Source organism: Vidua chalybeata, chromosome 3, assembly GCF_026979565.1.
Source record: "Vidua chalybeata isolate OUT-0048 chromosome 3, bVidCha1 merged haplotype, whole genome shotgun sequence".
NCBI classification, from domain to species: domain Eukaryota; kingdom Metazoa; phylum Chordata; class Aves; order Passeriformes; family Viduidae; genus Vidua; species Vidua chalybeata.
The window spans coordinates 36,362,077-36,503,570 of record NC_071532.1 but is presented as its reverse complement, the minus strand read 5'-3'; the positions used below and the strand labels follow the sequence as shown (position 1 = coordinate 36,503,570).

The 141,494-nt window shown below is 41.2% G+C and overlaps 5 protein-coding genes across 19 annotated transcripts; 4 read left to right on the top strand and 1 right to left on the bottom strand.

The window, feature by feature from the left end:
* The first annotated feature begins 8,588 nt into the window (after positions 1-8,588).
* Positions 8,589-27,817, top strand: PAPOLG (poly(A) polymerase gamma). 9 transcript variants are annotated; one of them, XM_053939294.1, is made up of 23 exons: positions 8,589-8,628; positions 11,275-11,433; positions 11,542-11,608; positions 12,227-12,308; positions 12,390-12,499; positions 13,064-13,117; positions 14,170-14,281; positions 15,155-15,244; positions 15,834-15,972; positions 16,116-16,188; positions 16,271-16,391; positions 16,664-16,748; positions 17,036-17,089; positions 18,639-18,758; positions 19,018-19,127; positions 20,969-21,090; positions 21,178-21,347; positions 22,264-22,352; positions 22,430-22,668; positions 23,531-23,602; positions 24,178-24,231; positions 25,038-25,132; positions 27,416-27,817. In XM_053939294.1, exons 1-23 carry the CDS (start codon positions 8,612-8,614, stop codon positions 27,474-27,476), a joined length of 2,295 nt encoding a protein of 764 aa, XP_053795269.1. In that variant the 5' UTR covers positions 8,589-8,611; the 3' UTR covers positions 27,477-27,817. The 9 variants fall into 9 exon arrangements, with proteins under 9 accessions (XP_053795269.1, XP_053795275.1, XP_053795274.1 ...); XM_053939299.1 differs by lacking the exon at positions 8,589-8,628 and adding an exon at positions 8,706-9,078 and having other exon boundaries at positions 22,430-22,500; XM_053939292.1 differs by lacking the exon at positions 8,589-8,628 and adding an exon at positions 8,708-9,078 and having other exon boundaries at positions 11,284-11,433.
* Positions 27,818-32,959: 5,142 nt separating this feature from the next.
* REL (REL proto-oncogene, NF-kB subunit) lies at positions 32,960-72,505 on the top strand. 2 transcript variants are annotated; one of them, XM_053937143.1, is made up of 10 exons: positions 32,960-33,002; positions 48,045-48,187; positions 50,791-50,939; positions 54,801-54,892; positions 64,799-64,939; positions 68,502-68,606; positions 68,904-69,116; positions 69,433-69,501; positions 69,604-69,678; positions 70,008-72,505. In XM_053937143.1, the coding sequence occupies exons 1-10, from the start codon at positions 32,984-32,986 to the stop codon at positions 70,688-70,690; spliced, it is 1,689 nt and encodes a 562-aa protein (XP_053793118.1). In that variant the 5' UTR covers positions 32,960-32,983; the 3' UTR covers positions 70,691-72,505. The 2 variants fall into 2 exon arrangements, with proteins under 2 accessions (XP_053793118.1, XP_053793119.1); XM_053937144.1 differs by lacking the exon at positions 32,960-33,002 and adding an exon at positions 43,046-43,116.
* A 45-nt stretch (positions 72,506-72,550) lies between these two features.
* Positions 72,551-106,141, bottom strand: PUS10 (pseudouridine synthase 10). 6 transcript variants are annotated; one of them, XM_053937145.1, is made up of 18 exons: positions 105,910-106,141; positions 95,768-95,904; positions 94,502-94,771; positions 93,148-93,234; positions 88,966-89,000; positions 88,421-88,532; positions 86,784-86,845; positions 84,306-84,351; positions 82,076-82,140; positions 81,567-81,652; positions 79,364-79,489; positions 78,488-78,544; positions 77,501-77,577; positions 77,362-77,417; positions 77,120-77,237; positions 75,877-76,019; positions 75,237-75,336; positions 72,551-74,987 (listed from the first exon to the last, which is right to left on the bottom strand). In XM_053937145.1, the coding sequence occupies exons 2-18, from the start codon at positions 95,891-95,893 to the stop codon at positions 74,949-74,951; spliced, it is 1,605 nt and encodes a 534-aa protein (XP_053793120.1). In that variant the 5' UTR covers positions 95,894-95,904; positions 105,910-106,141; the 3' UTR covers positions 72,551-74,948. The 6 variants fall into 6 exon arrangements, with proteins under 6 accessions (XP_053793120.1, XP_053793125.1, XP_053793122.1 ...); XM_053937150.1 differs by lacking the exon at positions 105,910-106,141 and adding an exon at positions 97,369-97,450; XM_053937147.1 differs by lacking the exons at positions 86,784-86,845; positions 88,421-88,532.
* Positions 97,539-102,982, top strand: PEX13 (peroxisomal biogenesis factor 13). The gene is made up of 4 exons (XM_053937152.1): positions 97,539-97,682; positions 99,649-100,346; positions 100,776-100,901; positions 101,140-102,982. The coding sequence occupies exons 1-4, from the start codon at positions 97,615-97,617 to the stop codon at positions 101,433-101,435; spliced, it is 1,188 nt and encodes a 395-aa protein (XP_053793127.1). The 5' UTR covers positions 97,539-97,614; the 3' UTR covers positions 101,436-102,982.
* Positions 106,142-106,504: 363 nt separating the features above from the next.
* SANBR (SANT and BTB domain regulator of CSR) lies at positions 106,505-128,854 on the top strand. Its single transcript, XM_053939507.1, has 21 exons — positions 106,505-106,640; positions 109,577-109,742; positions 111,587-111,773; positions 114,921-115,014; positions 115,996-116,234; positions 117,548-117,606; positions 118,229-118,389; positions 119,202-119,288; positions 119,412-119,522; positions 121,325-121,448; positions 121,617-121,769; positions 121,954-122,099; positions 122,505-122,604; positions 123,088-123,120; positions 123,708-123,807; positions 124,775-124,866; positions 124,987-125,015; positions 125,110-125,183; positions 125,837-125,925; positions 126,345-126,436; positions 126,844-128,854. Exons 2-21 carry the CDS (start codon positions 109,593-109,595, stop codon positions 126,878-126,880), a joined length of 2,157 nt encoding a protein of 718 aa, XP_053795482.1. The 5' UTR covers positions 106,505-106,640; positions 109,577-109,592; the 3' UTR covers positions 126,881-128,854.
* The last annotated feature ends 12,640 nt before the right edge of the window (positions 128,855-141,494 follow it).

The following is a 141,494-nucleotide window of genomic DNA, read 5'->3' as shown; positions in this document are numbered from 1 at the left end:
GTATTAAAGGAATTCCACTAGTGGCTATGCAACCAGCTTTTGCTACGCTCTGGTTCCCTCCCAGGAAACTAAAGGCTTTTATCTGTTGCCAGCTAAGAAATATCCACTAGACTGAAAATCCACTGTATACTTTTTGGAAAGCTGCAGGGCTGAAGGTAAAAGCTGAACAGCACTGAGGTTTCTTTTCTAATCTGTTTCAAGTTCTGCACTCTTGGAGGCTGTTAATTATAGTACAGTATGAAACTAGCAATATTAAAACCTATTTATTCTAAGTCTTAATAGTTGAAGGTAATTAATACTTTTATCTTCCTACATGCTTCATTGATGGGACACATGAAAGGATAAATGAAATGAATCCACATGTAGTTTAAAGAAAAAAAAAATCAATTTATAAAGTCACAGTCCCAGGAAAGAGGCAGGGCAATCTATGCATGTCTCTTGCTTAGTGAAAACCACAGATTTCTACATAAGTAAAAATAACCATCAAGATGCTGAGCTGCAGGGAAACAGTTCTAGATCTGTTACCACTTCAGACCCAGCCTTAAGCAGAGACCTTCACCCAGAATTTACATTCTGCCTCACACTAATGCAAGATAACAAAATTTACACAGCATAGTTATGAATCAAGTATTTGGCAAGTAGCTCCTTCCACAGCCATGACTAACTAGGGGTGAACACATACCACATAAACACCTGAATGCCTCAATGCTTTATTTATGCCTCAAAAAATTAATTTTACTTCCTGATTTTTGCCTCAAGAATTTGTGGGCGTTGAAGGAAATCCTAAAGCAAAACCAGACAACTCATAGATACAGTTGCAGTCACGAGGATGCCACGTTGAGGATGATTCTCACATAGCAAGATTGCTGTAATTTCATTGCTAGGCACTCTCAGCTCTGAGCTTCAGAGCTCAGCCCTTCCCTTATCATGATCCTCACTCACAGCAGAGTCCACTTCACACACTATGAAGGGTCATACACCAAATAAAAACCCCTGCAGAAGCCTTAAGTTTCTGCTTAAGTATCATCATCTTTCTACTTAAGATGATGATTTCAAGAAGCGCTGCTTTAACAGCAACTCACTGCTTTATAGAAACATTGCAACTAATTGTATTTATCCAGGCATAGAGCACATCCAGTGCTTTTATCCACATGCATTACACAACAGTACACAGAAATATTAAGAACCTGCTAGTCATCTGTTGGGGAAGGAACCAGCAGCTTAACAAAAAGGATACTTGCACAGACGTGGACTATCTGGGAAATTCACAAACACCTGAAACAGTTGTTCCCTCTACTTTTCCAAAAGTTGTGTTGGAAGATTTCTTCCCCCTGCCAAGTTTTCAGCAACCAACATAGCACACTATTTTTGTGGCTGTGCTGATGTGACTAAAATGATTTTATTTATCGAGATGTGTTTTGATTTTAGCTGTGTAATGAGTTTTTGGCTTGACTTTCCTGTAGCACCTCTGCAAACAACCAGCACATTACAAAGATTAAAATGCAACTCCAAGATCACACTTGTCCCTGTTTTCACTTTGTGGTAAAATAGTCCCAAAGTTTGAGAGCACACTTAGAAGCAACCTTGCACAAGTTAGCATTATTTCTTAAATATCTGGAATAATTAAATACTCCTGTGCAAAATAGCAAAGAACACCAAGAGACTCCTACTTAAAGAGCGAACTCAGCCATCCCAGAAAGGAGTTACTGTACGTGGAAAACATCAATTAAATAAGGGCTCCCCAGGGAAAACAGAGTGTTTCAAAGAAAACTTCTCTGGCAACGAATTTCTAGTGAATCAACTTTCAATAAGCTCAGAAAACTATAATCCCGTGTATCTGAAGTCTTTACAGCAATCTTCCCTGGGAGCACCTCCCCTTTATTCCACTGCTTCAAACAACAAGCAGAAAAAACCCACAAAAATGAGAATTTTCAGACTAAAATGAAACTTCTTAATAGAAAAAGGACCAAATATACATTATTTAGGAGAAACCAGGCCGATGAAAGTACAATAAAGACAGTGTGAGGGCTTATTTGCACAATTGCCATTTTCTTCTTTTCGTACAGCATAAAGAAAACCAAAACCAGGAGTAATTTATATTTATCCCAAGTAGGAACCCTTTGTATTTCAGTAGAGTCAATGCACCCAGGAATGAACCCTGCATTCAGGAGGTCAACAACATTTCAGAATTTCACCCACGCACTGGAATGCCCATCCCAGAATTGTATTCCTGAGGCAGACCTTGGACTGCCTCATTTAAAAGCAATTGGCAAGAACATCACAAACATCTAATCCACTGTTCACTTCCTTGTCTCTTGCTTTCTAGTCTCTCAGTCAATTTTTACCTGTAGCTAAGATAATACATAATATATTAAAAAATTAAAATTTAAAAATTTAATTTTTTTTTTAAATTTGAACTTATCAGGAAATACCTGCATATTTGTATGTGATATTGATTTTGTTGTATGTTTGTTTGCCAGTCATCAAGGCAGAAGTAATTTAATGTGCATGTCTACCTGTACACACAGATAGGCAAGAAGTCCTAAAGGATATGTACATAAACCACATAATTGCAGTAACTTAGCTCTGCAATGTTCCTCTTGCTTTTTTTCAGCCCATTACTTGTCACTCTCCTTTGCTTCATCTCCTCTTCTTTTTCAGTCAACTTTTGTTTATTTAAAGACTTATAAGAATCGCTTCCATGCTTACCTTGAAAATAAATTCCCTGACTAAACAATTGTTCAAAAAGAAACTATTATCAATTATCTATGGTTTACTTCATCAACTACAACAAAGAAAGCCTATGAACAATGCACCAGACTGGATACAAGTGCCAAAATCACAAAATCCTCTCAAAGAAGCTGAGCCCTACTTATGCCTTCTTTTCCTGTTTCTGCATGAAGTTGAACATAACACCACCACATATAAGAAGGTGAGGGGGGGGAAAAACCTTCAACAGTTTTACTGCAAGGTTAATGGATATGAAAATTTCTCCCCAGTTGCACATACAATTGAGGTGTTACTGTAATTATCAGTATCCATTCCCCTCTTTAAAGTTTCCCTGCAAGCAGCAATCAGAATTATATACGATCTCTGCATGAAACTAATGAATTCATGACAAAGAAGACTCCTCAACATGATAAGGGATGGTGTATCAGGGGTATTAGCATCAGGCTTTAATGCTCAAAAACAGGCTTACAGCCACGTTCACACTATAATGGAACTGGAACAGTACCAGTGTCACACACCAGCAGCTGTCCAAGGACTTGCGTCTCCCATCAGAGGAGTAAAGAAAAATGCAAAGATTAAACAGGTTTGTTCTCTTCCTAGATCAAGAAAATTAAAAAATACACTTGTCTGCTCTCCATGTAATGCTTTTCATAAAGACATTCATCTGAAGAAACTTCAGGTCAGAGAAAATACTTTTTCAACAATAACAAGTTAGACCTCCTCAGTACCCCTGTAAAACAAATATTACCTGCAAAATGAAGGCAGTTTGCTGAAGAGAGAACTACAAGAGCCATATCCTGTTAAATTTGGACAATACTTTCCTGGCAACTATTTCTGACTCCGGAGATTTTCTGAATCTATACCTACCACATTTTTTCTTCTTCAGGTGCAGCTAGCAGAGATCACTGTTCTTGTTATAAAGGGGTAATCTTAAATTACAAGTGCACTTTGCACCCAATTTTCCTCCCCAAATGGAAGCACATTAAAAGAAAACTGAAAGGGCAAGGAATTTTATGCACATAATAGCTTTGGAGCGTACCAGAGCTCAAATCAAATATTCACAGAACCACAATACCCAAGTCTCTATGGGACATGCAAAGACTTCAACACACAAGGTTTCCCCTAGGAGTGCATTCCCAAGAAACTGTCTACAATTCCCTATGCCAGCTGCTTATCCAAATGCTATCATCCTCAGACCTTGTTAAGCAAACCCTTTGCTCATGCTTAGGCATCACAGGTCCCATCCATGGGTTCCCCATAAATGGATATCCCAAACACACAGTCCCCACAAATGATGCATGCTGGTGGAATAAAAAAATTACTGTTTCATGGGCAAAAATGAGTGAGGAAGAAAGGGAGATGGTTTGGACTTGGTTGTAACAAATACACAGCTTGGGAAACAGCTGGAGAAGCAAAAAATCCTGAACACCCTCTGCTATCATCTTACCAGTTCCCAGATATTTAAAGCTGTACCCCACTATCAGATGGCAGAACAGCAGCATCCTCTGGATGACTGGCTCAGGTAATCAAAGCAGAAAACAGCCAGAAATAATACTGCCAAGTGATTAGAAGAGAACTGGTTGTAAATTTAAACACCCTTTTGATTCATTAATCTCCAACAGCTAAAGACAAACCTAAAGCGAAATTACCGTGATTGTAAACCGAGCACTCCTGTCCTTTGGCTATTTTTCGGCCTGCTGAGAGAGAACGAGCTGATCAAAGACAGACACTTCAGTGAGATTAGTGCTGCCTCAGTGAGCTCACAGTTAGCTTCCATTAACTAACCTGTTTTAGAAGCGGTAACGCCGGCATTAATCTCTGCTTCAATTGGAAGCCAAAGCGGGGAGTGACGAGTGACCCGTCCATCTCCTGGTGACAACTGCACCTGCCCTGCGAGCCTCTTGCAGGTCCAGCGAAGCCTTCTGATCCTGATGGCCAGGGAAGAGAGCTAGGAATTCCACATCAAGGACACCAGCATTCAAAACTTCTCCGGGAAAGCAAAGCAAAGATTCCATTTTGTCGGCTCATCGCCAGGGGCACGTGGAAATCCTACAAAGTGCCTGCAGTGAAGGGAAGAATCCCCGGGAACGGCCCATATGAGGAGCTAACAACTATTAGGAAAAGCCAGCCTAGAAGGACAAGTAGCAGTGGAACAGTACAGTCCCGAAGGGATGCCCTCCAAGGCAAGCTTGGTGTTCCAGCAGCAGCTAGGACTGGCTTAAAATATAAAATGCTTTATGTATTTACAATTCTCAGCAGCTTGCAAGGTTACAACTCTACAGAATTACAGCCCCTCGGTAAACTGATGAAATTCAAAAATAAAGAAAAAAAGAACCAAATCCACAACAAAGTACTCAAATCCTTCAGCTGCCACTTATTTAAATCCATCCAAGATCTGTCTTCAGTAACCCCACCTTCTGCTGTTCCAGTGTTATCACTCAACATAGATCTTTCACGAGATAGATTAGTGAATCCTGGGAACATTTACTACAAAATGCAGCTTTCCAGAACTGAATTATATATTTTAGCTGATAATCATCAGAACCTAAATGTATATATACAAATTATTGCTGACAATAATCTCTCTAGTGAAATATAACACATTATACAGATAAGATCCTCTGCACAAATACAAAGTTTGAATAAGCTATTTTTTTTCTGATAAATTCCTGTGATGTGGACAATATTTCAATACCACACAAATATCTTCTCTGCAGCAGTCTCCCTCTCAGGCATATTTCACATGTTGAAGCATAGAGTCAGGTGCAGGAGCTGGTACATAACTTTTCATGCATAAACCCCAAATTCCTTCAGAACTGCATTTTAAAAAATCTGCTTAGGCTCATTCATCTTTAATCATTAAAATTTTAAAACATTCAAATATGATAATCACAAAGCACTTCATCAAATAAAATAGTAATGGGTAATTAGTTCACTTGGGACAGACAAAAACAGTTTTTAAAGAGGGAAAAATGGACAAAGTTGCCACTTCCCACTGAAAAGGGACAGGCATTTACAAGCAAAAGTCCTTATGGAATACAGGGTGGCACCTGAATAGACCCAAGTGGAAAAGGGGTAAGAAACAACAACAGCAAGACTATAAGGAATATATAGATAACTTCTTTTATCCAAGAATAAATAGGCTGTCAAACTTCACAAGTCTATCATACATGTGGTCGCATACAAGTGCTTCATAAACCACATCACACTAACATCATTAACTTCACAGATTAGATTAAAATCATATATACAGACTCTGACATGTGAAAATGCATAGCCTAGGCGTTTATAAAGCACCTCTCCATAATTCAGTAATAGCCTCTAACAGATTGAAAGTACTCCGATATCACCTCATTTTTACTACAGAGAAGGATATTAGCTCCTTGACAATGAAGCAGCAATTTAGAAACTAAAACAAATCCAAACATTCCCCCCCACTTCACATCACTCTCAAGCTAATGCTATATGCATGATATAGACACTCACCAAGAAAGAACCCCAGCTACAATACTGAATTTGTTTTTAGCCATTTCTATAACCCAGGTTCTACACAAAAGTTAACACATCCAGCAGAGGAAAGCACTACCTTGAAACAACCTGTCCTCAAACTCTATACACTCTGAAACACGATATGGTTTAGTCACTACTACACATAAAATTGTGGAAGTTATGTGGGCAGAATATACAGAATAAATCACAAAAGAATAACGAATAGTAACTAACTAACACTAGACTAAATAAATGGCAGACAACAGGAGACTCTTATTTTCTGTAAAAAAAACCAAAACCAAGCAACTCACAGAAGAGCTGATCCAGTCACCTCATGTAAAACTAGAAATTACAATTCATAAACTCCTTAACAATAAGAACCCTGTTTAATTATTTTTCTCAGCATCATTCCTTTTCCAGAAAATCATTTTATATGCGAAGCCAAGCTCTAGCCACCCTAAGTGGTCACCCAGCTATTGTGCTCCAACTTCAACACTTTCTCAAACACCTCCTGCCTTTTCTCTTCATTTCTCTTCATTAGCAGAGCATTGAAGATAGTTAAGGTTGATTAGTCTTCACTACCATTTAACATTAGAGTTGCACTTGAAGAAAAACTGTTGTGCTTGATGAGCTGCTAATTTTTTTCCTAAATGTTTCAGGTGATTTAAAGGAAAGTATCACTTCTCCATTAAAAACCTCCCATCGCATCTGTGGGCAAGCGCAGCTCCTACTGAGGTACTACAGCATGCAGCAGAAATAGGTTTCAGGTTTAAAGACATTAAACTTGGGTGATTGGCCTTGTAAACTCTGTTTTCCTCACACTCAGTAGCTGGTATGAACCTGAGAGAAAAGAAAATAAAAAAGCAGCATACAAATTTTCCTGGTTGTAGGATCACAGTATGGTTGTGAGGACCATAAAATATTCGAGAAAATTTCTGAGAATAACAAGTTCTTGGCTAGAGGTTCAACAAAAGATCTCAATAAATTTGCTTAATTTTTTTTTCTTTACCACTGTAATTCCTTGCAGAAGCATCAATCATATCAAAGACTGAAATTTTAGCACAAACACTACCACGCAAATGTTCAATAGTCAAAAAAAATTTCAACTCCCCATTAAGTGATTTGAGTAGGGTAGGTAAGACAATCCTGCTAAAGGTATATTTGTTTTGTTAATTTATTAAAATTTCAGGACAAAAGTTAAGTTTGTGTGTCTTCAAAGCATCTTGCAAAATAATATGTATTTTACCTCAAAAAAGATGCTAAAGACAACTCAGAAAAGTACAGAAATCATGTGCTAATCTCAAAGACTCTGATGTGACATCGGGGCAGCAGGAAGTAAAAGTTTTTCCAAAGATCTACTCAACTTTACAGAAACATTATGCTTTTGATTTTTTAACTTCTTGCAGACTTGAATGTGAGTGGGGAATTGTCATCTAAATGCCATATTCTCGGGGTAGATTGGCTGATTTAATACTCAGTTTGTAACACACTGCATTGGCCCAAAATTATTATAATTGTGGCCTGAACGGGACTTTGAGGAAAGATGAGGCAAAACTATTTACAAGAGCATGTAGTGACAGAAGACGGAACGGGTCTCAAGTGAAAGAGGGTAGGTTTTGATTAAATACTGGGGGAAAAAAATCTTCCCTGTGAGGGTGGTGAGGCACTGGGACAGGACAGGCTGTGGCTGCCCCTGGATCCCTGGAAGTGTCCAAGGCCAGAATGGATGGGGCTTGGAGCAACCTGGGACAGTGGAAGGTGTCCCTGCCATGGCAGGGGAGTTGGAAATGGTTGATCTTCAAGGTGCCCTCCAACCCAAACCACTCCGTGCTTTTATGATAATTATGTGTGGTCCTGACGTTGTGGTGGGTACTATTTGCTGACATTGGCAATGTGTGTTAAATCCTCCCAATACCAGCTGCAGTCAAGGGATGCTGGGCTTGCACTTACTGGATGAGAATAAACTAATACAAGAGCGATTCCTCTTTTTTTTTTTTTTTCACTCATCCTCTCTGGAAGGAGATGTCAGAAGGCTGTCATGAGCCTAATTCGAGAGCGATTCCTGTTCTTTTTTACCCCTCCTTTCTGGAAGGGGATGTCAGGTGCGGGACCGTCCTGTGGGAGGGAGGGCGCGATGCGGGCCCGCCTCATGCTGGGGACTAGCTCGGCCTCGGCGGGTCTGTCAGCGCCACGGGGAAGGAATAACCTCCCCCAAAAGTGCTCAGCCACGCCGACGGCGGCCCGAAGGGATGGCGGGGCCCCGTAAGGGGTCACACGCCGCCGCAGTCGCGAGGGGGCGCCGGGCGGGCGGGCGGCGCGGGGGCCGCCGGGAAGGGGGTGGTGGTGTAGAAGGGCGGGAAGCGCGGGCGGCGGCGCGGGCTGTGCGCGCGCCATGAAGGAGACGCGCGGGTGAGGCGGCGGCGCCTTCCCGCCCTGCCCTGAGGGGACAGCGCCGGAGCGGGGCCGGGCGGGCGGGAGGGGGGACACCCACCGGAGCTGCCCCGCGAGGGGGCCCTGGCGGGCCGCGGGGGCCGGAGCTGCCCTCGCCCGAGGGGAGGAATTCTCGGTGGAAATAAATGGTGGAGTGCGGGTGGCGGGGCTGCCTCGCCCGGGTCTCACCGCGTGTGGCGGCGACGCTGTCGCCAAGCAACGGCAATGGCCGGCGAGGAACGGCGGTAACGGGGCTGCGCCTTGATCTGGGGCTGCGCGTCCTGCTGAGGAGAGGAGTGACTGCCTGAGCCTTGGGGACGGGGACAGGGAGACTTGACCTGGCAGCAGCCGCCCGCGGGCTCCGCGCAGCATGAGCTGGTGCGGCAGCGGTGAAGGGTGGAGCTGGGCTTCCTTCGTTGAAGGTTCCAGGTGGTGGGGATATTCCTCCTTCCTTGTTTTCCCTGGGTTCTGCTGTTGGTTTTGGTGGCTCAGGAGCTGGTTTCTGGTCGTTCTGTCCCAAGTGAGCCCCGCACGATGGCTGAAGGCAGCGCCCTGAGCCACAGTGTGAACTTACCCCTCGACCCTTGGTGTGTGGGGGAGACACACCTTGCAGCTTTGGGCAGCTATAAATAATGGGCAAAACCCGGAATAAATCCATTTAGGTTGGCTTTTTGTGTAAAAGTGTGATTTACCAGAACAGACATGCATTGGAGGTTTTTGCTGTGATGCACAGGTTGTAACAAGATTTGGCAAAATAGTAAACTGCAACAGGATTCTTGTTTAAACAGAAGCCTGATGGGTGAATAGGTAGTGTGCCACGTGTGTTAGGATCCATAAGATCCCTTCATTGTGTGCTTATATGCTTGAGAGAGCAAAGTAGGACTTAATTTATTGCTTTTTCCAAAAGGGCAACAAATTATTAAAGTTTCACGCAGTGAATCTTTCCAGGTGCTGTTTCCCTCACCACTTGTGAGGTCAAACTATCAGTAATATGTGTAGGCAACTGAAAAATAGCTACTATTGACTAGAGGAGTTTTATATGAATAATATTTAATTAATAGTAAACACATCTGATGCTAATAATATTAGGTTTATCTAATTGATATTGTGCTTTACGTCAATCTCCAGTTATATTATCTGTAGGCAGAATGAGGCAATGAAAGGCAGGTGGTGCCTTTTCGTACCTTGGAAACGTCTTAAATGCTGGTGTAGTCTAAATCTTGTTTTGTGCAAGCTTTATGGAGTGCAAGTCGTACAATGCAAGCAATGCATAAAACATGGAAGCAGTTGCTGCTGTAGGTGTTTTAATTTAGTTGCAATGCACAGCAATTAAGTACAGGCTTTCCTCCTGTATTTGTTATGAAAATTATATCATAGAAAGAAAATATTCATTATGAATATTTTTATTTATGAAGTGGAAATTGTCAATGTCTATAAACAAGAGAAATTAGGTCAAGGCCTAGTTAGGCTTGTAAGTAAATAGCTCTTCTGACTGGGGACACTAGTTGATAGCACTACAGTCCTAATACCTGCCCCCCACAGCTTTTTGGAAAGCACAGAGAAAAAAGTTTGAAAAACAGGCTTGGAGAGAGGAAAGGGGCAGAAAAAAAAACCCATAGGTGACTAGAAGCTCTGTGTGTAAATGCATAAGGATACTTAAAGAGAGGGAAATCTCTTAAGAGGGAGAGTAACGGCAACAATTAGAAATAAGGAACTGTGCAATAACCTGTCTTTTTAAAAATCAAGTGGTGAAGCTTGTCTTTAAACATTTCCTAATCTTGTTCCAGCCAGAAAGGGGTCAGTTACCTTAAATAGTTATAAATATCTCTTGCCTAACCCAGCTGATCTTAGAAGCTGTACATATGTGAAGGAGGAAAATATCCTGCTTAAATAATGGCACAATCAGTCTCTTGAGCCTTAGGGTCTAGACCATGATGAGACTTTTTGGGGTGTCTCCCCCTTTTGGTGCTGGTGTTTCTGTAGAGATGCATTAAGCATCCTTACCTCCTGTCCCGCTCCTTTCTCTCTTCTGGTTTCAGCTGGTAATGCAAAATATGGTGCTTTTTCTCCATTTTCCTCTTTTTAAAGCAAGGGGTTTATATAGTAATACATCAAATTTATTGCATCAACTCTGTTTAACAGACCTATATGCCTTTACAATCAACTATAATGCCCTTCCTAAATTAGTAGAAACCTAATAAAAACATTTAATTTAAAGAAGTTGAATTGTCTTGTTTGGTGCTAGCAGGAAACTGTTTGGAATATCCTTAAATTGAAACTGAAATGTCCAAAACTTCTTCTGTCTGTAGGGTTGTCCTTGGTGGGTTTCAAACCTTTTTATTTCCCAGAAGTTAGTTCTGATGGGCTAGAGCAGTGCAAATAAATTGTGTTAAGATGGCAGTATCTTGGATGGTTTCTTACATCCATAAATGCCTTTTTTTTTTCTTTTTAAGTAGTTGTGACTTCTAAGTGAGGTCAAGTGTTCTAAAAATAAGCAAGATTTTTTTCCTCCTTTCTCTCAGCATTGGGTAAAAGGGCAGAAATAGATTTGTGAAGTGTAAACTAAAGGGTGTTTTCCAGTAAGATTTTCTTCTTTTAAGTACTCATTCCTGTATTTTCTCTCAGTACTTCCAGGCAGCAGAACCAGCCTCAAGGGCACTATGGACTTACCTCTCCAATTAGCTTGGCTTCTCCTAGTGATAAAGACCACATCCATACTCAGAAGCTGATTGAAGCAATGAAGCCATTTGGGGTGTTTGAAGATCAAGAAGAACTCTATCACAGGTATAACAGGACTGAAATTTGTTAACCTCTTGGGGTTTTTTTTTTTGTTTCTTGGTTTTTTTTATTTCATTTTTTTTAAAGCAAACTTAGCATGAGTTTTCTTTACAGGACAACTGTTCTTTGTAAACTGAATAACTTTGTCAGAGAATGGATTTCAGAGCTTGCTGAAAGCAAGGTAAGAATTTTTTTGTTTTTGTCAAAACAGCTGAAGCCTTTTGATTTAATGGCTATGCTACTGGGATCTGTGCTAAAGTTCAGCTTTTAACTTCTTAAATATCAAGTAGAGCTGTAGTAACTGTCACTGAAACAAGTTGTAAAAGATATCTCAAGATCTCACAGTCTTTGGGGAACTGAATAAAGTCCTGTATTGGCTCAATCTGTTGACTTGTAACTGTTAACAAAGCCAAAACAAGGCATTGTGGATGAGAAAGATGGTAAAATTGGCACTAATCTTGCCCCAGACAGCCTGCAGCACTCAGTCTAGCTTGAAATTATGATTCTAGACATGCCCTTTGAATGGCTCTTAGGTTGCGTTAATTTATGTGCCTCTGCTGCAGGGAAGTCTAGTAATAGGTCTTAATTTGTATGAATTAATAAAAGTACTGCTACATCACCTATAATCTTTTTTAAAAGCTCAACTTATTTCAGTAAAACAGAATCAAAATCTAGTAGACTAAAATGTAGAGGAGAGAGAAGACATTGCTTATGCAGGCTGTTACAGTTTTTCTAAATGACTTACATGCAAGTTAAACTTGCACAGAGGATAATGTGCATCCTAAACTTCTACCCACAGAATCTTCCCCCTTCAATAACAGAACGAGTTGGTGGCAAAATATTTACATTTGGCTCCTACAGACTTGGAGTACACACCAAAGGTAGTATTTTCAGTACCTGGTCGTAGTTCTGATGTTGGAAAGTGACTTCCAACAGTAACAGGAGAAATGAAATCTCTGCAGGTTCGGACATTGATGCCCTTTGTGTTGCTCCCAGTCATGTGGAAAGATCAGATTTTTTTCAGTCATTCTTTGAAAAACTGAAGAATCAAGAGGAAGTAAAGAACCTGAGAGTGAGTAAACTCTCTGCTTGATAGATTGGGTAAATTTTACAGTAAGAATATTCATGTTAAAGACTTGCATTTGTAGCAAATATCTTACAAGCCAAAATTAAATCAGTTTTGAGTACTTTCCAATATACTGGTTTATGCAGCATGAAAATGTTGGTGTCCAGCTCTTGGATCCTTTCCCCAGTGACTACATCACCTAAGAGTTTTTGTGCTCCCTGTGTTTTGGGAATGAGTCAGCTCTATCAACAAGCAAGGTTGTCCCTTGCTGTGTTTTCACCTTGGATGTAGGAAGGGCTTACAGCCACTGATACTGATGGCTTGTGCACTGTTTGTTACAGCACAGGATCAGCTTCTCAATCACTTGCCTAAATAAGATCTTTTAATAAAATCTAGTATTAGTACCATAATAGTGCTATCCTCCTGAGAGTTATGAGGATTTTTTGTGTTTGGAAGGAACTCAGTCTTTGTACTGAGTAGTTCAGCATAAATTCTGTATCTTATATAGTATAGGAAAAACTTTTAAAGTAGCAAAAGGATATCTTATTAGAGATATCCTCTCCTTCACAGGCCATTGAGGATGCATATGTACCCGTTATCAAATTTGAGTTTGATGGCATTGAGGTAAGAATTTTAATTTTTGGGTTTTTTTTCACCTTTAAGTGAGTTTTTTTTTTTTCTTTCCTTGGAGTAGGGTAACTTTTTCAGGGTTTTATGATCCTGCTGTTTTATGAGGTTATTGGTATATTGGTTATTAATACATCGCAAATTAATCCCAGAAGTGGAATGGGAACTTCTAGGAAAATAAGCCCCTAGCTAGCCTGGCAAGTGTGGGAATATGACTGACATCTTTTTTGAAACCTGTGCTGCAGACCAGGGTAGCCTGCTTGGGTGGCATTTATCTCCCAAGGATGTGCAGAGTGGGAGTAGAGGCAGTGTCCTTGCTGACTCCCCTGAGCTCTGACAAGAGCTCCCTTTCTGTAAGGGGTGTTTCTGTTGTGGTTCCCTGCACAAATCACCTGATCTGCTGCAAATCAAAAATGAAGTCCCTGTGAGACAAACAACATGGAAAAAGAAAAGTAAAACTACTCAGTGGACTCCTGCCTCAGTTTGTCAGCTGCAGGAATCCTTCTATCTGGAATACATTTCATGTAGAGAATAAATACTCGCTGTAATACCTAAGTGAGTTACTGCTTGGTATCTACTGTCATGAAGACACTTATTCAAGGACCTCTTTGTGGCCTTTATCTGGTACAGATATTCACAGAATAATTTACTTGCCTTAGGTTATACTAAAAACCAGATGCTTAAGGCCTTACAGCATACAGAAAATGCTTTCTCATTTGTTGAAGTATAGTGAGGTTTTTAATTAGTCTTAATTTTATGGTTTAATTTAAAATTTCCTTTCAATAGGAATTCTAAGTTTAGAATCTTTCCAACTTTCAAAAAAAAAAAAAAACACCCCTTCCTTTCCCTAGCTTAAAAAAGGTGGGTTTGCAAACAAATAGGGAACTTAGAGCAATTTTCTTGTGTTCTGGCAAATAAATATTTATCTGTGGTCCCCTAATTCTAAACACAAATGTTAACCACGTGAATGACCAAGTGTCCCTCACTAGTGTCTTGTTTGCACACAGTGCTGCATTGTAAGTCACATTTGAACCCTTTTTCTCTTGAAGATTGATCTCGTGTTTGCAAAGCTGTCTTTGCCAACAGTTTCTGATGATCTCGATCTCAGGGATGACTCGTGCCTCAAAAGCCTGGATATAAGATGCATACGGAGCTTAAATGGTGAGCATGTTCTGAACACCTTTGTAAAGACATTTAAATTGGCATAGGATGCACATTACACAACCCTCATTTCTGTACAAGATGCAGAAACGGATCTCCAGTGTACTTGAGTTCTGAGGAGGCGACCGTGGGCCTAAATTTAGATATTCCAAGGAGCTGTGTGTTTACATAGACTTATGTCTCATGTCTGTTTGATTGGTTTGTGAGCAGTGTTCCAGCTTGTCCCAGATTCAGATGACTTAGTAGGGCAATTGATAAGAATGTATGAAGGATAAACAAGGTTGTTCATAAAAAAAAACATAATTAAAATACCTGAAGTCTGACTTGCTCAATGTTTAGCACCAATTGGTTTAATGGTTGCTGGCTGTCAAAAGAAACCCAGCTTCTGGAATCACAGAATATTTAGGGTTAGAATGGACCTCTGGAGACTGTCCAGTCCACCCCTCCAGCTAAGGCATGGTCACCTGGAGCAGCTGACCCAGGAATGCGTCCAGGTGAGTTTTGAATCCCTCCAGATGGGGACATTTCATGACCTCCTGTGACAACCCATTCCAGTGCTCTGCTACCCTGCGATTTAAAGTTCTTCATGCTGAGGTGGAGCTTCCTGCATTGTACTTTATGGCCAAAACATCCTGTGCAGAGGCTTTATCTAAAAATTGCTAGTTGTAGTCTAAACTGTGAACAGTTGTTGAGGGCACTGGTTACCTAAAGTGATGCTGAAAGTTATGTGCAATCAATAATTTAATACAAAGCAGGTAATCCAGACCTGTTTTCTTAGACTTGAACTATAAGCGTACACTGCTGATCCTATATAGGAGCACCTGACTTGTGCCTGTTACTGGGAACTCCTGTGCTTCACCTTTTGTCTTGCAGGCAGCAGGGTTACAGATGAAATACTGCGCCTGGTGCCCAATCTGGAGAACTTCCGGCTCACACTCCGTGCAGTTAAACTGTGGGCAAAACGTGAGTGGCAGGGTGGTTTGTGATCTTTAAACCTTTCAGAGGCATCTCATGCTCACTATTGGATGTACCTCAGCTTTGAATTGCTATTTAAATGACAGTTGTTATATTAAAAGCCTTTCAGTTTAGGTTCGTGGTCTGTCCATGTGGTAAATTCCATGTGTTTTTTTTAGTGGAGATGGAGTTCAGAGAAGAGGGGAGTGCTTACGAGACACTGCTGCATGGCTTATCAGGAACTTGACTACAAATGATAAAAATTCCCAATTAAGTGTAAAAGGAATAAGTCCCATTTGCCTACATGGCTAGAGCAAGTACTAGAACAATGATAGAACCTTTCTCTTAAGGGAAATTGAAGTGAAGCAGTAGGTGTAGCAGCACAAGCAAGTTTCACAGTAGCAATATTTTGGGATGTGATGTTGTACTGATTCTTCTTCTCATCACTGTAAGGACCAGCAATTTGGCCTCACTGCACTGCAAAAATAAACATCATGGAGGCTGAAATTAAGTTTTAAGTATTAAGTTTTCTATGGGTTGTGCAGCTGGTGCTGCAGATTTGAAAGACCACAGTCTAACTGCATGGTATCCATTCCAGGACGTGGTGTTTACTCCAACATCATGGGATTTCTTGGTGGAGTCTCCTGGGCCATGCTGGTAGCAAGAATATGTCAACTCTACCCAAATGCTTTGGCCTCTACTCTCGTTAACAAGTTCTTCTTGATTTTTTCAAAATGGTAAAAGCTGTTTATTTTAATTTGCATAAAGAAGTAACACTTGTAGTTCTTTATATCAGGATGTACATTGTCAACATCCCGTGCAGCCCTGAATTGCAGAGCAGAGCTTAAAGTGGATGCTTTATTCTTTTTTTCTTCTATAGGGATTGGCCAAAGCCAGTATTGCTGAAACGACTTGAAGAGAGCTTTCTTAATTTACCAGTCTGGGACCCTAGAGTAGGTAGCCATTGAAATCAGAAGCATTAAAACTTTGTTCTGACCAAAACTGGTGCTAAACAGAGCTGTTGTAACCTCGTAGGTGAACCCATCCGACCGGCACCATGTGATGCCCATCATCACCCCAGCCTACCCACAGCAGAACTCCACATACAATGTGTCTGTGTCAACACGAGCAGTCATGGTAGAGGAGTTCCAACGTGGTAAAGTACATTCTGTGCTTATTAAAGTGTCATTCTTGCTCTATGAAAACATGTTATCTGAATTAGTTTTGTTCACTGAGGTTTAAGATTTCTCTGGGAAATATGCCCATTGCAGGCAATAAGGGACCAGTTTTCCAATAAGCTGTTGTGGGATCTGCATTTTGTCAGGGGAATTCCTGCTTTTTTTCTTCTGTCAGTTACTGTTACAATCTTCTAAAGTTTGTCATGGTAATTTTTAAAAAATAGTGATAAGATTTTAACCATATTTGTAGGTCTTGAAGTTACAGATGAGATTCTCAAAGGAAAATCAGACTGGTCAAAGCTCTTTGAACCACTGAACTTCTTTCAGAAGTACAAGTATGTATGAAATCTGTTGTCTGAACTTAAGTTATTTACTTAGTGGCTAGCATGATGAATTTTAACTTGGGGTCTAAGTAGAAAAATGTATTGATGTGTTTCAGTTTAGAGCTTTTTAAAGAAACTGGAAGTAGTCATATAAGTTTTGGTACATATAAGCATAGGGAAGATAGGAAAAGCTGTCTTATGGCACTCACAGCATTTTTCCTACCAAGAAAAAAAATCTGATGTTTAGAATGTAGAATAAAATCTTGAGCTAATGTACTCATTTGCCTTTCTCCTTCTAGACATTACATTGTGCTGACTGCCAGTGCCTTTACAGAAGAGCATCATTTAAACTGGTAAGTGCTGCTTTAAATGTGGGTCCAGTGCAAAACTGAAACTCAATTCAATGTTGCACCATATTTTTGTTAATTATATTAACAAAGTCTGTAACTATGCAGCTAGGCATGGTATACACTCCCTTCCCTCCCTGCTTTGAAGACCACTGTTCTGGAGCCTTACATTTGTTTTCATAAAGAGTTTTACTGTAATATTTAAGGACTAGATTGAACTGCTGTGTAGTCAGCCTATTCCAAACCTATTTTTCTTCAATGAAAGGAGATTTGCCAATAATTACTTATTTAACCTATGAGAATGTGCTGAGTCACTGTGAATTTTGAAATAAAGAGAAATACTGAGGAATTAAGGCACTAAGGCATTAATGTGTATTTATTGATTTTCCAGTAGGTTTCTTTGTTAAGAAATTAGTACTTTGCTTGCTTTGCTCAAGTAAGGAAGCAAAACACCTCTCTGTAATAGACACCCATTCTGAGGGCACCTTACTTTTATTTCAAAGTTTGGCTTGTGCCTTAAGTCAAATAATTCTTGTGCCATCTCTAAAAGATGGCTTAATGTTTAAGAATAGTTTTAGTAGGTAATACTTTTTATCTGAACTTTCTAAAATATTCACCTAAAAATCTTATCAGCTGCAGCTTGATATCAGTCACAGTTGTGTACAACAAGGTGTATTGGCAGAGGGCCAAATAATTTTTAATGTGAAATATTCTTGAGTGAACAAAGCTTATTGTAGATCACAATAAAGACAAGGGAAATTCTGGCTGTGGTAAGAGCTGATTTTTTTTTTTTTTCAGTGACAGAAATAGAGGTGAATTTTCCAGTTTTGCAGCTTGGGAAAATGATAAGCAGAAGATAAACTTGCTTCAGTCCATTACAAGGAAAAGTTTAGTTCATGAATTCTTGAGTGGATTTGGAAGTAGATAACATCTCTGTTATTCATCAACATAAGATGCTTTTGAAGAACATAGATTTCTGACTGCTTTTAAAGTTAACAGTTTTAGGCAGAAGGATGAAATGCCATTACTTTATTAAAATTAAAACCCTTGTGGTCATGATTCATTTCTTAGGGAAGTTTGAGGGGAGTGTTGACTAGATGATTTGTTTATTAAAATAACTATTTTTACATTTTCACTGATCAATCTGCAAGAAGCATTGCATCTTTACTTGGGTGTAACTGAACAGTTATGCTTGAGCCTTTTCAAAACCACTGTTCTCCTTGATCCATGTGGCAAAAAGGAGTTTTGCTGCACCCCAGAGGTGTTGGGATCTGCTCCTTGTTATTTTCATCATAGGTTACAGGTGGGAGTGTTGTATCTGAACTGTGCAGAGTATATGTAAAATTTACTTGTCTCTGTCTTTGGAAACAAAAACACAAATGTCACAGGAAACATCTCAAATTACAGTGTCTGTATGTGATATAAAGATCTAGTGTCTGCGCAGCTGTATGAAACTTCGTCCTTATTGATTGGTTAACACTGTATTACAAAAAGGCATCTAACTGATGAGCTGGAAACAGTTAAAAATGAATAAAATACTTCTTGTTTTTATTAGGATTGGCCTTGTCGAGTCTAAAATCCGTGTGCTGGTTGGAAACTTGGAAAGGAACGAATTTATAACTATTGCACACGTGCAGCCACAGTCTTTCCCTGGCAATGAAGTTCTCTATAAACAGTGAGTTTTGTTACTTTTCTGAAGTACACATTGGCCAAATTGTATCTTCCTTCCCCTCAGCTCATTGGTGAGAGAGGTTCAGTATATTTCTGACAGGGTCCTGAGCACATCACATCTTTTTAAAGAAGGGAGCAGTTCAGGGAGGAATGCTCTGAGAAATTAAGTCTGAGCTGGCTCTAAACTGAGCAACTAAAATGTACCAGAATCCAAATGACTGGTATCTGTGCCCAGCTCAGGTTTGTGATCTGTCTCTTTTTAGGAGTGGATATGTATCAATGTGGTTTCTTGGCCTTGTGTTTAAGAAAGCAGAAAGTGCAGTAAAGACTAATGTTGATCTAACACATGGGATACAGTCATTCACAGATACAGGTAAGACTCTATTTTTGCTCTAGACTTGTAGAGTGTCATTCTTTTTATTCCAGTGGAAGTCGTTTCACAAAGTAATTCCTTTTGTTATTAGATATCCCTATAGATAGCAACATATAAAAGATTACCTTCAAAAACACATTGTGTTGACACTTTGTCTCAAAGTAAGGCCATCTTAAAACAAAAGTGTGTTACAGTCATACACCCTGTACCATATGTGAAATAAGTCCTCACAAAACTGCATTCCTTGTAGGGGACAGTCAGCTGTGAAGCCCAGAGATGCCCATTTGCTGGGGTAGTTATACTTGTCAAACAGTAGTCAGCTGCTGAACTTTGGAAATGGGAAGTGACTGTGTCAAGCTCTGAAAGGAGTTGTTGATGGTATTTTTCCAGGACTGTTTGTGTATAATATGATCCCAGAACTGGGAAAGTCGCTGGGTTGTCTCATTGTAATTACATGCAGTCTTGCATGTAAATTTTCATGTCCATAGTCTGTTAATTCCTGATACTTTTGATAGATGCAGAAATACATTAATATTGCAGGTGTTGTTAGATAATGCTAGAATAATAAGGAAATCAGGCTGTTCTTCTGAGTGACAAGTGTATTTGGGCAAAGAGTTCTAAACAGTGAAATCCTGTAAATGTTTGTTGGAGTTTATCCATAGCACCAGCATGACTTCTGTTGTTTTGCTCAGATGACATGAGTAAAAGCAGTAAAACCCAACTTTCTTCTTAGCTCTCTTGGGGTATGAGAAAAGCACAGAAAAATGCATCAAGACTCTCATCTGAATTACAAGCCAGGCAGGGTGATTTCCTCAGCCTTGCGCTGTTATCTGTACTTGCACATTACATCCAGTGGCACTACATTTCAATGGCAAATGTGAATTATGTTAATGAGATTTACATGCTCCTGAGAGGCCAGAACTAATGTTAAATCTTCTATGCACAAACATTGTCAGCATGGCTGTGTGCTCTTACTTTATTGAAGCACAGCCTATGGTATGTGCTGGATGTAGGGTGTGAATCCAGAGATAATTGAACAGAAAAACTGTTCCTCGAGAGGTGGGAAATCCTTTGGCATGCATGGGGATGACCAGTAGTTCTGTGCTAGAGAGCTGTTACCATGTGCCTTGACTTTGAGAGAATAATTTTAGAGGACAAAGATTAATTTCAAGTTGAGGAGCTCAGGAATAGAAGGCTCAGTTTGGAGGGCTTTTGTCAGTGAACTTTATTTCCCTTTTACATACAAACTATTGAATTTAATTTGAAGGAAAAGTCCATACTGGTGTGTATGCTCATGTTTGTGCTTTTATTTCACTTCTGGTCTCCTGTAGAAAACCTTTGAGTTGCATATCCTTGCTTTGATTCCCACTCTGTGTGTCAGTAAGCTGGCTTTCCAGTTATGCTCCAGTGATAGGCCAGTTAGATAAGCTTATCTAAATGTGACTTATCTCTGTAATAACTGTTGTGCTGCTATAGCATTTGTCAGTTGCATAAAAGGCTGTTTGCAGACACTTGAGGAAAACTTGTTTAAATTGTAGTAAGTCTATTAAGTCAGATGTCCCTAAAATCCAATCCGGTTTCCTCAGACAGATAGAATTTAAAAATGCAAATTTGAACACAAACAGCTGTTGTGGCTGGGCTATAGTGAATGTGAAATGGGCATCACAGGTCACAGTCACCTTCTTGTGATGACTGAGAGTGCTCAGGCAGAATTTTGTGTTGACTTAAGCTGGGAACTCTTCATTTGGGCTGGGCAGACATGTCTCTAAAGAAACCATATATAACTGACCAGCACTAATGCAAACATCCCCACTCAGCTACAGCACTGTTTTTGATGTCAGTTTACAGGCAGGCCAGTGCCCTCAACATCCTAAAGGAAGGTATGAAGATTGAGGCAACTTATGTGAAGAGAAAACAACTCCATTATTTTTTGCCAGCAGGAACCTTACAGAAAAGAAAGAAGGTATAATAAAAATTCAGTGCTTCTGGTAATTTTTAATAAAAGCTTTAATAATTGCTTGAAGACTTTATTTTTTAACTGTCGTTTCAGCAAAGGGTGTCAGATATTAGTCAAAATAATAATGGACTTCAGTGCAAAAGGTCTTCTTTAGGTGAAAGCTGTTTGGATGGTTCCAAAGACAGAGATTGCAGAACACCCTCTAATTCCTCTTCATTAAATAAGATATCTAAGTTGGACATCTCTACAGCAGAGACAGAAAGGTTAGTGCTATAACCTTGGAACTGTGGAGAAGCTGCTTTTAACGGACTCACACTGTAAATGAGTCTAGGATTTCTTGTTTGGATCCATGCGGATCATAAGCATGTGGAGGGCTCAGAGAGCTTCAGGAACAAAGCTGGAATCTCCATTGGGCATGTGGTAGGAGACAGGGTTCAAGGAATCCTTGAAAAAAATCTAGATAGTATCCATGAACATGTAGGAATGGAGAACTTGACACCAGGGAAATTATTTAGTCTTGAATGTAAATCTTCACAGGTTAGTGGGTAACATGAAGCTGGTGTATTTTATGTGCAAGTGGCTGTTATTTCTAACAAAAAGTACTGTTAATGCCAAGTAGATTAAGTTCTAATGACATACTGATTTTAGTCTTGGAAACACCAGAACTGCTGACTTAGTGGTGTGGTATGGGAACTCAGGCAGTAAAAAGTGTCTGTCACTTCCTGGGAAGTCTGTTTATCCCTAAGCACAGGAAGAATGCGTAGTCTTGAGAGTAATTGCCCAGTCCTGCCAAATGTGTGATACCTGCTCTGTTCAGAATGTTTGATACTGTAGGAGTCACATGGAGAAAAAAAAAAAAAAAACACCAAAAAATTGTGTGGACATATGGGTAGAACAGAACAGTGTTTCAAAGCAGCATGGTGTGCTGGGTAGACTAGTTTGGGAAAATATATCAGCACATAAAGACTCGGTAAAGAAAATTCTTGAGTTTAAATCTGCAGTCTGAAATTCAGCAAAATGGTGGTCTGGTGCTACATTGCCTGGGAGGTTGTGTTCTTTAATAGAGCTCTGACAAGGAGCTGAGGAGGTCGATGTTTGTCTTGCATGCACTTTCTGGAAATGACATATGCAGTATCTTACAAACTAGCATTTTATAACTCTAGTGTTTGACTTTTATAGAAATGTTGAATGTCAGAGTTGTAGTGGTGCCAACAGTGTAGCTGAGCCATCCACGTCTAAGGGACTTTGCATTCCTGTGACTGACCCAAGTATGTATTTGAAGTGGTAGGTGGAATGTAGTTTTTAATTTTATGGCCAAACTCTAAAAGCCAGGTGTCTCCTACAGAAATGGAGGCTACAGTTGCACTAAGAACATCGGGACCTCCAACTGGTTGCACCATTCCAGGATATAACACGGTTTGTCAACTCAGAACGTGTTTTGTGCAAGGACAGCATAAATTAAGTGGGACTCTAATCAAGGATCCTAAGAGTACTTCACCTGAGCAGCATTATTCACCAGCTTCTAAAGTATCTCGTCCACCTACATCGGGAGAATGCCCCCAAAAAGCCATAGATGGAGAAAAGGCAAGAAGGGGGGGCTAGGCCAAGGAGGGTTGAAAATAGTATTAATTACTGATGTAGAACAAGTTAAATAACTGAACATGAAATGCATTTCTACATCCCCAAAGGATTTGGGAATGTAAATTTACATTCTACTTGTTCTAGAATGTAATCATAATGAATATGATTTATAACTATTAACATGTTTTTAGGATCTGGCGTTTAATGGCTGCTTCTCATTAGGTGCCAAGGTATCTAAATACTGCTGTACTTAATTGTCACTGCAGTGACCAATTGCTGAATGAACTGTCTCATCTGGAAGCAGTTCTTAATTCAGAAAAAAACTATTTCCAAATGAAGACGATATGAATCTTATGACTGTAAAAGTACGAGCTAATCTGTTTCTGGCAGATGCTTTTTGAGTGCCTATTGATAGTTTTGCTGCTTTAGAATTCAGCAGCCTACTTGATAGGTCATTACTTCTGAAATGATAGTGTGGAGTTTCTTGGTTAAATCTTGGTTTGTGGAACTTCTAGATTAATATTTCATTTGTTTTATTGCTATGTGTAAATATCCTTAAGTAGCTGTTCTTGGAGCATGACCTCTGATTTGAGGCACAAGCAAAGAACAACCAGAAAAAGAACCCTCAGTTTTGACACTTATAAAGAATCATCTTGTATAACAGTAATCTAGTACTGAATATTCCAAGTACAGATTTCAAGGTTTGGATAGTAGAGCTTTTTCAGAGGCTTGAAATGCCTGTGGGGTAATGGTGGACTTGTATAAACATTCTTTTAAGAATGGCCCCTAATACATTTAATGTGTTGACAAATAAGAAAATTTTAGTACAGCAATTATTTAGAGTCTCTGTATTTTGTTCCTCCAGCTAAACGTGTGGGACTCTGATTTCACAGAAAGTGGATACCCTCAAGACAGGAGGAAGAGAGCTACAAAAAATGTAATTTTTAAGTGATTTTACTCAGTGGACTAACTGAAAAGCTGAATAGTTTAGTGATTAGACTGCCTCACATAAATTATCTGCATGTTTACTGATGGAAGCAAAAATACACTTTTTAGTTTAGCTTATTTCAGTCCTCATTCCCCAAATATTACACTTGTATGACCTGTCTTTTAAATGTTACTATTAGTTGATTTAGTAGTGTCTAATCCATGTTTGAAATAATACTGAATTTTCTTTTTAAAACTATTTGGTTCGGTGATGTAAATTAAAACTGCTGTAAAGGCTAAATAATTTGGCCTCTCAAAGGGAAGATAAAGAGCTTTGCTATTAATGGTGCTTGTTACTGAGGCATAAACTCTGGAGGGCACACCCTCAAATCAGGATGAAATCTTATTGGTGAGGGTTGAAATACTTGAACCACTGTCTGTGTGGTTTTAGGGCTTCAGGATACCTAAACCCACACCCCATGGGGGTGGAGGTTGTTAATGCATGTATGATTTCAAGGTGAACTTGCTGCCTCTCAGTCAGGAACCTGGCAATACTGCCTAACAAATCCCTTCTGGCTTTTTTAGGGTGTCCTTGATGGAAAATCCATGCAGATTCCAGTGATCACATCAAGATCACAGGTATTTTTGTGCATTTGTATTCATAGGTAAAGCAGAGCTAGTGTTTTCATTGTATGTACAAAGATTTATGTTCCATTAAACTTGGTGGTTTGAAGATTAGTAGGGTTTTGCCTGTTGTGCTTCCAACAAATTAAATAACTGAACAATGACCTTCACAAAAGCCAAAGTTTCCAAGTTTAGAAGTTGGAAAGCCATGTTTCCATGCCCTCAGACAATGGGTTTGTGTCCTGGTTTGGTTTTCTTGTACTGTTATCAGTACTTGTATACTGATTTCTGTATATGCTGAGACTTGGAAGCTTTGAAGTCTATAGGTGACTAACTGCTCTGTGTCATGTAGAATGTTGTGGAACTGAGGGCTGTAAGACTGGAAGTGATACAGACAGTAGAGACTCTGTTTTCCTGATCCATGGATCTGAGAAAAATCTTCCTTTACTGTGCTGTTGAGCAACTCACAGCTGTTTTCCCCTGCCCCCCCCTCAATCAGGGATATACTGGGATATACAGGGATATACTTCAGTTCATGCAAGAAAAGAATTGTGCAGAGGGGAAAATGTTCTTCCTCTGGATATGGTGGTAATTAAATAAGTGGTGTAGTTAAAAAAAAAAAAAAAAAAAGACTTCTCTGAAAATGGGTTTGGGCCATACAGGTTTGGTACATAAACAATCTTACACAAATAATGTTATATTCAGCTAGAAAGGGTTTATCTGCTGCTACTTCTAAATTAATGAATTTTAAATTAATTCAATAATTAATTAAAAATTCCTTTTTTCATTTTTTTTCTGTGGCATCTGTTTGTGTGTTACAGAGGCTTTCCAGTAAAGAACTGCCAGATTCTTCATCTCCTGTTCCAACAAGCAGCATTCGTATTATTAAAAGATCCATCAAACTTACCCTTAATGGGTAAGTGGTTGATCTTCAGGTGAAGAGGATAATCACTTGTTACCAGTCCTTATTCTGAATGTGTGTTGTAGTTACTAACAAAAAGGTAGAAGGTTACTGTGGCCCTTCTGTAACTAATCAGTTAAAATCATGGTCTGATTTTTATACTGCGGTTGAATGCTTGCTTCCTTTTGAACTACCCTTTGCATGTGCTTGTAACAATTACCTTTAGGAGTTTTTAAAATGTCTTAATTGTCAGCAGCTGAAACAGCTACAAAAACCAACCTGTCCTGTGCCTTGGATTCAGAGTGTATGTCACCAGTGCTAATTAGTTGCTGCAACCACATTCTGTTTTCAAGTGTGTACGAACATGCTTGTATTCCTTTGTGCTTGCCTAATTCATGTGCATGCATTGTTCTTCTCTCCAATTATTTTCCCATTTGGCACACGCACTTCTGTGCTGCTCTCACAATGGTGCTCAGCTTCCTTGGCTCGCAGCTTCCCCACTGCCTTGCACAGCCATGCACTACACAGGTATTGCCTCCCATGGAGGCCTGTAAATGAGTTCAGTATTGAAGGAAATGCAGCAGAGGATGCTACCAAGGTATGGAGATTAGATGACATGTCCCATGCTGTGTCATCTGATAGTTTTTTTTGTCTCAAGGCTGCTCCAGCATGAGACTTGAGAGGTTTTTTTGTGTCACTGGGTAGTAAAGCCCAACCCCGAATACATAGCGAAGATGCACTGAAACATTGCAACAGCTGAGGCTGTCCTGACACTACTGCCCACCTGCAAGCTGCATGCAGAAAGTGGTTTCAGATAAACCCTGAAAGCTGTTCTAAATGCTTACATGAAAACCTGTCGCAGTCTTGAGTTTGGTTCTGTAAACTGATAACACTGCTTACTCAGCTAAGTGCATTAGGGGTTTTGGGGGGGTGGGGAGAAATTCTGATTATATGAAACAAGTATTATGCTATTTCTCTATTGTAATTTCTTTATCATTTGGTGGTTTCATAAGTGAACTTGTAAGATGTTTTTCCAGAGTATTTTTGTATGTACTGTAAAAAACTATCTTCAAAGTGAAATTTAAAATCTTTAGTCTCTTTTTCTTTTTTTTTTTTTTAGTGCAGATGAGATCTGCTTAAAAAATCTAAACACCTAAACCAACTCTAAAGGGATGGGAGGAAGGCAGTGCCAGAAAAAAGCGTTCTACAGAATTTTAATGTCATAGAATCATTTAGGTTGGAAAAAACCTTTAAGTTAGAGTCCAGCTGTAAAGCTAACACTGCCAAGTCCACCACTAAACTGCCATGCTAGAGTAAATCTGAGGAGACCAGGAACACTGCTTTGCTTTCCTGCTTCTGGTACATCTGGGGTTTGATTTAATGCCCTCTGCACTGTGCAGTTTGCAAATTGCATGACTCACCCAAAGTCCTAGTTTGATATGTGGACAAAGATACCTCTGAATTGTTTTAAAATGAGTTGCTTGTCTTAAGGAGCAAATCTGAGCTCTAAACATCTTAAGTATCTACCTTAGTGATGAGACTGAAGGACTGTAAGGAAATAAGAGGTGGTATCTATCTTGTCATGTCTTAACTCCTTAGCATTCCCTCTGCTGCTAGTATCCCAAACCCGTGGAGAAAGCATGGCTACATTTATCACAATCTACTTCTTGTTTTCCCTTATTCTCTGGTTTCCAGCTTGTTTCAAGTGCAATTTATCCCCTAGAAATCGATCTTAGTGGTTTTGAGGCCTCGTTCTTCCTTCTACCTTCCAAAACCCCCAAAACTTAGACTGCAAGACTTTGCTTTAGGTTAACATTCATAAACAATACCCCTATTACTTAAGTACCTTTTAGCAGAACTAGACCTTGGGTTTATAAAATGGTTGCCTCCTTTTTCTGACCTGTTCTAAAATGGTGGTACTCAAACATTTTCACTTCTGTGTACCAGTTACAGTAGGTATACAACTTCAGCACCTGTGTAAATACAAATCCATCATGAATCTGAAGGAACTAAAGCTGAAGTAGGTGATAAGATAAACAGCAAAACTAATATGGGAAGTGTTTTGTAGTAGACTACAGGCATGTAATATATAATGCTTTTAAATTCTTCCACATGAGTGTTCCAAGACTGTTTAAGGGATTATTTTCCCATCAGCACATGCACTTATGCAACTATTCTCAAACTAAAGTAACCTAGCTAATGGATATATCTTTACACAGATTTTATTTTGCTCTTGCCTTGTGGTTATTTTCTAATTGCTCTTTATAAAAATTTTTTTATTTTCTTCCTCACTCTTAGGGTTTTAAGAAGAATGTTCAGGGTTTTGAGAAGAACATTCAGGAAGAATTTAGGTTACTAGTTTCTCAGACTTGATCCATTGGTGAATTACACATCTTATCTTAATGTGTCTTGACATATAAGGATGTCAAGTGTTGTGTTAAGTGACGTCAGTGTTCTGGAGTTTCCCTGGATGCTGCAGAAGTTCGATACTGCCCCAGGACTCTGCAGATTAGAATTCAGCTGTTTGTAAATAAAGCTCAAACTTACTCAACTTCGGTGTTCTTCTCTGTTAAAGTGATTGAAAGGGAAGTTACTCCTGCGTAAGGACTCAGTGAGGGAAGACTTCTCCAAACATTGTTCTTTTCTCTCTGCTTTCTTAGCTGGTTGCTAGGTGTCTGGCTTGAGCATGGGTCCCTCATCTCAATCTCTTCCAAGAGGAGCAGCTCTGCATTGAAATTGTGTCTGGTCAGTAACTTTAAGCAAGAAGTTCCCTTGCAGGAGTTAATATCTGTGGTTTTACTCGTTAGGTACAAGCAACGAAGCAGTTAATGTGAAGTCACCTACATTTTGCCTATAGCAATTGATGTACCTGTAGGAAGTGAGAGAAAGTAACAGGATACTTACTTTTTGCCTTAAGGAGGAAAAAGCAAAGAGGAAAAAAGATATCTTGAAATTCGTTAAACTTGGTTGTGGGAGAGAGGGGGTTTACTAACCCTGTCTTATGTAATGCTGAGTGACATAAGCTGTTGAGCCTAAAAAGACCAGCAAAAACTCCTGGCTGTATTTTTGTAATTACCTCATCACACTTCTTACAAAGAGTGTGATCCTGTGCATTATTCCAGTAAATGAAGAGCCATGGTCGGAGGGTGCAGACAAAGGGCTCATACCCAGCCCAGCCGGCTGCTGCCTTTTGCCTCCCCTCCACGTGCCGCGGGGTGGCTGCGGGGGCTGCGTGCCCTTTCCCCTGGCTCGCAGGGGAGCTGTGCCCGTCCCACGGCCGCAGTGGTTTCCTGCCCCGGAGCCCGCGGCGGTGGCGGGCGTGGTCCGAGGGCGGTGTGTGCTGTGACAGTGCCGCGTGTGGCCACCGCGGAGCGTCATTCCTGCGCTACCCTGCTGCCACCGCGGTCACCGGCCTGCGGGGACACCCAGTACACCCCCCCCCACGCTGTGCCTGCCTTCCCTGAGCCCTGCGGGACTAAGCGGAGGGCCCGGGGGTGATGTCCAACCCGGTGCGGTGGTGGGCATCAGGTGTAGGCCTTGCTGCCTACATCGTGTTGGTCAGTGTGGACTGTCCCATGGATGAGGGTTTCTTCAACCGTCGTCTACCCTGGGGTGCCGGGCCTAGAGCTGTTGGACCTTGGATGTTATTATGGGAGGATCTTGACATAGGAGTAGCCTGGGGACTAACTTTTCTCTTATTCTGGAAAATACAGCCTGTTAAACTCTCAGCTGTCTGACCTGCAAGAAATTGATATGGACTGCTCATCCTTGGGTAGTTCCTCTTTCCTGGGAAGACACTGTCTGAATCCTCCTGCTGTCTTCTCCCAGCCTTGTTTCTTATGCATACCTCATCTTTTTTTCATTTCTTCTGCTCTCAGACTCTTGCCTGTTTTCTTTTTCTCTCTGATGATTCCCATTTCCCTCTTGCACCTGAGTCCCTCCTTCTGAATTTGAACTGGGTATACATTATTCCGTAGTGATGAGTAAAACTCCCATGAGTCCTGAAACTAGAGGAAAAATAACCTGCCGTGTTTCAGTTTTAGCCTGTGGCAGCCTGGCAATCAGCTACCTACTGTGGGCACCATCCACCTCACTCTCTGCATGTCTATGCAGTGAAGAGAAAGCTGAAAATTTTGGCTACTAAAAGCAAATCTGGCAAGCATTTGCAAGGTCAGTCTTTTCCAAGGAAGAGCAAAAAGTCCCAGTAGTGACACCAGCGTGGCCTCCTTGCTAAATTTCATGTCCCTGTTTCTGAGATGCAAAGAAGTTTCTTAAAAGTTTAAGAATTCTTTGAATATAGTTAAAGCATATGTTCCCCATGGTCATTCGTAGAAAAATGACTGAGTCATATTTGTTCTGTTTTTCCTAAAAAATCACCTCAAGGGGCAGTGTATGCAATCGTGTGAAGACAAGGTGTTGGCAAACTGGGAGTGACTGAAAATGTGGCCTTAAAATAGGAAGTGTTGACTAGCCATAACCAACAATGTGTGTTGATGATAATATGATAAAAATAAAAGGCTGTAGCAGGTAGGTACTAAAGCTAGAACATGCTAGAATTTTTTTTATCCCTGCAGTTTTATTTCTGCTCTGTTTTTCCAGTGTGGTCACTTGGCCAGAACAGAAGGTTATACCACCTACTCTGAGTGCATGCACACAAGGAAGAAAAGCTGAGATTTTGTGAATCACTTGATGTGTTATTCTTGGCTAAATGCCTTCAGCACTGCTTTGGATGTTTGTTGTGATTTTGTTAGATTATTTTTCCTCTTTTTAGTTACTTGATTTTATTTATTTGATATTTATCCTCTTGATATTTATTTGATTGATTTATTTGATACTGAATTTTCATTTTGTGTACAGCCTTAAACAGAAAGGCAGAAACCTGTCATAATGAGCAATCCAACAGAGATTTCTAATAACTAAGCCAAAGAAGTACCAGCTATTTTACGCTTCTGCATTTTCTGCTCTCAAGTGAAACAGGCATTAGGCTGTCAGGAAACTGAAAGCTGGTGCTGGCTCTGAATTGTATTTCTGAAACTGAAGTCTGTTTCTTGCATGACTTGTAACTGGTCATTACATTCACTTTTGGTTTTGTCTAGATGGTACAGCATACACTAATTTTCTCCATTCATTTTGAATGTTTTTACAGGTCTTTAATTAATACTGTATGTTATTTGCTATGCAGGATAGCATGTTGGGGGGTGTGTAAAGAAACCCAGTTTAGCTTTTGTTCAAAGCATTTACCAAATTTGCCAAATCATGAACTGGAAAATCATGGAAGCTATCTTCTGTAGAGTGATTGCTTGCAGTAATTTAGTTACAACCAAATGAGACAAAAATATGCCCCTGGGAATTGTATTTTGAGGAAAATGACCGTGTTGCAAGCAGTGAAGTACTAGCAATGAGAAGACCAGGGAATCCCCTGTTTCTGTTCCTCTGTTCACCCACTAAATGAATCCTGGCTTGCACCAAATGGTAAATTGTGAAAGTACAGAGATGTTCACTTTGCTGTAATTCAGGGTAAATGTTTGGTACATGCCTGTAAAACTATCAATCAGTTTACTAAATACTATTTGTCTTACAGAAATGAATAATCTGCAGCATGTTCATTTGCTCTCCCATTCATACATGTTGTGACTTCAGATGGGGAAAATTCAGTAAAGGTAATGTCTCAATTTTCTCTAAACTCTGGTTATTTAAAATTGGCTTATGCTCACCTTTCAGTAACAAGTAAGCTGAGATGGATTGTCCAGGAGCCCAGCTATGGAGCTCAAGCAGAGGTTTGTATGTTCAAACTCAAATCTTGTGTTCAACCTTAAAGGTCACTCCTGATTTCAGTGGTTGTGATGTCAGTGGGGAAACCCTGCTGCACTTTTGTCTGTCCTCATGCAAAGGTCTAAAAACGTCAAACAAAAGCAAAGCCATTACTTAGAAAAGTTTAAGGCTACAGAATAGAAACTAACCACAGGTTCTCAGTGACTTCTAAGCAACACCACATTATTTCATCAGCTCCTGCTTGTATGAGAACTTCAGTCTATTCTCAGTCACTATTTCTTTAGCTTAGATTGTTTTGGTTTTCAGCTGCTTCTTAAGAAGATGTTTTGTTGACAAACATGGGATGATCTATTTGTTAAGTAATGGATACTACTAACACCAATGTTTAAGATGACTTCTTATCCAAAATAACTGGACAGAGTGCCCACCAAAAGTTCTTTACTTGTATTAAGTTTTGGAATTAAGTATCATGCATTTTTTCCCAAGGCTTTCCTTCTGCTTTAACAGACGAACCTAAGGTGTAAAGATTAACCACTTATGAAGGGCCAGACAGAAGTTTTGTGGCTAAGATCAGAAACTGAAGCCAGGTTCCCTGAATGTGAGACCCTTTTTCTTTAGTCAGGTTGTCTATGCCCACAGTGGGGATTCCCAGTACACAAGTTACTGTATCTGGCTAAGGACTGTTTTAAGGGTTCTGTATTTCTAGAGACTACTGACACCAGCTATTGATTTTTAACCCACTGTTTACATGATAGCCCACTATTCTTGTTGCTTTTTTATAAGCTTGCAAATTAAACAACTTTTCTTTTCAGACTATCTTCCTAACAACAACAACAATAAAAAATCACAAATTTGTTTTCTGCTTATTTTTGTTTCTCCGTAAAAAAAATCTCACTAAGAACTTTAGCACAACCCACAGTGCCACAGAATTGCCAGATGCAAATCAACACCTTATTAAGTACTCATAGGTAAGTTCTTATGTCCTAATATTGTGGGGATAAGTAAGAGTGGTAAGGAGGAATCCCAATACTTCTTGATAGTAAAACTGCAAAAAAAAATAGGTTGACTTACTTTCTAAGGAGTATCTCCAGCAAAGGAATGGATGCTAAGTGTAGATATTTATTTTAAAATATTATTGATGTTACATGTGTGAACTGGTATATTTCTATATCTTTGTGAAAGTGTGGCAGAGTTTACAGGAAGTTTTTGGAATCCATCTCTCTTACAATACCTCAATACTTATATGAATGTTTCGTTTTTAGCATGGTGGGCATTTATCACTCAAAATTCCAGTCAACTCAAGTGGAAGCATTGTCTGAAAGTGAGGTGTGTGATTGGGTTCTTGGCTCTTAACTGTTCTATATTGCTGTGAATGTGTTATTGCCTGACCCCAAATTTAATGTACTTATTCCTGGAATCAAACTTGTCCAGTGCAGTGAACATGCACAATGAGTGTGTCTCCAGCACCAAGAATGTGCTATTGCTTCATGAGTTTCTTAAAGCCCCCCAGATAAAACTAGAGAAACACTCAGTTGAGAGAAGTTGACATACCCCCTCCTTCTTCCAGCTTTAGGGTTGTGAATTTTCTGAAATTTCCAAATAATGCCGCTGAGCAGTCTCTGCTTGAGCATGTTATGAGCCAAGATGGAGCTTCTCTTGTAAAAGGAACCACAGAGAATTGTGGCTCCCCTCCATCTTCCTGAGCCCAGGCCAGGAGTGTATGAAGACGCCAAACATCTGTTCATAGAGCAGTGTTGTGCATATGGTGTTGGGGAGCTCTGGGTTGGAAGACAGCCAGTAACTTTTGAAAAAGTTAAAAGAATGGTAGGTTAAAGGCTTGTGAAGGGGAGGATATTGCAAAAGAGAAGTGGACAGGGTTGCTAGAGCATAGAATGGCTGTTAAGGGGAGGAAAAATAACCCTTTAGTAATGTATAATTAAGCAGTAGCTACTTTGCTATGTATTGTTTTTATAAACCACAATCAATTGTAGTTTTATCATTTTAGGAGGTTCTTGCTGCCACCTTCATCTCCAGCACACTTGAGTCCTTCTGTTGTTTCCAGGCTGGAGAGTTCTGCTTCATCAGCTGCAGTGAATGGACTGCCTGTATGTAGGTAAGGAGCCAGACACTGGTAAAGGGAGCAAAAACAACACCATATTTATTTATCCCTGGTTTTTGTTATTTCAAATTAATTACAGGGGTGTTTATGAGGCAGGGTTGTTGACCACACAAATATAGGCTGTTCATAATGTATATAGTCTGGGAGAAACTGTAATTGCTCTGCTAAATGTAATTTATTCTGTGGTTCCATTCAGCTATATATTTAATTTTATTTTTCCATTCTTCTTCTAGAGGCATTGGTAAACATTCTTCTAAGCAGGGATGGTAATGATGAGACAGTAATTGTCTAAGTAAATTATCCAAGTGGCTGCTTTTTTTTTTTTTTTTTTTTTTTTTTTTTTTTTTTTTTTTTTTTTGCTTCCCATATTTCTGGTGTCCTCTGGCATCAGAACAGAAGTATATGCTAGTCCTAGGCTATGTAAATCAAAAGTTCTGTCTGCATTGCAATTAAAAACATGTCAGGTCACATGGTTTCCACTTGACCAGTTACAGCAGTGCTGTTTTGCAAATAAGGTTTTAGCCGTGTTGCAAGTGTGAAGTCCTGAACTGACCAAGTCTGTAGTAACTGGGTCACCTGCCAGAGTTTTTTGTGATGTAGGTCATGAGAATATTTGCAGAAGCAAAAGTGCTGTAATTGCATAGCTGTACCAGTATTTGTGTTGACATTGAAACTTAAAGATGCATATTCAGGAGGCAGAAACAATACCATGTGTAATTAAGATATGTAAAAGGAATATAAATTCTAGTTAAAAAAAAAAAATCCAGCAGCTAAACAACATGGATTTTTGAATTAATGTCATTATTTCAGATCTGTTTGCCAGTGGGGTTTTTGCACCCCAGGAGCACAGGCTTTGCCCACTTTTGGGCAAAAAGAATTAGGAGCAGTAGCATAAGAGAGCTCAGGAGCCCCAAAAAGAAATCAGTGCATCACATGTGAGGCTTGGGTTGCCATGCAGCCAAGGAGCTGTAGCCTTAGACACCCTGCTGTCCTGTGGAGTCAGGATGAAACCCCCCCCCACCCCCAAATTGTCCCAAAGCCCTGGCAGTTTCAAAATAAACAGGTGAAAAAGGTAGCACCAGCAATTCCCAGGACAGCATCTGTCATGGAATGGAATGCTGTCTTGGAAAGGAGCCTCAAGATCATCCAGTTCAACCTTTCTTGGCAAAAGCACAATCTAGACAAGATGGCCCAGTGCCCTTTCCAGCTGAATCTCAAAAGTGTCTAACACTGAGGAAAAGAAAGCTGGAATTAAAGAAGGAGTTAAGGAAAAGTGGAATTAAAGCTTTCCTTGCAGCAGCAGCTTTTTCCTGGGAGCCATAGTTTCACTTGGTGGGTTGGGTAAGTTTGAAAGACTTGGGGCAGTAAAAGTATCGAGATGTGAATCAGGTCTCCCTACCAATCTCACAATTGCAACAGTCTCTGCAGGCTGTTTATAGGGAGTGTGGAGCATAATGAATACTAATTAAGAGAGGTAGCCAGTTTTACTTTAGGCAAGTGTCTCTGCTATTACCATGTCTGAATCTCCTGGAATCAGCCAGCTACAGAATTCACTGCTCTACAAGCATCCATGCCTTTGGGAACAGATTTGGTTTCTCTCTTACTGAACTATGAGTCTCTGGTATCTCGAAAATTTTGAAGTGGTATTAAATCTGGATTAGTTAACTCTCAGGATTTTGCTTTTACAGGGTAAGAGAAGGTGGTAAGAAAAACTGAAATAGCTGTATTATTTTTTTAAGAGTAACAAACTTATTTAGACCTTATTTAGGCTTTTTATCTGGTTTTCTTTTAAGCAAATGATTATGTATATGGACAGAACCGCTTTTCAAATTCAGTGGGAACGTTGGTCTCAGTTGAATTTCAGTTACGCAGATGGTTATTTATGCAGGTTTCCTTTTAATGGGAACTCGGGAAAGGCACAGTCAACTCTCTTTGGCTCCTTTTCTTGGAGATGAGATCTGAAGATATAGTGCACAGAGACTAAAGCTCTCTGCTTTGCACATGTAAATCTTGACCTCCTTGTTCTGGAAGAAGCAGTAAACCAGGAGTACAGGAGCAGTGGGGGAAGCAGGATTTGTGTGCCCAGTGAGGAAATCGTGTTTGTCACCACGAGGGGACATTTTATTGAGACACCACAAAGCCAAGAATGTTATTCACCATTACTGAGACAATGGTATCAAGGCCCTGAAGGGACAAGCTGCTGTGACAAGCTGGAGTAAAACCACTGGAACTGTAATCAGAGACTTTATTCTGAAGGCCCTCCAGTCCTTACTTTCTACTCTTTCGATACTGGAGCCCATAATGCTTATCTTAGAATCTGTGGGGCTGGTGCAATGGAAAGGTTTAGGTGGCAGGTACCTGTCTAAGCCTTTTGAGAAACAGAGAACTGAACAGGTTGACTTTTAGCACTGCTGACTTGACTTGCACCCCAGGGTCTCCCCAGGTTGGAGACTGATCAGAAGTGGAGCTGGGATATCCGTGACTTTAATAATTTGTCTTTTTTACATCTTTTTTACATCTGCCTGTTAAGGAACCTTTCCATGAAGCAGTTGCCTTTTCTTTATATTCAACTTTATACACGATATTAACCTTCATTAAACTCTGGCCCTTGTCCTAATTAATCATTTTGGCCACTGGCTGCTCTCTGTCAGCTCTTTCTTGGGTTAGTCCTTCTCCTTCCCCTGGTTCCTGCACATACTTGCCAGAAGCAGCTTGTGGTGTCTGTTGTGTTTCCATTCAACAGGCTGTGTCTAGAGCTGTTATTTCCACTGCACAGAGTAAAAAATCAGTTCAGTTCCTTTTTTTTTGGATTTGTATTGCACAAGAGATCTCTTGAAGAAGTAGTCTTCCTCTTGGCTTGTTGTTCTTTTTAATTAAAAAAATTTCACACTGATATGTGTATTCTTTATTTGCACACAGTGAGTAAGGTACATGGAGTATTTTTTTCAGGCATCTGAAAATGTTATGAGTCTCATGGTGCATGACACATTTACTATACCTAAGGCTCAGTATTTCAGATTGAAAACCCAGAGGTTGTTGTTTGGATTTGATCTGTTTTCAACAATATTAAGGCTCACAAGTGGAAATCCTGTGCAGGTGAATGAGTATTTATCAAACTCATTGTTATATGAGAGGTTAACCACAACATTGATTACAAAAGCAATGTCAAACTTTCCCCAGATGTCCTAAAAGCAAAATTGACAAGTCATGTAGCAACTGCCAAATGAACAAGACAATGAAATAGTAAAACTCATCACTGTTCTGGGTGAGAAATCAAGGGTTTTCAACCCTGTAATTCAGAAAGCTCAGACTAATAATGGTAGCCTTACTAAGATGTAGGCCTTGTTAATAAATCTAAATTATTTTGTTGGAGGATGGCAGCAAGCTGGATGGACAGGCACAAAGTGCAGACAGCAGCGGGGTGAGCAGCCTGGTTGTGGCTTACTCCGAGCTTATTGTGGCCAACTACTGCCGGTAAGGCTTTGCATGCTGAGGTGGCACCTGTGACACACAGCCCCGGGCAATCTGTAAGAAAGGGCTAATGCAGGGCCAGATAAAATGTGTAGTGGTCAATCTACAAACTGCAGGTTTGCTTTGCATGTGTAGGAGGACTTGATGTGTAGGAGGATTTGACTTGTAGGTGTAATCTTGTCCCAGAAGATGTTATGTGTTTACCTTTGGCCTGATAAATGGTGTCACTTTCTGTCATTCCTGAGTGTAATCCTTTAACTGCTCAAATCAGAACTGCAGGAGTCATTGGGCTAGAGAGTGAAAATTAAGGTGTGAGACTTCAAATTAAGAGGAGATATATCTGGTGGGACTGTACTGAAACAAGGTACCTTTTTCACCTCTTTAAGGTGGCCTTCTCACTCTCTGCAGCTCTGTGAAAGGAAGTTGTGCCCGGGTGGGGGTCGGGCTCTTCTCCCAGGCAAGCAGCAATAGGACAGGAGAATACAGTCTTAAGCAGCACCAGGGGGTGTTTGTGTTGGACCATATGAAGGATTTCTTCACTGAAAGGGTGATTAGATACTGAATTTGGCTTCTGAGGGAGGTGGTGGTGGTGGATTCACCAACCCTGGAGGTGTTCAAGACTGCATAGGCACTCACTCCTGGTGTCTGCTTGACAACGTAAGGTTCAGTCAAAGATAGGATTCTGATCTCAAAGGTCTTTTCCAACCTAATTGATTCTGATTATTGGCTGTAGATACAGTCATCTGAGATTCTTGAAGCTCAAGGTGATGTTAAGTAGCTTAAACTCCTTGTGAGCCCTGAGGAAAAAGGGAAGTCCTGTAATAAAAATCTGGATGAATGATTGTTGTCCTCTGAAGTGGACCCAGTGCACGATGACTGGCTGGTGTGTGTTGTAGTTTTAGGGAGCAGCAGAATTACTTTAGGCATACATTGCCTATATGTTTTTATGCAGTTTTCATTATAAACTAAGGTACTCTAACAGCTTGCTGTTGCCAAAGGGACAATTGCTATCCTTCCTTCTGCCTCCTTATGCTTTGTGGCTTCCCTTTGAAAGCAGCCACAGTGATCTGGCTTACAGAGGTAATCTATTTTGAAAAAAATCATTCTGGGCAGAAAAAGGTGGTTTTCTGCTGACTTATCTCCTTCTGCTCAGCTTGAGCTCATCTCGTCCCTAAGTTCTCTCCCTACTGCTCTGCTGCATCAGATGAATCCTCACTGTGGCATAAGGAAGGAGTTTGCAGTTTTAGTGACCACTTCAAAGGTCACTAATCAGCCTCACTGTAGTGAAAAGCTTCTACGGAAAATGAAAACACTACTCCATCTTTTTCTTTGCCTACCAACAAACATTTAAAGTTTTTCTCTGTTAAATAATGCAACTCCCCAAACCGTGGTATATGTTTATAGCACTGGGATGAGTAGAAGGGAATAGGAAATGCTTGAGAGGGCTGGGGGAGAAAGTGCCTGAGAAGTTCTGCTCTGAGTATTAACCCTGGAAAGGAAGGAGTGTGAATTAGATGTTTCAGGGAGGTTTATCAATCTCTCAGGCTAAAAATACAGTGTTATGCTACAGCTCCATGACGTTGGCACTCTGTCAGGAAACAGGCATCTCTGCCCAAATTTGTCTTCCAGAAACTTGTTCTGGCCTTGGTGCCACCACATTCCTTCCTGCTGGCAGTGTAATTTCTGTGATTGCACATGGAACTGGCTCCAGCAGAAAAACTGAGCCAGCAGAAAAAAAAACAATAATTTGTTTCCTCCAGGTTACTGTTATGCATGCTCCTGTGTCTCCAAAGGAGTGCTTGGAACAGTGTGGGAATGCAGAGGAGTGAGTTGTGAGTTACCTGGATGGATGGAGACAGAGAGAGGACACTGTCTTTTTCTGACACTACCCCGGTGTTCATTTAACTATCATGGGTTTGTGCTTGGCATTTTCATGTAATGAGCTGTTCATCCCTTGAAGAAGTTGCATCACGAATGAATAAGGCAGAAGTGTGGGAGCAAGGAAGTATCTTCTCTGATTTTTATTGGGGAAATTGAGGCTTAGAGAATTAAACAACTTGTCTAAGAGTAGAAAGGCTGACTTGCCAAGAGCCAAATTCCCGTCTCATGAATCACAGCCTTGTGCCTTATCCACAAGACCTACCTTTCTCTATTAGCATTTCCTTTCCCTCCACCCTGTTTTGAGGGAGGCACAGTAGCATTGTTCTATGTCAAACAAACTTAAGTGTGGTACAAGAACGCTTCCAGCAGAGTGATTTGAACAGCCTTTGAGTTTATCATTAATCTGGAAGCCATGAGTTTTTTGAGAATGGCTTCTGCACTGGAGCCTTCCTCAGGACCAATAACCACAAAAGCTTTAACCACCAAAAGGTCTGACAGTGTTTAAGTAAGATGCCTTTGAGATTAAAAAACATACTTCTAACAGCAAAAAGTTTCTTAAGGCATAGAGGATTGGAAATTTCTAATCTGGCAGTAGGTGAGGCTTGAGATAGAGTGGACAAGAAAACAGGACTTAACTTTGTTCCTTAAGGAGAGAAGAGAATGACTATTCTTGCTCCTAGTGATGTACCTTATTAGGAGAGCCAAATGCTGAAAGTACTTTAGTGTCTGCTTAACCAGACCAGTGACAAGAGCCTTATCTTTGATCGAAGTCAGATAGCTGGGAACAGGAAATAAAGACTTAATGGTTTGCCTGTGCTGCTCTCCTGTCACAGCCAGCTTCATTGGGCAATGCCTGTGCTAAGCACCACTGAAGAGCCATGTCCTAGGCTTGACAAGTACCATGTCAAACACTCAGTGCTTTGCTGTAGGAGGTTTTAGTGCTGTTTTTTTATCCCTCCCCTTTAGCCTTGTTTGTCCCATGACTTACTCCTTTATAGCAATGTAGGTGTTAACTGTGTTAGCACAGCAGCCAGTGAAAAGCAGGAGGGTAGGACTTGTCTTTGGACTTGATAAGTGGGAAGAAATGGGAACTTAAAACACTTGCTTTAACTGGAAGACAGGAAGTGAAGCACTGGATCAGACTGGCCTAAGAATTCTGGTATCTCACCTCTGGCTATAGCCAAAGTCAGCTGACAAAAATAATAGTGAAGCACCTGGCTTTTGTTATGCAATGCTGCAGGAGGGGAATTCCGTCCTGCTTTTTGCAGAGATCTGCATATACCCAAAGCTATGACATGTTCTTACACTTCATAGCAGTTGCTGGCAAGGTTTCTGTGATTGCCAAAGCTGTACTGCAATCCTCTAGTTCACCTCACTCTCCCAGGATAATCCCTGTGCCAGGGATTCCGATGGCAGCAGAGCAGAGTTGCATACAGGGTAGTCAGGAATAGAGGAATATCCTCATACTTGCACAACTTTGAGTAAAGCCTCTTTCATTTGCTTAGGTTTTGCCTTTTTCTTGGGCAGGCTTCTTGGTTTCCATAGCATTTAGGGACATTAATCTTTTATAAAAACAGCTATGCTGGTCTTAGACTGAAAGCTCCTTTTGTCCCACTATTGTGATTTTCCCTGGCCATTGGCTTATGGCTACTGCTATAGAAAAACCGTCAAGAAAACATCTCCTTTTCATGCTGTCCTTCCTCCAGTCACTTTGTTCAGGATCTTCCTGAGCCAGATCTAGTCTGTGTATTCTGATAATGTGAGCTTATAGATTTTACACAGTGCAACTCTTCACATGGTTGGTTGTTTATCAGAAGTTGTTTTCATTTGAAGGAAGAGAGATAAAGTTTTTAGGATGGTATAAGAAGTGCAATCCATTCACATTTTTTCTTTAAAATAGTATCAAGGAGCAGTTTGTACCAAAGACCCTGCTGTGTATGTGAAATACCACCTCAATTTCAAACATGCAATCTTAAGGATTATCTTTGAGTAGCCTGTTCCTGCAAGCCCTAAGAGTTAGAGTTCAAAAGAGCTGGGGAAAAGTAGGGAATGTTTATTAATGTTTTAGTCATAACACGGTATTTGTATTGCCTGAAATACTGCCCTTAATTTCACATCAGTTTAGATTGTGTACCCTACAATAACACTTTCCTTCTGAAGAAATCAGTAGATACTTCTGTTTTGAGCCACAGTCTCCCTGATCCCCTGGTCGGTGTTTACTCAGTAGTGTCATGGGCTGGAGAAATAGGTGGGAACCAGAGATATAAACTGTATTTAGGGAAGCAACTAAATTAATTCTTTCTGAGATGTCAGTTTTTACTATCAGAGATTTGGAAAACCAGCCTGAAGATAAGTAAGGGAAAGTATTTAGTTTACCTTTACATCCAAACTCAAAACTCACATCTACAGCTTCAGCTATCCCAAAAGGAATTGCAGCCCTTTCCTTTTAAAAATCCTGTCCAGGTCACTCCTGTGATCTGCAGGGATGCCCTCAAATTGGGAGCATTTCTCTGGCTGTTCAGCCCTGTGAGTAAAGGCTTGTACAAAACCAGGTGATCAATTTAAAAACTGAAGTATCTTCTAATATGAGTTGTTGATGAGCTGATTGTTTGGATGGGGCACTTAGCAGAGAGAAGAGAGAATTCAGGTTGTGCAGTTTTCCTATTTGCTGCCTTTGTTGTAGAGCAGCACAATTTTATTTGTGGTTTCTTTGTCAGTTTGTGCTTTGTGGTCACGTGTGCTTGTGTAGGTAAAGTCTAAGTTTGATTTAAAATATTAGATCTGCTTTATTGTACGTTATCAATCATAGGGAATCCAAGAAATCCCTGAAGATGTAAAAGTCTAGTCTGAATTTCTTATACTTTAGGGCATTGCTGGTTTATATCTTTTGTGTTGTTTTGTTTTGGCTTTTTTTGTGGGAAAGAAAATAAGAAATTACATTCTTCTGGCAAGAAACTAACCCACAGCCATAGAATAATTTTATTATAACATCTGAAAAATGTAGTTTTTCTTCTCTTCAATCGTCTAACGCTAATGTCACAGACATTTTGATTATCCTTTGTTCTCCCTAGGATTCTTCTATTCCAATTTCAGTTATAAGTTTGTCAGGGGTGCAACAATCCTACCATGTGACAAACAATGAATCTTTAAGAAGGAAAGTTTTGCTTGTGGGGTGGAGAAAGATAATTTTTGTTTATAGGAAATGTGAGGATAGTTGAGCAAAACTAAGGTTATAAAGAAAAGTATTGTTGAGATGGACTACAGAGCAGGAAGAAAAATAAGCATTTGGCAGCCTCTTCTGCTTAGTTACATGGATTGGTGTATAAATTTGCAGATTGTAGAACAGCATTTTCAGCTGTGCTTCATTTCTGTACATCCCAATAACCTTAGCTTTAGAAATAGCATAGTGGGGGAAAAAAGCAAAAACCTATTGGTTTTGTACCTCACTTGAGTGTTCTTTCAGGCTTTTCTTGTTATTTTATTAATCTTTCTTTTTCAGGGATACTAATTGATATAACTGCATTTTCACATGGGACAGTTTATTCCACTCCCAGATTAAAGATTTAAGAAAAAAATTAAAATTTTATTGTTAGCTAAGCAGTCTTACACCACAGCTAGGTGTGGCCTTCCTGTTCCTTTGTGCTCCTCTTTTTTCAGGTGTTTTTTAATTTGCCTCCAGATTTGTTTGTTTGTTACTAACCTCTCCACCTGATCCAAACATGGGGCTGTTCCCAGTGTCCAGCTCCTTGGCTTCACCTTGGTGTGTCAGGGCCAAGCTGTGAGGTGCAGAATCTGGGATTCTCCAAAGGTTTGGTAGATTTAGAGTTGATCATTGTGACTGAATGGGCTCAGGTGATTATTTCTTACTTTACCTGCAATCTTGGTCTATCCCTAGTATGTACAGCTTAGTTACTGAATGAGAGTGGGCTGGGAGGGGCATTCAAAGCCTGTCTCGTTCCGACCCCTTGCTTTGGGCAGGAACATTTTCCCCTAGACCAGGCTGCTCCAAGCTCCATCCAGCCTAGCCCAGAACACTTCCAAGGATAGGGCATCCCCTGCTTCTCTGGCTCGGCTTGTTCCACTGCCTCACCACCCTCACAGTAAAGAATTCCTTATCAGTATCTAATGTAACCCTGCCCTCTGTCAGTTTAAAGCCATTCCTACTTGCCCTGTTGCTACAGGCCTTGGTAAAAGTCTATCCTTGTCCGTCTTATAAACCAAATGAGGGGCTCAGGTAGGCGCTGGAAGGCTGCGGTACAGTCTTCCCTAGAGCTTTCCCTTTCCTGGGCTGACCACCAGGCTCTACGCAACCGAGAAAAAGACGGATAAGGAGAGCGATTGGTCTCTCGAGGCTGACGGAGCGGGAGTGTCGGAGCGATGTCCTGCGAGAGCGAGGGTACGGAAATGAAGCAGGCTCTCGCTGTACCTGCCCTGCTCTGAAAGCAGAGGAGCTGAACTTTTTCCTTCGTACTTTTGGCTACCGGGCAGGGCAGGACCGGAGGACAGACTTGTGCCTGCCCTCCCCGCAGAGCTGCAGTCCCGGAGCGGGGTCTGCCGGTGCCGGGGCGGGGCGGGGGGCGGCCCCGCACCGCCCCGCAGTTCAGCGCGCACGTCCGCCCGCCCGCCCCACGGGAAGTTGCCCCTGAAAAGGGCGGCGAGCCCGGCAGCCGCGGCCGTCCGTGTGTCCCTGCGAGGTGCGCGGCCCGGGCCGGAGCCCCGCGGCGCAGAGGCCGGAGCGGAGCTGTCAGCATGGCCGGTGAGCGGCGGGGCCGGGCGGGGGGGGCGGGCAGCGGCCCCGGGGAGCTCCGGGGGGCTCCGAGCACTCTCCGCCCTCCCACGCTGGTCACGTCGGGTGTTTACGCTGCGAGGCTGAAGCGGCGATGGGTTGTTCGGATGAGTCGTGATGGGATCTTACGAGGCTGTTTGATTTCAAGTGGATTTCTTTGGTCTTAAAATTGTGGAGTGGGAGCGTTTCGGTGTTAAATAAGCGCGCGGGTCTCTGGGATGGAGACAGCAGGCTGAAGGTCGGGTCGTGCTCATCAGGATCCCTTTCTCATCGGAACTCGGCTGTGAGAATGCAATTGAATGAGAAATAGTGATGGCACAAATGCAAAGTAATGCAGATAAGAGATCGTGCTTTGAGTAATTACAACAAAATGCACAATTAAGTTTCTAGAGGCTAAATTAAACCGAGTTTGTCATCCTTTCGGGAGGTGTCTCTCTGGTATCTTCCTTAGGGTTAAAAAAACCCCCTAAATTTAAAACTTGGCTATACTAATTAGAATAGTATTTCTAGGCAAAGCTGCTTTTCAGAACATAAGTGTGTGTTCTGTTCCCACTTAGCAAGGTATGAACTTTCACTCCCGATAAAAATATATAGGTGCACTAACTATCAACATGGAGAGAAAACAGCTGGGCTTGTGCTTTAAATGTTATGATGCATTTTAAAGTGGCAACAACGAAGCAGGAGAGAGCATTTTCGGGTTTGTTTGTTTTTTTTTGGTTTTGCTTTTTTTTTTTCTTCGTGTTTTTATGTATTTTCAGTGTAATTAGGAACCAGATAAGGAATTTTTTCAGCGGGAGAATTTTATAACTTCCTGGTACTAGCTAGCTTTTGTCGGTTATTTTTTTTTTCTTTTGGTTGCCGTTTTGTAATGTAACACGATAGTAAAAAGGAAGTTCGTGAGCATTGTTTCGTCTCTGTTAAAATTTGTGCCGTTTATAGAGCCGTAGGTAGATTACTGCTTTTTCAAATCAAATCGTGTTATGTTTCCAGTTACTTTTCCTTAAATTGGGGTGTGCTATAACAAAGCTTTCGCCATCCTCCCGCTTTGCCTGAGGTGGTGCAGAAGGTTACAAGTGGATAGATTCTTGCTTTTTAGAAGTGACAGACTTCGTGCCACCAGGGATTTGACAGAGTTCAGAGCAGTGACATCAGAGTTAAAGAGCCATGCTTCTCCCATCTGTGTCTCATTGCAGTCACCTCGGGCTGGAGGGTTTCGGGTGATACTTTCACATCTTCCACAAAGACCCACAGCTGCTCTGCTTTCACACGCAGATGTTGATGGAGAGTCTGTTCACCGGGCACTCCTGGCCGTGCAAGAAAATGACAAATTAGGCAGTTCCTCAAGAGCCTGCTTGCTTGGAGCAAAGGAATGAGACAGAACCCTTGATCGGGTTGTCACTTTGCTTGGTGGCAGCATGTCACAGTTCCTCCCCCATGGCACCGGCAGTGTTAAACTTCAAACTATCACAGGTTTCTTGTCATGGAGAGGTCTGATGGAAGTCTGTTCTGAGTTTTAGGGATTGTCCTTTTGTTCCTCTTTGTATTGCTCAAAATGTGAGAATAAAACACCCTTCAATTCTTGAATGAGCATAACTGGCTGAACTCTCACAGCTGACACTGCTTCTACCTCTTTTCCTTGCTGAACTCTCGGAGCTGTCATTGCTTTTGCCTCCTTTCCTTGCGTATATAATTGGGACACTTGGTCTCCTATATTCTCTTTAAAATTATTCAGTGTTGTATTCAGGGCAGGAGGGGGAAAAAGCAATTCAATAACAAAAAGAATGACAGGCATGTGATAATGTGTAGCACAATGTTTCTATTGCTAGCATGTGTATAGGCAATTAGAATTAATTACAAAGACAAACTCTTAAGAACTTAGATGTAGGATTAGCTAGATTTTTTTTCTTCCATTTCAAATGCTTTATGGAGTAGTTGTGGGCAGGCAGGTAATAAATAGGAATAGCTGTGTGTTTCTCTTGTAGAATTAGTGAGAGTTTGGGTTTTGGCATATCTCACATTTGTTTGACACACAAAGCGAGACCTGAGGAGGGCAGGTTTGTAGTGTCTGTGTGGGAGCTAACAGACCTCTGTGTGTGTGTGAGAGCAGGTTGTGACATAGTTAAGCTGTGCCACTTCACAAGCACATTGCTGATTTACAGAAATAGGGAACACCGGACACTTGGCTGTAGAGTGCTGGTAATACCTCTCATTCTCACAAGCACTTCTGTGTGTTTCCTCTCTACACAAAACATGACGACACTGATAATCACGGCAGAGATGATAACATGATTCTTGAATAGAGAGAGAGGCAGCCAAGACAAAATGAAATTTAATGTTTAATCTCTGGAGGCTGCCGCATCACCGAACTTTACTTTCCCACAAACACACCTGTTGCTGAGCGGTGGGTTTACCTTCAATGACATTTGTTTCGACCACAGCCCTGTAAAGATCACTGAGCCCAGAATCTTAAAATAAAGGGCTCTTGAGAGGTGAGAAAATAGCCCTCTCAAGCAAGTGTTGATGGAACATGAAGGGAAATTGTTGGTTAAAGCAGCAGGAGTTAAAGACCTCAAGTGATTGTGCTTGTGTAGTTTTGAGCAGCGAGGCTCTGGCTAGTTCTGCCAAATACAAATTCTGACCTGCACCCATGTGCAGGTCTGTGGGTATCCTGCCCATCTGGTTAGCAGCTATGTAAGCATGAGAATCTCCCAGATTAGTGCCAGATTAGCAGGCACTTTGCTGTAATGTGGTCATTTTAACTTGTAAAACAGATTTTTAATATAGTATATGGATACGTGTCTGTATTTGTACTGATCAGTGCAATAGCATAGGCAAGTTGAAGTGTGAAAATTAAAATAGCCATACACAGATGCGTGAGCATGGTTTTGTGAGAGGCTGACTTCTGCTCTCCCTGAAACCAGCTTTACGTCATTTCTAGGCTTTTTTTTTAATCAGTGCCTGCCTTCCCTTCCCTTTTTCTTGTTTTCCAGAAAGAGAAAATATGCAAAGCTTATCTAAAGAAGAGTTAGGTAAAGGGCTGGGGGAAAAGGGACCATCCTCCTGAGGAACTGCACCTAGACTGGTGGCTAATGTGTATTTAATGTGACAGCTCATGGCTGGTGCTCAGAAAGTTATTGAAAATCTACCTGATGGGAGGTGATCAGTTTAGAAACTGCATTTTGACTGACTGTTAGAAAGGTCCATAAAGAGTCCTGAGCCACAGTTCCCAAAGGTTTTGACCCCAAACACAGTCTCAAGTGGAAGTGCACTGTGCTTTTGAAGGTTTTGCAGAGGCTCCAGTTGTTGAAGACCATCCCAACATAAGAGCTGCTCTCACATGGTGGCAGATGCAGTTCCACCCTTGCTTGTAGGTGTGTGACAGATAAATGTGCATTCGGGTTAGACTGAGGTGATATCTCAGATGTTGTTCTCTCCATCCATCCCTTCTCTGCTGCTCTTGATTACTTTATCTCTTAGATTATAATATTTTCCTACTTTGAGTATGAGCTGCTGCAGCACTGGAAATCTTTTGTGATCAACAAATCCCAGGCATAAAGTTCACACTTTGTGTTGGCAGGGGTGCCTAAACCATTGTAGGTGTAGCAAAAGAGAAGGCTTTATTATGGAGTTAGGGTTGGAATCCACCTCTGCCAAAACCCATGTGCTGTGGATTCACAGGCAGCATAGACCTTGGGCAAAAGGAAGTAGGGGTTCTTTTACCCTTTCAGCACTTTCAATATATTTAATAACTGTTTTACTTATTATGTTGAAGTCCAAGCACTTTTTTTTCAGTGCTGTGCCATAGGATATTATCTGTCCTGTTTATTATGCTCAGCCTTGCTTGAGGAGGATGCTATTATATGAAGATGACAGGGAGCTCAGTAGACATTTCCATAAGCTACGTTCTTCTGATTGTGTAGCACTGTAATGATTCAACTTCAACAATATTTACTTAGCCTCTGTTGTTTGTTTTTCACATGCCATCCCACTGTTGTCACTGTTTGATTGACTGTCCTGTTTGATGTTCTCAGTGAGATATATGAAATAGCTTGTTACTGTCTGTCAGTAAAACATCACTTGAAAAGTACTTGGGCTCTTGCTAAGTTAATGCCTTTCTAACCACCCCATTTAAGAGTTCTGCTGTTTCTTATTCTCAGCTATCACTCTGTGTTTCCTAAAAACCTTCCTTCTGACAACTGCCCAATAGCTTTTCTGAGGTTTCATTGTCTGAGGAGATACTGCAACTAGAAACCAGCCCCATGGGAGATGGGCAGCTCAAAATGTAGAATTCAATACAAGCAATCAGGAATTTTTTGAGCTCACAGTGATAATGAGCTTCCACCCAGTAGGAGCATGGGGTTTTTTTGCATAATTTGAATAGTTTCTGCTGCACTGTGATAGGAGCTAAATCAATGAATTCTGAGCAAACATCTTCCTTTTCAGAGGATGCTTAAGAGAACACAGCAGTTGGCAGTACCTGTGCTTGGAGAGGACAGCCATTCTTATAACTGTATTATTCCTAAAGATGTTGAATAATGATTTGAGAAATCCCTAATAATGATTTGGGTTTTGTTGTATAAAATCTTCTTTCATCAGACATGTCTTCTATGATGGTTATAAGCTGAGTTCTAGGTGAGATAGAGGGAAGGGTGTCTTTTTTGCAAATTACTTCCATAGCATTGATACCATGGGTGTTTCATCCAAATCTGTTCTCTTCCCTTGTACCCCCACCTTCAACACGTACATGTACATGAAAATAAAGAGTAGATTTCCTGATAAGGTAGACCAAGTAGAAAAATGGTAAAGTGAATCAAAAGTCTAGAAATTCTAATTCTTGCATCTTCTACTGCTTTTTGAGCTCTACTGTGTCCTAACATTGAAAATACTTTATTTTTAAGGTGGCCCTGAGCCCTACATTGAAATATTTGAGCAACCCAGGCAAAGGGGCATGCGTTTCAGATACAAATGTGAGGGAAGATCAGCAGGCAGCATTCCAGGAGAACACAGTACTGAAAACAATAAGACCTTCCCTTCCATCCAGGTAAATACCGCTTTTATCCGGGAATTACCATTGCCCGCATTACCATGGCACTCGTAACTATGTGTTGGACTCTGCACAGTAAATACAATGCTTTTCATCTCACCTTCTGGGATTCTTTCCTTGGCATGCAAATGGAGTTGCAGCAGAGTGGGAAAAGAGATACTTGCACCTGGTCACAAAAAGATTTTGTTTGCAGAAAAAGTAGAAGGTGAAGAAGTGGTTTACAAAGTGCTGCTAGAGGGGATGCAGTGAAGACTCAAGGTCTGGGAACCATTCATTAGTAGCTTTCTCTGTATGCAGGTTTGCTCTGCTTTCTTAGTTAGGTGATGTGGGTTTGGTTTTAAGGTTTGGACTGCAGCATGAATTTTGGGAGAGCATTGAAGGAATTTACCTACAAAATATGGAAAGGCTTTGAAATATTGCTGGGCACAACATGAAAGAAGGTGCTTTGTACGAGCGAACAGTCACCTGTGATGGAGAGAATGGTGCAAAAGACACCAGCGTGAAGTGTGTGGAGTCAGAATTTAAAAATGAGCTCAGAAAGGGGAACTGTGTCCTCAGAGAATCTGCAGTGCTGATGAGTTGGGTGATTGCACCATGGATGGGTTGGGAAATCCAGAATGGAGGGATTCAGAGGAGCCCTGACAGCTGTGCTCAAACCAGGGACAAAGACAGAGACAGTAGAGCTGGAATGGAGGAACCACTTGGGCCATAGCTTTCATAGGTTGGACAAAGGAGACCCTGGACAGGTAGGGTAAGAGAAAATAATTTCTGATCCCCTTTCTGATGTTTAAGTTACCAGTGTTTCCTTGATCTCTTTCAGTTTGGAGGAAGTCTGTCAGAGCTGAGATTAGAGGAGAAAACACAAATGGGAAGTTAAGAGCACTTGCCATCTTCCTGCCCAGGAACAGAGGCTGTGTATCTATGTTTGCAGAGTGTGCCAGCTTAAAAAAAACAATGGGGAGCCCAAAATGGAGTCTCTGGAATCACAGCAGGAAATTAACAGATAGAGAAGATGTGAAATGGGACAAATATGGGATGGTTTATGCTGAGACACAAAAGCTCTTTAAGAGGGAGGGTTTGAGGAGAATGTTGGCAGTCACGTGTTGAGCAGCAGAGCAAGTCTCTATTGCATAAAGCAACTGTGGAAGCTAGTCCAGCCCTGGAGCCAGAATTACTAAGAAGGTTTCCTTTTGACCTATCACAGTGCCAGATTTGGTTAGGGAATGCAGGAAATGGAGATGGTGCCAGAGTCATTTTTTCAGCACTCTGCCAATTGAACAAGGAACTGTGTGGGCTGTTGGCAAGAGTAGAGGCTTGCACAGACTCTCAGCTTAAGTCTGTGTCAGGGCACAAGTTGAATGGGCTGAATCAAGCACTGATTCCTCTTTTGTTGGACTGTGCTGTGCATGAAGGCCAGGCAGAACCCAAAGGGGAGATGGGACATGGGTATGTGACCATGCGAGTCTGGCCAGGTTTGTTCTTTTGAAAGGTGACTATTGATGACAGAGCTGATTGTACTGATAGCAGGTGATTTCTAGGTGAATTCCTGCCTCCCTGAAGCCCGTGGGAGGCTTTAGTGCTGATTAGGTTCCAGGGGAGTCCCCTCTAGAGATGGAAATGTGAAGAGAGGGACCAGGAAGTGATTAAATTTCATGGTGTGGTTATGAAGATGAACATCAAGGGGGAACTAGAGCACCAAAAGCAGCTAGATCAGGCTTCATGTTCATGGGGCTGGGTGTAAAATGAGGGAGAAATGATGTAATGGTTGAAGAAAGTGAAGGAGCAGTGGAAGTATCATTTTAAGGGTACAAAGTTACCATGGCTTGCGTGAAGACTGGAGCCAAATAGGAGACTGATGCAAACAGATAATGAGGTAAAAGAGCACAGTTCAAGTTAAAGATTTGAAGTGTTGACTAAAAAGGATACATGGTGGATTCTTGGAGTCTTTGGAAGAGGAAAGGAAGGGGAGGAACTGTTACTTATAGGGCAGGGGAAGTGGAGGAGGAAAGCTCACCTCTGCACAAACGTGTGCCTGAGTAAGTCTTGTATTTGCTTTTTATGCGTCAAACAATTTAAGCCAAACTATTTTTCCTCCTTTTTTTTTCCTTTTACACTCCCCACACTTGGTGACTTCACTGGTAGCCATCAGCTTGAGGTTGCTTTCATGCACCTGAGAAAGGCTCATTGAGTTGGCTGATGACTGCTGTGAAAGCTCTGGTAGGAGCTTGAGACTTTGGTACTGCCCAGCCTGAATGTAAGATTGAGTACTCATCTGAGAATTAGTTGGGAAAAACCCAACAACTTCAGAGGGGATTGTCATGCTGTGTCTGATTGTCAGATGTGTCATGTCATGCTATATCTGCTAAGATCCTCTTTCACTACTTAGTGTTCCGTGCACAGGTAGTATCCTCATCCCTGAGGCTTTATGAATTTTTTTTCCCAGAATCTTTGGAGGCAGACTTCTTCAGGCAACATTTCTGTATGGTCACCTGTGTAGCTCTGGTGTTTCTTCCGTAGACCATTTCAGGATAAAATGGATTTTCTGTAACAGGAGGGTACCGATACCCAAAACCTTGAAAATATGCCACATTTTTTTGTAGATTCTGAACTATTTTGGAAAAATCAAAATAAGAACTACGTTGGTAACAAAGAATGAACCCTACAAGCCACACCCACATGATCTGGTTGGAAAAGACTGCAAAGATGGCTACTACGAAGCTGAGTTTGGGCCAGAACGGCGAGTCCTGTCGTGAGTAATAGTGTTGCTTGGGAGTTTGATTAATTGTGCAAGTGATTTGCTAATCTTGTGTTTTAAAACTCATATTAATGATTAAAAGAGCAATTACAATGCTGTCTTTGCTGTAGTTTACTAATCCATCTCGGGGAACTTCCCTTTGAAGTATTTCCTTCTCTTTTCGATACTACACATGCACTTTTTCTTTCCTGTCACCCTTTTCTTTCCTTCAACCATTCTCCCAATGTCTTCTTTTCCTTTCTCCCACTTACTTTTTTTAGCCTTGTTCATTACTGCATCTTACTCTTGAGCATGACTCTTTCCTACATGTAAAAATGATGACTAATAGAAAGGGTAACAGCATTAGAATTTTTATTTCGTGGTGATGAGGGAAGTTCACACCTTCCATGGAAATTATATTTGGACTTTCTGGAGAAGTTTGTAGTTGCTGAATATCATGTAAGCTAGAAGATAGTGGTTGTGACACATCAAGAAATGTTAGCAGCTGTCACTATTGTTGATTGTTGTTTTGCTTGGGGGTTTTTGAGTGAGAATACAGATTCTGCTCAGGCCCAGCTCTGAAGAGTAAGTGTGCCAGGGAAGGATCTGCTTGTGGATGCAGAGAGGAAAACTCAGGATGTGTACAAGACATTTCTCAGTGCTGTTAAGAATATCTCAAATACAGTTGTATTTGATCTTGTTTCCTCTAAGCTTATTTTATAAAATAAAAGCAGAATAAGCTGCAGCAAACATGGAGTGGTTATTGATGGAGAGGGGAATTTAGAACTGGCAAGCTGTTTGCGGTTCACAGTTTGCAATGTTGGAAATACGGAAGTAGGCTATTGGTTTGGGGTAAGCATAACTGAGCTGGGAAGAAAATCAGGTAAATATTTCAGTCTATAAGTAGCTCTTACACACAGCTCTTAGGCCAATGGGATTCTCTTGGTGTTGGTGAAATTACTCCATGTTTACGTGGGTTTAGTCAGTAGGACACTATTAAAGGAGACAGCTGAAGACACTATTTTGAAGGTTGTGATTTATTTCACTGATGGTGAAATAAACAGTGGAGATACTTCTTCAGCATCCAGCCCAGGCTCAAGGGATCACGGATGTGCTGCAGCGCATTCCAGTGGCACGGGGCATGTTGGCTTGCAAACATCCTAAACTCCAACAGGATCTTGCACCTTCCTTTGACCATCCATTCACCAGCTTCCTCTTGGTCTTCTCAGATCAAGCTTCCTCAGCCAAGGTCAAAGGAAGTCTGCTGTTCTGGCCCATCCCACTTCCTCCCCTCAGCTCTGTGCCTGCTGATCCGATGCAGAAAAGCCTGATTGCTTAATGCCTTTTCTGGCCCTGTGTTCCCATCACTGAGTGCAGGAAGACCCTGGTGATTGCTTCGCCTCTTGACATTTGGTTGCACAAGGTTCAGTATGGAGGCACGAGGTGAGCCTTTTAGAGGGGCCATTGCAGGATGTGATGCCAAGAAGCACTGAGATGCTCTGCAAATATTTATTTGCAGATTGTGATTTCATCTCCATTATATGTTTGCATCAAATCCTGTCCCTTTGGCAAAATGCCATGCTTCTGTTTCGCTTCAGGCACTGGTGCTTGTTTGCTCCATCCATGAATTCTTCTCAATATTTTTAGGATATGAACCTCTCAGTTTCCTACAGAATAGTAAGTGAGCTGCTTTCATTTTATTGATAATGTAAAACGGTGAGCTTTGTGTTTAACACTGGAGGTCCTGATGGGAGGAGGCTCAATACATTCCCTTTGAAATGTTTCCAGCATCGGTACACTCATTTTTTTTAACAAATCATTGGTTGCTTTAAGATGAAAGAACAGTATGATCCATAATTGGATCTGGATGTTTAAAGTCATTTTCCTTTTTGTGGCTGGTGACTCAACCTTCACATTCTTCTCTTCGTGTCTGTGTTGGAGAAAAGCCTCATCCAGTACTAGTGAGCAGATGTCCTCTGTCAATAATGTTTCTGGCTCTTTATTCTTGCTGAGCATCCCAAATTGAGCAAAAAAAAAAAATCCTTTTTTTTTTTCCTCAGTAGAAGTGGAATTATTAATCACAGATTTTGGGCTGCTCTGAGTAATTACTCTGCTTTCTACTGTTCAAAGTTCCCCATGCTTTAAAGTTCCCAAGCATTTTGTTCTGCATGTGGTATAATGATCTTTGTACCGCTGCTCAAAATTGATCAGAGCCCTCCCTGGCTGAGACATCAAGGCAAGAGCAGGAAAGTCAGAGCTTGTGGGGCTGCCTGCGTACTCAAATTTTTACTTCCTAGTTTCTTCTCTCTACAAGGATGATGTCATAGGTTTTTTAGATGTTTTTCATTTTTTTCTCTCTCTCTTCCTACTTCTCCCTCTCTTTTCTTGTTATCTCACTTGCTTCCTGTCAGCGCCCATCGATGTGAAACCCCACAGCCCTGCTGGGGCTCTCAGCAGTTCCTCCTCTGACCCAGCCTCTGCCTAGCCATGGCTAAACACACACTTTCACTGTGACAGCACAGGCTTAGAAAACATTGATAATCTGACAATTTTGGGCTGCTGAAAAGCCTCCTGTCCACAAGAGGCTTCATTTGGGGGTATAATAAGGAACTGCCCCTGTTTGTGGACTTTGAAGTGTGATTCAAAAATCTGTGGAATACAGTGAGTGTTCTGAGGTAGGGGAAAGAATGCATGCTGTGATCAAGCCCTGAAGAAAGTAATTCCTCCAGGAGCAGGTGGAAATAGGATTGCTCATCAAGGTATAGTCCCAGTCTGAATGTCAGTAGCCACGATAGGAAGGCAGAGTGCTTCAGTGAATTATGAGATGCTGCTGTGTTTTGTTTTCCCCTAGGTCACATCACATTCAGTTTGCAGAGGAAGCATGTGCCTTCCTCTAGTGAGCAGAGGTTCTGGAAGTGGAGCCTGATGGCAGAGGGTTTGGGAACCTCTGAACACAGTGTGTTGGGTGCAGACAGGGGGGTTTAGGGAAATTAAACTTAACGTTGTGCTAGGATAGGCTTGTTCAGAAGTGTACAAGCACTCTTGGCAGGAACAAGGACTATCTTTAGGTGCAGTAAGATGCTCTTTTGCTGAAGCAAAGAAGGTTTGTGGAGTTTCAAGGGAAGGGAAATGGCTGAGACTTCTGGAGAAAGATGCCTGCTGGCACAACCCATCTTCAGAGCTTATTGTAACATCATGAAACACAGATTATTTTGGTGGGTTTTTTTGGTTTTGTTTTTTTTTTTTTTTTAACTTCCTGCTTTACATCCACTCAGCTTTGATGATGTCATGGTTTTTCCATGTGGGAAAGAGTCAGCCTGCCTGGGACTCCCCCCACCTCCTGCATCAGGGTGACCTGCACTTTTATGCAAATCAGGAGGAGCTGCAACTCTTCAGAACTTTTCCATAACTATCTGAGATTTAAAAACCTGTTTTGACCTGTTTTAAAAAAACCCTTTATAATAGTGTTTAAGATTTACATTCCCTGATAAAAGCAGGAGAGCAAGTCCTTTAACTAATGCAAATTACCAGGTTTATTTTTTACAAAAATGATTGTCATTATAAATCACCCAAGAGTGAGTATCTAACCTTTTAATTGCTGTAGGTTTACTGCAGAGTAATAAATTTTAATATAGAAATACTTTTAATAATGTAAATTATTTAGAATTTTATTTTAGGGTGTTTTTGCTTCTGTGTCTGCCCTTACTTTAGGAAAAACAGCATCTTTTCTCTTCAGGTCTTGTACACCCTTCTCAAAAGAAGCTTTTTTTCATTTCTTACACTGGATGTTATCACACTAATTAACATGAATATTTTATTTAAAGGTCTACACTGAGGATGTTATTAGTTGTTGAAATCTTGCCACATATGCTTCAGTTTTCAGAACCTGGGCATACAGTGTGTGAAGAAGAAAGAACTGAAAGAATCCATTTCTTTACGAATCTTGAAGAAAATTAACCCTTTCAATGGTGAGTGTAAATCAGTTGGTTCTCTTGGCAGGGTGATGGGGTTTTGTTTGTCCTGTCCTGCCTTTGCTTTTGTGTTGGAGCTTTATTTTTTCCTCCAAAAAATCTCTGAGAATCAGTCTTTCCCTTCTGTGTCCCTCCCAGTCTTTCTTCCCAGTCATCACATGATGAATCTATTTGGATAGTTGCCCTTTTTATATTGAGTTTTTGTAATTCCCAGCAGCAGTCTGAGTTGCTGCTTGGACAGAAGGAATGGGCTAGCAGCAGAAACCTTTCCTGGAAACTTCTACAAGTATCTTGGGAGTTGGATTTCCCCAGTTTTGGCAGTGATGGGAGTAAAAGACTGAATTAGCATAACTCTGCAACAACTTAAGCCAATACAAGTCTCACTTGCCACTTTCTCATCTCTTCTCTTTCTTTGTCTCTTGTGACCAGGTCAGGGGGCTGATAGCCCACTAGGAACTACCCCTCACTTGATTTCACAGCATGGGAGCTCAGAAATCCACAGCAGGATTGCAGTGTCAAGGCCAGTTTGGACAGGGCTTGGAGCAGCCCGGTCTGGTGGGAGGTGTCCCTGCCCATGGCAGGGGTTGGAACAAGATGATCTTTCAAGTCCCTTCCACCCCAAACCATCCTGTGATGCTGTGGTTGGGCTCATCAAGGTCAGAGGCAGGACCTGCTGCTGCAGAACCACACCTGTGATGGGTTGCCCACAGGGTTTTGTTTGATGTGACAGATCTGTGGGCTGCTCTCATAAGGAGTCATCCTGCTCTTCCCTCCATCCCTGCTCACACACTCCCACCACTTTCCTCCCACCACCACACACAGGGGCTGCGTGGCCCCACAGTGAGTTGCTCCAGTGGAAAACCAACTTGAAAACAAAAAATAAAAAAAGGAGAGTGGTTTCCCTTCAGATCAACTTGCTAAACCAACTCCCCTCACAGCAATTTAACTGCCACGTTCTCTGCACAGAGGGGGTAGGGAACACACTGCAAAATATTTTGGCCAATTACAGTGGGACCAACATATGCAGAGTGCAGGCACAAGTTGGGGGAATTAGTTGAAAAGCATAAATACCCCCAAATTATTAGCTAAGCAGTGTCAATGTAGTCATGTATTTCCCTAAGTGTATTTCCCTAAGCAGGAGCTTGGAGATTCTCCAGACACTTCACTGGGTTTTCTAATACCCACAGAATTCTTGCTATATTCAGGTAAGATCCTTTATGGAGAGTTGAGAGCTGGATTTCTGGCTGGCTTTAAAAATACATGTCCCTGAACTGGGACAAAAAGAAGGATGCTGAATTTATCGCAGAATAAGAAATGTCTTAGATATTTTTCTTCATTTTAGAGCAGCTGTTTGGAATCAGGTTGATGGCCCTGATGACCCATCTGAACAAATACCCTAGTTATGATAATGTATGCACACAGTATTTTGACAAGAGTTTAGTTCATCAGCACAATTTAAACACTTTAAGGGTTTGAATTATGTTGCCTTGACACAGCCAGCTCTACCTTGATTTCAAACAATAAAAGGGGAACTTTTCTGTAGAAGGAAGTAGATTTTTACAGTTGTTGGCACTTAATTCCACATCCACTAATAAATTTTGGACGACTACAGAAAGTTGTGCTCGGTAGCATTCAGGCAGATCCTGGGCTGCTTCCCACCAGTCCAGCAGTGGAGGAGGCCACATTGCTGCCCTGGCAGCAGGGGAGAGCCTGCCTGGGTGACACACAGGGCAGCAGCCTGCTCTGGGCAGGGGCTTTGCTGAGAAGGGGCCACTGGCAATCCCCAGCTGTGTCACTGTCCTTTGTCACATGTTAACATGTCAGCACAAAGCAGAGCCACTTGAGAACGGCCTCCAGGGCAGTCCCATGCTGAGCAGAGCCTAGAAAGGCCTGGGACCAAGTTCTAATAAAACGGGATTAGTGACAGGAATATTTTTACATGTTTATTTAGTTGATCAGAACAGTGTTTTGCGAGCAGCAATCACTGAAAATGTTCGCTGCTTGACAAGGTTGAAAGTTTTATGTATTGGTTTAGTTTGTTTTTTAAGGTCAGAGGAGTGTTGGTACATTTTCCAGGATTGTGCAGGCTGTGCTGAATCCATCCTGCATTGTGTTTTACCTCTGTGTCTTCAGAAAGGCATCTGACTTCCCTGTTTAGAGACATTCTGGAGCTGTGCATCCTCTAAGCAGGTCGCAAGTTGGTGTTACTCATTTCTTGTATGACATCATCAAAGGAACTTCATGGAAAATGAGCCTTCAGGGTGCTTGTGTGTTGGTAGGCTTTTCTTTTTTTTTTCTCACTTGCTTCTGGAACAAGCATTCCCTATTCTGAGCCTCCTTTTGGGGAAGAGAGGTTCAGTATTGACCCTAAGCAATTGATGCCTGCCTTGGAATCCCTGGGTGATTGGAACTTTGTTGCAGATCACTGCCGTGTGCCCAGCTGGAGGTGCAGCATCGGAGTCCTTGTGTGAGTGTACCTGTGTAAAGCTGTCTCCCTGTGAATTCCCAGTCTTGGCTGACAGCATTTGTCCCTTGTGAAGTTCAGCACAGGCTGTAGGAGCTGTGTGCATTCACTAGGACGGATGACTTCCAATCAGGTTGCTCCTCTTGTGTTAGCCTTGTTTGAGAGAGAGGGAATTGGTGTTTCCACACCGTGGTCTCAATCTGTGGTGTTCCCAAAGCATGTGCCATATATTTTCCTCCTCTAATAATCTCAAGAATTCTAGAAATCCCTTTTGTCTCTCATCTCTAAGCGCTCCAGGGAAATGGGGCACAGTGTCAACCTAACATGCAACTGGGACTCCTTGGCATGGTGATGATGATGATGATACAAATAGCACAGCATCGAAGGAGCAGCGTTACTCCTCCAGTGGAGTTGGTCCATGTCTGCTTTCTATGGTGTTTGTTTTCTTTTAGGAGCTTTTGAGTTGTGCCATATCCTTGTCTTCCCATGCACTGTCTGATGTACAGCCAACTCAAATTAAAAGAAGAGCCAGTTTTCAGTTAAGAGCTTTTGTGAGTGGGTGTGACGTGACATAGAGACAACAATTGAGTTAATAACAACTGGAGTTAATTGTCAATGAGGAAAAGCCCTAAGTGTTTTCTTTAAATTATGGAAAAACTGTACTCAGTGCAGTGTTACAGAGGACTGACCTTTTTCTAGCCAAATGCATGGCAGCATGAAAACCCCGGACTTGTCTTGGAATGAGAATCACCAAATTCCAGGCAGTTTTTATCAGCGGGGAAACCCTGACTTTCCCTGGAGCTTGCCACAGGCTTAAACTTCCTGCTCCTTTGCAGTTGCTTGTGCTTAGGAGCATACAGTTCATTTTTAGGCTCTCCCCTGCAGCCCACACCTAAACACGTCTGCGTGTGCCTCCGCAGTGTTTCCTTTGCCGTTTCCCCTTTCCGCCCGCAAGCAGCTGACCCCACGGCGGCTCCGTGCTTGTCACTGTCTGTGCCGTGACGCCCCTGCTGCGCTCGCCCACGCTGTCCCCTCTCCGCAGCTTCCTCCAGCACTGCTTCCATGAGAAACCCCCTCTCCTTTGATGCCGCTCTCCTGTGGCATCCCCAGGATCCCCCTCTCCACCTCTGCTGGCTCCATAGGGAGTTTTATGGAGCCATGGATTACGTGAGTGGCTCTTGGCAGTGGGAATGGGTTGAAGGTGTCCACTGTAATGATCTCCTCGGATATCACGAGAAACTTTAAGCTTCTTTTCTTGTACTAAAACAAATGTGAAACCCCCCAGTTAAATCCTGAAGTGTAAAATCCTAGTAATGAGAGTCATCAGCTTTTGAAGGGGCACAGAGCAAACCCACTTGAGGGAAGCTGCGTGTCCTGATCATGGCATGGCCCTAACTCTTAGCTTTGAGAAGCCCTTTGTTCCTCTGATCTCATGCAAATGCTCCTTTCTGCTTATTCCAAAATGTGTGTGTTAATATAAAGGACAGCCTGCTTTCAAATTGTTTAAAAAGGAAAATTACCAAGTAGCAAGACAAAAATGCTGACTTTTTATTTTTTTATGATAGAAACAGAAACTGCTAAAGAAAGGTATCAGGAATGTAGAGAGGCTGATGGATACCCTCATTTAAATCTGTTGCAACTTTACCTTTTTCACATTGAACTTAAAACAGGAAAGGAAGCCAGAGAAACATTGTCTATGCAAAACAAGTGCTGAGTTTTGAAAGTTTTAATTTGTATTTACAGCTCTTCCCTTGACCAGGCCATTCACCTCCCCTGCATTTCTTTCTTCTGTAAACTGGGGAAATGTGTCCCTAGAAGTTTGGGCATTTACTGACTGTAGAATGTCATCTGAATTTTAGTTGTTTGCACTCATCAACTCCCTGAGTTTTTGCTTTTTGAAAAATAGATGTTGCTGATGCACATTCTATTTCAAGGTACACGTAAAAGTTTCTCTTTTTCCTGCAGAATGGATTGAAAATCACCTTTTTGTGGATACCAATGGAATAAAACAGGTGTTGGGTGTATCAGGAGAAGAAACACAGTGTTGCCACAGTCCTTCCCTCCCCTTGTTCCCAGCTTCACCAGGACTCTTCATCAGGGACTGTAGTAATAGGACCAAGGAATAGTGGGTTCAAACAGAAAGAGCGGAAATTCAGGTTGAATATACAAAGGAAATTCTTTAATGGTGGTGAGGCCCTGGCACAGGTTGCCCAGAGAAGCTGTGGATGCCCATCCCTGGAAGTGTCCAAGGCCAGGTTGGACAGAGCTTAGAGCAGCCTGGGATAGCGGAAGGTGACCCTCCCCATGGCAGGGGGTGGATCTGGATGAGCTTTAAGGTCCTTTTCCAACCCAGACCATTTCATGATCCTACTCCTCGGGAAGTGTTAGTAAAAGGCTACACCAGCCCAGCTGTGGCTGCAGCAGGGACATAGGCTGGGGGGATAACCTGGATTTGAAATGGACCTCCTAGGCACCAAAAGGGACCTGTGACTTGCAGCCCATTTCCCTGCCTGGGTGAGCCTGGTGTAAATCAGCAGCAGCTCTGGAAGAAGCTCTGCTTCCACCAATTGCCTTGCATCAGGGCTGCCTGTCGTGGGAACCAGCTGGATGAAAACAAGATTTCCTCTTCCCTTCTGGCAAGATAGTTCTGAGCCAGACCAGTTCCTTGATCTGATTCACCACATGAGAGCTAAGCCAGCCTGAGCAGTGCTGGAAAGGTTGGGCAGAGCCACCTTTTGCAGCAAAACCTCTGGCATGGACCGAGTTAGACTGCCCAGTCGGTATCAGGGCCAAGGGGGTATCTTTGTACTCCAGGAGCAAAACCCTGGAGGCAAACCGCCTCTGTGTCATCCCTTAAATGAAACTGAGCTCCCAGCATATCCCTAAATTAAAAACCCTCATCTGCGTAAGAGAGAAACAACTCATGATGATTATTAATGGTGTGTGTTCCCCACACATGTGGGGAGTGATGTGTGATGATTATTAATGATGTGTGATCTCTGGGGTGTTTTAATTTGTGGAAGGTCATTCTCCTTGACATCTCATGTGGCTCATGTGCCCCTGCAGCCCCTCACTGACAGGGGAAGGTCACAGGATGTCCCTTTGCAGGGTGAGCTGTGCTCTTCACAGAGCCCCCTCTCTGACTGTGTCACACCACATTGCCCTGGAAGTTTCCATGCAGGTTAAGTTGAGATGCCTCCAGCTCTGCCCACTCCAGAAGGTTGACATCATTAGCTGGGTGATGGGCTCTGTGTGAGGCATCTGCTGTTTGATAGGTGTCACATTATCAGTTAAAAAACCAAACCCTTGATCATTTCTCTTCAGTGTTCAGAATAAACTTTTAACTTTCCCTGAAGCATCACCTTATGAGTGAACATCAGAGCCCTTAATCTCCCATTAATTTAATCATATAAATGACATTTTATTGGCCTTGCTGGATGCTGAAAGCTGTCAAAATACTAGAAAACCTATAAAACTATAATTAGAAATTAATAAACAGGAGGCCTGACATTACCAGCATCTTTAATTTTGTGTCCAAACTTGGACTTGCATGTTGGTGTGTTGAACCCAAAAAGTCTCCAGTTTTGTGTTACAGAAGCAAATCCAGCAGGTATTCAGTGGAATCCCAGTGAGGCATCTCTGGATTTGAGAGACAAAATCTTGGAGATAGGGACAATTCAAACCTGATGCCTGGGAGCTGCCTGGATCAGCCAGCTTGGGTTGGAAGGAGTTCACAGTTAGCTCACGTAGGGTGTTTTGCCCACACTGGAGCTGTATTGGTCTCTTCCCACCTTAGGAGACAATGGATTAGGGAATTATTTCCAAGATAATTATTTAGTAAAGTTGAGGAACAAGAATTTTGTTCAGAAGAGTTGTAAACTCTTCTAAGATCTATAATGAAATTACTTACTGGTTATTGTAGCGCCTTTCCAGATGAACAGCAAATCCTCCCCAGGTTTGACTGTAACTCCAGGTACTCCTTTTGCAACCCTATTGCCAGAATCTTGGTGAGCAGGGTTGCATTTATTTTACCATGGTGCTGCTGGTATTTTCATGGACTTTTTTGACATCATAGTCCATATTTACCTTAGAATTTTAGTTATTTAAAAAAAATGATTCTAATTTCTGTGAGTTACTTCTGAAAGCTCCTTGTAAAGCTTACAAATAGTTTTTCATGTGTTCTTGTGTGCAGAGATTAGTACAGTTAAAGGATTTCTGCCAGGTTAAAGCTATTTTTTGTAATTAGACTGGGCCATCACAGGAACATACCCAGGCTTTTGGTCGGGCTCCAGCTCTTTCAGCTGGATCCAGATGAAGACTCTAAGGTGTGGTACCACACAGCAAGCAGCAGTCAGAAGAGGAAGTTGAACCCTTGCCAAAATCAGAGAACTTCTTCCCTTTTTATTTTTTTGGTTCATGTGTTGTGTTGGAGCCTTTTTTCTCCACACCTGTGGCCCCAAGGTGCCACATGGGGTGATGTTTTTACTTCACGTGTGTGATGCCCCCAGTTTCAGTCCTGCTTGTGTGGAGCTTGCAGGGCTTGATGAAGCGGCTACTCCTCCTCTCCAGTACATAGCGTTCCCAAATCTTCGACAGCGTTTCCTAACTTTAATGACTTCAGGTTTGTCAGGTTTAACCCCTCTGTTGTCCTTCTGCACAGAAGCTGGTGGAATAAGATGGGATGACATGACCATCCTCCACCCGGCTGCGCTCCAGGCGTTACTCAGGGTGTTTGTCTGCCTCAGCTTTGTTTGCTTTTAATATTCCCAAGGTGTAAGCCAGCATCCATTCCAAGTTAGTGGCTGCTCTCAAACTGACTTCAGAGGGAGCAGGATTAGATGTTTGTTAAAAATAACATTTTGTTTTGTTTGGATGATTGTCTTGTTTTGAAATTGGTGAAAGCTGTGCACTTCTCCATATGCACATGGAATCTGGTGTCTCTCTTTTTTAAAGCATGTCATCACAAGATGGAGTTGCAGCTGTCTTGTTCTCCTTTTTTTGCACTGTTGTGTTCTTCTTGTCGGGTTAAAAATAGCCCAAGAGGAATCACTCTTGACTGAATACTTCCTCTTTCAAACGACAGATTTTTAAAGATTCTATTAAATCATTTACAAAAACATGCAAATCAGGAGCAGTGGGTTTTGCTGCAATAGAATGAGCTGTACAGTGATTCTGTCCCTTGCCATTCTTGGCACACCACTCCTGTGTCAGGTGTGAAACAGATTTATTGGGAATTCACGCAAGTTTGGATAGCATAGGAAATGACATCATTTGAACATTAGCATTGCTAATTTTTTCCATATAAAGAGTATTTTTGCTTTTATAGAGTACTCTTAGGCTTCAGTCTGCTGTTACATGTTTCTGAGGAGGAGACACATTTCTCTGTGGAAGGCACAGAGTGGGACTGAGGCTCCTGTAGCATGAGAGAGGGCCTTGGTTGCACAACCACAAAGTCCTCACTTTGGATTCAGGGTGAGAAGCCAGATCCAGATTTCATGCTCAGCTTCCATCTACAGACAGCTTACTCAGGCAAAGGTATTGAATCTCTGTGCTTAGTTTAATTGTGAAGAGGTTTGAGGTTTGAGTACCCCTTGGGTCTCTGCAGGGATTCACATGGTTGCCAATGGCTAATGCAGCACAGCAACGTGAGCCCTGATGTCAGTGTGTCCTTGAGAGCTGGCCGTGATGTCAGGGCATGGATTAGAGCTGCTCTCTTGATAGCCCTTCTGCAAGGTGCACTTTGGGAAGTGCACTTTTCTTTCTGTGTTCTTTGAATCAGGCTGTAGCCAGAGGCAGCTGGGCTGTGGTGTCAGCCAAATCCGGGTCAGGCTGAGGAGCTGTCTGTTCCAAACCCATTTTCTAAAGATCTTCTTTCAAGTTAGCAGGTGAACTAATGAAGTGCATTAAAGCATAAAACTTTGTGTGTTTGGTGACACAGTTGGCACCAACCTGCAAAGTGCTCATGGACAGAACTCTCCTGGGCCTCAGCAATTCTGAAGCTCACACAGTTGTTGCTTAGTTTTGTACTCGCTGCTGTATTTGCCTTGAAATATTGCAGATCACAGGCCTGTAAAGGGGAAAGGTGATCTGATTTCCCTTTGCACTAGAGACCAGGAGAAACTGATATTCAGAGCACCAGAAGGACTCAAAATGCCCAGTGGAAAGTATTCTGAGCTCATCACACTTACAATTTCACACTTATCAAAAGGTAAAAGGAGGAAGCCACTCAAGTGGGCATTGTGGAATCCCACTCGTGGCAGGGTGGAGACCTGAGCCAGTGATAAATGCTAAAGGTCAGAGCAGGCAATCTAATCAGTACAGCGTGGTCCCCAGGCTGCTTGTCACAGCCACGTTTAATCTTCTGTTCTTGCAAGAGCCCTTTGAAAGGGAAGGGAGGAGAATGGAGAGCTGGTGATCTGGTGGCTTGGCACATGTTGGCTTTGGGTAACTGTGAAGAGTGTGAAACAGTTGACCTGCTGCTGGGAGGGGTTTGGGGAAACAGAACACTTGCAATTATTTTAATTATCAGTGCTTCTACTTAAGTGAAATTAAACCAGTTCCTCATTTTTACTAGCATTGAATGTCAACATAATGGTTTAGTGTCACACCTTAAAGGAAAGTGTTGAATTCAGAGGGGGCTGCTCTTCCCATAATTGTCCATTGAGCTGGGAATACATTAAATGTTCAGTAATGATACCCCAGGCCCTATGTCTTGTAATTAAAATAAGGAGTGAACAAAATTGAAATGCTGAATTTGGGTTATGCATTGCTGGGGTTTACACTGGGAGGAATATGCAAGGAAATTGATCCTTTCCAGCAAGGCTTTCCTTCTTGTGTTACACATCTGTATCCTAATGGCTCCACTAATCCCTGCTCTGAAAGGTACAGCTGTGACACTGGTGGTGGTGGGGTAGGGTGGTTTCTGTTGTTTCAGCTTCATTCTTGCCCAGGAATTGCCTTCTGACTCTTTTCCCATCTCAGTTTCTAGAGGAAAATAATGATACCATGTACCCAAAGTCCCTCAGTGCTGCAGAAAATATTTAATGAGATCCTAGTATCCCTTTGTACCAAAATATTTCTTTTGGGCAACAACATTAATTTTGTAAATTTTATCACGTGCAAAGAAGAATAAAAAATTACTTTTAAACTATAGATAAATGGAACTGTTGTGGCAGGCAAGGTGAGGAAGCCAGGCACAAGAAACAGCTGGAGAGCTCAGACAGTTGAACCTTATTGGGTGCAGGGAAAGCGTTAAAGGCTTCAGTATCATTTGTTGTGAGCAAAAGAATTAATTCATGCAGCCCCTGTCCAGCTGCCACAGCCTATGGGCACATGTGCCTGGGCAACACCATCTCTTTTACTGGTGAGGACTCATCCCCGGTTTGGTAAAGAATTCGTGCTGGTTTTGTGACTGACCCTTGGTTCTGTTTGTCCTTCAGTGCCTGAGGAACAGCTGCACAACATCGACGAGTATGACCTCAATGTCGTCCGACTCTGCTTCCAAGCCTTCCTTCCCGACGAGCACGGCAACTACACGATGGCCCTTCCTCCTCTGATTTCCAACCCCATCTATGATAACAGTGAGTACCAGCTCAGCCAAATGCCTTTTTTTTCCTTTTCCCTTTTGTTTTTCTCTTTAGCTTGGGATGAGGAGTGCCAGCTTCCTGAGGTCTGTGCCAGCTCTGGGTCGCTTCTGTGGCTTGGGACCGCCAGCTGCATGACTGGCACATGGCAAGTCACAGTGAGCATACATTCAAACATGATCCCAGGGTGAAATGTTGGCCAACCAGAGTGACGATTGTCCATGGCATTCGTGGACTCACATGCAGGTGTTTTTCCAGCCCTTGTTCACACACAGCAGCAGTGATTGCAAGGAAAGGCTCATGCCTAATGTGCCAAGTGATTAAAGTGATAGTAGTGAGATGGATTGCTGCCTCAAGGCTGATCTGCTTTCCAAGAAAGTCCTCTGGAGCCTGTTTGTGCCCTTGAGGAGTCTTGCCTTTGCCTTGTGAGGGTTCTGGAATGGGACTTGCAAGAGAGATTTATGTCTGTGGGAAACTGTCTAATGGCCTTTTGTGTCCTGGTTGGTGGCTGTTTCACTGTACAGGTGGGTAATGGAGGAGTCCTTGGTCATGCTCCAGGAGGGTGCAGAAGTACATGACACTCCTTCTTGGCACTGTTTTTCACATTCCACAAAACTGGACATCCCTAGGGCATCAGCAGCTGAGGATTTTAGCCCCCAGTGTGTGCTGGACTCCTCTCTAGGAGCAGAGTAGCAAAAGAATTCTCAATCCTGAAAAACCTTCCTGCAGGATTTTTAATTTCTGCACCATGAGTGTTTCCATGCTAAATATCTGACATCCTTATTTTAGCAGAAAGTACTAAATAAAATGAGATCTGCATTTCCTAAAGTTGTTAGGATTGTGTTGATGTGGGCACAAACCATTGTGAGTATGTTGAGTATGAACTCAGATGTTTAGAGTCTCCTCCAGAATGATCTAGAAGCTGGAGCTGCGAGCGTTGTGTCACTGAGAACCCTTGCACTGAAATAATCAAAGCTGAGATAAAAACTGATGTACCAGATTTGCAGCTCTGCCTCAGATGCCATTTAGAAATGTGCCAAATCATGATTACTCGTCATGGGCTGACGTCAGTCCTGGTGGAGCCGCAAGAGGCCGGGGCTGAGCGCTGTGGGGGAAGCAGGGGCGGGTGCTGGGGTGTCCGTGGGCAGCACTGGAGGCACCCAAAACCCTCCCTGTAGCGTAGCAGCCGTGCAAATAAACCCAACCACAAATGGTAAAGAATGGCCCAGCTCAGTTTCAGATCCCAGCTGCTTTTAGAAGTATCAGCCTGGTTAGAGCTGCTCTGTCCTCAGATCTGCTCGAATTAGGAGCAAAGAGATACTCTGAAAACCAGCTTGGACACTTCAAATCCAGTATTTTCTTCACTTTCTCATCCTTCATGGTCTCCACTTGCTGTGGATAGTGAGACACAGAAGAATCATATTGACATCATGCCATTAGCAACCCCATTAGCAGAGGCTGCAAGTGTCTCAAATTCAGCACCTTCTGTTTCCAGATGGTTCTAAAGTTAACTGGTTTGGAACAGAAATTTCCCAAGTTGCATATCAAAAGCTCTTAGGAAGAGTCAGATGAGGCAGCTCAGCATGCATCTTGTCCTGCCCTTGTTGAAAGCAATGTGATTTTCAGTGAGCAGCTTGTTTCTCGAGGGAATCTGTCACCAGAGATGAGGTGTACGGGAGTGAGGAACAGGAATTGGGCAGGAGTTGAGGTGACAGGCGGTGAGGAACATTTCCCTCTGAGGCGAGTGCCAGGCTCAGCACTCCTGCTGACAGCACAGTGGTGCATCCACATCTGCTGGCATTTGTGTGTGTTGATTTCCCTTCTGAATTCCTTGTCTAAGGACGAAACAACAGATTCCACTGAAGCAGACTGTCCCAAAAATCTGCTGCAAGGACCTAAAGAGAACTGCAAGAGAGCTGGAGAGGGACTTTTCAGAAAAGGGCATGCAATGACAGGACAGGGGGTGATGGCTTCAAATGGACAGAGGGAAGGGTTAGATTGAATATTAGGAAGGAATTCTTCCCTGTGAGGAGAGCAGGCCCTGGCGCAGGTTGCCTAGAGAAGCTGTGGCTGCCCCATCCGTGGAAGTGTCCAAGGTCAGGTTGGATGAGGCTTGGAGCAGCCTGAGATAGTGGAAGGTGTCCCTGCCCATGGCAGGAGAGTTGGAAATGAATGATCTTTAAGGTCCCTTCCAACCCAGACCACTCAGTGATTCTCTTTTATTGAGTGCCATTCAAGCACACAGAAGTGAAACACTGGTAAAATTAGGCTTTTCCTCACAATTCTTAATTTACCCTTCCTGTGAAAAGCGCACCGTGACACTGTCAATCACATGGCCCTGTGCTGTTTCTGGGTTTGTTTGGTTTCCCCTCCCTTGAAGGGTTCTGATTCATTCAGCAAATTAAGTGGTGTGTGTCATGTAGTACATGAGGCTGTAGCTCTCACTTATAATAATGACAGTCATAACTGCAGATAGTAACTACGTAATTGGGGACTGGTGAGAGGTTACCAGGAACTCTGCTCTAGGTGTAGTCTGTGTTGTGCTGTAGCTGAACTTGGGTAGGAATTGATTCAAACTGAGAGTCTAAAGCAGATTTGTTTGGTTTGGTTTGTTTTTTGGTTTTTTTTTTTTTTTTGGGGTGGGGGGGTTGTTTGTTTTTTGAGGTTGACACCATGAGCTTTGATTTTTGTATTTCTTCTCTGTGTCTGGAATGGGGAGCCTGTGGTGGTGGTGGAGACTCTTGGAGGATCAGTTTCATGGTGTCAAAGCAGCACCAGCTGGATCGTTCCAGACATTTTAGATGTGTTTGGAGCTGCTGGTCCACAACAGAGCCAGATACCACCAGGTAGAGTGTGGCTCCATCCCATTGGAGTCATCCATAGCCGTGAGATTCTTTGGAATGCAATGTGCAGCCTTCAGTGGGGGCTAATTCAAGCTGAGAGGCAGCTGTCCGTCCTCAGCTATCCTGAGGGCTGTTCATGTACAGCCACAGTGTGGAGTTGGAAGCTTGAGTGGCTTAGAGTGAAACCTGCTGCCCTCGGTGAAGGTGTGAAATTATGGAGCTGCTCCTGGTCACCTGCAGAGGGGAACAGAGGAGAGGCTGAATGGCCAAGTAGCTCTGTGAATAGAACTACAGCCAGATCCTCAGAAAGGGGAATTCTCCTGACTTGCTAGCCCAGCTCTTTCCAGAGAAGTGTGACTGTACCAGGTAATCAGTCACCCACAGAACTGCTTTGAATTCTGCAGCATGAAGGGCAGCAGGGTTGAGTACAACCACGTCAGTGGGGGAAGTATTTGAGATTGCTCTACAATAGTTAGGGAGTGGGTGGTACAGCAGTGCTGGTGTCTTGTGTTTGGAGAGAAGCTGTAGGATTGTGGAATATCAGACCCTGCTGCTGAATTTCCTGTATGGAATGACTTGCTTTGTGTGGATTTCAGGGTGTCACAATCCTCCAGCTGTTGCCTTCCCTTCATATATCTGAACTCCCAGCACCTCCTATCTAACAGTGACAAAGCTACAGTAATTCTAGGTCATTAAATCTGCCTGTTTGCTTCCAGGAGCTCCCAACACCGCAGAATTGAGAATTTGTCGTGTGAACAAGAACTGTGGAAGCGTCAAAGGAGGAGATGAAATATTTCTGCTGTGTGACAAAGTTCAGAAAGGTAACCTGGATTAGGTTTTTTCTCTCCCTTTTTCCCAAATGGACACATTCCATGACCATTGTCCTGCCGGGGGGCTGAAACCCTTCACCACACACCTCAGAGTGGTTTGGTTTTGGACCTGGGTAGAACAGCCTCCAGGATCATGGGATCTCAGCACCCCTTGTGCCTTTAAAGCTGAGTCATTTACTTTGCATCTGAATCCTGAGTCAGGCTCCTCACTTTGCTCCTCCCCCTTTTTTCTGCTCCAAGTTCTCAGTTTTCCAGCTTGACAAGCATCTTCTGTTTCTCATGGCCTAGATGACATAGAAGTCAGGTTTGTCCTGGACAGCTGGGAGGCCAAGGGTTCCTTCTCCCAAGCCGATGTTCACCGCCAGGTTGCCATCGTGTTCAGGACACCACCATTCCTCAGGGACATCTCCGAGCCTGTCACGGTGAAGATGCAGCTGCGGAGGCCCTCGGACCAGGAAGTCAGTGAACCCATGGATTTCAGATACCTGCCAGATGAAAAGGGTATGGTTTCAACAAGATGAGCTTCTGAACAGCCATGGTCAATGCAGGATTCGTGGTGGTGGCTTAATTAATAAGAAATCCACAGCACTGCTTTGGCAAAGTAGAGGTTTGGGTTTTGAAAGTTACAGCAGTCAGTTTATTCCCTCTTTCAGTGAAATGCCGGAATTACTGTTGGGTAACACTGGCATGGTTTGTTAGTGCTGCCATGCCTGCAATGTTTTCCTTTAAATAATTCCTACTACAACTTGGTGCCACTAGGGAGTTCCTTTAGGCCTTCATTAAAGAGAAATGCAACCTTCCACTCCTTTCTCTGTAGATCCATATGGCAACAAAGCAAAAAGGCAAAGATCAACATTGGCTTGGCAGAAGCTCATGCAGGACTGTGGTAAGGAAAATATTTGTCTTTTTCTTCTTATCTGAGTGAACTTATATTTAGATGGAGCTGTTTCCTCTAAATGCTGCACACTCATGTTGTGTTCCATCACAGGATCAAACACAATGGAGAGGCCCAAAGTAGCCCCATTTCCTGTTGTCACTCCTGAAGGGAAGGCGATTAAGAAAGGTAGGTTTTTGCCTGCAGTCTGACGGTGATTTAAACAGGTAGGGCCCTCCTCTTTGCTTGAAATTCTAATCTCTTGAGGGTTTCTTCCTGGAAGATAGTGATGCTTCTGACTGTACAAACTTAAAGCTATCAGTTCTTTGTGTCACCCTCATTATGGGCCATAGAGGGGTGAGGTAGGCAGCTCTTTTGCTGCTACCCAGAACTCTGGGGTCCATCCTGGACAGCAGTGAAGCCAGTAGACGGTGGAAATACCTGTACAATCTTGCTGTCTTTCCTTTTTACCATCTGTAATTTGAACAAACCCCTAAAAGGTGGCATTCTCTCCGTAGAACCAAACATGTTTCCATCCACGCTGATGATGCCACCAGGGTTAGGAGCCCTGTCCAACACGAGCCAGCTGTACCCCAGCTGCTCGCAGCCAGCGGTGGGGCCAGGCAAGCAGGACTTGCTGTCCCAGCTCTGGCTGCTTGGCTCCCACCCACACAACAGCTTCTCCACGGAGCCCCAGGGCAGCAGCTCCCTCCCGGCCTTCCACGACAGCGCCCTGGCCTGGCCCGACGAGAAGGATTCGGGCTTCTTCCGGACCTACGGCAGCACCAACGGGCTGGGAGCCATGATGGTGCCGGCCCCCGAGCTGCAGAGCATCCCCAGCGGCGGCACCTCCAGCACCGGCATGGTGGGCATGGACACGGACGACATGAGCTGCGGCAGCATCAGCCTGGAGAAGTTCAGCGCCGTGCTGGGCACAGGCAGCCACCGGCAGCAGCAGCTGCAGCTGCCCCAGTCCGGGGCCAACGTGGGCAGTGGAGCCACCACTTTCCCCTCGCAGCCCAGCCTGGCCGACCCCAGCTACGGCTTCATGGACACAGAGGTGCTGAGCGAGCCCAGACTGTCCAGCAGCCACCAGGGCGGCCTGGCAGACGGCCAGTTCTACGACACCGACAGTGTCCACACCGATGAGCTCTATCAGTCCTTCCCCTTCGATAACATTTTACAGAGCTATAACCCGTGAGCCAGTGCTGGCTACGTAGAGCTCTCCGGGTGCTGCTGCGTGGAGAGGAGTAATTTACCCTTCTGGAGTCCCTGCTTTCTCTTTCAGAATGTTGCTGTGCAAGTTTCACAATATAACTTAAAGGTTATTTATTGCAGTCCACAGTGGTGCCCATAAAGAGGGAGGTGGGAATAGGGTTTGGTGTTTCTGTACCTTAAAAGTGCCTTGTTAGACGTATTTTTGCGCTGTTGGAAGTGGGAACTGTTAACACTTAAAGCTTCCTTACCTTTGGGGACTGTAAAAGCTGGCATCTTCAGAAGGGTTAAAATTTCAAATACTTCACAGGGTTGAAGTTGTTTTAAAATAGCCATTTTTGCTGTAGAAATTAAATTTAAATTTTGATAGGACAGAAATTAGGAAAAAAACCCTGCATGTGAGCACTCTAATTCAGTCTCATCTAATGAATGACACCTGAGTTCTGCTCAACTTACTTGAAAGGTTTAGGTTTTTAACCGCCTTTCTATAAATATTCTTCTCCTAAAATGAGAACACATATTGATTTTCCACACTGTCACCACACTCTATTTGCTTTGAAGGCAAATTTACTCATAAATTTTTTTTAATGACTATGTCATTGTTAGATATATTTAAAAAGACCGGAAGGTTTGAGTTTTTAAATAGTCCACCTCTGTTGTAAAGGAAATCACTGCACAAGAGAAGGAACAGAAAGTGAGGACTTGTCTGCACTTCGTCCAGAGTGCACTATTTTACAAGCCGTGCCCTGTTGCTTTAGGAATGAAGCTCTTACTGCTCTGCAAGTTGTGTGTGTGTATGTAGCTGCCATGTGAGTGAGATTTGGAAAGGCAGGAATCTCTGGAGCCGAAGTATCCACTTACTCTTTCCTCAGGTATCCTGGCAGTTTCCTGCTATGCAAGTGACTGCTTCAAAGAAGGCTCAGATCCTGCCTCCCCAGCACCACCCCCTCCCAGGAGGGCAAAGCCAGAGGCTGCCTTGGTGCAGCCTCACTTCTATTAACAACTTTTAAAGGCATTTCAGTCTGTACTAATTAAAACCACTCCTCTATCCTCTGTATCAGGAACCAGAGCTTCTTCCCTCCCACTTCGCTCTTAGTCTTCACTCTTAGCCTGAGCAGGAGCTGTTCCTGACAGCTCCAGCTGGAGGTAACTGGCTGGGTAAGATACTCTGGCCTTGGCTACTTTATTATACTGTTATTTTTTAAGAGGCAACACAGAGAAATGTCTGAGTATTTCTTAAGGGACACAGCTGCTCTTTAGGGCAGGTAAGGGTCTCCATTGTTACCTTTTGGCAACGTAAAACTGCACAATGAGAGCAGCAACAAAAAAAGCAATGACATGCCCAAAACCCAACCCCCAAATAAAAAAAGCCACTTGAGATGTGGAGTTGTACACGAGGAAAGGTGCTCCAGAACCCCTCTGTGGCTTACAGAAAAGTAGGGATGCCTCCCCTGCAGGAATCCATTGCATTGGGAGCACTGTGGTGCTGCCACTGGAATTCCATTTGTCAGGTGAACTTTGGAAACTGCTTCCCCTAACTCCAGGTACACAACAAACTGAATTGACTCTCCCTGTTTTAAAGCAGTTTTTCCTCACTTCTGCACCTCTCCTCCACACTCCTAAGCAATAGAAAGACGAAAGAAATACACAGAAAGTTTGAATCATGTTGTTTATTCAGGTTTTTTTTTTTAAGTTCTCAGTTTTAAGTATATTAAATGTAAACATTTTACTCACTTCATAGAAGGCTCTTTGTAATACAATTTGTTTTTACTGTATAATTAAATATTTTCAAAGTTCTGTTTTCCTTTGTAAACAAGTTGGTTTGGTAATTAAAAAAAACTGGTTATACCAAGTGCTCAGCTTCTGCAACCTCCTCGGCTTCGTGACATCCCTCACCATGGGAAAGGCAGGGAAAAGGGACAAGGTAGGTTCTTGGTTGCTTATTCTGGGGGTTTTTGGGGGTATTTTCTGCTGCCTGTTGCTGGTGGCCACTATAAAACCTCAGGCATGTGAGGGCTGATCTGCCTCAGCAAGTTTTGTGGCAGAGCTGTTGGGTTTTTAGGCAGAGGGGACAAGGGCACAGATGCTTTTGGCTGAGCTGATGCAAAACCAAAATGCAGGGGGGAGGCATTAGAGGTGTCCAGCTGGGGAAATATAAGATGAAATCTGGCTCTCACAAAACACCCAGTTTGAGCACTCACAAAAATACTCCTAAAACTCAGCTGAAGGCCCAAGTACAAGATGAATATTATTGCTGGAATATTCAGTACATGATGGTTGTGAAACTGGACTGGAAACAAAGTTCAGATCCCCAGATTACATTTCTCAGTTTCATTTTTGCCCTTGATTGGTGCCCAGGAACTGCCTCAAGAGCTCAGGGATATTTGCATATCAGCTTCCACCCCTCCATTCGGATACTTCAGATTTGCCATAAAAATGAACAGCCTGGGAATTTTGGGAGGAGCTCTCTGCCTTGCCCAGAGAAGCGCTCAGACCCAGCACACTGAGGGTCATCTTTATGGCCTTCTTTATCCTGGATTCTGCCTGGGATCCCCATGTGCAGCAGGAGCTGCAGAGGGAAGAGCCTTGTGTGTCCTTGGCACTACTGCAGCAGGCCTTTCCCTCTCCCCCTTCTGGCTCCATTTCCCCTTGGAACAGCTCTTCCCATGCCTGTCATGTCCAGAGAGCACAATCTTGTTTACACTTTTTCTTTCCCTTGTAGATTATGGAATTTATAAATCTATTTTAGCTCACTGCGAGTTTTAAGAAATCAGAGAGATATGAAATTCTCTTTCGTTTTCTGAATTCAGTTTCTTTAGTTTTCCATCATTAATGACATTTCCTTCCTAGCTGCAGATTATTATCTGAGAACTACTCATGGAATCTGTTGCTCATAAGAGCTTTAATATTAAAACTAAAAATAGTATTTCTGTCTGAATCAAATTTTTGTGTTAGAAAAACAGTAGCTTCTGAATTACTTACATTACAGACACAAGTTCTGACAGCTCAGCACAGGCAGAGCCTTAAAGGAGCTCCTTAAAAATGTATTTATTAACACTTTTAGAGCCTCTAGCTCAAGCTCTTGTAGAGCTGTTCTAGCATCACTGAATTCAAGGGAAGACATCCCAGTCATCCTCCGTCCCCAGAGAGTGGCTTGTCTTGGCAAATGTTACCCTCTTTATCCCCAAAATGTTAACAAAGAGCTCTGAAATTCCAAACCTTAATTTCTTGTTGATAGTTTAACTCTCTTCTGTACTTCAGGGAAGCACCTCCCTAATGGATTAACATGATACTGGTATAAAAAATGACTTCCTAAAGATATTGGTGGTGCTCAGTAGGAAACATTTAAAATAACCAAAGAAAACCTCAGATCTTCCCTATTCCAGGCAAATTCCTAGGCTATTCAACTCGTCCAGGCATCCATTCAAGGTGAGGTACAAGAAAAAAAATGTATTATGCTGATAAATCACAGCTTTTTATCTCTCTCTCTCTCTCTTTCTCTCTCTCTCTCTCGATACCACCACCCTGTAGTACCTTCTATTTCTCTGCACGTTGACATTCTTGGTATTCCTGTTTTTCTTTAGATTCCCGTCATGCCCACTGCCAGGAGTTCCCAGTCTTTTTGTATATTGTGACACACCAGGGAATTCCTACTCCTCAAAAGGGCTGATGAGACCTCAACTCTTGTTTCTAGGAAGCATCCCCAATGTTTTTAAATGAGAAAAACTTGGTTTCAAGTGCAAAGTTTTCCTCTGAAAACTTTTTTTTCCCCTTTGAAAAGCACTCTGAGAGACAAATCTGCTCATCTCTACTGACCAAAAAGCAGTCAGTGTCTCAGGGAAACTTGCTGGAGGCACTGTCCTGGTGGCTGCAGTTTCCCTGGCTTTTGGGATTTCAAGCATGAACTGCTCAGAAAAAGCTGGGAGTGGGTTTCAGCATTCACACAAGGAAAGCTGTAGTATCCAATAGAAAAAGAGTTTAAAATAAAATCTGGCTTGATGAAGGGTTATATACACTGGCTCCCCAAAATCTTTTTATGTACAGAAGAAATAAAAGTAAGGCTAGAGACTGAACCAACACTACCTGAGTGTTTAAAGTGGAGCTCAATGGTATCCTTTGGCAGATCAACATGATGCCAGTGTTCCAGGGACACCCTTGGCACCCAGGCTGTAACAGATCCTGCACAGTGTCTGGTCACCAGCTGCTGCCAAGGAGCTGCTGCTTCCTCATCCCAGCTCCAGAAGTTAATCAGCCAGGGTTGGAGGCCAGTCAACATCAACAGACTAGAAAAGCAGAGGGAGAAAAAAGGCAGTAGAATTGGTATTTTACAGATACCAAAAGAATCACAACTCCTTTTGCTGACACCTGGCAGCATCACTCTCTGTTGGGCTGCATTTACAAAGGAGAGTAGCAGTAGGAAATGCATCCTGTGGTAAGGAATGTTGATCCACTTAGAGCAATTCCATGGAAAGCATCTCAGCAGGGCAACTCCCTTAATAATTTCCAGGAAAGACAAACAGCAACCAACTTACTTCTACATCCAGCTCCAGAATGTCAGCAGTTCTGTTCAGAAGGGACCCAATGTTGGGCTTTGTTCTCCCGAAGTCTCCATGCACAAACTCTTTAATGTAGCTGGAAAACACTGGCTAAGGAGAGGTGGATTCCACACCAAAGAAATCAAAAGGGGTGGGAAAAAAATGCTTTTTCTACTCCGACATAATTTCTTAGTTAATATCCTGTTAAGCCCATACCTATCATTAGGAGAGCACCTAATTCCTGGTTTCTGACTCTGGTGCCAAAAACTGCACCTTTATTTTGTTTCATTCCAAAGTGAGTAGTGAAAAAACTGTAACTTGTAAGTAGCAGTGATCTCCAGTCTGCACTCAGTGCATTAAATATTGTGGAAAAGGTCATTTTTGGAGGCAAAAAGTTTTCAGTTAAATTAGAAAAAGTTGAAGTGTATTTTAACCAGCACATTTTTATATCTGTCACAAATGAAAACTCCAATGTGAAATTGTGACCTAAAAGCAAATACTGTGCAGCGACACCACTGCAGGAGAGCAGGGGTTTCAAAACACTGCAGCCAACTGAGCAGGGAACTTCCCATTATCCCAATCACTCCCTCCAGGAGGCTGCTTGGCCCCTGGCTCGTGTCAGGGCAGCCAAGGATACGTTCCTGCCTGAGTCTTGAGGTGCAGGCGGAAGTGATGCTCGTCAATGTACTCGGATTTCATGGTGTGGATGAGCCGGCAGCGCACGGCCAGGGGCCGCCGGTGCAGCACCCGCAGAGGGGTCTTCTGGTCCAGCTTTAACTCCTGGTACAAGAAGGGACCAAAAACATGAGGAAGGAAATGTGCAAAGGCTGCATGGATTGTAGGAACTGTGTGTGTTGTTAACTAGTCCCATCTCTTTTATCTTGTGTTCTGACAGTGGAGTAATCTCAAGGCAAGACCGTTTTTTTCCAAGTTCATCAAAGGAAAAAGGACAGCCCTCTCAGAGGCCAGAGGAGGCCTCACAAGAACACAAACTAATGGAATCACAAATACAGAGGAATAACCTTGAAATCTCCATAGCCCCTTGCTGGAACGACTCCAGGATTTAGCAGCTCACTCAGAGCCTCAGGGCAGTCAGAAAAAAAAAAAAAATCCCACCCACAAAATGCTTTGTCTAAACTACAGCCAACCCCCTAGAAATAAAAGTGAGGGGGAAAACCTTAAATGAGATTAGATCTCAGAACAGTCTTTTCAAAAGTTCATTCCCAACTCCCTTTCCCAAAGGAGAGGCAGCAGTGTGAAAGGCAACTTCTCAGGAGCAAGGGAAGCTAAAGGAAGAACTTCCCAATAGTTGTCTGCCTGAGTTGTAATGGCTTTGAGAATGAGCTCATGGGCAAGTCCTGTAGGAAATGGTGCAGCACACCAAAAACTGAACCCATTTCTCCATCAGGAGAAAGTTCTCGTTCCTGCACATGCTGAGCCTTCCTGAGGCCTCTTTGCACTCTGACATAGATATTTCCACCTCCAAAGTGTTGCAGCTGTGGGAGAATGGCTTTAGAGCAGAACAAAAGAGCTTTTCTGCCCCTTTCACTTACACAGGACACTATCTAAGGTAACAAAATGGTGCAGGTGCCAGATTTCCTCCTCTCCCAGGATTTGGTCTCCTGGAAGGTGAATATTACACAAGGATTTGTTGTCTCTGCTAACAGCCAATCCCCCTGTCCTGCTGGAGTGACTGGTGAAGGAAGGAAGGGTGGTATGGAAGTCCCTATAGCAAGAGAAACCCTGTTTAAAAAAAAAACAAAACCAAAACAAAAACCAAACACAGAGCAAGAGACAGGCCCATGGATGACCTGTATTTAACTCTTTCCTAGCGCACCAGGACAGGTACTATTTAAATGAGTAACAAAATCTCCTGCTACCTTGATATCATCTAGAAACGCGATGTCTTCTCTCTGTATTTCTTTGTCTGTCCATATCAAGGCACTGTAGGTCTTTGTCTTCTCCTCCTCACCTTCTTTCATACGTCCAATTGCCTCTCTAAACAAAAGAAATTAATTACTCACTTAACAGAAGCATAATTATGCAAGGCTGTGAGCAAGAACACTTCCCAACTCCCCGAGTGCCACTTTGAAATCCCTCACCAGCAACGATAAACACTGACCTGGTGACAAGCTGTAAATCTCGAACCTGTATTTTGTCTGAAGAGTCATTAATTGCCTATGATATTTCAAAAAAACAATCAGTTAGCAGAGCTGCTGGGTTGGAGAGGCAGCACGTGCTTCACAGGTCCCGTAATTTACCTGCTGCAGCCTCTTCATCTCCTCCGCAGTGAAATGGATCCTGTGAGGATTCACCAGCTCCATTGCAAAGGGCCTTCCTGGCAACAGGCACAGGCGCAAAACACAAAAACATGTTGTTCTAAATTAATGCTGTATTTGCACAGGAAGGCTGGAAGGTGTGAAGACTGTCTGCTGTTACACAAACAGGGAGAGGACTGGCGGGCTGAGGGATGGAGCATCAGATGCAAGCAAAGAAACAAGGGACTGTTTTTTGGCTACTAAACCCCAGTATCAGCAATAAGTGCAAATTATGACTTCCCAGAAGACATCTTGTACAAGTCTGTGCTAATTAAAAAATAAAATAAGAAAAAAAGCTAATTAGCTTATTTTCTGTCACCTACAGCAATGCCCAGGTGCATGGCAATGTTAAATCCCACTCCCTCAGCGCAACATCTGTTGCCAGAGTTGTAACTCTGTGCTCAGGGCCAGGACAATCCCCAGCACGAGCCATGCCAAGAATCACACTACAGATCACACAGCTACTGAAACACAGAATTGTTCATTTTTACTTTTTCTTTCCCTCCTCCCTTGGCTACAGCAGCTCCAGTGTGTTGGAAAGCAGCTGACCTTTAGAAGGGACTCAAGTTCAAAAAGAAAACAAGGCTCCCCCACTCCACAGTGAGGGAATTAGAAGGATCCAGCAGAAAACAAGAGAGGAATCAGTCTGACATAAATGGCTTAAAAGTAGGGAGTGAATAAAATAAAATACTTTTAACTAACTATGCCTTCCCATGCAGCCAAGGCCACTGAAAAAGGGCTTCTGTTTCAAGCTGGTTTTATGAAGCTGTTGGTCTTTGGGAATAAATACCTAAATTTCACTAAAATGCTTCTGAGATAAAATTCCAAAGCATGCCTGGTCACACACTTGGCATTCAGCAGGATCTGTTAGAGGAGCTCCACACATCCATTTCATCTCTTGTGTTTCACAAGGGGACTTCCAAGCCTTACCATTGCCTAGTGTCCTTACATCCACATCTTCTCTTCCAGAGGAACTGAAATTAAAGCCTATAACAGATTTGAACAAGGCAGGTGAGCTTTTATTTTACATTCATAATTCTCTCTACAGCTTTTAAAAGGTGAAATATTTTCTTTCTAAACTTGTTTGCAAAATCTACTTCCAATCTACTTTATAAACTGGAGCCTGCATTTTACAAAGTGTGGGAATTCCTATTTATTCCCAACTGTCTTGAAGAGCTCTCCCAGTTCTTTGGCCTGAATGCGACTGCTACAATCAGACTAACCTATCCACTTGGAGGAGGGGGGGGAAAGTAGCAGGGTTTTCCCCAAACTAACATTTAATTAAGCCCAAGTTTTTCTTTGGGCTTTCTATGTCTCTATATTCACATCTGTCAGATGACAAATGATGGGCAGTAATTATTTCATCTGGACAATCCCTCGATAAGCATTTAGCTTGTGGAACTTTATGCACTGAGGAAAAGAAATGAATCGAGGTAAGAAGCATGAGAGGGTCAAAAGCCAGGCAGATCTTATGAAAGTCAAAAACCTTCTTGGTACAAGTCATTTTATGAATTACCAACTCTTAAGAAGTTTGGTTAAGCAAAAACACTCCCACATGAAACCAACATATCTGCATCATCAGATCGACTGAGGAGCTACTTTAGCAGGATAAAAGGATCTAATTACTCCCAGATCACAGCTAAATAAAGTTTACAAGCTTTAACTTGGAAGGAAACAAGAGGGATAAAGAAACATCTTTTTTTTTTTTTTCCATTATACTCTCATATTAAGTGGGTAGCTACCAAGAAAAAAATCTTTTAGTAGTGATGAAAAATATGTATGGTAGGAGATCTCCTAAAGACTTACTGTCTGCCTTGAATTCTGCCATCAGATGCTCTGAAATTAATTCTTCCACTGAAGATTCCAGCTTCCGCTCCCCATCAATAATCCAAGGAGTCTGAGGTAAATTCCTGGAATATTTGTTGTATCTTCCTGTAAAAGACAAGCACGGTACTTCTAACCACTCCACAGCCATGAGTGAAAGCTGCAGTCTTGCCCAGCACATTTAACTTCCATGGGAGCTTTGTGCTAATAAATTGACAGGCTCACGCTTGCTTTATGGCAGGAGCATTACACCAGCACTGTGGATCACACATGGCTGCATCCAGGGAAGTGGCAGCAGCCAGGATGGCCACTTAGGGTGGACTTGGAGAGCTTGTGGCTGCAGTCCTGCCTCCAGGTATCCTGTGTGAAATAACCCAGGTTCCAAGCCAGTTCTGCATTGCCTGAAGGCTTAAGAAAAGAAACCCAAACTAAAATGCTTTGGCTCACTACAAGAACACCATGCAAGGAGTAAAAAATCCCCATAATAAACCAGGAGGAATGGCAGGAATCTTGAGAAGGTGCCATGTAAAGAGACTGGCATCTTTGGATGATCCCAGTGATGTTTTCGTGGCACCTCCATGGCAGGCTATAGAACAAGCTTGACATGGATGAACAAGCTTGACATGGATGAACAATATGAGCTTTTTTATGGACAGGTTTGATAAGAACTGAAAATATTCCCAAAGCAAGGAAATAATTCATAAAGGCCAAGGAGCAACCCCCTACTTAAACTGCTTTCAACCCGAAACTTTGCAAATAGAAAAGAAATTCAGAGTAGCTCTGTGCATTACTTTGGGCCTCTGACATCTCAGGGGTTTGGGGTTTCGTATCATATTTTCCTATCTCGAACAATGTTTCCTTTTTGCAGTTCAAGCACAGAAAAAGCCACACAAACAAATGGGGAAACTGAGTAACACAGTTTCACTTGGGCAAATAATGAAAGTAGGATGACTCATCATTCAGATACAGCCTCACACTGCTAAATTCTCTTGCCATAAAATGGAAAAAAGAGAACTAGGTTTGCTTTTTTTTTTTTTTCCTCTCAGCTCCCCATTCTAATAATTTTAACTTTTGATCTGAACAAGAGTAGGTTTAAAAAAACAGGTGTTTCTTGGTTTGACAGCCTCATAATCCTTAGAAAAGGATGGGGTGTAAACACTAAAGGTAAGGTCAAGAGGACAACGTTGTGCTTACAAATTAAGATCCCATCTCATTTATTAAAAGCAAAATATCTGCACTGTACTCAACAAATTATATTCTGGATTTAGTTCTTCAAAAATTAAACACCTGCCTGGATTGGTTTTTTGTTGGAGCAAGATATAAACTATAGATGATATGACCAGTATTAAAGGACAGGCCGAAAGCAAACCCTCTGTTTTGCTCTTCATACTGTTGAATTCTGAAAAAACTATCCAATAAAGCAACTTAAAATAAAGCAGTGTGTTTGGAAAAGCCTAAAAGGAACTGGATATCTTGGATTCACAAAAATGTACATCTAACTGTCTAAACAGTAATTAAAAATAAGGAATGGTTATATGTAGAACATCGACTATCCTGCCATTCACTTTCACACTTTTTCATTTTCCATTTCTTTATATTCAGGATTTTTATCATCAGAGTATGTTGGATTTAAATTAAAGGTTGGGTTCCTTTTAGTAATAATCAGTTTGCATGTATTTAAATAAGATGTTCATACAAAGGACTAGAAGAATGGCAGATACTCTGGCAGGCAGATGATAAAAAAGTTCAATCATCTGAACTCAGGGACACCCAAGTGTTGCTGCACTACCTGTCTCACCCAAACCTTTATAAATCTCATGAAGATTTGCAGTTTTGGATGGGATAATATGCAGAGAAATTTTCTGGTGAAAACCTCTGAATCCAAATCAAAACCCAAGGAAGTGAACAGCACTGCTGGGAGCTTGTTGGTGTGGAGATGCCTTTCTCAAACCATTATTCTGAGGGGATCTGTAATTTCTAACTTCTGACAAAATAATATCTTCAGCATAGGTCAAATATAATTTCTTCCCCTTTCAAAGCACTCTTGGATAGAGCTGGATTTGTTTCTTTTTTCCTTACACTTCATTACAGGAATTATCAAACAGCAAGAATCCTCTGGCTCTCAGGGCAGTGTTACAAAGTTCTCTTCAAGACAACACAGGAGCAAAGAAATGGATCACTTTACCAGCCACAAAAACTGCACCATTATTGCACTGAATTTCCAGAGCATCACAGAGGTTCTTTGGTGAACTTGGGGGACATGGAAAATGCCTGTATTAAAAGTAAAAACAGAGTAAAGCATTATCACTACTAGAACGTGATGGAACATCACCAGAGCAGTAAAAAGTGCCTGTTTTTGGCCTCCCACTGTTTGTGATTTTTACCATATTAACAGCACTTGGTGTTTTCTTAAAACTCAACTCCTAACATTTTGGAAATATGGGAATATTTCTTGTAAAGGGAAGCTTACCTTACAAACTCTAAAGTTCAAAATCATCCTTTTAATTAAAAGAACAGGAGTGATTTTCTATTGCCAGAAAGAAAACATGTTTTAAGCAGTAAACCAACAGAATTTGAACAATCAAAAGTTCTTTTAAAGCCACCCTACCACTACATACCCACTGGATATTTTTCTCCTCTCCCTAATTCTATACAAAGGCACAATACTAAGAAATAGTTTCAGTATATACTTACTTGAGAAAATCCTCTTCTTTTATTCTCTCCAAGGCTTTTATAACTGCCATTCTGGTGAAAACAGACTGCACAGTGAAATTAAAAAATGAGTCAAGACCTAAGAAAAGCAAGGAAAGGATATGCCTGAGGAAGAAAAAAGCACTGAAACTTACACTGTGCAGTTCTATCACTGCTCACTTGGGAGCTCAGGTCCAAATGTGCAAAACAGTTTAAAACCAGAATCCTAAATCCATGAACAGAAACCTAAACCAGCTTCTTTTTCAGGTGTTAAATATACCCAAGCCCAGCTTTTATGTCAGTGACATAAAAGTGACAGGTAGTTCTGCTGAAAATAAGCCTGTTGAGTAGGAATCTGTTTCTGAAGTTCAAAAATTGATTGATTCTCAGAACTAAGGGCTCTGAACAGTGGAGCTGGGCAGTTCCTCCTGTGGAAAGCAAGCAGCTCCCCACTCCCAAGCTGCAGCAAAAGCAGTAATGCCAGTAGAGCAGGAGCAGACTGCCAAGCTCTGTGCACAGCCAGCTGCTGCTGGGGTAACTCCAGTGGGAATTTATGTTCCTGGGACAGGAGGAACAAGTGTTGTAACAGCTGAGGTGAAATCCTGCTTAGGAAGGCTGAGGACAGGAGAAGGTCTCTAAATGAACCTTCTAACCAAGCATGGTCAGGTCTTGAAATCCACTTGGGATGGAGCCTGCCCACTCTGAGTTTCATCAAGGTAAAATGTTTTTTCTTGTGTCTCCCCTGAACTTCTCATTTCAATGTATTCCTGCTGTGCCTCCTCCCTCCACCATGCTCTGTGCAGACCAGCCTGGCTCCCTGCTCTCAGTGATCTCTTTTGGCACCAGGAGGACATTCAACTGGATCCTCCCCAAAGCGTTCACCAAGAACCTTGAAGAAGTCCAGGTTCCTCAGCCTCCCCTCCCAGGCATGTGCTCCAGCCCTGGGACTGCCCTGATGGCTGTCTGCTGAATTTACAATTTAATGGTGTCTTTTTTGCAAACTGGATTGGGGATTTAGGGAAACAAACAAACAGAAAACCCCTGGATCACTGTTTGGGACAATTAAAGTCTTGGCTCTAGAGAGTTCCTGGGTGTCTTTAGGAAACCTGCTCTTTCTCCTGCTAAGCATTAATCAGAGATAATAGCACTTCCCTTCCTCATAGAACAGATGAGCAGGAAAGCCCTGAAAGCAGCAGCAGGTTTAAATAACTATCTACACAGACAGCACAGAAATTTTCCCTCAGAAGCCAGTTTCTACACCACTTCTCTGATTAACACAGACCTTGAAGCCCAGCTTCTTTGTGAGGACAAACCTCTGACAGCTCTTCAGAGCTGGTATTTTTCTTTAGATTCCCCTACATTTTGTTGCCTGTGTGAATTTAACAGCCAGGCCCTGCTGCTTTAGCTCCTTATGTGGGATTTCCCCCCTTTTAAAGGGCAGCAATGCAGCAAGCAGTGAGTTACAACAATACAACCCTGCTAAAAGAAGAGTGGTGCTTATTGGTCAGGTGGAGTAGAGTCAGCAGAATTCCTGGGCCAGACTCTGCCAAACGTTGGCAGACTCTTCACCAGAAAGAATCAAAGGCCTTGCAATGGCCTCTGACAGGAGTTACTTGTTCTCCCTCTGATCACACCAACTGTCCCACTTGTATCAGTTTCCCTCCGACTGGTTTTTTATCCTCGCGTGTCCCCTTTTCCATCAATGGCTGTATGTGTGCTCAGGGTCTGCAGCAAGTGGCAAGGTCCCTTTTCTTTCCCCCCTCCTCCAGAGGCAGGCAGGATAAAACCATCCTGCATATATCCTGGCTTTCATTCAGATCAGAGTGATCATCTCCCTTTTGGCTGCCAAGTCTCATCTTCACAATGTGACTTATCTGAACCGCTTCACCCACAGAGAGCTTGAAGATCATCTTTTATACTACTTTTAATGCATGACAATCAAATTCCTAGATCTTAAGGGAGGTATTTACAGAGAACCTTCCTAAAATGATGGCCTTTGGACAGCCTGGAAAGTGAACAACCTTAAAAAAAAAAACCAAGCTCTTGGTTTTACTAAGTTGAGAATTGTGAAGTGAATAAAGGAGACAACTTTATTTTCAGACATTTGAAAACTAGAGAGCTTTTTGATGAAGGAAAAGCAGACACCGAGCACTGACTGAATATCCAGGTAAGTTGTAGGCTACTGCTGTGAAATTCTGAATGTCAGAGCAGAAATACAATGATGAGATCTTACCTGTTTGTTCTTTGCTGGTTTGAAACAGTCTGGGCAGGCTGTGGCTCTAAACACAAAAATGAAAATTAGCTGCTCCTCTTACAGAGAAAGAAATAGACAGACTCACAAGCACAGCATGTAAATGGTTTTTGTACACATACATCCAGTGTCTCACTTCCACAGCTTAGCTCAGAGCAGATTTTCAAATTCCCTTTATCCTAAACCATGAATGGTGCAAGATGTGCATTGCTTGATCCAGAGGAATCAAGGACAAAGCTCTGCTCTTCTGCTCTGACCAACACTGTGTCTCAGATTTGAGATGGGATGGAAAACACACAAGTTTAGCTTTCAGTCCTTTCCAATCCTTCTCAATAAAGGCCATGATTAATATTTTAAATTCTAGGCAAGATCCATTGACACCTTGAAATCTGTACTTGCCGCTCTTAGACAACACCCACTACAAACCTGAATCTCTCTTCTGGAGAGGAAAATTCAATTTCGCACCGAAAAAGTAACCCCAGGTGCTCACCACGACCTGTGCTTTGCCTGTTTGAAAGGAAATTATTGGCTGTTTCATGAAAGTGAAAGCCAAGTCAGTGAAACACTTTTTCTGAGCAGTGTAGAGGAAGTTGCTGTTCCTATTAGTGCATTTCTGTGTGTGCAGGCAGAGACACTTCTGACCTCCAACCCAAGTTATCATGTCTTGCTGGTGCTTTTTAACACCTCTGTAACTCCTCCAGACTCTAAGGAAGCAGGTTTTGCTGTTTCTATACAAACAACTTCCCTGGCCAGTCTGTGACCCAAAGCAATGCAAACTCCGTCTTCCAAAATTTCAATATCACCTTACCCTTAAATATGAACTGACAAGAGCCAATTCAATCTTCCACGTCAAACCATTCAGCACACCCACCTCCACACAACTGTGTAAGAACAGGTGAGAAACTGCAGATGCCATGCTTGGAAATCCAATCCAAAAGCACATCTGGAGTTCTCCAGGTTGAGACAAAGTCCTACTTTGCTTCCACAGAAACCATGACTGTCACTACTGCTGTGATAATTCCCAAATTTACCATATTTCCCTGAAAACTAAAGCACTGCCTCAGAATGTGCCCAGAGCCAGCCACTCCCACAAGCAGAATGCCTTGGCACCTCAGGAACTACTGTGTAATTAAATTAGGTGATGTGCTGCTACTTCAGAAAGTGTCTCAAACCTTAATTGCTGTTTAAGTGTGCTACAAAGAGGAGGCAAATAAAGGGATATTGTCAGGTCACATGGAATGAACCTGAGTAATTGGAAAGTGGAATGGAACTTCTTTACAGCTTTCACCTCTACAACTGCTCTGCTTGGAGCACTAACACTGGCACCATAACATGTTCAAAAGCAATACTCCTGAAATGACAGAAAAAGAATGGAAGGATGAGCAGAAAATACCAGTGAAGAAGTTTCAGAGGAAGTAAAATTAAATAAATTAGAACAAAAGGGTGCAGGATACAGAAACACTTCAGTTCTTTATAGAATTGCAGGAACCATTCTTTAGAACAGTAGTTTGGCCCTACAATTTTCTCCCTCTTTTGCCCAGTCTTGAAGAAGCTGGACAGGAAAGATGTTCAGCAAACACTGGTAATAATTGTTCCTAATACTGGTTCCTTCCCAACTTCCATTCCCTCATCTTCACCTCAAGACAAACAAAAGATGCAGTTGTGGAAAACCAAGAAGTTGGTGGATTGAGCACTCAAAGATCACAAATGTCCAGAAGAGAAATCAGGAAATAAAGGCTGCAGGAGAAATCTCCAGTCTCAAGAAATGAATTCATGTTTCAACAGAGATGTCTCTGCTGAGCCTCCTTCCACGCTAAGATTTAACTTGCAGTGGGTGCAAATTAACTGAGTGAAACTTTAGCTTTTCCAGGAAGCATCAACAAACAGGAAGAGTGACCCCAATTTTCCAGAATATACTACCGCTAGATTTTGAGAAATCAGATGAAATGGCAGCTAAATTCACAGAACTGTTTTGCTTTTTTGAATACAGCAGGTGCCCTACTGGGCCAGGCCAGAGGCTGTGTGCAGTGGCCAGGGAATTTCTGGCTTTCATCAACCAGCTGGATTAACTCGCTTCAAAGCCTTTCCTCCTGTCCATGTGTCCTACAGGAGCAGGAAAATGTAGGTATGACCTCAAAAGATTCCCCCACCTCAATTACATGGTTCAAATTTTTAAAAATTACACAGGGAATGTCTTTGAGGAGGGCTGAAATTGAAGAACTTATCTGAATGCTCTCCTTCCAGTTCAAATCAGAATTCCAGATGATTTTTTTTCTTGGCAGAATTAACCAGAGATGGTTTAACTTCAAGCTCTGCAACATCATGTGGATATGAGGAAATCTAGATGCAGGCCATGTTCTAGTTTATAAACACTGCATATTGTCCTCTGCAACAAATCCAAACCAACAGTGTTGCACAAAATTTAGATAAAGATCTTTTGTTACATGTAGAAAAACTTACAGGAAATGGCACTCCTCGTCTGTTTCTGGGTGAGCAAAGACCACGCTAACTTCAAACAAACTCTAAATTAAAAAAAAAAAAGAAAAAAGAACAAGGAGGAGGTAATAGTTTTTTTAAACAAGCAGGGAGGATATTCTCAAGCACCCATATTGTAATTGTAGGAAAACAGCAGAGACAAAAGAGAGAAGAAGCCATTCATTTATGTTTAAAGACATTAAAAGGTGTGCCACAACAGCATTTGACTTTCTGAAGTCACCAAAGATGATGTGAGAGCACTTCAGAGCCATGAGTAACCTGCACTAGTCCCATCCTGTGCAGGGCTGAGGCAGAGGCAGCCAAGGCTCAAAGCCTATTACGGTCACTAAACCCCAGAGCCCTCCCAGGAGTGCAATAAAGATAAAAACCCTGCAGTAGTCACCACTGTAAAATTTTGTCAGGGGCTTCTTTTGCAGTGCCTGCATGGCCTTGGGGCAAAGAAAGGCCCAATCCTGGTGGATTGACAGCTAGCCCAGGAACTCCAGTGTAATCTCAATTCTTCCCCCAATCGCCTCTCTGGCCTTGGGCAAACAACGCTCATTACTTCTGTTACTCAGATACCAGAACACCTCAGGAGGGCTATTGAAAAGATTTGCTAATATTCAAGGGCCTTGTAGATAAAGGACAGTAGAAAAACAACTTTTGGATGTCTGGAGTGGCTCCATGCCTAAGTGGTGGGGAGCTTTTGCTAACTTGGTGTGTAAGAAATTTGTTTCTTCCTGGATCATCTTCAGAGTAACTGAGTGGGTTTTTTCTTCACTAAGACAAAAGGGATGCTTTCAATTAGCACTCCTGGGAAAACACAGCCTGTAATTATTATGGAAGCTGACAAATCAACACAAAGACAAAGTGAATCTAGTCCGGGGGTCAGTGCTATGGCTGGTGACAAGTAAAACCCACAGCCAGCCATGACTGCAGAAAATTTATAGTCAAGACAACTCAAGGTGCTTCTGAATTTGGCAACACCTGACTGCCATGTTCAGTCAATGCCTTTCAAAAAGATTTTAAGGATATTAATCAGAATCTGCAGATTGAAAACAGTTTGAAAAAAAACATTTCTACTGCCTACTTAGGGATATTGCAGGTCCCAACAAGCCCATTTCTAGTGTTCATTAGAGTGAACAAGGACCAGTCTTTCCTCTTTCAGTACATTTCAGACATTTATTTTATCCAAAGAACCTGAACAAGTGTTGGCAGTGACAGCAGATCAGGGAAGGAATGTGTGGGCATTCCTCAGCCTCTGCAAAACAGGGATCCTGGAACAGGAGACAGCTGGAAAAGTCTCATAACGAGGATGGCAGCACAAGAGATTTAGCACAAGCCTGTGGTGGTTTCAGAAGATGCAATGATCTGTATGGACAAAAATGAACACTGGGCCCCTCAGGACTCTCACTTGGAGAGCTCTGGTTAAAAGAACTCCCCCTCACTCTTCCCTACAGTGAATTTAGGAGCCAATGAATTTGTTTCTCTCTTAATAAGGAAAAAAGGATACATTTTTATTTCCCCACCATGTGTATAAGTGTATAAATATACACATACAAACCCGTATGAAAAAAGAATGAAGAAATAAAGAAAAAAGTGTTCTGTTATTTATACAAGACCTTTCCATCAGCAGGAACACCCAACTCTTCTGACAGCTGGGGATGAATAATCCACTTATAAGCTTCTTTCAGCTGAACGATGTCATCCTTTGCCAAGGGAAGGCCCAGATTTCTGAATCACAAAGAAATAATAACTTGCACAGGAGTCTGTCAAAAATAGATACATGACATACAATATTCCAAGAGGAACTTAAGTAGCTACTGTCAAGTAAAACGGATTCTTTTTTTAATGTGCACTGAGGAAAATGATGTCAGAGCTTCCTGGGAGATCAAAAGTTGCAAGAGTCTTTCCAGAGCCTGCCCAGAGAAAAGCTGACAAAGAGAGAGATGCATTTCAAACCACTTGTTTGGGAACTTAGAGAGCAAAAGAGATAAGTAAGGTCAAACCAGGTAAAAAAGAAAAAACAAAACACACAAAACCCAGCTGCCACCTTATTCTTTTAAGCATCAGGTAAATGGGACTATAAATCAACATTACTATAGAGAAATGGTGTCTGTATGAAGAGTTCTTGTCAGACAGACAGACAGCAAAAGCAATGGCTCACCTTATCTGCTGCTTCACCCCCAGCCAAGCAGCACGCTGCAGGTCACCAGCCATGCCCAGGGAAAAGAGAGGAAAAAATAAAAGCAAGTGAAATTAAGGCTCAGAACTCCCAACAATCTAAGAGACTCTTTGCAAAGGGAGAAGTGTTTTTAAAACTCGTGACAAAAAGGAAGTATCAGGAATTTAGCTTTTGCTTCAGAAGTGGAGTTTTTATTTCTAAGATATCACTTTGTTCTTCACATCAAATCCTATCTGGCTTAATAAAAAAAAAAAAAAGAGGACTATTGAACACTTTGAAACTTGCTATTTATGCTGTAACTGCAGAAAGACCCTAAGTCATCAGTTATCTTCCATATAGAAATAAAAAAAAAGTGTCTAAATGAATGGGATACAAAAGCTGATTGACATAAATTAATAAAACCCAAAATTCATCTATCCTCCATTATAAAAAAATGGAATTAAAAATATACTTGGTCTTACTTGGTAATCACAGAATTGCCCCCTTACTTAAAGCATACCACTTAGTTTAGGTGAATAGGCTAAATATGGAAAAGGGCAGGAAAAGAAGGAATAATTCTAGAAATCAGAGGGAGCTTTTAGTATAAATGCTCAAGTTCACTGACAATTAGTAAAAAGAGAAAAACTCCCCTCAGAACTTCCTACAGTGAAGAACAACAACAGTTTCAGTTCTCCTCTACTAACAACAAAATACACTAGGACTGGCAGGAAAGCACTTAACTAATTCAGCCTGTGTCACCCTCCTCACTGAAGACAAACTCCAAAAATCAAGTTGTTTGATTTGAATCCACCACAATGAAACAGTTTTCAGTCTGTAGGCTGCAGGCTTCTAAACCCCTTCCCCATCTTTTATTTTTCATAAACTTAAAGAATATCCTCCCCCAAATTCTGCTGAAAGAATCACTGTGCATTGTCAAGGAAATAATTCTAAGGAAGAAGTTTGAAAATAGGTCTCAAACTTCAGGATCACATGGATATCAGAAGGAACCACATCATAGATCCCTTTTCCATGCTGATAAGGAACTCAATCAACAAAATAAGTCTATTATCCTTCATTTGGTACATCTAAAAGAATGAGGGAACCCTAAAAACAGTGCTGGAAATTAAGAGGGAAGAGGGATGGTGGAGAGAGGACACAAACTTTGTTAGATCCATTATACACAAACCTACACATTGGTGAACAAAACAAATGCATTTGTAATGATGAAATGCTGTTTGCTCAAATCCACTGTGATTCATTATCCTGCATTTGAAGATAGTATAGGTAAGGCTGCTTCACTTGAAGTATATTGTAATCCTGTTTGCATAATAACCCAGATAAAATCATACATAAAAATAGCTTCAATTGAAATTCCTTGAACATAGCTCTGAACTACAGGATGTAACAACCACAGAACTGGGCCTAGGAAGCTGCATTTGACAAATGCCAGTTTACAAAGAACCCCCTCTCATGCCTTGATTTAGAGCACTTGCAGGTTTGGGATGTTTGGGACTCAGGGGGAGGCTCATTGCACTCCCCTTCCCCGTTTTCTTTGGATAAAACTACAAAATAGACAAAACTTCTGCATGGGAGCAGCTATGCTAAAATGAGAGCATAGGTCAAATTTCATCTCCTCTCTCTCTTGACTTCCAAGTTGAAAGAGAATTAAAGAAATTACTTATCCCCTTCAATTAAGGGGAAACAATAGATGAGCGTACTGCAAGCACAGAAGCCAAAAGATCCCAAATTCCAAATTGCATTCAACCACCAAGCCAGCCAAACCCCTCAACTCTCTCCCAGCTGAACATGGAGCAGGGGATCAGATCCCTCTACTTCGTAATTACTTCATGTTTGTGAAGTGGTTTGAAAATGAAAAATGCTCATTACAGAGCTGAAGCCTGCAGGGCAATGCTCAGCAGCAAATACATCTCTGGAACACACCAGCCCAGGCACTGTATTGATTACAAGCTGCAGGATATTATTCTGGCACTATCTGAGGGAGAACAGTGGCAACAGTTGAAATTCCATGTGCAATCCCAGCCATAGCATTGTTTCAGTGCATTAGCAAAGAGCTTGGAGATGGGGAATTCCAGGATGAGGCACAGGCAGCCCTAGAGGGAGCAATGACTACAGATGTTATTTGCATCAATGTCCTTGTAGCAAGCACCAGTATGATGGACCACGACTGAGACCACAGGCAGAGCCAGCAGCCACCCTTCTGAAGGGCACAACTCACCTCATATTCTAACAGAGATGCCTGACATAAACTTGGCACTCCTGTATTTATAATTTCTTTCAATCAAATCTCTTACTTGTGGAAGGAGGCAATTGCTTCCTTGCATCACAGATACAAATACTATGCAAATGTAGATTTTTATGTCCTGCTCTTCTCCAGCTCCCCTTGTACATTTTAGACTTGGCAGGATGACAAGTATCATAATTAAATGAGATTAAGGTAACACTGAAAGGCAGTTTCTGATTTTTTTTTTTTTTGTTAAAAAAGATGATGGAGAAAATCTGTGTGTCACACCAGAGGGCAGTGGGAGAGAGGATGCCTTTGGGTGCTCTTTGATGATAGGATTCCACATGTTCTTGTACACAGCAGGTCAAAGAATTAAAAGCAGAATTTAACAAATGGCCTCTTTTCAGCACAAAGCATGTTGAGATATTCTGATATCTGATTTTGATATTTTCAGACATTTTTACACACTGTCTTGCTGCTTTTCTATGGCTGTAAAACACATTCTCACCTTTTTTTTTAAGTGATAAACAGAGAGGACATAAATAAAGCCCCATGATTTTTAAAGTTCTTCCTCCACCATCACCCCTTTTCACCCCTGCAGCTGGAGCAAACAGCTGCTTTAGCATTTGACAAGACTGGAGGGATGGAGTAGAAGGGACAGCAGGAACTTCTTAATCCAAACCTTCTCCTAGCCTAACCAAAAGTGCTTCCAAAGGGAACAGATCCAGTTTTGGAGCTTCCTACTCACTCATTTCACTCTATCTATTGATTTGTGGGTCCACAGAACAACTCTGACTCCCCTGGCTGTCCCCCAGCACTGCTGGCTTTGCTGGGACACGAGCCCCAGGCAGTGAGGACATCCCTCAGCTGAACTGCAATGCAACACCACCCTCTACCGAGGCTTCCTGCAAACATCAGGTGCTCCTGGACCACAGCAGCTTACACCAGGCTTATAGCTGGACTAAAACTTGGTAAAAGTCTGATCTACATTTGGGGTTTGCCAGAGCATCCAATACTCACCCAGCCTGAAAGTGCTTTTTCACAGACCTCATTTTTTGGAGGCATCAAAACCCAAAATGGGAATCAGGGCGGCTTACCCAGACAGAAAGGACAAAGCAAACACACCAACTATGCTCAATTTAAGATGGGAAGCAGAGAATCTTATGTTGCAGAAGATTTAGGAGTAGAATATTTGTTAGCTGTTACAGTGGCACTTGCCGAAGATGCCACAAGTAACAGTACAAATCACCACCACACCTGCAGTAGATTATTTACTGAACTGTATGGGAGCAGAAGAGACCTCACCACAGCTTCACACAGAAGTCCAACACCACTGACACTTCTTTCTGCCATGTTCAGTGCAGCTTCCACCACATCTTAACCACTGCAGGCATCTCTTGTACAGATTTATGTGCTGTCCTTTAAAACACCACTTTTGCATCACTTTTAGAACAGTACTTTTGCATCATTTTATATCAGAAAGCAGAGGAAGATTCAAAATATCTCACAACTAAGTGTATTTTCCCATCAGTTAAAATGCTGAACACTTCAAGAGTTCATCCTCAAATTCCTTCATTTGCATTTTGCACTACCAATTATCCTTTATCCCTGGAAAGGGGCCAGCTATGCAGCTCTGTCTCCGAAAAGATCCACAAAGCAGGGCTGGCATCTGCACCAAAGGGAACAATTCAATGAGGGTTTCAACAAACTCCTTTTAGGTCTTCAGATGGAAAGTAACTCCTGGGCCAACTGAAAACTGAAGAGACTCAGGCCCTTTATTAATTACAATAATGCCCAACCAGAAGGAAAGGGAGAGCAGACTTCACTTCCAGCATGGACTTTTGGGTTTTTTAAACAATAAGAATTAAAAATCTAACCACCTCCAGCTCATACATTCCACAGTTACTTTCTTAAATATGTATTTAATTATTTAAGTTACTTACCTCTCTGACAGACAGCTGTGGGGGTAGTGACACAGAAAATACAAAACTGGTGAACTGGTAGTCAGCAGAATTAACTTTTTGGCACACCTGTAAGAGAAGGAGCTTAATAGGAAACCACAGCAATGGGACTGAGCTGATAATTTTTGTTCTAGAATAATCACTGTGAATTCATGTTATCACACACTCAGAGAGCTGCCCAACATACAAACCAGAATAATCACTTAACAACTTATTGAAATACAAGCTTTTCTGTCCTGTTAAAAAAAAGTTACTTATCAACAGTTCCTTGGTGCTACAAAACAACCAAATTTACTATTTTAAGGCCAGGACCAATTGTATATTGAAATTTTAGGTGAAATCAGCATCTCAGATAAGGAAATTTATGTATCAAATAAGTAGGTTTTGTGGTGCCTTAAGCAGCGTTGCCAGATTTTCCATTGCTACTGAAGAGAGTAGCTCTGCAACAAATCTTAGCAGTGGATTCGGTAAAAAGATACATATTCTGTCCATGGAAACAAAAAAAGAAACTATGTATTATACTTTCTGTCCAGTCCCATTTTTGATACATTCCTGCTATTAAATCAAATCCTTTTCTATCAAAACTCTGTTAAATATCTTAGATGCCAGTGTGAGTTTTCTAGCTGATATTTCAGTTTGTCACATGAGCAATACACTTGCTCAGAGATTTGCAATTGCAATGGTCTGTGCCCACATTCTCTCCTAACTCACATTTTCTCTATTATCCACAATCTGTTGCATCACCAAAACATTTTCTTCCTCTGTGGCACTTCATAAAGACAGGTTCATGCTGTATTAGAAATGTGTGGTTCAGAGAACAGCACTTGATGACTCCTCATTTTCCTGTCACATAAAAAGTGAACAGAGGTCGCCAGTTCCACTGAGGTTTTCCTTGAAAGCAGCTGAACCTCAGGTCATCTCCTAAATTCATGTAGCTACATATCTGTTAGTCCTTTTCTTAGGAAAGTGTGCTCCCTGCAGTCATTCCATTGCACCTGCACTGCTATTTTTTAAGAAAGTGCCACGATGACAAAGCCTGGGCAAAATTTGATGCCGCCACAGATGCAACTTCCCAGCTGCACAGGTGTGCAAACACTGCCCAAGAGCAGGATGGAGTAGGATTCTGCCATCTACATTTCAAATCTTCAAAATAGGCAGATGTTGTGGTTTGTTGTCTGGCCTCTCAAAAAAAAAAAAAAAAAAAAAGAAAAGAGATAACATTTCTTTTGAAAAAAACAACAAAAAAACTGTGCAGTGTTTTCAGTCACCAGCTCTATCCTGTAGGCCCCAACATACATAAGCTCTAAAAAAGTACCCCAAAAGGCTAAAAATGTACCTTTTTAACAAAGTCAGCCTCACAGAACTCCTGGAGAATTCCCAAACACACATTGCAAACCTTCCCAGCAGAGCTCTCCATGGCAGTATTCCCTCTGCCAGCCGAAGGAAGCTGTGGGACGGCCCCGTTGAGGTTCAGATCATCAGCACCTTCTTCCCTGCTGTGTTCAAGCCTGATTCTCTTACAAGGTGGGTCAGCCGCATCCAAACAGACTGTGTCTTCTTTTTCCTGGCTGTTCTTCAGAAATTCCTGCAAATCCTTCATCAGATCCTGACACAAACAGAGGAAACACACCCTGGTTGTTTGCTCCTCTTTAACAAACATAATTCCATAGGGCAGTATTGTTCCAGTTGAGGCTTAATGTATATAATTAACAACATGGAATTTATGCCCGAAGACATCTTTAAGACACAATTCAACAGCTCCAAGCTGCATTTCTCTCAAAACAGAAATTTCCAGAGAAAATATTGATAAATAGACTTGTTTATCATCCAAGAACGAAAACGTTTTCTAGACCTGGCTTGCAGAAACACATTTATCTTTGTCCCATCACTATTCCATGAAAAGAGACATTTAGTGCTTTTTTGTCATTTAGATTATGTAGAATTTAACTCCTTCAACTCAACAGGAAGAGTGTTGGCCACTATAATAAAAAGAAAAGAGAGCAGACACAGGTGGGGGTGAAATTAAACACACAGAGTAAGAACTTTGTATCAGGAGAGAAACCTTCAAAAATTTACAATTACCTGCATGTCTCTGATTCCTGGAAGGATGAGACACAAAGCATAGTTCAGGAAGAAGGATTCATTAAAAGGATTTCAGTAAGGAAGACAGCAGTTACTGTGTTGTTGCAACTCAGAGGAAAATCAGGTAGAGATGCAAAAGGATAAAAAAAGGGCACAACGAACAAACACTCCTCAAACAATTGATAAAAATGGAAAAGGAAAGGGAAAAAAGATGTCAAAAATGAATTGTGGAGAGTCTAAACTTGAGCAAAGGTAAAACAATCAAGACAGACACCAGCAGACACAAAGCATAAAGACAGGGGGTTAGAGCAAGCTAAGGATGTCTAATAACACTGTGTTTCTCTGCTTTATCTTTAACCTTTGCTCTGCAATTCTTCAGTTGCATCCCCCTACCAATTCTGCAATATCACATAAATTTCCATTCCATTAAAGGCACAAGCATACACATATGCATACACAAGTTCTACATAACTCCTTTTCCTTTCAGGCCAAGAGCCCAAGAACACAACGAAGGACAAACCTGGTGTGGGTGTCTATAGAGCAGCTGTGATCCCACGCAGCAGAACCTCAAAACACATCGTGGGCAAGTGCCAGTGCTGAGTAAGAGCTGAACAATTGGTCTGTCCTTCTCTGTCAGGGAAGACATGCTGGGCAAATCTAAAATTCAACACAGAAGAATAAAAAGAAAAGCTTAGAACAAACACAGTTCAGCAATTCAATAATAAAAGTACTCAGCTGAGACACCATATTTAGAGTAACTGGAATTTTTTTGGCCTCTAGAGAAAACTTGGGATGCACATTTGTTTTAAATCACAGGCACGAGAGAAGTGGAAGACCAACCCAAAAAGATCACTGACTGGAGGAAAAGCTTCTGTATTTCTTAAGTTTCCTAGAAAACCTGAACTCAAGTTCTGACAAGGAAATGCTGAGCTTTTGCCCAGTTTCATCTTGGATAAAGTACATGACATGCTAATCTTTACTGAATGAAGGAGGGTGGAGCTAAGACATATTAAGGCAAATTTAAAATGGGAATTCCTCCTAAAATTGCAGTGACTAAAGAATCAGTGTGTTAAAATCAAAGGGGAAAAATTAAAAGATAAATAAGATTTATAAGATTTATAAAATAAAGATTTGTTTCCCTTCTCAATATAGAACTCATATTTTTGTGAGAAATCTCACAATGCTTTTTTTCACCCCTAAAATAGCATGGCTAATTTGGTTTCCCATTGTTCTCTCTGCCCAGAACTTTAGAAAAGACTGATTTTTTTTTTCCCAAAATGTTGTGAACTCAGCATTTTTTGGAAGAAGAGAGAATCCCAGTAAGGTGCTCACCCTTACTGGACATCAAGGAAATTTCAGGAGGCACATAAGGATAACCACAACTGTTCAGACCAAAGGTTTAACGAGTCCACTGTCACCCAAAGTGGGAATAAATTCAGCAAGGAATTCCACAGTACTAATGAACCACCTGATTTTGCTTTGGGCTTAGCTCCTGTAAGCAACACTTGATACTCTCCTAGTTCCTGTGGCCCAAGGGATGGGATATATCCATGTTCTCCATGCCAGCCACTGTTGCACCTGCAATATCTAATCCTGTTCAGGAGTACCCTGCACAGGAATACTGCAGCCATGGAAAACCTCAACAGCACGGAAAAGTTATTAATTCAATTAATTTCTTTAGCCCTGGGTTTGGATGTTTTAGGGTAAGCTGTAAAAACCAAGGGCTGCCTGGAAAACTTCAAAGCTGCTTTTAAAGAAAAAGAACAAACACGGACAAACACGCTTTTAGGTAATTGCGACCTCAATTCACCTCCATGCGACTTAAATACTGGCACTTAGTGACACGTGAGGTAAATGTGACAATATTCCTGACACTTGGTGGCAACGTGAGAGAAGGAATCGCGGCCCCCACTCCGGCCCAGCACCTCAGGGCGGAGCTCAGAACCCTCCAGATGTAAGGGGAGGGGGGCACAGGGGCGCCGTTCCGGATCCGTTCCCTCTCCATTCCCATTCCCATTCCTATTCGCACTCGCACTCGTACTCCCACTCCCGCTCCCGCTCCCGCTCCCATTCCCATTCCCATTCCCACTCCGTTCCCATTCCCATTCCCGTCCCGCTCACCCCTCGTTCGGCGGCCCGCGGAGCCGGCACAGACCCGCTCAGCAGAGCGGCAGAGCGCATCGCCCGGCCGGCGCGGCGGGGCGCCGCGCCCGCAGGGCGGCTGGTAGAATAGCTCGGCGCTCCCGCGTGGCGCCTGCCAGCGGACGGGGCCGAGCGAGGCCGAGCCCGAACCGAGCGGAGCCGAGCGGCGCCGAGCCGGAGTCGAGGTTGAGCCGAGCGAGGCCGAAGCGGCGCTAAGCGGGCGCGATGGCGGCGACGCCGCCGCCCAAGCCCTGGGAGTCCCGGCGGCTGCCGGGCACCGCGACCGCCTTCCAGTGAGTGCGACCTTCCCGCCCGGGTGTCCCCGCCGCGGCGGCCGTTGGGGTTCGCCCCCTCGGGCCAGCTGGGCCCGCTCCCCTGGGGCGGGCTCAAAGGTCGGGCCCGGCCGGTGCCGTCCCGCACCCTGAGAGGCTTGTGCCGGGCGGGGAGGGGTGGGCTCGGCGTGCGGGGCTTCGAGCTCAAACCCCGCGGGTGGTAGAGGGATGCTGCGTGTGCGGTGTGGGGAAGGGAAAGCTGTGTTGACACTGGGAGTAGATTGCGTTCAGAGTCCATTCCTGGGGGCATTCCCAATCCTTTCCTGGCGGCGTTCGCAGTCCTTTCCTGGGGGCTGTGCAGCTCTGTGGGCCCCCGAGCCTCTGCAGGACCGGGGGAGCTGCGTGTCAGCCCCAGGACTTGGAAGAAATCCCTGCGTGTTGTCAGTCTCGTGTGTGTATTCCCGTCTTCTGGGAGCTCTCCCGGAAAACCCAGCCTGCTCGTGGAGAAGGATGCGCAGAAAGGGTTTGTGAACTCCTCCTTTTTTTATGGGAAGCGAAGGAAGGCTCGCTCGGTGGCTGAATACTCATATTGTTTTTCGCTTGGTGCTGGTGGTTGCAGTTAGAGGGAGCTGAAACTGGGCAAAAGGTTGGCCCAGCACTAAACATTGAGCAGAAACTTTGCAGTGTTCTCTGCAACCTGCAGTGTGCTGAGCCAGCAGTTTGGTGGTGTTGGTTTTTCATTCTGGGTTTATTTACCCCATTTTAAATGGCTCCAAGCAGCTTTGAAGCGGGGTGTCCCAAGTTGCCTAATGGACAGAGGACTGTAGTGTGACTTACTGAGCTACAGTAGCTCTGTTTGCTGGGGTAATAACTTATTTTTCCTCCTGTTTTCAACTGCTGAGAGAGTTACAATCTGTGACGGAAAAAGCAGCAGCGTAAAGATAAAAATATTATTCTTTGCTGTGGAAACCTGTAAGTTTTGCTGAGAGGAAGCTGTTCCCTACCTTGTATGGAAATAGTACAGCAAGCAGCAGCTCCATAGCAATTCCAGCTTGACTTCCTTCTTTTTTTTGTGGAGTGCAGAAGTGGGAAGTCTTGAGATGAGGAAGTAAGCATGGGAAAGAAAATGTATGACTTTTATGGTGATAATCTGTGAATGAAACACATATATTTTTATTGAACTGGCAGAAGTTGGACAAAAAACTGCTTGACAGAATTCAAATGCCAGTCAGGTACTTCCAGAGTTTTATTATGAAGGTCGTTGATAAAACGATTTAAACTTAGGGGCATGCAAAGGAAAAGAAAAATTACTAAATTAAGACCTCTCTCTGCCAACACTTCTCAGTAGTAGATTTAGCCCCTTGACAATCTGCACAGGTAACCAGGTAGTTTGGGTAGAGAGGGAAATTGGGGACCCCCAAGCCCTTGCTCATATTGTTGCATAATTACTTGGATTCCCAGTTAGGTCATACCACCCTTTAAGAGTGGATTCAGAGGAGCTCTCAAGCTTTCTTCCTGCTGTATCATTGGCTCATTGTGTAGAAGAGCTGGCAACAAGGGTTGGTAATAAAACTTTCATATTGGAAAGTTCATAAAAGTTTGTGTTAGGGCCTATGAGAGGCTTTCATGTGCAGAAGAATGACATGGGTGTTAGAGCAGCAGGTTTGATGGCTCTGGGTTGTGTATTTCATGTGCTGATACATTAAATACACAACATATGACAGAATAAATAGACAAAGGTTTTCCATGTTTACATTCCAGTTCCATGTTTACACTGGATATATGATTATGGGGGTTTTATTTCCCTGAAGGATCTGTGTTTCCTGTCCAGATATTTTACTTTCAGCAAACGCTGTTCAATGTACTGAGTGTTGGGCTCCCTGGTTCCCTGTCCCTGTACTGCTGAAACTCTCTATGGTGTTTAGTAGTTAGTGGAATGGAAAACTTAAACTCTGGGTGCTGATCTTGATTATCTGAATTGGTTTAGGTCTGCTGACTTGGGTGACAACCTGCTGACCAGGCCTGGACAGCCCACGGTGGCACGAATCCCTCCACCCATTTTGCCAAGACCATCCCAGCAAACGGCAAGCAGCAGTCTGAGCGCTTTCAGGCCGGCCTACAGCAGCTCCTTTTCCCCAGGCTATGGCTCATATGGCACCTCTTTCTATGGAAGCTATAGTCCCTACAGCTATGGCTACGGAGGGCTGGGCTATAACCGCTTCTGTGCCGATGGCATTCCCCCCAGCAGGTTCGTGCAGCAGGCTGAGGAGAGCAGCAGAGGGGCCTTCCAGTCCATCGAGAGCATTGTGCACGCCTTTGCCTCGGTCAGCATGATGATGGACGCGACCTTCTCAGCTGTCTACAACAGCTTCAGGGCTGTGCTGGATGTGGCCAACCACTTCTCCCGCCTCAAAATTCACTTCACCAAGGTGTTTTCAGCTTTTGCTCTAGTGAGAACTATAAGGTACCTCTACCAGCGCCTGCAGCGCTTGCTGGGTCTGCAGCAGAGCTGCGAGAACGAGGATTTGTGGGCTGAGAGTGAGGGCAAAGTAGCTCGTGCTGGCCTTGAAGACAAGGTGGCTAACTCTGCGAAATCCTGGCCCATTTTCTTGTTCTTTGCTGTTATATTGGGAGGCCCCTACCTGATTTGGAAGCTGCTTTCTACATACAGTGAGGAAGAAACAGGTAAAGATGACCTGCAGCACCACAGAAGAGTGGCATGTATTGCTCCTTTTGTTGTTGCCTGTATAGTGATTAATCTCACACCAGATGCTGGGGCACAGTACTGAATTTTTAGGCATGTAATGCAAGTGACAGCCTGTTTAAGTAACATGTTATTAAGATGTGTTTTCCTGCTGAAGCTTTCTGTGATTCCAGAATCATGCTTCCTCTCAACTTCTGGTTCCTTCCTATTAGATGTGGCAGTTTGGGTTGGGTGGGACAAGTGTTGGTTGGATTTACTCAACAGATCTTGCTTTTCATGTTACTTCTGTCACTCCTCTATTGGAAAAGTTTTAGCAAGGAAGTTGAAGTGTTTTCTTCATTTTCCTTTGAAAAACACACCAAACTTTGTAATTCAAAGCAGATAAACTTGTGATTTTTGTTTGAAAACAGTGTCTAGTAACTGGGCGAGTGGAGAAGATGACCATGTAGTTGGAAGAGCAGAATATGATTTCAGTGCTCTCTCAGAAGAAGAAATTTCTTTCCGTGCTGGTGACATGCTAAGATTAGCACCCAAAGGTAAACTTTTGATTTTCTGTTTATTTTCTTATCACACATGAAGTAAGTTACAGTGCAAGAGTCTGAAAATTGAAACAAAAAAGCCCCCAAACCACCTTATTTGACCCAATTCCTCATCCACACTGATTTTTACTCCCCATGAAGTGATTACTTGCATTCTAATAAAACTTACAGAGTAGTTTTGTTCAGTTTTGTTGAATTGTCCTGTAACTTGATGTATTTGCATTCTCTTCTTCAGAACAACAACCCAAGATCCGTGGTTGGCTTCTGGCTAGTTACGATGGGCAGACAACAGGACTTGTGCCAGCTAATTACATCAAAATCCTGGGCAAAAGAAGAGGTAGGAGAACAGTGGACCTTGAAAGGATTCCAGAGCAGCGGCCAGCATTTCCCAGCACAGCTGTCAGAGGAGCCCCTGCTGCTGTGACTTCTGAGGAGCAGGAGGCTGCTTTTGAAACTGTTTTTGCTGGAAGCAGCAAAGTTCCTGTTGCATCGGACTCTGCTGTGGCTGGAGGAGAAAAGCAGGAACTCTGATGCACTTTGATCAACAAAGCAATTGAACTGTGCTTTATTGATACCACTTAGGGTTTGTTGAAAATCTGGTTTGTAGTGGAGCACTGGTAGGTCTGTACCAGTTCTTGCTGCTACTGGCTGGTGAAGGGATGGAGAAATGATTGCTCAAATTTGTGGTATTTATTTTTGACTCACCTAAGGCTGTACATCAGTGATTCTATCCACCCACCTGGCAGCAACTCTAAGATCTTGAGTTAGGAGAAGTGAGGCATTCATAAAAAAGCAAACAAAGGAATAAAAATAGGGACTGCCATTCTTGCTTAGGAGACAAATTAACACCCAGTCTTTGTAGGAGTATCGAGCCTCTTCAATGGATGTGCAAAGGGAAGATTGATTTCTGTAAGATGCCCTCCAAAACATCACCCTCAGAATCATAAAGGAGTAACACATTGTCTCCCTGTGAAAGGAGGGAGCGTTGCAGGAGATGCACACAATGGAATAGTGTTAGAAGGTTTAAGTTGCTTTCTATAAGAAGTAGGGTTCTGTCATAAAGAACTTAGCTCTCAGGAAAAAAGGGACTTGGGAGGAAGGAGAGGAGAAATAGAGTTTACAAAGGGAGAGCAGTGAGGCATCACCAGTAGTTCCAAGCAGTTCTATTTTGTTTATTAAAAGGACATTAGAATAAAGGGTATTCTGCAGTCAGGCACTCATTAGTTGTTACTCCCTTAACTAACTTTGCATCGCTCTTGGCCATTTTGTGATGTAGCCTGTTAGCTGCCTATCAGCTACCATCTGCACCTCAACTTACTTCTGTCCATTATTGATTTTATATGAGTGTCAAAATATCTCTCCTGCATTTTTGAGCAGCAGGAAAGCCTTGAGTTAGGGGAAGCTGAAAGTAATTGGTGCATCAAAAAAAAAGTAACATTTCTTGCTAATTGTCTCAGAGAAGGTCTTGGAGTTGGACAAACTTTTCATGCTGCCTTTCAGGTGGTAAATTTTGCATCTGCCCATAGAATTTTAGGGCTCCAGTTGATCAAAAGCCATAAAAATATTGGGACTGTTTAAAGTATTTTCTTCATATGGGTGTTTGAGAATTCTGTCTTGAAATACTGTTTTGGTTTTTTTGTTAAATGAAGCAAAGATTATTAAAACATTTTTTTTTCTTTGTAGTATGTATGTATAATGTGTTGAACTTCTGAAGGTTACATCAGTGAATTAAATAACTGAGTTTGTCTTAATCATTAAAATAGCTGTTTTATTTTAAAGTTTCTTGAAAATGCAAGTTAGGCACAGGCCTTTTCTTAATTGATTGAGTAGTTTCAGTTTGACCATTCCTACAGGGATCTTCAACACCCATTATGTGTTAACAAAGCTTTCAGTATTTATATTTTAATGGCATTTGCTGGCCTTGGGTTCTTAGAAGTCTGTTCAACACAACAAAACTCTATAAAAATGATCACAATATTATTGAGGTAGAGTGGCTGAAAAGACAAATGTTATGCTGGAACCTTGATTTGAAAGTAATCTCTGAATGCCTGTTGTTAATAAATAGAACATGAATTTAAGTGGTTGTCCTCATGTATTGGGAGATGGTGATTAGAATAATTTATAGTAAATTGTTAGATTTTTCAAGTGCAGATGTAAATGAAAAAGTAGTTAAAGGGCAAATTAAGATTTTGAGGTTTAAAACAGAACATGTTCCCGAGACATTGCCCTGTGTACCAGAAAATTATCTTGAAAATTATATCTGCTGTTGAAATGAAAATAGAAAAAAAAAATCTGAAATTTAAAATACAGAGAAGCAAAAGGGAGGAGGGATGTATCAAGTGTACAGTTCTGTGTGCAGAGTGTGCCCCTGGAGGGAATTCATTTACAGTTCTGAGATGTAATTAATGGACTGTCAGTCTCTCCTGTCAGTGAAATATTTCAGTCAGAGGAAGTCTTTAAATGAATGAATAAATAAACCCCAATTTTTTTTTTTTTAAGAGTATCCATTCAGGGAGATTTTTTGTTTTCTGGCTGGTTTGGGTTGGTTTTTTTTCTGTTTTCTCTTTTGTTTTCTGGCTCAGAACAATGATACTTGTTGGAATGTTTTAAGTCTTATTTTTAGAAAGATAAATATATTTTCACTTCCAGGTCACACTATTTTGACAACAATTCTTTTAGCAGGAAGGAAGGTTATTCTTACCTGAGTTGTCTTTATATTTGTTTTACTTAGCCTGGAAGTCACTGTCATCATTGTATCTGTTAAATATCAACAAGAATTTTGATCCTTTCAATCTTGCAATTACCTTAATTGGAAAAGAATGCTCTGAGGAATTGAAGTCAGTTATTTAACTCACAATTAATTGTATTGATTGCAGAAGGGTATTAAATTTCATTGAAGTAAAATATACACTACATTTTACTGTCTGTTTCTGTCCACGTGGCAGGCTACAGAAAAAAGACCTAAATGAGCACTGGGTGGAAAGGAAGGCTTGTGGACAGGCTGCTCAAGACTTGCACAGCTTTAGGAAGGGCAGAAGACCAAAAGGAGCAGATGTGGCTGCAACAGCAGAGTGTAGAAGAGGAGATCAGAAAAGAGAGGTGGTTGAAATACTGCTTAACCTAAGCATTTAGGCAAGCAGCTCTTATTTTGAGCCCTGTACATACTAAGTTACCTTTATGTTACTTTTCAGAATTATTTATATACCTGTAGCAGAGCTACGAGTCTGTAACAGAGCTTTGAAATATCTTTATATAAGATACTAGTTTGTTCTTACTTAAATCTTACTGATACTGTTTAGTAGGTCAACCATTTTCTGCTTGAAAATATGAGCTACTGACAAATGCCACTGCTGAGTGATTCTCAGGGTGCAAACAGAACTTGAACATGCACAGGGTCAAAGCTTTGTTCAGCTTTCTGAAAAAGAAATTTTAAATCCTCTGTTTGTCTAGTAGAACTAAATTGGCCACTTTGCACAGGTTCAAAATTCTTCCTTGTGTGGAATTAGACTCCATCTGGGATAGTAAGGTTGTTCTGACTTGGTGAGATTTGCTGCTGAGGCAAATGCAGTTTCTTAAAAAAATCTCATCTGTTGGCAGTGAAAACCTTCCAGAAGAGGTGCAAACTTGGAAACCAGCACAGGGATTTCTTGATAAACCAGTGTAGAAATGCTCTTGTGTGCAATCATAGCAGAACTGTACTTGTTTTACAAAACATAACACAAGAAGTTATGTTCTTATGTAACTCCTTCCAGATTTTTATCCATGCAGGTGTGGCCCAAGTGTTGAGATTGGTGAACATTTTTGGGCTGTAAAGGCAGGTAGTAATTGTGTGTGTCCACAGGTGGTGAGACACATTCTTTTCTCTTCTCCTTGTGTCTTGGACTGGTTCCTTTGCAGGGCAGTTTGAAACAGCTTTGGGCTGATAAATCTGTCCCCTGGGTTCTGTGGCCACGTGGAGCTCAGTCTTTAAACTGCTGGATAATCTCTCCTTGGAACAAGTGCACTGGTGTAACTGGTTTGACTGGTAACAGAGGAATGATGTCAGTGCAGGGCACCCCTGGCTCTTCCTTACCTGCTTTGAACAATTCCCTGAATTTCACAACAGTCACAAAACTATCAGACTCCAGCAAATGACAGGGATTATTTATGCTGTCAGAATATAAACAACAGTCTTGAGGTTTTAGAAATGAAAAATACAAAGAGACAGTTCTACTACCTTTGAATTATTGTAACTGATTTAGCACAGTCTCTAGAACAGCAAATGAGTAAAATTTAAGATACTGATTTTTTTGTTTATTCTCAAATACTGATAATGTTTTTCTTATTAAAAAAAAAAATAAATAGGAGGGGACAGACTTCTGCCTAACAGCACAGATTATTGAAAAAACCATGTTCCAGTTCTCTGACATACCATCAAGTTTCCATTCATCGTGGAATAACTGGATGTCATCATAATGCAGCAATATTAGAGAATTAGAGATTTTAGATACTTCTCTAGATTGGTGGAATCATTTTTTCAGAATTTTTCTGTGTGGTTTTTTTTTTTGTTGTTGTTGTTTTGTTTTTGGTTTTTTTTTGTGTTCTCTGTCCTCACAGTATTATTCCAGAGTTTACAAGTGGTATTTTTGGAAAGAAGATTATTAATATCCCTGAGTTTTGCCAAATTACCACGAAGGGAAGGATTGTTATGTGAGAAATGGATATCTGGGCTGGACTTTATTGGGCACAGGTGGCTTCCCACAGGAAGTAATTTTAAAATGTTTGGGAATACTTGAGACAGTAGTAGACATGCAGTGGGAATCAAACTGTGTGGGTGAAATAACTCCCAGCGGTTAGGCTGTTCTGTGTAATTAGCTCAAATTTCAATGTTCTCCTGCTGTTCTTTACGGTTAACAGCGTATCAAGTGTTTTCATCAGCTGAAAACCTGGGAAGAGCTTGTACTGAGGCTCCTTCTCTGTGATAGGAGCATGGAGTGCATTAACACACTGCTGCTTAATTAATTACCTGTGCTTACATCACGAGCCAAATTCAGGTGTCTGATGCATTATTTCGGCGGGCGATAAGACCTTCCGGTGGCCGGGATTTTCTTTCCCTGCCGGCTTCTGGCAGGCGCGAGTGCTGCGGTGAGTTGTGGCAGCGGAAAGCGGAGTTACTGCCGTGGGCTCCGCTCGGAAAGCAGCGGAGGGGGAGGAGCGGCGTGACGTCACACGGAGCGAGGGCCACCCGGCGTGGCGTCACGCGCCGCACTCCCCCGCCGCAGCGAGAGGGACCGGAGCCGGGCCGCGTCACTTGTGCGAGGCGCGCCGTGACGTCACCGGGACGCTGCGCGGGGCGGTGCGTTGCTGGGGCGACCGGACGCCGCGCGCGGGGCGGGAGGTGTCTTCGCCGTCGCTGCACTGCGGCAAGGCGGGGCCGCCGCGCGCCCGGGGCGGGAGAGCTCCGCGCCGCCCCATTGGCTGCGCCCGGCGCGGGAGGGCGGGGCCTCGTCACCCGCCCCGCGCCCATTGGCGGCGGCCGCCCCCCTCACGTCGTTCCCGCTCCTCCCCTGAGGGCGGGGCCGGGCGGCGCCGATAGATGAGGGCGCGGCGGGTGCGGACGGGGCGCCCGCGGGTCTCGCTCGTCCTTCGGTAGAGCCGAGCCCCCGTTCCGCTGCTGCGCTCCCCGGATCGTCCCAAGGAGGAGTCCCCCTGCACGTCCCACCCAGTCCCGCTGGCCCCGCGCCTGGGAACCGCCAGGTAAACCCAGGAGGGATCCCGGTGGAGAGCGCACGGGGGATCGTCGGGGTCCCCGCTCTGAGGTTGCTGCACTTGTAGATTGTCTGAGAGAGGTTTTTTTGGTTTTTTTTTTAAATTTAAACGCTTTGTAATTTTTAACGTTGGCTGGTACGCGGGCAAGCAGCAAAGTTGCTGTTGTTCCTCTCCGCCGCCTCATTCTGCACCATCATTTCCTTGCGTTTCAGGGCTGTGGAAGAAAACCTTGTGCCCATCCCACCATCATCACCTTCCCTCAGGCTGTGTGTCTGCAAGGGGCAGTAATTCTTCCTTTCTACGTTAATGATTTGCTTTAAATAATAAAAAAGACGAATCAGATTGTGGGTTTCCATAATGAATTAACTCTTAGGAATCCTTTGCACCATTTGATTTGGAATTCTGCATATTAATAGGAATTTCTGTTCTCACATATCTTTCTATGTTGTCTCATATGAGTTGGTTGGAGTTAAATAATGTGGAAACTATTTTTTTTCTCCGATTTTCATAGTTGAGGAGGAGGTTAACCTGAGCTTTCCTTGCAGTAACAGAGCAGAGAGAATCTGTAGAAGTTGTTTTTTCTCATAAGAATATGACTTCTTACAGGCTTTATGTTGCTGCTTTTAGGGAGTTCTTGCATGAGACAGAATCTTGCATGTTGGAAATCCTAGTTCCAACAGGATTTCCTAAAGGAGGAAAAGGAGGAAAAGGCAAATTCTGAGTGTCATGTGTAAAGCTGCAAAGAGGAGTCCTGTGCTCTTTCCAGAATATAAATAAAAATACTTCTGTGGTTCTGTAATTAAGTCTCTTCCTTCGTCTTTGCACTAATAAGCATATACAGAACCGTATTTTAATGTGCAGAATAAGCAAATAAAGAAACCTGTATGAGACAAAGACTTGATTCACTCTGAACATGTCATCACGTTTTAGAGCACCTGTCATCCCTTCATGCTCTGCCTACTTCATGGTCCACAGGGTTGATGTGTAGTAAACTTATTACTGTTGAAACACTCAGAATTTTCCCCTGTAAATAACAGGCTCTTTTTTTTTTTCCTTCCAAAATAAAAAAGTTTTCCTTCTCTCTTCCCTTCTTTCTTTGCCCAGTGTAATCATCCCATAGCACTTGCGCTCAAAATGGTGATTTATGGATTATTGACATTGCTGGTAATTCTACTCACATTAAGCCTATTTTATGGTGGGAAACCAAGGAATTATAAAACTCCAATATTTACTTATCTCATCCAAACATATTTCTAAAACAGCTGCTCCATGTGTGAGAGCTAGCACAAGAAGTCAGCTCTGTGTTCATAACCACTGGGCATTGCCCCCTGTTGCTGACCTGCTCTGGCCCGGTTATTTCTCCTCCTGACAGCAGAAACAGGAGATGTACTGGGGCTGGAATGTGATTGCTACTGACATCTGTCTCCACACTGACAGAGAGAAGTCTCCACAGAATCACCACAGTGACACTGCCTCAAAGTGCTCTCAGGGTGAGGGATGAGGACGCAGGGACTGATCCACTTTTACCTGACAGTGGCATCTATTTTCCACAGAATTCTGGGCTTGTGTAACCTGTGAGGACCTTTCTCTTTTAAAACTGGCTATTTGGCATATTTTACAGCAGATTTCATTTAGATAGAATTGCTGAAATGGTATGAAATTTTCTACAGGACTTGTCCTCTGTTTTGTGGCTTTTTTTACCTTCTTTTTAAATCTCATGACTGTGGGAAACCAAAGATTTCTCTCAGTGGGTTCTGGGTTTTTTTCCTTCTGATTTAATTCAGCTGCTCTTTTGAGAGGATGAAAGCTTACTTGCTGCTGTGATTTCTGTTTCTACCAACAAAACAAGCAGAAAAAAGTGCTGGAACAGCTTCTAGAGGGAGAAAAAGCCAGGGCTATTTTGTGTATTTTAAGCATCTTTTATTTTAGAAAGAGGGTGGTGCAAAAGAAACATCTATATATAGTATGCTTTTAGTAACAAGTTGTCTGGTGTTATCTAGGTGTATTTTCTCTCAAATTCTCTATAATTCTTGCTTTATAAGTCAAAAATTTGTGTGTGGCTTTTAAGTTCTGTTATTAAGTATTTCTATTCTAAGTCCCTCCTGAGCTCTTTGACTGTTTTACTTGAACATGAAACCCTTAATTAATGCCCACAATTCTTTCCCAGTATAAACTAAATCAGTACTTTGAACCAGTACTCTGTTCCCTGGTGCTATACATAAAATCCATTTGGAAAAAGAAAAAAACCAAACTAAATGTAATCCTGTTTTATAAAGTGTTTTCTGTTGTCCTTATATGCTTTGTTCTGGTGTTCAGCTTAAAGCTGAGGAATTAGAGGTTTTCGAGCTGCTCATCCTGGCTAATAAGGAATTGGGAATGTCAGGTGTTGGGGGGGATGAGAGTTGAACGAGATTCAGGTGTTGTTTCCTGGCTGCAAAGTGTTGATGGCCCTTAAATTGGTATCCTGGCTTGGCTTCTAAATAATGGTAGTCAGGTGTTCTGAGGAGATGGGCAGAGCAAGAGAGGGCAAAGAGAGTAGAAGATTTGTGGGAACAGACAAATGTATTTGAATGTGAGTAAATTTACATTCAAATGCCTCTCTATAACTCAGGCTCTTTAGTCTGAGATTTTGGAAGCCTTTCTCTTGTGTTAGAGCCCTCAGGGGTGTGATTTCCCTTCTGGAAAGAGGCAGCTCAGAGGAAAGGTGGATAATACCTGCTGCTCTTGGGTTGGGTTTGGTGTGCTTTGCACATCTTCTCCCTCAGGGTTTTGAGAATATGTAAATTTTGTCAAAAAGCCTCAGTACTTGACTTTAATGCTGTGGTAAACACTTCCCCCAGTGATTTATGGAGTACTGCAGGTAAAGTAGATCAAGCTTTAGCAAATCATGCAGTGAGACTTGCTAAAAACTCTTTCTCTTCTAGGCTCAAGTAGCCAAAGATGAGTCGTGGATTCTCAGAAAACAATAACTTCCCCTATGACAACAACCAAATGGTTTTGGATATGATCCTGTGTTCCCTAATTGGTGTTCCTCAGCCTATCAACTGGGACAGTGTGGCAAGGCTGGTTCCAGGATATACATCCAAAGAAGTGAGTTCACTAATCAAAGAATTTGTGTGCTTTAAGAAATGCTTTATGGAGAAGAAAACATTTCTTGGGGGGAGGGAGAGAAATTGAAGGTAAGCTTTTATTTTTTTTTTTCCTAAAGTAATTTACACCTAATTAAAAATGTTAAATGAGCAGTAGATTGAAAGGAGGGTGGGGGGGTTTTGTTCTGTTTCTATAGAACCTGAGCATTGAAATTGAGAAATGTGTTCTGCATTGTATTTCATTAGCACTTACATAGAATAAGAATGAAAGTTACTGGAAAGGAAAAATTAAAAAGTGGAATTAAAAGGTAGCTGTGCTACTGCATTCCAAACTCCATAGCTGAGACTTGGATGGAAAGGATGCCAGTACCCACTAACCCCGTGCAGGTTGTAGTATCCTTACTAGGAAACCTAATAACTCGATGCCTGGTGTTAAAACTCTAAACAAGGAGGGGTTACAGATCTCTATTAGGTAAGGAGTGCAGTTGCTTCTTTTTTGATCCTACAGGGTGTAGATTTTTCTTTCTTTGGTTGGAGTAGAGTTGGAAGAACCTCTGTATACTCACTTCTCTTTCTGCATTGCTGAATTTCCTGGTAAAATGTGCTATTTTTTTAATCATAATTTTGACTTTTTCATTTCTGAAATGGTATGAGCTAAGAAAAAATGTCTTTTGCCCTTGTGATTCAGCAAAGCTGAAAGAAAACAAGACTGTGGTCTTGACTTTCTTGCAAACCTAATCAAGTGTGTCAGCTCACATTTATAGCAGTGCTATTGGGTGTTGCAGTAACCTTGTATTTCAAACATTAAAATGAAGGATTGGGTGTAGAACTTCTGTGGAATGTTACTTGCCTTTCAAGTGCTTGGACACATCTCTACTGTTCACCTTGCACTGTGCATGTTAAGCGAATAAAATAACAATATCAGGAGCCCTCTCTTCACATTAATTCATATGATTGATTAGTACATTTCTGATTATTCTGTTTTTACAGGACTGAATGTCTCAAGTATGTGGAGTCCCTGTTTAAGACAGTTAGATAAAAGCACAGATATCCCTTTATTTGTCTCTTGTACATATGTGACTGGCATCACAAATTTGAGACACTGTGAATATCAGAAGGATGTCCCTGTGTGCCCCTGGCCCAAAGGGGCACTGGCATGACATGTCTGTTAACTCAACCCTAAATAAATAAATAAAACCAGCTGCTAATGGAGCCCCACACCTGTGTCACAGGAGCAGCACCTGTAGAATTAAGTAGATTTATTTGTATGTGCAAGTTACCTCTGTGTAGGACTTTGCTGAACCACACCTATAGTTATGATTGTGTTGGTACAAATTTACAGAATGGAAAGACTTTCTAGTTCATCAAAAACACAGGGGATGGAAAGTTTATAGAATTGCAGTGGAAGGCAGCAGTCCCTTTTTTCCAAATTGGAATGGAAGTCATAATGTAAAAGAATAATAATTGTGCATCCATTTCTATAGCCACTCTTAATAATGTTTGACCATGTTTATGGTAAAAGAGCTAGTTACAAAATGAGAATTCAAACTCTCCCCATAACTTTCTCTTTGAAAACTGGGCTTAAAATCTCTCAGGGTATAAGTAAATGAAAGCTTCAACAAGTTCTATTTTTTTCTTTTTCTGTTAGAGTATTTAATTACGGTAGCTATTTTACTGTGTTTATATATACTGATACCGCTAACAACATAGGAAGCATTTATGAGTTTGATATCAGTAACTGTTCACATGCAAAAATGAGCAATACAGTATCCATCTCAAATCACAGTTATTAAAAATGTGCTGAAAGCTACTGCTTCATTGTCCTATCATTTAATCTTGTGACAGTGTGCAAAAAGGTTTGATGAGCTAAAAAGCAGTGGAAGTTCACCTGTTGACAACCAGTATAATCCCCTGATGGCTGCTGGTGGGAGTCCTGTGGAAACTTTAGCTACGTACATCAAATCCTCCTTGCTCGATTCACAGACAGAGTTTCAGGAGCCTGCTATTGGGCAGGATTCCATTACTATAACTGGTATGTTTTTAGTCATTCTGAATTATATTGGCTTTTGATAATCAGTGTGTGCATGCTTCTGTCCTGAGTGGTTAAGTCCACCCAGGAGTGATAGTCATTCATTTTTGGAGGGCTAAGTATGAATATAATGCATACAACAAGGCACTTGCCATTAGTTTGGTTTAAGAATCAGTGTTTGCTTGGGTATTTTTGGTAACTCGTCCTTTCAAGAGGCATAAATCTTTCTGCTGAATTCTGTTTAGGATTTTTGGAGGTGTGCTGTTAACCTTACAGCCATTTGAAGTCATGTTAAGCAGCATTATTAAAATAACTGGAGAGTATTGTGAAGAAAAGCTGCAGGAAGCTGAGGAGGTGATCCCTTGAGGGCAAATCTTACTCTTCTAACTACAAGCCCTGTGTTTGCCATGGATGGGTACAGAGGAGTTGGAGCAAAATGTAGCTAATTTTTCCTTCAAGACAATCTTGAGGTGACAAAAAATGTCTTAGTCAATTACATATCCCAGTAATTATTGGGCAGAAGAGGACCAAACCCAATAGTTGTAAATTCAATCGTAGCTCAATTAAATATTGTTAACAATTCCTTTTGTACTACTTCTGTCAGAAGTTGTAATTAAATGTGTTTTATTCTCTGATTTTCAGTACAGAGATGTTCCAGTGACTTTAGAACTTGGTTAATATATTTGCACGAGAAATTTGCTTCAGTGATGAATAAATAATTTCTGTGTTAAAAACGAAGATGACAGTGAAGTGTTTAAACAACATACTCTCTGTTAAAATGTCCTTCACTGCAGCTTTAACAGCTCTCTGTTAAAATGTCCTTCACTGATTTTCTTTGCAGCAGAAAAACACCTGTTTGACCTTTGTTGAAAGTGTTTTTAATAACTCTAATCAAGGGATGATACTGGAAAACTGTATATGGTGTGTCAAGACTGGAAGTGCTTCCCATCAGCTTTCAATTATGTGGTTCCATGCCTGATGTGGCACGAATGCTGCTGGCACCCACAGGCCCCTGTTTACAGGATTAGCAGCTTCCCAGGAGGCAGTAACGAGCTAACTCTGCTTCTAGAACTCCGGAGACAATTAGTGCATGTTTTCTTTCTAACAATGTAATACACATAATTAGTGTTAATGCAGTCAAGTCCACTAATGTAGTGTTTCCTTTGACAAGATCCTAGCCTGAGATTATTCTATTTTCTTTGTGACTTTGGATAAATCATTGGAGTGTAATTTGTTGATATGAAATTCAAGTAATTAATCTTTTTTTCTCACAGGCTTGGGTGAACTCGCCGCCTTAGTATTTGTGAGGCGCTTCTACATTTCAGAATTGGGGATTTGAGACAATCCTATTTGTAAATGTTTTTTGTTTAATTAATTGCTTCCTAGTGGATTAATTCAGGTTCGCTTATTGTTAGGATCAAGAATTTTGGGCCTGTTTGCATTTGTTTGTAGTCATGAGTAACAGCAAGAAAAAGTAAATCAGACCATACTCATTCTGAGGTGGATTCTGGTTTTGGCCGAGTTATAAAAGCTCATTTAATACTTGCTAATTATAAGGCAAACTGCTAGTAAATCCCTCTGATTACATCTCATGACAGTAAACAAGCACAGAGGACAGCCTTTTACGTAAAGTATTTGTTACAAGGTTAATCACTCTGTAAGCTTTGGAGGGGAGGAAAAAAAAAAGATAGGAAGCAATATATGGTGAGGTTCAGATGTCCCCATTAATTTGGCTGTGTTGCATATTCCTGTCACCATTATTGCCTTCAATAAATCACTTCACTGTGTTCACAATGGACTTGTTAATGTATTTGCAGTCAGAACTCTTTCATACCGTGTCTTTCCACAGTCCCTTCTTGTAAAAGTCACACCTTTGATTCCAACTCGGGGCTTCCACTTCACCTGCAGTGAGGATGGCTGCCCAGAAAGCTGTGGCTGGAGCAGCCCTTTCCTGGGTTTTACTGGGAATGAATCTTCCCCTTCTGCTAACTGTGCTCCCTCTATTAAGGCCTTACTAAGACTTAACTGTGCAAGGCCTTTGGCTGCACCTTGGAAAAAGTTTCATTTCTTCTGCCTCCGGTGCAGTAATTTTGCTTTTCCTGAAGGGCAAAACTGCTGTGTTCTGAACCATATAATTTTTGCTGTCAGTCTGCTGCAGTTGTTCAGCCATTAGATGAAGAGGTCTGTCTTAATTTTCTTCAGCCTCTTACATTACTCAAGAGGGAGATGTTGTTTCTGGAACTCCCAGAAATCTGACAGAATGGCATAATCACGGAAAATCACCACCTTAGGGTTTTCCGTGGAAGACAGATACAGTGCCCTTCCATTGTTTAAAAAAGATAATGATCTTTCTGACTTCTAAGCAAGATTATTGAAGTTTCACATTGCAGTAATCCATTCACAGCTGGAAAAGACAGTCATTGCTTTAACCCTTGATCCCGAACTCAGTGGATTTGGTGGCTGAACTCCTGAACCTCACTAGGTTGTTGTATCCACTTTCCACTGGTTGTAGTACCTTTATGAAGGTGAACTAATTGAAGTGCATCTGTCCTTTATTCCTGGAACAACCACAGTGATGTAGCTCTAGGACTGCAAAATTTCCTGGTCTCCTCTCTTTGAACATTGTTTGAGATAATCAGCTGGTTTAAGCCACATGTGAGAAATTTGGCAAAAATAAACACATCCTAAGAGTCTTCTGTTCTTCTCTTTAGAAGCTGCTTATTTCCAAAGCTGGCACATGATGGGTAAGGAGTGGCATTGGTCTCAACTTATGTCCTGGCAGAAGCTGTGGTGTGGCAGGGTCTTAGGAGCCATGTCCCACAAAGCAGACCAGGAGAGCTACAGGAAAGGGTCACATTCCCAGAAGGAAGTGCCAAGGCTGTGAGAATCATGTTCAGTGCTAAGGCAGAAATTATCTGGGTTTGTAGCCAAGTGTCTGGGCAGCCTAGCAAAGGTGCTGCTGTGAGCTCCCATGGGTGGCATTCAGAGCAGGAATCTGGATTGTTTAGTAGCCCTTATGGAAGCAGATTTGTTGTTAGCCGTGCCATTGCTCCACCATGACAGCTGTACTTCAGTTGCATTTCCAAGATACTGAAGAGCAAAAGATCGGGAGTTTTTGTTCTAATGCAGCCTTTTTTCCTTGCATTGAAGGAAGGCCCAGTACAGCCTCCACAAGGAGTTGTTCTTCAGAATCTGAGAAAGATCCTGTACATAACAGTGGAGAAAGCACTGATGAAACCCAGGGGTAAGAACAGCTTTGTGTGTTTGTTATCTAGGGGATTGTAGAATTGACAGAAAGATGTCAAATTGCTGAAATTTGTCTACTACCAGAAAGAAAACAACTGGAAACAACCTAATAAATGCTGTAAGAAATTTAGAAACCTTCTATTGCTGCAGAAATTCAAGGAGTTGGTTTGAGAATGTGTTGTGTGCAATATGGTATTTATAAATCTATGTTCCTCTGGGTGATTGATCACTGCTGTGGCAGGAATGAGAAACATACCTGGTTTTATAAAGGAATGAAACAAGACTGATGCTCAATTACACTTTTAAAAATACTCTTGAACGTAGATTTGTCCTATGTAAAGGCAGGAAAAGAGCTGTAAATGAAAAATTTTTTCATGAATTCCAGTAGCCATTCAGGTCACTTTTATTCCATCACATATCCCTGTTTTCCACACTATATAATTACACATAGAAGAATGTTTGTTTGAAACCTAAGCATCTCTCTGTAGAGACAACATTTACTGATTCTAGCTTCAAGCATTTCTTAAGAAATAGAGATTTTTAATATACAATAAGCCAAATCTTAATTTCCACTGATGAAAACTGCTGTTACTGTCCTTGGTGCTTCAGTGATTTAGGCATCTATATCTGGTTATTCTTTGAAGAAAATTGAGAAGGGAGAAAAAGTAAGTTGTCCATGTAATTCGGGTAGTGTCCTGTAACAAAATTGGAGAACGGAGCTACAAATTTTCTATTTCTGCTCCCTTAATTAAATCACTCTGATTATCTGTAGATGATATGCCTCTGTCTTCTTCACCTGTCCAACAACAGTTTCTATTAATAGTTAATAGCTGCAATTTGTTTTCCCTCTGTTAATAAAACCCTGTTGATGACATCAGTGTTGCAATGCATGACCCTGAGTTGGAGATGACATCGTTGGGATTTGGTGTCCTAATTGGCTTAGGCTCCTAATTTGCTTTGTGGCTTTTTTCCTTTGGAGGCCGAATATGGTGATCCATGTGTGCGATGAAGCCAAAAACCTCAAAGAAGATTTTGTGTGTCCTCGAGACCTTTTGATTTCAGAGATGAAATACTTTGCTGAGTACTTGTCAGTGGATGCCCAGCGCTGGGAGGAGGTGGACATCTCTGTGCACTGTGACGTTCACATCTTTGACTGGCTGATAAGATATGTCAAAAGGAACTCCAAGGGGTCTGAGGCTAATGAAATGCCCACTTTAGGTAAAAGCAGATAATTTCTATTAGGTTTGTTATTCTGTTCTAATTGAAGATTAATGGTTTTGATGCAGTTCAGCCCCAGTCTGTTTCTGACTATTGTCAGTGATGCCTCAGGTTTTAGCTTTTATATTTTTCAGATTCTGTGCTGCTTTAGTGTGTGGGTCTGGGCTTCATATTAAGGGATGGAAAGCTCTCTTCATAGAGCAGGGAGACAAAGCAATTCCTTCTCTAGCTGGGGACCAAGGACAGATGATCCAGATCTCAGGCCCAAGAGCATAAGCAACGTGGACTGAAGAGAGAAAAACAGGAAGGATGGGACTTCATAGCCTAAAGCTGTAATTGGACAATTAGCTCCAGTACGCACATGGAACAGAACTTATAAAAGTGTGAGCCCCTGTAACTGGTCGTCCATTTTGTGACCATTTTGGGTTCACCTGGGGTGCAGCTGGGCTCTTGTGCTGCCCAAGTTGGATCCGTTGAGGAGATCCTTTTAATAAATCCCTACTTTATTCTTTAGCTCCATCTAGTCTCTGTTCTAGGTCAGCCTTCACAAGGCATCATCAGTTGTTAGAAGAGTGTTGCAACAGAAATCCTCTGGTCATTTCAGCAGATGGCTCTGCTTTGCCAGCACTGACAGCTTTGAGGAAACATGCTGAAAGTTGAAGCAATAAAAAACCCCTAATATATTTTGGGATGTGATGTTTTTAATTAAGACTCTTCAGACTTTTTCTGATCAAGGACAGAGTGGTAGATTTTAAATGCTGATGACTGGTTTGTTTGTTTCTCCTCTGCTCCCTGTTGGTACAATTGCAATGTTTTCTACGATTTCAATGCGATCCAATACAATGGTAGAAGAGCCTTTGTGGATTTTGAAGCGAATTTTTAATTTTTTAATGAGACTTTGCTACCACTTTTTAAAATGTAACCTTCTTCTCTTGGTTTGTTTAAAACTTGTAATGCAGAGGTTATGTTGAAAAAAATCTCAGCTGGGTGTGATAGCTACAGATGGAAGTTAATCTTGTGTAATTGTTTAGTCATTGTATCCCTGTGAAGCCTCCTTTTCCAATTTTAAATAAGTTTCCAATTTTAATAATTTTTCCAGATTATAGTTCTACTCTAGCCACTGAAATGGTAAACCAAAAGTTTATTTCTTTAGATGGTTAAAAGGTTCTATATACTAGAAGGTGGAATGACAAGTTGATTGCTAAAGTAATAGCTAACACAGATTCTAAACATGAAGAGGGAGGGATGCGATATGAAATTACAAAAAAAAAAATCCATGTAAAAACCACCACCTTTGTTCTGTTGCCTTCTAGAACCATCAAATGTCATCTCAATCCTTATTTCTTCTGAGTTTTTGAAGATGGATTCATTAGTAAGTATTAAGAAAGGTTGATTTGCTGGCATGAGGGCACAGTTAATTACCAGGTGTCTTAACAGCTTGTTTGTTGTGTTTTGGCTGTTACATAAACACGTGCTGCAATGAGAACATTTTGAGATTTTTAACACTACTTCTATTCAGTGCAGTAATCCAATATTTGCAGAATGTAAAGAGTATGTTATTTCTAAATGTGATAGTGTGATCTAGAGTGCTTGTTTTACATCCTTTTTTTATATGAATGATATGTCTGCAATTTAGGATCTGATTTTCCAGCTCTGTATAAGGAATAGATGCTGACTTTGTTAAAATGTTTGTCAAAAGTTCTGTCATTGGGGTGACCCACAGTAAAGCACAGCTGTTGAAGTTGAGATCCATGTGTTTTGTGATTCTATTTTAACAAGCAATTGGAAAGTTACTGAAATTTTTGGAGGAGACCATAAATTAAGTCATGTTATTCAGGATGAACTTTAGGCAAATCTGAGGCTTGTTTTTTATTTTGAAGTCGAACTGAAATAGTTTCCCAAAACACTCCACTTAAAATGAAAGTCTTGAAGCAATTAGTATGGAGGAGTTTTGTCCAGAATTCCTTAACGTTCATATTTCTATTTTTTCCTAGGTAGAGAAATGTATTCATTATTGTCACAAAAATATGAATGCCATTGTAGCCACGCCATGTAACATGAACTGTATCAATGCTAATCTTGTTACACACATTGCTGATCTCTTCAGGCACAATGAGGTGGAAGAGCTGAAGGACAAAAGAGACAAATTTAAGAGGTAACTTTTTTGCCCTGTAATACACTTCTGAAGTGCTATTGAGCTTTGGGATCATATTTCATAACAGCTAAGACTGCAGTTTGAAATTATATATTATTTTCCATAGAATGTATTTTTAATGCAGAATATAATGGTGTGACTTCAGAAGTTTATATTAAAATTATGAGCAAAAGGAAAGAGCTTTTACAGGAAATGAGCAAAAGGAAAGGCCCCACTAGGAGCATGGCATGGGCAAATTATTCATGAATTCTCACATGGGAGCAAGGATTAGGGGGAAAAACCTTTTATGGGATGACATGCTCCTAATTGGTAGAGAATGGTTTGACTTCAGCATCCTGTGAACTTGGATGTTTGGACTTAGAATTCGCGATGGCTGGGAGTCTGAATAGTTGTGCTGGAATGTTCTTTCATACATCAGGATCCCAGCTTAATATCAAGATAAGGGCCAATTATTGGAGTGCAGACTGACAGACAAGCAAGATGAAAGGGAGGATTTTAGTCTGTAAGGATGAAAGCTTAATATTAGAATGAATGCAACTTCACAGCAATATTCACTAGTTGAAGGTCTTTTAGTCAAGGTAGAAGCTAGCAGTTAATATTGTCAAGCATTTTAATAAAGAAAAAATCAAAATATCACTTTTGTCACGCTTGTGTAAACATGAGATTAACAGGATAATTTAAAGGAAAATTATATGAAAAGCTAGATTCTGTGAGTGACTTTGCGTGTCAGAATGTGATTGTTAATCTCACTATACATAAAGCAATTTTCAGTTTTTTTTCTAATGGGTGAGCTGTGTTGCTGTCATTAATAGTAAACTTTTCTGCAAGAAGATTGAGAGACTCTTTGATCCGGAGTATGTAAATCCAGACTCTAGAGGAAATGCAGCAACTTTATACAGGTATGGCATTTTTATATGGCTGCTTCAATAGCAAGGACAGTCCCTGTGTTTAGAAGCCCTGCTCTTACTCTAGTGCTTTCTTTCCTCCTTTTTTTTTTTTTTTTTTTTTTTTTTTTAATCTAGGTGTTGTTTATGTAAAAAGTTGCTAACCAAAGAAACTGAAAGGAGAATTCCTTGTGTACCAGGAAAAATCAACATAGACCAACATGGGAATATTGTCTATGTTCATATAAGGTAGTGAATATGTACATATATAAAATGTTTCTTCAACTCTGATTTTGGGTGATCTTAGAAGTACTACATACTCAGATGCATTACAAAATTAAGTCATAGATATGTGAAGAATGTATGAAGCATCTCAACATCTTGTATTACCTAGCAAAAAATAAAACGGGGGATGTGATTATGATGATGTGCAACTGAAATGCACTCAGCGCTGCTGCTGCTGAATGGAAATGGGAAAACTGCAGCCATGATTACTGGGAGGGCTATTGTGTTGCACTGCTTTAAATAGAAAATACTCAGCTAATTCTTTCATCAGATGGTTTTAAGATGTATGCAGTTGATGACAGGTTGAATAAAATGCTGCATTTCTGCAAGTTTTTTTAGTGAAGGATAGACCCCTCTATGCCAGCAAAGAAAGGCTAAATAGTGTTTCCTAATCTGACTTTATACTGTCAAATCAAATGCTCAACCTGCTTTAAAGGCTGCTATAAATAAACTTTGCCGGTTGTTTTTCTGTTCCTGAAGTATTTGTCAGAGGAACTTGCAGGACCTGTTCTGTATGTAAGCCTGAATCATTTGGCACAAATGTTTAATTGAATTCTGTCTGTCTCCATGGCTGTGAACAGTTGAATTCTCCTGTTAATGAAGATCAGCCCATTATCAGCTGCAGTTCCCTCCCTCCCCACATGCCCATTTTAAGGAGGATGGTGAGAGATTGACAGGAGACCTTTCTCATCAGATCCCTTTTTTTCAGAACAACCAAAACAGTTCCGTATCAGCTCCTACCAGTTATTCCAAGGTGTGGAGTTAAGTTCTGCCTAGCATCTACATAGAACCAAGTCTTGTGCCCTGCCCTGACCTATTTACGATCATTGGTGATTAGTCACATAAAATTCATTAATAGTATTACTTTACTTAAGCTGAGTGTATGTGGCTGCTCTGCAATTCCCAGCAGATAAATGTACAGGGATTTAAAGTTACTCAGGGGATTATCTAGATTCTAATTATTTGCCTTGTGCTACTTGTGATGCCTTGCTACACAGAATATGTTTACTGAGAAGTGATGCTGGCAACTAATGAATTCAGGTTCAGGAGCTAATACAGTTCTATCTTTAATGATTTAAAAATAGGTTTCTATTTATTGGTCCTCTAGTGGTGCCTAGAACTGACTTCCAACTGGATTTGCTGCTTGCTTAGTCTAGGATAGGCACACATTTAACAAAAATGGTTCAGGCCAACATTTAACAAAAATGGTTCAGGCCAGGGCTTAAAACTGGGAGGAAATTTTGTCGGCTCTTTCTGAAGATAACATGCCCCACTGCAATTGCGAATTCTCTTTTGAATTCTGAAGAGGTGTGTTTTATTTGATCACAAGGAAGGAACATAGTCCTGTATTTTTAGTACTAGAACTGCCAGGTATGTACCTTCATCAAAAGGGCATGAGCTTGTGTTTTCAAACTGCATTTCTTAGCTAAGTAATTATTGTTTTGTTACAGATAACACAACAATAATTACTTAGCTAAGAAATGCAGTTTGATAGAAGATATTTATCTTAGCTTGTAAATTTGCAGTATATGGACCTTGAGATGAATCAAGCTGTAATTCTTTCTTATGAGTAAGTTTAGGATGTTCTGAAAGAATAAAGTCTATTCTGTCATGCTCTGAATTTAGTAATCATTGTCTGACATTGCATCCCTCCTGTTATAACTACTGGAGCCTTTTCACCATTGTATTTTCTGCTCTTTCTCCACCTTGTGGTCCTGGCAGCAGGATCAAAATAGAGTAAAGACTCTGATATTTTGCTTTTTCAGAGACAAAACCTGGGAAGTGCATGAGTATTTAATTGGCCTTCATGAGGAACTGAAATCCTGGCAGGATGTTTATTGGCGTCTTTGGGGGACTGTCAACTGGTTGACCTGCTCAAGATGTAACCAGGTTAGGTAATTTCACTTTGGCTTGTGGGGTGATTTTTAAGGGGTGAAGCAGGGATTAAAGCAGTTTGGATAATATTTGGTAATAAAGCTATGTGCACGTTCTTTACAGTGCACAATTTTTACTTCCATAGGTCATCTCACCTCTCACTCTGTCTTTTTGCTGATGTAGTCTTTCCTGTGCACTGAATTCTCCCACTGCCAGTACCATTCGCAGCCAGTTCTTTATCCAGGTGTAGCAAGTGCTCTGGGCTCAACTGGCACAGGAGTGTATCCCTGTTGTAACCAAAAAGTTCTTCGGTTTGACCCTACAACCCTCCCAAAGGTACTTCAGCTCTCCTTTAAAAGAGCAAAGCACGTGGTGGGGTGGGCAACAGTATGTTAGGAAAACGGATCTTTTTCCAAAATAAGGATTGTAATTCAGAAGTTGAACTTTTGTTATTGTACTGACTGAAATCAGTTCTTCCCATTAACTCCAGTATTTGATCTTCTGCCTCTGTGTATTGCAGGGCTGCAAAGTGAGGGATCATATGGTGGAGTTACCTCCAGAAAGTGAAGAGGGGGATGCTTTGCTATCTCAGACTGCTCAGATCTTGAATGATCTGCTGCATCATAGAGATGTTATAGTTGTTCCTTTCACTAAGGATGAGAATAGGTAAGAACATTGTATTGTGTTACTGAAATAACTTAGCCCTCAACAGTGAACATGTGTGCTTGTTATTTTGGAGTTCTCTCCCATTTCAAAATGACTTTCTAAGGGCACTTAGACTATGACTTTCTAAGACATAGGACTTTCTAAGGGTAACTTATTTTTGATTGTTTACTTGGAAATTGGGAAGTGAAGAACAAGTACTTTCTCCTTTCACTTTTCAAGCGGGCTTTTAGTTACTCAACCTCCATAAGTGTTCATTGCTATCTTTATATTTGAATGTATTGCTGCCAAGGGGTCTGCTGACTCAGAGGTCTGCCTGCTTTCTTGATACATGTTGAGTCAATTGAGACTAAATCTGAAGCAGTAGAATAGAAATATTTATTTTTGGTTTATGTATTTCTCTCAAAGCGATTCTGGTATTGGGCTCAGTGATGACAAAGGCCTTGAATGTGATGTGCTTGTAGAACCAAATACACCATGGGGCCCCAAAACTGGAGAAATTAATGCTGTGAGTGCTGATGCTTTTCCTTCTTCTAATATTGAGGATTCTTTGAAGTTCTTGAACAACTTTTACTAAAAATAAACCCCGTACATTGTTGGAGTAAGACATAGGTACAAAATACTTGGTTGGTGAAAAGCAAAATTTTTCCCATATCTGCTGGAAATATTTCAGTACATAACTTCCCTCCTGATCCTGGACTTTTTTTTTTTTTTTTTGGTCAAAAAATCAGGTGTAAATATGTTTAATGCTAAGCTTACTTTCACTAAACCATTAATTGACTGCATTTAATTGGTCAGTGGTTTTCAAACTACTTGAGTTTAATCATTCCACCAAAATTCAGAGTTCAAGATGGGAGGAGACCTGGAAGTTACCAGTGTAGAGTGCTGTACTGTAACATATCACTCCTATTTTTAGAATTCCTCTTACTTTTTAATTTGAAATATTATTAGTTCTTTAACTTATATGCCTTTTTTCTCTTTGTAACTACAGTTTTTGTCTGTGAAGAACTGGACTTTGCAGCTGGTTAGTAAAATATTTTACTAATTTTAAATATTTGGTCTTCTGTACTAGCAAAGAACTAGCTTTGATTTTTGTGTAATAAATGAGACAAAAAAAGTATTTTTTTTGTATAGCAACAGTTTTTACAAGAAAGTATGGTAAGTGTGAAGTACTACTTTGCCCTTAATAGAAGTGAGAAATTCCTTTGACTGTTTTTGTAAATGGCAACAAGCCACACTAGCACTGCATGTATCAGTTATTAATAGTTTTTTAGGCTGGCAGAAACATAAATCAGAAATCCAAGGTTTTGAGTATCTGTCTCTCTTGGCTGGTCTGAGGTGCTTCATGTCTTCATTGTTAAGCTTCATCATTTCTCATTACTAGGCACTCACTATCACTTATTTAGAGAAATGTGTTTATTCAAACAATGTAAACATCACATTACTGAAGATTTCCATAATTCTCTGCCTATCTCTTAGGAATTACTCACTCTTTGGTCACTGAGATAGGGAACTATGCTGGATGTCAGCACCTGCAAGACAAATTTAATATATCATTTAATAGAAACCCAGCCTCACTTTTAATCTCTGGCTTCTCCTGGTGTTGGTTAGAAGCAGCAATCGCTGTTGTCTGAAGAGGAGGAGTACACCACGGGCTCAGAGGTCACGGAGGATGAAGTGGGGGATGAAGAAGAAGTGTGCAAGAAACCAGGTACATCAAGTCTTTACAGTCGTCCTCTCTGGAGTTATCAGATAGGGATTTGAGGCAGCAGAAGTCCTTTGTAAGCAGATTTTGACTATTAGGTGTTTCAAAAATAAGACTCAAAAGTTACTTGAATTTTATCTCTAGGTTTCCTGGTGTTAGATACAAATCACCCCACTGCTCAGTGCCATCAAAATTCACTGGCAAACAAGAAAAGCTGCAGCTATTCATGTCTGAGAATTCCCTGGAATTATTAAGCACTTATTTTGCAGGAAACTCTCAAATTAATGAGATTTCATGTAATAAATGTTGGAAGAAAAAGCAGCAATTACATGACTGCTTTTACATGCAAAAAAAAATTGCAGATTTGTCTTTTGATTACACAGAGGAATGACTGGTTAATGTAGCAAAAATTGTGTCTGCATTGAAGCTAAGCTTTATATGATCTAAAAACACTCGTATACATTTTTTAATGTGTTAATGGGTTTAGGAACATGGAAAGCCAAAAAGCAACCTTCTAATGATTCATTGGAAGAGAGGCAGTTCTTTGTTCTTTTTGTTGTTACTCAAAGGGCAATTGGAATTGTACCAGTTTTTAAAAATATATACATTTTGAAAGAAAATTTTGTAATTTAAATTTAAACTTGTTTGATCTGATATGGCTTAGAATTTAGTCATTGAGTTAATATGGTCAAAAGTGTAGCTTGTATGTGCATTACTTTTTACATGTAAAAAATGTGTGCTGTTATGTGCAATCACTGTGCATTTTAAATGAATACTTGGGTTTCTGTATATTTCTCATAGAAAAGCATTTGAGTAATGTGTGTTAGTGTGCCTGCAATGGTAATAAAAGGAAAACAGACTGTTGATTTACACTATTTGAAAAGAAATAGAGGGGGAAAAATACTTTAGTAGCTCTGTAGTTGAGAAATTTCAAGTATCTGAGGGTATGAATAGACATTTCTTCCATTAGCAGGAAGAAAGGAGAAATTAAAGAAATCTTACAGGCACCCAAAGAAAGCAGTTTCTTCACCTAGTGTTGCAAAAAGGGAGAAGCCATCTGATAAGGTAAAATCACAGCTGTGAAGCCAGGCTTTCTGGCTGGCTTAAACAATGAGGAATTTTCTCTAAGTTTTTGACTTGACCTTAGAAAACCACATTAAATGTGGTTTTTTTTTTCTTCAACAGTCAAGTTCCCGAGATGCTTCTCCATTCATGTAAGTCATTTTCAAAGCCCTTGAGAACACATTTTAGTATCTCCTTCTTTTAAGCTGTTCTTGATAACAGGGTGTGTGCACCTTTCTGTTGCAGTGTGAGCATGCAGCAGAACAAATGGGATGCCTCCAGGTCCCTGAGATACAACCAAGATGCTCAAAGAGAAGATGGTCTGTTCCTGCATGAGTTTAGCTTTCATAAAGTTAACATTATGCAAAAAAAAAAAAAAAAAAAAAAAATCAAGCTAATTTTCTTAAAATTCAGTTAGTTACATCCCTGTAGAGTGAATTTAATCTCAGATACTGCAGTGGGATTTGGGGTGTTTGTGTGATTTATGTGCTTTATTTGGAATGTCAGTACAGAACCTACAGAGATTATAGTTGTGTCATCTCATGATTATAAAAGTATGCAGATATTTTTCCTGCATCCTTGTGGCATTTGTTCTCTGTGCAGATAAACAGAGAAACATCCACTTCCATATCTTTCTCAGTCTCTCTGACTAAAAATATTCAGAATTGGATTAAAATTTGTTCTGCCTTTTTTAATCTCTCCTGAAACTCTGGTCTGATTTTGCTGCTTTAAAACCTTCTGCCTCAAAACCATTTCCTGAGATTTTTATCTCAGTGTAGTGCCTCAGACTGATTCTGGTATCTGCCAAGGCTGCTGAGGCTGCATCAGGATTTAGGAGCCTGGTTGTTCAGGATTTTTGTATGACCTAAAAAAAAATTTACAAATCCAGTATCACTAAAGTCTGTGCCTAATCCTCCTTGTGTTCAGTAGCAATGAAACCTTTGTTCTAAATATCCTTTTTTATTTCTGACAGATCAGAGAAGAATGTCTGAGATCACAGGGCACTTAATAAAAATGAGACTGGGAGACCTTGATCAAGTCAAGTCCAAAGACAGCAAAGAAGTAAGATTTGTCCTGGCAAAATGTAGTGTTTGCAGAGTTGAAGTGAGCCTTGGTTAACAAAAATATTAAGCACAAATGAAAATAACATGTATTCAATACTTAAGCTATAGAATTAATTTTATCAATCTTCATTTTGTTCCAAACGTGATTTTTTGAGGATTGGAGTTTAAAATAATGTTTAAAGTTTGCTGCTTTTAAAAACTGCTCATGGAAAATAGAATGGGTTTAGTATAGAATAGTACTGGGTTGTGTAATGGACAAAAGTATGCCATAGATTGTGCTGAATATTAGTGATTTTTATGGAAAGTCACTGATTACATTGAAATAATGTCAAAATTTGATTGTTATTTGATTATTAAAATAAATTAATTAAAATTTGATTATTATTAAAATTTGCTTTTTTTTTTTCTGGATTCCAGTATGCAGGAGGCATTTATTCTAGACTTGAAGCTCAGATAAAAGCCTCAGCACAGGTCAGTGCACGACAAAGCAATGCTGAGAAGAATCCCAGGTAAGATTTTAAAATAAAAGCAAGAAAAATTTGGGGAGTGTGGGGTGGTGGGTTTTAAATAAACATTTTAAAGAAAAACATGCTTCATTTCACACACTTCTTATGGATCAGCTTCCAACAGGTTAAGCCATATGAGGTGCAAAAGCTTCCCTTGGTCTCCCAGTGGAGCTGGGAGAATGAAACTCTTGGAGCCGTGCTGGGGGGAGGTTCACCACAGCTCCAACATCATTTTCTTTTTGGGAAATTACGGAAAACCAGAAAAGTGTTAGCCAAGGTTTTTAGCCTGTTCTTTATCCACCTTGTAGAACAAAACCCAAAAACCCCACACACATCAAAAACCTGCATTAATAATGCAAAAAACCCTACATTAATAATGTGAGTATGTTTCTCATGTGTTTTTAACTCAGGTCAAAAACCCGTTTTGGTCAAGGCCGTCCAACATAAGGAGTCATAGACATGCTATAGCCAGAACTCATTACTGCTTCCTGAAACTCCACTGCACTCTGACCTTTGGAGAATGCACATCTCCGAAAGCTTTCCAGTGACTTATTTATTACTTTAAGCCTTGTAAATTATTTTGTGCTATAAATGAATGCAAACCCAATAAGGTCTGTACTAATTTGAATTGTAAATATATTATTTGTTAAAGTTAAATTTAATTGCTTTTTTTAGGCTATTGCGTTAAGTTGCATAGAAGATATTTTATAAATCTACAGAATTAAATTATCAGACTAACTTTATTTATGGGGGAAGATACAAATATGCCTTTTGGTATGCTAGAAATACTGAAAAGGAAAAAGCAAGACTACTGAATTCTGAATGCAGTCAGCAGCATTAACCCAAGTCTCCTTGTGTATTTATATTGTGTTGTATTTGATGGTACATTTTAGGTCAGTCTTCTGGGGATTTGCATTTCAAGTCCATGATAATGCCGGTGACTTAGACTAATTTAAGCAAAATTTTCATGCAGTTCTGAGGCTTCCTTGTGTACATCACACAACTCCCACTCCTCTGAAGGTGGGTAGCAGGTAGGGACTAGACCTCCAAAGATGCTCTCAGTGCCATGATGGTGCAGCATTGCATCTTGCATGTGAACCACTTCCTTTTCATGTATATGAAGTATGTACCTATCCCCATTCCTGACCCCTCCTGTGCAGGACAGTGCTTTGTTCCCTTCTAAAACTCAAACCTTGTGATGCAAAGTAGTTCTCTCTCTAACTGATGCTATGCCACTAAATTTCTGAGCAGATCTGTTAGTAATTCTGCTTCTTTCAACACAGATGTATCATTACAAAGGCTTTACGTAGATCTTTTGGGTCTCGTTACTCCCTGAAACCTGCCTGATTAACACTGTTTAGAAGTCAGATGCACTTTCGAGTTCTGTATTTGGAGCAATAGAACACAAATCCAGGGCTACCAAAAAGAAATAACTTGCCTAGAAAATATGTTGCATATTAGCAGAGAAAATGGCAATAATAATAATGATGATGATGATGGCTGAATTCAAGGAAACATGTTCTGACTTTTTGAAACAGGTAGAAAGAGAGCTCAGGGAAAGCTTATTCCAACTCCTGGCTATACAATAAATTGTGAGTTTGGAATTAAGTCAGCAAGTTCCTGGGTGGGAGGGCGGGGTGGGGTAAGGAGAGGGAGATTTGTTTAAATGCTCTTCTCTCCATTTGGGCTTTTTTTGTTTGTCTTGTTTCTTGATGATTTTTGGTAGGGTTAGAAGACTAGGATAGCAATACTTGAACATACTGCTGTCAAGGTGGAAGATTTTTATTGAAACAATTAAAAATCAGTGTTACTTGTGTGTTTTGTCCAATGCTGTAGCAAATTTGGAGCCCAGTGAAACCAACAAGCAAAATTGGATTTCAGTGCTTTTGATATCAGGTGGCAGCTGTAACTTTGCAGGAGTGCTTTAATCTGTTATCAAATAAATAAGGTTTTGTGAATCCCTCAGGCCTGTTTGCAAGTACTAATGCAGTTTGAAGCACTTGTAGTCAGTGTTGGAAAACTGATTGTTGTTTGTTGAAAGTATTATCAAACCCATCAGGTTTGAAAAATGCAGTAGAAAAAGTGTTTTGCTACAATTTTGTGACTTCAGATATAGGGGGTTGTTCCAAATTCCCATGGTAAACCTGGGGTGAAAGTTGCAGGCTGCATGTATGTGTGTTTAGTTTTCATAGACCTATTGACTAGAAGAAAAAGGAAAATTCTGCTGGTTTTGTTCTGTGGAAGTGCCAGTTCTACATGCCAGTATTGTTTTACTCAAAAATATTTCTGAGCATATACAAATAATATATATGATGTGCAGTCTTATCTTTTTTCCCTATGCCAACCACCTTGAATTTTATCTTGTATTAATTTTGAAAATTTGTCTTGGTTTAATGGAAATAAACATTATTAATTTAAGAAGTGTGTGAGTTTTTTATAGATGCTTTTAAGAGCTAAGTAAGTACATAGATATTGTTTGATGGTCTCAATCATGCATGTGTATTTGTGATTAAATCACAGCATCCTCATACAGGCTTTTTATCTGTCAAGAACAGGATATCATTAAATGCAGAGCTACTCCAAACTACAAGAACTTAAAAAGAATTTTTATCTGCATCAAGTTTTGAAGCTGGATTAAAAATTCCTCAGTGAGCTGCACTACAACTGACCCAAGTATGCAAAATGTCAGACTAAGCTATATTTAAAAAAACATAACTTTGCTTTGCACTGCCACAGTGCAGATTGTTTAAATGGTACAATCTGTTAAATCTGTGAATACAATTAGTTTCCATGATTCTGTTTCTAGGAATTGCTGTATGGATGTCTTGGATTCCTCTATTTGTGCAGTTGGGCTCTTGGGAAGGCTACAGTGTACATCCTGCTGTCACACATGGGTATAAATGAACTTACTCCACTCTGGAGCTGTGCTTGTCTCCTTGATGCCCAGAAATCTTGGAGAAAGGGACAGAATTTTAAATTCAGTGTTGGCTCCAAAAGAAAAAGATGTTGTGTTAGGAGAAGTGTGGACATATGGTTGCCCCAGTCTGTGAATAGCATGGGCATGTTTGATGTGACTGAGTAACACCTTTCTCTTGGCCAGAAGGGAATCAATGTTTTAAAAATCATTGTTTCCTTTTCTTGTTGAGTGCTCAGACATATGGGATTGTTTGGGGAAGCTGCTCCTGTGCATCAGAGCATTGAGCCACTATATGAAATTTCTGCTTCCATTTAGGCACCTCCCTCCCCACTCCAGGCCAGTGTAACACCTTAAGTTATTCTTGATGTCCAAGAGAGCAGCACACAGACCCTGCAGACATTCGTCCTGCAGCTCAGTGAAAACTAACCTTCATGAACTGTACCACTGTGTTCTGAGCTTTTTTCCTCTATTTCTTAATAATTAGGGAATCACAGAATCCTTTGGGTTGGAAAAAACCTCCATGATCGAGTCCCATTTTTGAGCAGGTAAAGAAGACTTGACTCATGCTAAATTTATCTTTTCGTAGGAATAGATTTACTGCTGAATCCTCTTCTGGCTGTATCTATAAATAAAAGCAGCCAAATGCTTTTCCAGGCTTGAGGCCAAGTGACAATGGCCGTGTCCCTGAGGTCAGGGGCTCGTCCTGTCTCTGAGCAGCACCATGATGGAGGCTGAAGGATCCATCAGCTCATTGGAAGGCTACAGCAACTGGCAAAGTTCAACAGGACTGTGAGCTCCTCTACTTTGGGAATCATAGGGGCATTGAGTGACAAGTTCTGGGAGGTGCTGCTGTTGTTTTGGACCAAGACCCTCACAGCAAAACCACTGTTAGAGCTTCCAAAGAGAGAATTAACAGAGTTGTGCTGCATCTCAACAGCAGTTTTCATCCTACACCTGCCTGTAGGGGTTTGTGTACACTAGGGGCCTTCTTCCTTCAGCTTTTGGGCTGCTTCCCCATGGATAATCTGGGAGATCTTGCTGGAGTTTGATCCTCTAAGGTCTAATGCCACCTTTTGTGGCTGAGCTTCCAGCTCTCTGGGGGGCTTCTTGCTAAGAGAGCTCCCAGAGAACACTGAGACTGCATTGCATTCCCTCTGCTTTGGGATATCCCAAAGTAGGTCTTTATTAGTGGATTAAGGCATCCAGCACATTAATATTTCCAGTGGTCAAGAGGATTTGTAGCTAGAGCTTTTTGGTACAAATACCAGATTATGTAGGCTCTGGCCTGGCTGTCATAGCCTGAAGGTGTTTGGTGAATTAGGTAAGGGAACTTCTATTTCTTTTTCACAGGAGGCGTTTTGTGCACAGACCTGCCTTCCTCCTTCGGCACATGAGCTTGCAAAGTCTTGGCCATTGTACATATGGGGAAACATCAGCCCAGGGAGGCAAATTACCTACCTGAGATTGGCACCAGCAATAAATAACACCACTGAAGGCATAATCACTGCTGCATGTGGCCTTTGTTCAAAAAACATGGTGCCTATGCTGGAACTTCTTTTAGTATTTCTTTAATTGCTTCTGCTTGAGTTGTTGCCATGTTTCATTTATTCAAGACTAGGACAGCATAATGATAATTTTATTTTTAGTTGTTTTATGCAGTTTTATTGTATTTTGTGTTCTCATTCAGCCTACAGTAATTACTTTAGTGTCCATAATGACTAAACATGCTGGCACAATCACCTTGGGCTGGCAGCAGTTTCCTTGCTGTGTATTCAGTTCCTCCTTCCAATTCAAGGTATATTTACCTACAAGTACTACATTCAATCATGTAGTTTGTTTCCATCATTTGTAGTCTTTAAAGTTCTCTACAAGCTTAAAATATTGGTGGGTTGGGTTTTTTTAGGTAACTTCATAGAAGTAAAGTATTTTAGCTGCCTGCTGAACTTATTTTCAGTGTGTAGTATCTGTAAAGTACTAGACATGCTTTAGAGGTGTCTGCTTTCATCGCATCAAATAGTAACCAGTTTTCAAACAGGAATTCTGGATTTATTCCTTCTGGAATAGAGTTATGTGAAGATACTCTGCCATCACTATGAGATCAAAAGGGGCAGTGCTGGTCCCTTTTCCTCTTGACACACGCCATTAATTTTATTTTCCAGGGAATATGTACATTCCTCTCACACTGGCCAGGACATCTTGCTAATTTTTTTCTCAGTTGGAAAGTTAAAATAAAAATGCACTTGTCACATTTTGTGTCACAGCACAAGCACCAACTTTGTTGGCTTATTTTTTATTGCCCAGAAGGACTTTGATCTCACAAGCTGAAAATGATATGCATGTTATATAGTTTGTGGGTTGCTCTCAGAGGCTTATTCCAGTCTTTTGCCTTGGTCTTGGTGAAGCATTTCTCTGGATAATAACTAACCTATGATATGGCAAATGAAATTATTATTTGCTAGTATTCTATATGAGAAACAACCATCTGGTTTTGCCTTGAGTTGGATATTTTTCCTGCAGTGCTCATGGCTCTCTCCAGAGCTCTGGTTTTCACTGTGGTCGGCTGGGTTATGTTCCTCTGTCTCAATGCACAAAGTGAGTATTGTTATGTTTATAAATACCTGAGTATTTTACTGCTTTTATTGAAAATTTAAAATTAAATTTGTTAAATTCATACAAATCACAAACCAAGAAGTTTCAAAGCCTTTGATTTATTGATAAAATAATACCTAAGCAAGCAATCTTGGTGCCCTTGGAAGTGATGTTTGGGCTTTCAGGGACTGCGTGATGGACAGGTAAAAGCCATGCTCTTGTATATACAAGGGTTTTTACAAATTTTCTTTAACTTTGGGGGGTTTGATTATTTTATATCTGCAGGAGTCTATAATTTAAATACATAGGCTGAAGCTGAGTCTGAGGATGGATAATTTTAAAGTTGGAATCAGTTGAATTCCTTGCTGCTGCTGCTCAGCTAAATTAGATTGGAGTAGTTACCATTGTTACTTCTGCTATTCACAGTGATAAATACTTCACTAAAAGTTCTGTTTGGTGTATTGAGGCTTCCTGAAAGTGAAAACTAACAAATTTTTATGCTTTCACTACTCCAGAGCCTAGGCTTTAGCATATTTAGAGATGGAGGTGGTGAATTAAACCTAAAACCAGCAGCTGCTGACTAGAAACAGTCATTAAGATTCTATTCAGTGACTTGTGTAGAAATCTGCTCACTTATAAATGAGATCATATAAAGTGATGCAGATATGAAGGCATCTACCTAGCCAGGGGAAAATAGCCCACTACTTGTTTATACCAAATGTCTCTTTGAGTATGCATAAGGATGGCAAGGATAAGAAGTAGGGTCATTCTTAGGGCCATTCATTGGTGTAAACCCACATAAAGACCACAAGAGTTGCACAGATATCTGTAAGAGCATGGATTGCACTCTGGAAGCTTTGCTGCTAAATTCTAGTCAAGGAAGGGGAAAAAGTTTTGGTAGATTTCTGGATTTTTGTGTGTATAGCTTTCAGATCTTAATGATTAAAAAAAAATCTGTCACTTTTGTCACACAGAGAAAATGTAGAGAGGTGACTGAGGTACAAGAAGCCACTTAGGAAAGCCACTTGTCATGAAAAAAAAATATTCCCAAAGGGTTCCTTCTCTAAAAGTTTAAGGAAAGTAAATTTTAGGTAAAAAGCTCCTGGATTCTTGCTACCATTTCTGTGGGGAATAGCTTTGTGTTTATAGTTGTCTTGGGAGCAGAAAACAATTTCAGGGCCAAGGTACAAGAGTAGTTTCGATTATAATTTCCACAAACGGTTCATCAGAACACTATTGAGCAGTGACTCACTCTTGTCAAGCAGTAAAATCCTAGATTGGACAGGACACCAATGTTTGCCTACTCTGTCAGGTATTGCTTTAAACTCTTCAAGGTGCCACCATGGTAAATGTCCTGGAGCTTAATTTGAACCCTTGTGTGCATCTGGGTTTGCTTATCATCAGCTTATTTACCTTCTACTATTTCTGGACACAGTCCCTCTGTGTTTTTTGTACGTGACTTTTCTGTTTCTTTTTAGAAATCACAACCATCAACTGTGATGTACCACCCAGGCCACTGGTGCTCTCAAGCTTTTTGGATGGATATACAGGTAAAATCAGGATTCTAACCTAGAATTGTCTGGTCTCCTCCCAAATGCACTTCATTGCCTCATGTAGTCAGTGGATTTTATAATGAGTCTGTATTATTAATTGATTTACAGCAGTGTCCATGGCTGGATGCAGCAGCTGCCTACATGAAATACTGCTTAGTGGAATAAATAAATATAACCCCCCAAATTCCCTGACCCAAGAATCTCATTGTCGTAATAGACACATCAGGTAATGGGAAAGAAAATGAGTACAGAAAATGTTCTCAGTTCACTTTGTCCAGCCAGTATTTGATGTCCTTAATGGATATCCAGCAGTTTTACAAGGCAAAGCATTAAGTTATGGCCAAAGCTTTCCCTTTGGGATATGTCCATAACCCTTAGGATCTCACGCTGACTGTCCACAGGCAAACTTCACTGCTTCTGGCTTTCAGCAACATACAGAAAACAAATATGATCCAGAACAGTGATTTCTTTTTTACAATCACTATTGAAACAATTATTTTTGAGTTGTGGAAGCTTAGCTACTGTGTCTGACTCTTGCATGGAGTTAGAAAGGAAGATAACTACCTTTCACTCTGATTCCATTTGATTTTTAATCAGCTAGCAAGAACTCTGGCCTTCTGTGTGCATCATATGTGTGAATGAATCTGCTGACATATCTGATGAATAAGCAGGAGGGACAATCAGCTTTAATTTTCCCCCATTACTTCTTTTTTTTTTGGCTTTCTCCTCTGGAGGGAATGCTGTTTCCTAGGCAGCTGCTTGATACTTCTTGGCTGAATGTATCCAGCTCTGCATGGACAGGACAGCCTATGGCAGCAGGCAGAGCTGGATTTTGTTTTCCTGGAGGGTTTTCAGCACTGCACACAGCAGGGTGGCACCACACAAAGCTGCGCCCCTGAGACCCAGCCGTGCAGTTCTGTGCTTGCTGTCAGTTCACTGCACTTTGTTCTCACACACAAATAAAATCCAGTGTCTCTGGGTGGTGGCTGACAGCATTCCAGACACTCCCTGCTGCTGCAAGATGATGAGGTTATATTCCTGAAACACTTGGATACCAAGAGCACAAGGCTGTGCATGGAGATTAGAGATGGGACTGTTACATAAAGCATTTACTAACCTTAACTAGTAGTGATGGGGTACAAAACCAGTGGATAAGTAAGAAACACAGCTTGGAAGTTTCCTGAAGATCATGGAAAATATTTGGGCTGTTCAGGAAAGACTTTGGAAAGGAGAGGGGAATTATAGGTTTGCAATCCAGATAATGTGTTCCATGAAAAGATAAGTATGATTACATGAATGATTATATACTTGATGTGAGTAGGGGAACTTTCTTTAATAAAATTGCCAGTAACACCATGCTGGGTGGTTTAAAAGGATACATTTCCAAAGCAATTTCAAACAGATTTTGTATTTAACCAAGCAAGCAGTACACAGTCAGTCTAACAGGAATCCTGATCGTTACAAATAACAAGTCATCATATTTTCAGGAGGATAGTTCCTAAATGCATGACTGTAGAAAATCTCATAAGAATTGATTTGAAAGTTGCAGCATTTTGTGTTTGTGTCCTGTACAAACTGGAGCACATTAAGGGAAAAGCCACACACTTTCCACCTGAATCCAAATTCACACTGGATTCTACTGCCTGATAGATGCAGCTAAAATATATGAAAGGCCCTTGTGTTTGGAAAATACTGAAACTGACCCCATGCAGCCTCTCAAAGACTTTGGCTGACTTTGATTACATTTTCACAGTAAACATGGGAAAAAAAAAAAAGTTTTGCAGCATAAAGCTATTTTCCAAAAAATGGTGGAAATCCAGGTGTAAATTATGCCAAGCTTTTTAATTATGGATATATTGTGTGTATATATTGGAAAAAATTGGTTTATGTGGTTTTAGAAACGCATCAATACACTTGTGCAGGGTACTTAAGGGGACTTTAACAGATCTTATAGTTTAGCTAAAAATGCCAAAATTATGTAAAATGCAACCAAAAGTCACCAGTAATCAAGTTGTCAATACATATGAAATGAACCTGTGGATTTCTTTTCTATAAAACAATCTAATTTTGTTCCATTTTCTCTTACAGGTGATATAGAATGGATTACAGATGTCCCACCCAATGTGCATTTGAAATTACAAGAATTTGTATTCCCTGAACACTTGAATTATGTAGAGTTGGTAACTGATTCTCGATCTAGCAATGCAACTGTGAGGACTAGAAGGGCACTGAATGTTGAGGCTCTTGAGGTATTATTTTTACTGCATATAAAGCCTAGAGAGAAAAGTTTTCTTGACAAGTGAAAAAGAAATAGTATTAAGATAATGCATTTTAATTGTTCATTCTCTCACAGTATAGATTGGTATTTCAAAAAAGTAATTTGTCTGAATATAATTCAGTATCTACCTCTCACTAATATCTGTTAAATGTCTTCAGTTTCCTATAACTAAACTTTCCTGTCATCTGACAGCCAGACAGGTTCTTTCCTAATCGTGTGTTGTACTGAGAGCTGTAAACATGCATTATGACAGGTGCCACTGGCCTTACAACTCACCTCTCAGGAGCATGAGTTATTTCCTCAAAGTGAGATTGAGCAGATGTAACTTGGTAGAAGGTAATCCTGAATCATAAGCACTTCACTCCCTAACAGATTTATGGGCCTCTGTTGCTTGATGCACAAGGGGATAGATCCTTCTTCCTAGGCAGTTCTTACTCTGGAGGATCACCAGGAATTTAGAAAGCAATATCAGTGTTTTGCCTGGCTGAAGTTGCCTCTGAATATGAAAATGTTGTAGTACTGCAGAGTAAATAGAGACAATTTATTATACAAGTGCTAATTCAGAGTAGCACTGAATTTGTGTTTTGGACATTGCCATCTCAGAGAAGCACTGTACCTGACAGATCTGGACCAGGCATATTGTAAAAAAACACTGTTACAATCAGTGTTTGTAATGAAAAATCCAGTGTTTGGATGAAAATGTATTTTTGATTTTTTTTTTTTAATTTTACATTTGAATTTCTCATTTGGATACTTCCCAAATGGATTAAAACACTTTTTGTACTTCTTGCACATGTTCTCCTGTATTCTCTGTCTACTTTTTTTGGGGGAGAGCAGTCAGGTAAAGAGGGATGGTGGGGGTCTGGGTAGGTGGGCATCAGTAGTAGAGGAATGGCAGTCAAATAAACCTTATAATATAGAGCAAAATAATTACAAAGTGTTAATTTTAAGTAGAGTGTTTTGGTACAGTACACCTGAGGATTCAAGTACTACAAGTAATTTTGTATAATTTTGGCAAAAATATCTTTGATAATCATATTAGTAGTTCATCAATTATATTATTTATTGGTTTGTTTGTTAATTTTAGGGTGATATAATCTGGTATTCTGTTGTTTGCCAAAGGATTGGAACAGTGAGTACAAACCATGCTTTATCAATTGTATTTATTATCTAATTTAATGCAAATTATTATTTTCTGCAATACTATTTAATTGAAAGCTATGATGCAGGGAGTTCAGAGTACCTAGTAGAAGATAACCTGTTGAAGTCTGCTGATTGAAAGGAGTGTTTTTGTTCACAGAAAACTAAGGTAAACTTTAAAAAGTTAATTTTAGGAATGGTAAACTAATTCTAAATGGTAGTTTAATGAAAGGGTATCTCTTTGAGGATCTCATTTTAGAAAAAATTAAATGTTAGCAGAATCCTGCCACCTCACTGTTGTAATTTATTCCACTACCAAGACCGACGAGATAGAGAACGGACGGAAAGTAGAATTGATAGATGTAAACGACAATGCTCCAGAATTTCAACAAGCTAATTATAGTGCTTCAGTATCAGAGGTAGGTTATGGCAAATGCTAACACTTTTTTCCTATGATATTTTTAAATTACTTTTTGGGGAGCTTCTAATGTGACCCCACTGAGATTAGCTCCTCACGTGCACCCTTATGGGACTTATCTGCCCTATCCCTTGGGTGTGGAAAGGAAAGGCTTGGCTGCACATACAGCTGGGGGAGTGGGGTGATGGAGAAACATTCCAGCCAAAAATGGCCACAGGAAGTGATTTGCTAAGCAGGTGGCACAACTTTCCTGCCCCAAGTTAGGAAGGATGTGGATGGGGGCTTGTGACTAAGTATTTGATGATCTCTATTTCCTCTTAGGTAGCTGGAATTAATTCCACAGTTGTAAAAGTGGAAGCTGAGGATAAGGACATTTCACCAGAATTCAGCATCCTTACTTACAGTCTTTGGGTGAGTGCCCTTTGTTAGTTGGGAACTGTGAACACCAGTTTGAATTTCATAGATCCATAGCCTGGGACCTGATCCCAGCATGCTCCCATGCACTGTGAAGATTAATAATCTGCAAAACATCCAAGAGACCTTTCAAACTATACCACAGGATCAGCCTGGCATGCAGTGAGGCCTGAATCTTGTTTCTTAACATTTGTGGAATGATTTATGGCACTCTTCAGCTACAGCTAAGGAACTCAGTGGTCCTTTACAGTAGCAGGAGGGAGAGCTCTTTTTAAAGTTTGCATTTGATTTGCTGTTGGTCTGCAGTCCTCAAGCCAACTGAAGTAAGATCATCTCAACTAAATGTAGATATCTGCAGTGGAAATCTTCACATCTGAGCTTGTCTCTGCTCCTTTTATAGCTGGTGAAGGGAAGCTGATACCATTCCCCTGTGTGCCATAGGATAAGATAAATCAGATAGAAATTCTATTGGCACTGACAGGGGAGGCATGTGTGGAGGAGGATCAGCCTTTTTCTTTCCATTGGTGGTGGTTGAGACATTCCTGCACCTTTATAGTGCAATATAAAGGGAAAAAAAAGGGAAAAGAAAATTTATTTCATCACCAATAATATAAAATATTTGATTTATTCATTTAATAGGGCCCAAACTCTGATTACTTTTCTATAAGGGAAGGAGATGGAAACGTCATGGTGAAAAAGACACTGGATTACAACAAGGTCAACTTTTTCAATTTAACAGTCCAAGCAAAGGTATGATACAAATTAAAAGAATGAAACCCACAACACTTCTACAATGATAATTCTTTTGTTTTATAGCATCCCAGTTTCTACAAATTTACAGCTTTGGGAGTTCCCAACCCAAATGTTGTGTCTGCAACTTGGTTTATACTGGAGACAGAGTAGCACATTCTTAATATTTCAGCCATTGTTTCCTCTCAAATACCAGCCCATGTTTCTTTCTGTATTTCTCTAAGTATAAATACTGTACATATTCATTCTCCACTACTGTAACACGTATTCACCTATTCATTCTGTCAGATCTCTCAAATTTTTGCTGCATCTTACCAGATTTTTTGTTTGTCTTTTTTGAGATTTGAGTAGGTATTTGCCTTCATTTCCTTTTAGAACTAAAAAGAAATAGTTTTGCTAGAGTTATTGTGATACCTAGAAAATAGTACAGTGTTCTATATTCTACATACCTGATAGAAAATGAGACGCTAAAGAAAGATTACCGTTGGTAGATTTGTTCCTAGAACTGGATTCCAGAAATGGAAGAATCTGGCAGACTGAGAGTTTTCAGGTTAAAAATGCAGCAAAATATGTGTAATAATATTTTGCTGTATTTTCCACTGAGATATAGGTCTTTTTCACAACAGTGGTTCTTATTTTCTTTTCCCTTGGTATGCAGGAAAAATTTGGAAACCAGAGTGCCACTGCATCATTAATAATTAATGTGGAAGATTATGATACACTGAACCCCTATTTCAGTCAATCTGTGTACAATGGGAATATCAGTGAAAAACAGGTAAAAGCTCTTCTCTGAATGCTGCTGTTACCAGATAAACAGGCCATGTATTATATGAAGCATAAAATTTTCTGTGCTAGAAACACGTCATTTTGTATTTTAGGGAAAAATTTTAAAAAAGAAAAAAGAAAAATAAAAAAGCCTCCCAAATTCCTGTTTTAACAGGGCTTTTAATGTAAAATTCAAAGGGCAACTGGCTGTCCATCAGTCCTGAAATTAGTTTTAATTAGTGTAATTCCTTCATACAGCATTACAATCAGGTAAGCAAAAATAAGGATCTGAATGGCAAGCCATGGTCTATATTACTTTTATAATTACTTTTGTAATTAATTTTATATTACTTTTTTTTAATATATAGAGTAGAGATTTCATGGTGGAATGTATTTGTTTGACTCAGGTTTCTGTGTGTATTCTGAAAAAAAAAATAGGATTATCAGAGTAACCCACTAAAATTAAAAAGGTTCATTATTATCCCTATTTCTATGTCATTGTCTTCCTGTTAATGTATTTTAAATCACAGATACTTTAAGAGTTACATCTCCAGTGTTCCTTTTGTTAGAAGTTCATCTTTAATTCTCTGAAAGGAATAATTTTAGCCCTTCTAAAATGTTTTTATATTTTAAATTACTGTTTTTATATGGGCTGGAGTATTGACTTGTGTGTTGTTTTCCAGGAGAGGAATGGAACTGAAATAGTCAATGTTCTAAACATAAATTCCATCTGTGACTGCAGCTTCATAATCTGGTGTTTCTTAAACACAGTGTTATCCATCAAGTATCTTGGTTATCATTCTCTTCTGTAAGGCACATATGGCAAAGAAAAAAAATTTTTCTGGATCACATTGATTAAATACATGTTTCTTGTTTCTTTAATCAAAACTGTGACTTATCTAAGGAAATATTTGAAGTTAATGTGTGTTTTTTTTCAAAATATTCACGTTAATGTATGTTTTCTAGGTGGGTCCTCTGACTGTTCTCCCAGAGGTCTTGGCTCAAGATGGAGACAAAGGTATAAATGAAAAAATAATTTACAGCATCAAGCTAGGTAAGAGCCTTTATTTTCTTCTAGACATTGACACAGTAATTCAGGATGATTCATTTGCCTGCTACTGAAGGGAATTATAAAGAAGTGCAGGGTCCATTCAGATGTCTTGAAGTGCCCACAGCTTCACTGCAGAGCTGCTCCATGAGCTAAATCAGCCTGATCTCAGTCATTATTGTGGGGTCCAGCTACTTCTAAAATGTTTGATTGTTCTTACCCTCCTTCCAAGGAACAAAAATAAATTCCTGATTTCAAGTGTAAGCCACTCTAGATGCTTCAATTTGATCAAAGAATTTCCATTCAGGACCATCTAGAGAGAGAATTCCATCAGGAGCTGTTCCTCCTCCTAAAGAAATTTCCAGAAGTTTATGAAATGCTTAATTTGAGACCCTTGAAGTGTGAGTGTATTTTCTAGGAGTTGTCTTGAGGACAGAGTGTTTGAAAAACAGTCTTTCATGTTCCTTTTTCCTGTGGCTGAGAAGTTAACACTCAGTTAACACTGGGAAGTTAACAAAGGACAGACCAGACTTCCAGTTCTGGTTCATTCTCATTAACCCTTCCCAATTTGCTGCTTTTCAGTGAACCCCCCAGCCTATAAAAACAGCTTTTCAATCAATGACACTGGAGTGTTGGAAGTCAAGACCTCAATTGACAGAGAAATATGTCCAAACCTTGTGGTCGGCATTCAGGTAGAGATTGCTTTTGTATTTTAGTCTCAATTTCAGAAAGCAATATGTAAATCCAAGTTACTGTTTAATAGCGTTTCTCACAGTCATTGGTATCAAGGCTCCATCCTGCCATTCAAAAATCAAAATAAAGGAAAAAGTCATTAATTATAAATATGCAGTTGTCATGTCCTTGTGTTAAGCTTGTTGTTTTCAGGGCATGGAATTTACAGCTGTAAACTCTGTTTTCTAGGCAGCTCAGCAAGACAAGATTTTCAAAACAGCTGATGCAGTAGTGCTGGTTACTATTGGAGACGAAAATGACAATGATCCAGTACTGTCACAAGCAAGTTATGATGTCTCACTTCCAGAAAATTTCCCAAATGGGATGGAAGTTCTTCAAATAACAGCTACTGACAAAGATGAGGTAAAGAGATGATGGTTTTATGGCTGCTACAAGTACTGCACTTCTGAAATATAATATAAAATGCATTTGTGTTATACAGCTATTGTGACTAGAA

What these genes read in the sequence shown, in the direction of transcription:
- PEX13 (XM_053937152.1), top strand. Translation starts at nt 97,615, where the DNA reads ATGGCGGCGACGCCGCCGCCCAAGCCCTGGGAGTCCCGGCGGCTGCCG. An exon ending in GGCACCGCGACCGCCTTCCA is followed by an intron (nt 97,683 to 99,648) that starts GTGAGTGCGACC and finishes GAATTGGTTTAG; the next exon opens with GTCTGCTGACTTGGGTGACA. An exon ending in ATACAGTGAGGAAGAAACAG is followed by an intron (nt 100,347 to 100,775) that starts GTAAAGATGACC and finishes GTTTGAAAACAG; the next exon opens with TGTCTAGTAACTGGGCGAGT.
- PAPOLG (XM_053939291.1), top strand. Translation starts at nt 9,020, where the DNA reads ATGAGCTGGTGCGGCAGCGGTGAAGGGTGGAGCTGGGCTTCCTTCGTT. An exon ending in CAAGAAGAACTCTATCACAG is followed by an intron (nt 11,434 to 11,541) that starts GTATAACAGGAC and finishes TTTTCTTTACAG; the next exon opens with GACAACTGTTCTTTGTAAAC. An exon ending in TGATCACATCAAGATCACAG is followed by an intron (nt 24,232 to 25,037) that starts GTATTTTTGTGC and finishes TGTGTGTTACAG; the next exon opens with AGGCTTTCCAGTAAAGAACT.
- REL (XM_053937143.1), top strand. An exon ending in AGACCTTCCCTTCCATCCAG is followed by an intron (nt 48,188 to 50,790) that starts GTAAATACCGCT and finishes ATTTTTTTGTAG; the next exon opens with ATTCTGAACTATTTTGGAAA. An exon ending in AGGGAAGGCGATTAAGAAAG is followed by an intron (nt 69,679 to 70,007) that starts GTAGGTTTTTGC and finishes TTCTCTCCGTAG; the next exon opens with AACCAAACATGTTTCCATCC.
- SANBR (XM_053939507.1), top strand. Translation starts at nt 109,593, where the DNA reads ATGAGTCGTGGATTCTCAGAAAACAATAACTTCCCCTATGACAACAAC. An exon ending in AGCACTGATGAAACCCAGGG is followed by an intron (nt 115,015 to 115,995) that starts GTAAGAACAGCT and finishes TTTCCTTTGGAG; the next exon opens with GCCGAATATGGTGATCCATG. An exon ending in AAAAGAGACAAATTTAAGAG is followed by an intron (nt 118,390 to 119,201) that starts GTAACTTTTTTG and finishes TGTCATTAATAG; the next exon opens with TAAACTTTTCTGCAAGAAGA.
- PUS10 (XM_053937145.1), bottom strand. Translation starts at nt 95,893, where the DNA reads ATGTCTTCCCTGACAGAGAAGGACAGACCAATTGTTCAGCTCTTACTC. An exon ending in TCTATAGACACCCACACCAG is followed by an intron (nt 94,772 to 95,767) that starts GTTTGTCCTTCG and finishes TGTTTGTGTCAG; the next exon opens with GATCTGATGAAGGATTTGCA. An exon ending in GGGGTGAAGCAGCAGATAAG is followed by an intron (nt 88,533 to 88,965) that starts GTGAGCCATTGC and finishes TTTGTGATTCAG; the next exon opens with AAATCTGGGCCTTCCCTTGG.